Source organism: Bos indicus, chromosome 10 (assembly GCF_029378745.1).
Source record: "Bos indicus isolate NIAB-ARS_2022 breed Sahiwal x Tharparkar chromosome 10, NIAB-ARS_B.indTharparkar_mat_pri_1.0, whole genome shotgun sequence".
Lineage (NCBI taxonomy): Eukaryota > Metazoa > Chordata > Mammalia > Artiodactyla > Bovidae > Bos > Bos indicus.
In genome coordinates this window covers 67,796,494-67,940,672 of record NC_091769.1, presented here as the reverse complement: position 1 = coordinate 67,940,672, position 144,179 = coordinate 67,796,494, and the positions used below count along the sequence as shown (strand labels likewise).

Here is a 144,179-nt window from a genome sequence, read left to right as displayed (position 1 = left end):
CGTGTCCATCGAGTCAGTGATGCCATTCAGCCATCTCATCCTCTGTCGTCCCCTTCTCCTTCTGCCCCCAATCCTTCCCAGCATCAGGGTCTTTTCCAATGAGTCAACTCTTCATATGAGGTGGCCAAAGTGTTGAAGTTTCAGCCCCAGCATCAGTCCTTCCAATAAACACCCAGGATTGATCTCCTTTAGGATGGACTGTTTGGATCTCCTTGCAGTCCAAGGGACTCTCAAGAGTCTTCTCCAATGCCACACACTTCAAAAGTATCAATTCTTTGGCGCTCAGCTTTCTTTACAGTCCAACTCTCACATCCATACATGACTACTGGAAAAACCATAGCCTTGACTAGATGGACCTTTGTTGGCAAAGTAATGTCTCTGCTTTTAAATATGCTATCTAGGTTGGTCATAACTTTCCTTCCAAGGAGTTAGCGTCTTTTGATTTCATGAAGTAATGCTCAAAATTTTCCAAGCCAGGCTTCAGCAATACATGAACTGTGAACTTCCTGATGTTCAAGCTGGTTTTAGAAAAGGCAGAGGAACCAGAGATCAAATTGCCAACATTCACTGGATCATATAAAAGCAAAAGAGTCCCAGAAAAACATCTATTTCTGCTTTATTGACTATGACAAAGCCTTTGACTGTGTGGATCACAATAAACTGTGGAAAATTCTGAAAGAGATGGGAATACCAGACCACCTGACCTGCCTCTTGAGAAGCCTATATGCAGGTCAGGAAGCAACAGTTAGAACTGGACATGGAACAACAGACTGGTTCCAAATAGGAAAAGGAGTACGTCAAGGCTGTATATTGTCAGCCTGCTTATTTAACTTTTATGCAGAGTACATCATGAGAAACAGAGGGTCAAGGCAACCCCAAAGAAACCCTTTGATTTTTCAACTGTCAAGGAGCCTTGGTTCAGAAACGAGTGAGGACTTCTGCTTAAGTTCTGAGCTGACTTGTAAGCTCACAAGATCACCAGTGGTCCTCCTCGTACCTTTGTGTTTTTCTGGGTACTATGAGCCTGTATCTATGTGCCTGTTAAGAGACAGAAGTTTTTATATCCCTCTAGGCAGGAAAGTGAAAGTCACTCCGTCGTGTCCAACTCCTTGCACCCCATAGACTCTACAGTCCATGGAATTCTCCAGGCCAGAATACTGGAGTGGGTAGCCATTCCCTTCTCCAGGGGATCTTCCCAACCAAGGGATCGAAGCCAGGTCTCCCACATTGCAGCAGACTCTTTACCAGCTGAGCCACCAGGAGTATCAAAAATGGCCTTATATAGACACCAGAGCACCTGGATCTTTGATACCCGAAAATGTTTGTTTTATTTTTCTTCAAACTAAGGATGGTGCCGTGGTCTTGCCAATAAGCACCAAAATAGATCAGGTCACGCTTCTTGCTAGCATAGTATTTTCCCACTGTTCCACAGAGTACCAGGGTTTCTCAGAGGGACTCCTCCAAGAGAGGAAAGGGAAAAGAGACGATCAAGAGGGTAGCACATCTCTCCCACCTCCACAGCCAAGGCTTCTGTTTATCTGTTTAATACATCAGGTTTTTCACCTGAGGAGGGGTCTGATTCTTTTCAAAGTTTGAAAACCATTATTTTAGAAGATGCCCAGGTTGTTAGAAATGTCAGTATGTAGTTTGCCTTGCTCATCCAAGAGAAGCAGCTGTGTATATACCACTGTCTTGGGTTTCCAGAGTAAAGTATTTTCCTTTCTCAACAGTGAACATTAGTGACTCCTCAGCACTCCAGGAAGAGCCAGCAGCTCTGAGTGCCACAACAGCCTTATGGAGCCCCAAACAGAACAAAAACAGCAGCGCTATGCCACCATGGAAATGCTATATTATTACTTTGCTTCATGGGAATTTAACCAACCCTCTTCATAGGAATGGTCCAACCCAGCTATTGAAAGGTTCACACAGAGTGAAGGAAGTAAAGGAACAAAAGAAGCTGAGTAGACACTGTATCTGTACTCAGAAGGCCCGTGGTGACCTCACCACAGTCCTGCTGTGTCTAGAAAGAGAGGAGAAATTAGACCCCAGGGTTGAATCATCGGTAGTCAATTCTGGATGCATCCCCAGACACAACAGCAGTCAGACACCCTGGCACCAAAGACACAACCAAGAAAATGCTAGGGAAAGATTTCTGTTTAAAAGTCTGTGATCCCAAAAGAGCCCTATAGCAAAAAGTCTTCAACTCCAAATGCTGTAGATTGTTTTCCTCCTGGTCATGCCTGTAACATACACAGCCTGATATGAAATGAGCCTGTACAGTTCTGATGTTCATCTGTTAAGCAAGAAATGGTGTCCAAGGTAGAAGAGCAGGAGGCTCTTCCAGGAAGCACCCAGACCCCATGAACCCGTCCACGAGACCCTGTAACCTGTCCTGTTCTCTGGGAACCAGACAGGTGTTGTTGTTGTTCTTCAGTTGCTAAGTCATGTCCGATTCTTTGTGACCCCATGGACTGTAGCATACTAGGCTTTCCTGTCCTTCACTATCTCCTGGAGTTTCCTCAAACTCATTTCTATCAAATCAGTGATGCCATCCAACCATCTCATCCTCTGTCACCCCTTTCTCCTCCTGCCCTCAATCTTTCCCAGCATCAGGGTCATTTCCAATGAGACAAGAGTAGGGAGGAGAATGGAACACAGAATGGATGGAGAAAGAGACCCAAGGCTTGGTCAGTGGGGTCTCCGAACACCCAGCCTTCTGGCTCCTGGGCTGTTTCATGGAGACACGCCAGTGCCTCGTCTCTGGACTTTCTGGGACATCTTGCCTTGCCTTTACCCAAATGCCCTGCCTTTCATCAGCCCTAATGCTTTGCACTGATGAGCTCCTTTCAGAGCAGGCCCAGGTGACCACTGCTTCTGAGGCCAAGACAGTGTATGTCCAACCTGAGCTTCTTCAAAGAGCCCTGGGAGGGCCAGTTTAAGTGACTTTTCCTCCAAGCAGTGCCTCAGAAGCTCCACAATGCACCTCTCTGCCTCAGCGTTGTCATCCCTGAAGATTTAGATGTGGAAAAGAACAGAGTTACGTGGACCATGCATGGCTGGGTTGCTTTCCCTGACTCCCAAAGAACTTCCTCCATCTTCTCTCCAATCAGACCCAGCCCAAGGGACTCTGAAGTCATGAACTAATCTTTTCTCTCCCCAGATAAGGCAGCTTCTTTCACAGTGATATTACCAAGGCATCCACTCATCATTAACTTGGAATGGATGTTCAGCAACTTTGCTATGGGGTGGCTTTGATCTGGTATTTTCATTATGGTAGCTACATAATGAAGAATTGGGGGACATTTTATAAGTCCCAAAGACTTAAAATGTATTTTTAGAGAATTGTTGGCTCATGAAATTTTAGGTTATGTCATCATTGTGTGAGCGCCAACAAAGAGGGATCTGAAATATGTGTCTCTGGTGACCACATGGTTTCTCACAGTTTTTCCAGAATTCATCTGCAGAGAGTCCCACAGGAATTTGGCAGTCACATCAGAGCTAGGGAGCTCATTCAGAGTGATCAGAATGGAAAGTCATAGCTGTAACTTTCTAATATCATGAATTTACAACAAAGATGTGCACCCCTTGGAGGCCAAGCCATCATTTAGCTTATTAGTAAGGAATGATATTAGGCTCAGTCAGAGAAGTTTGGATCATCTTAGTTCAATAAGATTTGAAGGCTGAAGCCACAGCCACCAGTGAGAGACAAAAGAGGAAAGATGGGGCCATCAAGACAGGACCTGGTAAGCAGCAAGGAAATGAGAGATCGTGGCAGATATTACAGTCCTCTGGTTACAAATCCCCAGTCCCAATCAAACTTGCCGTGGAGATGCTGGGGATCAGGCTTTCTGAACAGAGCCCACATCTCCCACACCAAAGCCACCAGGTTCTGCTTCTTGGACAGTCTGGTCCATGGACCAGACTATCTTCCTTTAAAACTGAATGGTCCTGGTCCTGAACACCGTCCTCTAGGAGAGTGACCTAGAAGAAAAGTTCAGAAGGAACTTCGCTCTGAACTCCAAAGCCCAGGTAAGATTACTCTTAGCCTAGATTTCATAGGCAAGTGTTAAGGGCTAAAGTTTTATTCAGGCAGTACAATGCCAGGGCAGTGAAAACAAGGGGAAAGAATGGGAAGTAAATGCTTGTTGATGCCTTACTGTGCTGTCCAAATCTTAAAGAGATGCAGCAATTGCACAATGGGTGTACCTGTTCAGCCACACTAGATATCTCTGGTCAAGCTATAAAGAGAAGAAAATGTATCTCAGGACTGTCCATGAAAGGGAAGAATGGAGAGGGAATTTATCTACCTACCTCCAGTCTTGTTGGCCAAAATGTAGCCCATTCAACTTCCCTGCATGTCTGAGTTACATCAAATGGCCCCTCCCCATCACATGGCGTGATGCTCATTCACATCCAGAAGTCCTAGGAGCAGGCAGAGACTCTGGGCATCAGAACTGCACAGAGCCTTTACAGAGCTGACCCATACTGCAACAGCTGAGATGAAGTAACCAGCTGTATCTAGGAGGCAAGTGAGGCTGAGAGAATGAGGGGAACCTGAGATATGTCCATAAAATGACATATTAAAACATAGTTGAAGCAAACTGCTTCCCCTTGCTCCTGATTTTCAGCATAGCTGTCATCCATCAGTTGAAGGCACATCACTGGAACTGGCAGAATCTAGAGTTGAGGAAGCCTAATGGGAAGCCAGGCTCCTTGCCCCTCTGCTCTCCAGGTGGCCTTCTGGAGTGGAAGATGTCCAGTGCCTCACTGCACCTGCTCCCCGAGACAGGCTTTCCACTCTCCATCCACAAACACATTAGTGACCAGGTGAGATCAGGTGTGGCCCATTGGGTGTCTGTGGGACTCCTCTATGGTTCTTGGCTTGATGATACACATCAAAATGCCAGAAAGAACTGCACAACCCCTTTCCCGTATATTGAGGCAGCACAGCATTAGGAGGAAGGTTTTAGGTTGGGCTCTGGAAGGAGACAGCCTAGTGCAACTGGGGCCACCACCTCCCAGTTATGTAACCTCGCTCCCCATTTGCTCATATGTAAAAATGGGCATAAGTTAGGGACCTCCTCATAGGACTATTGAGGGGATGAAATGAGACATTCCTTTGCAAATGCCTAAGCAGTCACTGGTATCCCAGTCTCAGTGTTAGTCACTCAGTCGTGTCTGACTCTTTGTGACCCCATGGATTGTAGCCCTCTAGGCTCCTCTTCCATGGAATTTTCCAGGCAACAATACTGGAGTGGGTAGCCATTTCCTTCTCCAGGGGATCTTCTCCACCCAGAGATTGAACCCTGGTCTCCTGCATTGCAGGCAGATTCTTTACCATCTGAGCCACCAGGAAAACCCAACTGGTACCTAGAAGGCATGAAATATTAACTTTTAATAGTTAGAAATTCTCTTGCCCATTACTATTTTTTTTTGTCCTCATTGCCCCAAAGTTTGATGGTAAATTGTGACTGCATTTGACCTCATCACTTACAAACCCATTTATTCCTCCTGAATAAACTTTTTCCCTCTTCTGTTGTATTTTCAATGTCATGTGAAGCTGCATCTTATTTCTCCTTCCTATCAAGCTTTCCTCCTTTAACCCACCTTATCAGATTCCCATTTTTCCAGATAAAGAAACTGACCTCTGGCTTGGTCCTGCACCCAACACGCTTTCTAGGGTAGGTGCCTGGCTGAGCGCTGACCCTTCAATGATAAGTGTTTGTAGGGGGCTGCCCGCTTCATTAAAGGTGAGTACAGCCCCGCAGGACCCAGCTGTCACCATCTGCTGTGCTGCACCACAGAGCACTGAGGAGGAGTGGGAACAAAGGTTCTAGAATAATCACTCCTCAGACGCTGCAGCCTCCTAAGGCCAGCTGCCCACCCCAGCCCACCAGCAGCCTACACCCTGCTGCGGATGTAGGAGAGAGTCACCTCCAATTCTTGTCCCTAGATGGGGCACTCTGTTTACTAGGACAGCGAGTCCTAGTACTGGACAGTTTATTACTAGACATTTGAAACAGATGCAGTTTCCTCGGGGCTCTTAAAGCTGTAGAGTTCCATGTAACTTCCTTGGGCGCCTGACACTCACACTCACCTGTGTGATTAATAACAAAGACCCTCACAGCCCAGGGTGGTGGCTTTCCAGGGCTGGCAGCTGGCGGCCTCCCAGCCTGGCCCTTCCTACCGCGGACCATGGACTGATACAGGGTGCGGGGAGTGGACGGAGTGGACCAGGTCCTGGCAGCTGCCTCACATCCTTGCGCCTCCAGGGCGTTCAAGGGGAAGTAACCGGAGTGGCTGAAAGACAAACTGCAGCAAGAGCTGCTGCCGCCCAGGGGTGGAAGAAATCCTCCTGTTTCTGAATGACTGCACAGGGGCTTCTCCTTGGGGCGCCTTTGGGTCCCCGTGCCCCGAGACTCCTCTGTCATCTTGGGCCAGCACCAGGTGCAGACTGAGGAATGAGCCCCAGAAAGGTAGAGGAAGATTCACTGCAAACCACCCCCATGGGCTTCTGGATCAGGAATCCTACATGAAGCAGGAAGGAGGAGGAGACTGAAATAAAGGGCCTGGCCTCCCAGTCCTGGGAAAATCTTAATCTAAAATAAAACAAGCAAAAACATAAATAAATGAATGAAAAAAAAGCAAGGGAAGTTCAGATATGATCTGCTCTCAGTAACAGCAGTTTATTCAGGCCCAGATAAACCCAGCGAAGTAGGGATAGCCATTCCAATTTCAGAGCCTGACTCAGACTGTCAGGGTATCATATTAATTATATATAACCAACTTAATTTCTGTATCTGAGCCCCTCTTCTGCTGATGGTAACAAACTCATTCTTGTCAAAATTAAGTAAATGGCTATACTGGTGTCTTCTCCAGCCCCACCCTGGGCCTCTCTCAGCCCCTCATTGTCTTTACAGGGCACAACCCTTGGAGTTCTCTTTGCACTAAGAAGGGGTAGGGGACTGCCTCCTGGATGTCCCCTAATCGCCCGTTCCTTCTCTACCTTTGAGTCCCTGGGCTGTACCACAGGCAGGGAACACACAAGTCACCCGTGCTCTGGGTGAGGTCACCCAGACTTAACTGGGGTTTCCATCAATGAACTTCAAAGCTGGAGCTTGGTTCTGATGGTGTGATCCTCTCTCTGAAATACTTCTTATATCAAATTCAACTAATCTCCTAACTCAAAAATCAAAACCAAAGAAACTTCTCCAAAGCTTCTCCAAATACAAAAAGATTTATATTTGTCAGGAAAGACTGTCCTTACATATTTATTCTTTCTTTCCAGTGCCATTGTTTTTGAAGTCAATCTTATGCTCCTTCAGTTCAGTTTTTTTTTTTTGGGGGGGGGCAGGGTTGTTTTTGTTTTTCCTTTTGGAACTCAAATAAGAGTATAAACGGTGGAAAATTCTTAAAGAGATGGGAATACCGGCACCTGACCTGCCTCTTGAGAAACCTGTATGCAGGTCAGGAAGTAACAGTTAGAACTGGACATGGAACAACAGACTGGTTCCAAATAAGAAAAGTAGTACATCAAGACTGTATATTGTCACCCTGCTTATTTAACTTATATGCAGAGTACATCATGCAAAATGCCGGGCTGGATGAAGCACAAGCTGGAATCAAGATTGCCGGGAGAAACATCAATAAACTCAGATATGCAATGCAGATGATACCACCCTTATGGCAGAAAGTGAAGAAGAACTAAAGAGCCTCTTGATGAAAGTGAAAGAGGAGAGTGAAAAAGTTGGCTAAAATCTCAACATTCAAAAAAATTAGATCATGGCATCTGGTTCCATCACTTCATGGCAAATAGATGGGGAAACAATGGAAACAGTGAGAGACTTTATTTTTGCGGGGCTCCAAAATCGCTGCAGATGGTGACTGCAGCCATGAAATTAAAAGACGCTTTCTCCTTAAAAGTAAAGCTATGATCAACCTAGACAGAATATTAAAAAGCAGAGACATTACTTTGTCAACAAAGGTCCATCTAGTCAAAGCTATGGTTTTTCCAATAGTCACGTATGGATGTGAGAGTTGGACTATAAAGAAAGCTGAGCACCAAAGAATTGATGCTTTTGAACTGTGGTGTTGGAGAAGACTGAGAGTCCCTTGGACTGCAAGATCAAACCGGTCAATCCTAAAGGAAATCAGTCCTGAATATTCATTGTAAGGACTGATGCTGAAGCTGAAATTCCAATACTTTGTTCACCTGATACATAGAACTGACACATTGGAAAAGACCCTGATGCTGGGAAAGATTGAAGGCAGGAGGAGAAGAGGACAACAGAGGATGAGATGGTTGGATGATATCACCGACTTTATGGACATGAATTTCAGCAAGCTCCTGGAGTTGGTAATGGACAGGGAGGCCTGGCATGCTGCAGTCCATGGAGTTGCAAAAAGATAGACACAACTGAGCGACTGAACTGAACTGAACTGAATAGTAGCAAAATAGTACTGATAATTTTCCAGTAGTAACAAGTGTTTCTCCTCTTGGCAAAGAACTGCTGGCTTCACTGCCCCTCGGGCTCCATGTCCAAGTTGCTCCATGATCCAAATGACCTATTTACGGAGCCTCCCTGCTTCCAGGCTTCTGCCCTGGGTGTTGAGCTAGTGTGAGCAAGGAAAGGAAATACTGCATTTTTCAATAAGTAAACTTTTAGAACCTAAACAAAGTCCTTAAGGTCTTACCCCAAACCAAGCCCTTGTCCATTAAAAACAGAAATGGCCTCTTTTGTCAAAAGCTGTGACTCTCCCACAACTGTCCCCAAAGGAAATACCAGCTATAATAATGGTGCCCTTCAAACTGCCATTTCTTGGGCTTCCCTGACAATTCAGTGGTTAGGACTCCATGCTTCCAAGGCAGGAGTGTAGATTCAATCCCTGGTCAGGGAACTAAGATCCCTCATGACAAGCAACCAAAAAAATAAATAAAATTTTTAAAAATAAATATTTAAAATGCCATTTCTTGTTTATTGTCCCTCTTTGTGAGATCTGTCTTACCAAGAAATAACCGAAAGAAAATTGAGAGAGAAGATCAGAAAAGGAGCAAGTAAGAATCACAGAAATAATTACCAGCCCATAAAATCTGTAGACTTTTAGAAAAACAAACTCATGTAAATAATGAATGATATTTTATTTCATTTTATTTCTTCACTTAAAAGTTTTTATACAAGTTAAGATTTCTAACATAGATACAACACTATTACCATCCATATTCAAACTTCCTCAATTGTTCTAAAGCTGTCTTTTAGAGGCTAACTTTTCCCAATGTCAAGGATCGCGCATTGCACTTAGCTGAAATGTCTTGCTGTGCTTTGCTTAGTCACTGCCGTGTCTGATTCTTTGTGGCCCCATGGACTGTAGCCCTTGGGGCTCCTCTGTCCGTGGGGATTCTCCAGCCCAGAAAACTTGAGTGAGTAGCTGTTCCCTTCTCCAGGGGATCTTCCCAACCCAGGGATCGAACACAGGTCTCCCGCATTGCAGGCAGATTCTTTACCATCTGAGACACCAGGGAAGCCCAAGAATGCTGGAGTGGGTAGCCTATCCCTCGTCTGGGGGCTCTTCCCAACCCAGGAATTGAACTGGGGTCTCCTGTATTGCAGGAGGATTCTTTACCAGCTGAGATAGTTCTCATTTTAGTTCTCATGATAATTCTCATATCACCAGGCCTGGGATAGTTCTCATTTCATTTTTTATGACACTGAATTTTTGAAGCATTCAGGCCAGTTGTTTTGTAGAATGTCCTCAAATTTGGCTGTGTTTTATGGTTTCTTCTTGATTAGATTCAGACTAAATATTTTTGGCAAGAATCCCATACAGGTGGTGTTGATCCTCGTGTGTCACACCAGAGGCCATGATGTCAATGTATCCATTATTGTTGATGTTAACGTTGATCACTTAGCTAAGGTGGTGCCTGCCAGATTTCTCCTTCATAAGGGACCTTTTCCCCTTTGTAATTAGAAAGCAATCTAGGAGATTATACTTAGAAACTGTGAATACCCTCTGCCTCATCAACCTTTCACCCAATGGTTTTAGCATCCATTAGAAATTCTTACCTGAATTAATTTTTACTGCAGTGACTGAAAAAGGATGAGTTTTGAAATTCTGTCATTGCTCTGTATTTATTCATTTACATTCTTCTACAAAGAAGGGATTTTTCTTCTCCTTCCCTTTTTTATTCAGTATAAATATGGACTGGTAGATTATTTATTTAATGTAATGTGTTTTTATCCACTACTGTCATTATTACTCTGATTATTAACTTTCATGTCCAAGTTGTCCCAAATCTGGTTAGGAGAGCCTATTCAAGCAAATCTGTGTCTTTCGACATGGCCTGTTCAGTCGTGAACACATTTCAGTGGTATTTAGAAGGAAAGATAGAGATCGAGGGAAACGTGAACGAAGAAAGCCATGAAGACCTGGGCAAGAGGATAGCCCTGGTCTCAGTGGCAGTTCTTTTCAGTCAAAGTAGAGATCTCATCTTTAGCCACAGCCTCCATGTCCACCCCTGGGGGTCAGGAGCCACAGGGACAGGCCTTATAATAGTTGACGTGCATGGTAAGTCTCGTGGGAAGAATTCAGGATATGTCCGTTGATAGCTTCAAAAATATTAGGTTATGCCTGGCAAATATCTTATTTTCAGAAGGATGTAGGGCTTGTGTTAAGGGAGGGGAGCTGAGCACCATTGACTGGCCCTTGGTTGATAAAGGAGAAGAGATGTTCACAAGTCGAGTGGGATGGGGGTTGGGGGAAAGGCTATTCTCCCCACCTCCAGCCAGTCCTGAAGGTGAGAGAGATGGTGGTAAACTGTCACACCTGGAAGTTGGAGCAGCACTGCTCTGGGCTCCTTTTAGCAGGTAGTAAGACAGGTTAAGACAGCCCTTCTTCCTTTTGGCAATAGAGTTCCATATGGCTTTCCCACAAAGGGTCTTCACCTGGCAGAACAGTGCAGACACTGCAGGTAGAGACTTCTTCATAAGTACCTGGAGACTGACTCCCAGAAATATTTGAAGTGGGAGAGATGGTGGACTATTTGAGTAATTCTGCAGAGGCAAGAGCTAGATTAATGTAATGAAGTAAATAATGCTATATCTGAGTGGTAGACTTGGAAGTTACCGTTACTCCTGGTGTTCATTACAGTGGTCTTCTGTGTCTCAAAGCCAACTAGCTCACGAGTGGTATTCATAAGGCTTGAACTACTAGTCCAACATTTTTCCCTTTCCAAAAGTGAAATGAAGAATTCTAGGAGAATGGAAAGAGAAGAGAACAAATCATGATAGAAGAAGCACAAGGATGACAATGAACTAGAAATAGTCATGGAAAGTTCTGCATGCAATAACCAAACAGACTAGCCCAGAAGGGCACATTTAAGTGGATGGGAATAGTCAAGAACATGCCTCACTAGCTCTGCTTCACATGGTCTGCAGAGGAATGAAGAAAGGGGAAACTAAACCTTAAGAAAAACAGAAGTGATTACAGAGGAACAAGGCAAGAAGCCAGAGAACAACGAGAGAGTCAATGCTTAGCCTTTAGCATCTTCCATTCATTTGCTGGGCAACAGCCACTGTTCAAAAGTATTGAGAGAGAATAAGATGCCTTCGCGGAAACTCTTCAGTGGAAGCACAAGATCAAATCTGGATAAGAAAGGCAGTCAGTGCCTAAGACAAGTCTTTGCTTTTCTATTTTAAATCTCTGAGCCTCAATTACAAGAAAAATACACTTCCCTTCCAAGACTAAGTTTGCTTATATGCATTGTCTATTGCCTCCCCCTAGTGATTACATACGAGATGTGCACTAAGGGTCCATCATAGAGCTGAAAAATCAAATGACCCAATGATAATACTGCTTCTCTATACTTGTACAATATCGCAGGTCCTCAGAATGCTTTTCGGTATTCTGACAACAGTCCCATGAAACAGGCAAAGTGTATTCCATCACTAAATCGCCTCATGCTCACATTGCTTTGGAACTTCTTAATCAAAACCTAGGTGTTTGGAGTGAGACCTGCACTTGAAGTTTGGTACTGCCATGCATCCCTTTGTGATGTTCAGCCATGGGTTTAAACTCAGTGCCTCCATTTCCATGTGTGTGAAAGGAGGTTAGACCTCACATATCAGAGAGATGCAATAAGGACTCAGTGAGCCACATTTATGCAGGCTTGAGCATTGTGTCAGGCGCACAGGTAAGGCCTGTAAAAATGCTATGGCTGCTACTACCGCTGCTGTTTAAAGCATCTTTTTTTTCAAACTTTAAACTTTTAATTTTGTGTTGGGGTATAGCCGATTAACAGTGTTGTGATGGTTTCAAGTGAACAGCGAAGGAACTCAGCCATACATATACACGTATCCATTCTCCCCCAAACCTCCCTCCCAGCCTTAAGAGCACCTTTGAGGAGAGGTTTTAACTGCCTTAGAAACCCATTTATGTTTTTTGAACCTACTGGAAGGCATCCTGCTGACAAACACGCCATTATAATTACTTAATTCTATTTTCTTTTGCTCAGTTTTCTGTTATTTCTCTCTTTTTAAGTTCGCTTAAGGCTTGTCATACAGTTCACATCTAAAGGACAAGAGGCTTGGCGTGGCAAGAGTCCTAGCATCTCTCAGCTTAGGCCTCAAGCCCAGAGCCCCATGCAAACCCAGAGGACACCCTTTCCTGAGGCTCCCTGGTTCCTGTGAAGGTGCATCTGCCCAGCTCTGGGCACCCAGCACAGCCAGAAGAGCATGTTCAGACCAGGCTGTGTTCAGCATGGATTCTCTTCCTCAAAGACTTTATCTGCTGCTGGCTAAAGAGGAACCAGTGGTCATGAGAAAGGGCAGAAAAATCCATAGAGAACTCTAAGCCTCTAAATCAGACTTATTATCAGGCACATACACATACAGAGTTTCAGAGCAAGTATAGGCTCATGAGATCCATTCAGGGATGATAGGAAGTAATTCCTGTAGTCAGCTACCCAAAATAGCTCCAGCACCTAGACTGAGCAGATGTCAGGATGAAGAGCAAACAGCTTGTTCCTGAGCAAACACCTTTGACACAACCGGAGTCACGCAGGAAGCCCTTGGAACAAGCATTAGCCTCTGTCTCCACTCCACAGAGGAGTCAAGACTCCACCAGGTCCTTTAGGGTCTTATGAGATAAATGAGGGAGAAAGGGAAATCTGCGACTACACAAACTTCTTTACTCATGTGCCTCCTTCCTGTTGCTGAAGAAAATGCCACCTTTGCCACCTCCAAGATGCAAAGGTTTGGACTTGTTTTTACTGTGCAGTAGGAAGGTGCTCTTCAGAATTCATGTTCCGGGACATGAGCCATTGGGCACACAGCCAAGTCTTTGCTAGCTTCCCTGCACTGAGGCTAGAGAACCTGTACTCCAGTCCCTAAGCGGGAAGCAGGACATGCCATCGTGGTCTCAGTTCTTCAGAGCTTCCAGTAGGTCCTGCAAGGCCATGCCAAGATCTGTAACAAACCAAGGACCTAGTCTGCCAACCCATCTCAGGAGCCAGGGACCCTTGGGAATCAGAGCCCATATTTGTACACAACAAATATGTTAGATTGAACTGAAGGGCTCTATTCATGTGTATTGGAGAAAAAAAAAAAAAAAAAAACCCTAAAGGATGCAGGACCAAAAAGTTATAGCTCTTCCTTTAGGAGACCAACATTCCTTAAGTCCCTTCTGAGTGCCAGGCACTGTATATGCTTGACCCAGGTTTATCCTTTAGTCCTCACAATGATCTTATGAAACAGGTGCTAGACTCCCTCCTTAACAGATACAAGATCTAAAGGTTTAGATCGTTTACCTATTGCCATACAGCTTGAGGGACAAAAGGATTTGGAACCAATTCCTGCTACTGCTGCTAAGTTGCTTCAGTCATGTCCGACTCTGTGCGACCCCAGAGATGGCAGCCCACCAGGCTCCCCTGAACCTGGGATTCTTCAGGCAAGAACACTGGAGTGAGTTGCCATTCCCTTCTCCAATGCATGAAAGTGAAAAGTGAAAGTGAAGTCGCTCAGTTGTGTCTGACTCCTAGCGATCCCATGGACTGCAGCCTACCAGGCTCCTCTGTCCATGGGATATTCCAGGCAAGAGTACTGGAGTGGGTTGCCATTGCCTTCTCCAGGAACCAATTCCTGGGTATTCGGAAATGATCTAACTACAATGCTGACATCCCAAGAAGCAGCAAAAGTCATTGTTGGTGAGAACTGCCACACAAAAAAATGGCACGTCCAGTCCCACACAATTTGACTCAGGCAGCACTGAATAGGCAAGCTGTGCACCTCATCAGCCCAGTCTGGACACCACAATCTTGACTGCAGTTGCCACATAGGGACCACTCCATTCAGGAACTTGGAAGGTATCTTTATGAAGTCAGCCAAAAGAACCAGATGAGAATGGCCACCTTCACTCCAGGGAGTAGAGCTCGGAACACAGGCTGTATGTACATCACACTGCCTGCATGAAACCTTAATCAGGCCACTCAGTAGCTGTGCAATCTTAGCAAGCTGATGAGTCTCTTTGAGTCTCACTTTTCTCATTTATATGATAAGGTAATATGAGAATCTACTTCATTTAGTGTGACAGTTAAAAGAGATGATACCCTTAAGGTACTTAGCACAGCAGCTGGAATACAGTGATCATACAATAAATGTCCACTGTTATTATTACTATCATTACAGTTAATCAGAATTATACACAACAAATGATAGGTAATCTACAGTGGGCTAGACTCTCTACCACCTTCCAGTCTCTCCTTGTGAGGAACTGATGAACAGCTTCAGCCAGATATGGCTAAAGGAAATGTCCTCCTTTTCTTTGGTTTGCATTTTATGCAGATTCTGTTTTGTGTGATGTATGCCCTCCTCCCTTCCCTCTTCACCCATGTGTCTGGGGGAAGACAGAGCCTCCAGACTCCTGAGTGAACCCTGTGATTATTATAGTGTTCACAGAGGCTGTGATGGAAGTCTGGTGGCGAGGCCCCTGGGGTCCAAGTAAGAGAGTTGTCAACTTCCCCATCCAGTGTTCTTCAGTGCTTTGCTACCGTGACTTGTCCTGTCCTGAAATCAGAGTCCTTAATACGAAGTTCAAGGAATAATATTTGCTCCAAGTCCACATATAACTGTAATATAGTTTCTATCTCCTGCATTTTGCAGGGAAATTTACTTTCGTGCTTCACTATCGCTTGTTGGAGTTTATGTGCACAGCACTGCAGTGTCTTCATCAAAGGTCTCCAGAGAAAGTGTGTGTGTGACACACACAGACAGAAAGAGAGACAGAAAGAAATTCATCATAATTAATTGGCTCGTGTGATTATGGAGGCTGTCAGGGGTGAGTCAGCAAGCTGGAGGACCAGGAACGCTGTGGGCCAAGTTTCGGGCTGAAGACAAGCAGTCTCGATATCCAGGGAGAGTTGATGTTTCAGTTCAAGTACGAAGGCGGGAGAAAATGATGTCCTCGCTCAAAGGCAGGCAGGCAGGAGGAATTCTCTCTACTCTGGGAGAGGGTCAGTGTTTTTGTTCTATTCAGGCCTCCAACTGATGGGATGAGGCCCGCCCACACTGAGGTGGGGATCCCACATGCCACAGAGCCACTAAACCGGTGGGCCACACACTGAGCCTGCGCCCTAGAGCCCGGGAGTGGCAACTACTGAAGCCCGTTTACCCTAGATCGGGTGCTCTGCAACAAGAGCAGCCGCCACAGTGAGAAGCCAGCCCACCACAACTAGAGTAGCCCCTGCTCGCCGCAACCAGAGAAAAAAGCCTGTGAGCAACAAACACCCAGGGCAGCCAAAAATAAATAAATAAATAAAATTATTTTAAAAAAAAAAAAAAGAAAAGAAAAGCACCTCCTGTAGAACAGAGGCAAAAACTCCAATAAAATTCCCTGAGCAGCAGTGTCATAAAGTACAACACAGTAAAAAGGGAAACACCCACATCTCGGTGACCAGATTTGGTCTGAATCTTGGTTCTACATCTTTCTGGTTGGCGGATCTTGGAAATGTGACTTAATATCTTCAGTCCTCAGTTTTCTCATCCTTCAGATGGACATAATAACATCCCAGTCTTGCAAGGAATGAAGTAATGTACAAAATACTTGACCCCTGTAGGCACTACATAAGCGGAGCTTTGGTCTCTGTTCCCCTAAAATCTAGAAAGGGTGCCGAATGCAGCGGCTGAGTGTGGTTCCTGCCCGGCCATCTTATCCTGCTCATTGTGCAGGATCTTCCACTGCCTCCGGGCTACCGGCCCTCACGCGGTGCCTCTTGTGTTATCCTTGCTATTGGGCTGCATTAATTGTCTCAGAAATCTGTTAGGCACAACCCTCCCGAGGCTCCTACTGTGTCCTACAATAGCTTACAATTCTTCACATTAAAAATGAGCATCTTCAGCTCTTCATTTCTTACCCTCAGCCCCCTGAGACATGTTTAAAACAATAATCAAAGCAGCACGACCAGTTGACACAAGTCATGAATAAAAGCAGCCTGTACCTAATGCCATTTCTCTTGAGAACATTAGATGCTTTCAGTCCCACTTTAAATAAAGCCTTTCTTTCCAGGTGTTTGGCATCACTCTCCTAGCTATCTGGCCCTTCCTTCTCATTCCTCCTGAACCCCCCTCCTGCTTATTCTCACCTCTCTCAACAGCCTCCTTAGTTTCTTGCTCTCCTGCCCCAATACTGACAATGACAACTGATAACAACTACGGAATATCTGCAATGAGCTAAGCCATTTCCCTCCTACAACAAACAGAAGAGTGTGTTCAGTTCACTTCAGTCACTTAGTCTTGTCCAACTCTTTGCGACCCCATGCACTGCAGCACGCCAGGCCTCCCTGTGTATCACCAACTCCTGGAGTGTGTTACTGTTATCCTATTGCAGATGAGATGACAAAGGTACCAACATGTCTGAGTAACTAACCCAAGATCACAGAACCAGTGGACACTCAAACCCACTCCATATTAAGAGGCTGTCATCCATCCTTGAGCCTTCTTCTCCTTCCCTCTCTTCCCCAAGTTCTTACTAGGTCCTGTCCATCCTGTCTCCTAAATAACCCCTGAATCCATCCTTTCTCTCATCTGCATGGTCCTGCTTTAGCGCGTACTCTCATCACCTCTTGCCCGGTTTCTCCCTGCTACAACCTCTTCCCTGGTCTCACTACCGCTTATGTCTCCTTCCCCACATCACCCTTCACATGACTACATTTTGCACTCAGTTCTTCACTCACTCAACAAAGTGTTATGAGGTGGCTATTATGTGCCAGGCACTATAGTAGTTTTGGAGTCACCAAAATGATAAGATAGTCCCTGACCCAAAGGAGCTCACAGTAATGGGAAAGTCAGACAAGCAAAAAATAAGTCAGTGATAATGGAATGCAAGACTGCAAAACATGCAAACAGAAACTCAGAAGAAGGACTACTAGATTCTGCCCAGCATCATGCAACAGGATTGACTTGGGCTGCAAATCAACTAAAGTGGTTTAAATAGATTGGTTTTTGCTTCTGTTTACATATGCAGAAGTCTGAAAGCGAGATATCACAGGGATAGGTAAGAAATGAAAAGACTTGGGAGCCCTTTGTGCCATTTCTTTGGCTTGTCTTTCATGTCACTAAATGGCTGCTGCATCTCCAGCCATTGTGTCTATATTCAAGGCAGGAGAAAGGGGAAAGGCCAAAGGGTGGGACCAGAGCATGTGCTTTCTTTCTTTCTTTTTTTTTTTTTTTTTAATAAATCAGGAGAGAACTTCTTTTCTTGGAAGCCCCTCTTACAGACTTCTACTTTGGGTTCACATTCACAGCCCAAATTTGGGTTACATGGCCACTCTAAGCTGCAAGGAAAGCTAGCAAAGTATTTGGCTTTTCAGCACCTATAATAGGAGGCAACAAAAGAGGAGGTTGGGTGTGGCTTTTGGGTGGACAGGCCATACATGGTCAGGAACATTTCAGAGCAGATATCATGCTTTCCATGGTCTGAATGTGCCCTCCCCAAATCCATATGTTGAAACCTAAGCCCCAAGGTGATGGCATTAGAAAGTGGGCCTCTGGGAGGTGATTAGGTCATGAGGAGGAGCCCTCATGTAAAAGACCCTCTGCCCCTTCTACCATGTGAAGACACAGCGAGAAGTCCATATGTGGCCGTGGGCCCTCACCCCACCATGCTGGCACCCTGATCTCAGACTTCCACCTCCCAGAACTGGGAGAAATATACTTCTCTTGTTTCTAACCTACCCAGTCTGTGGTATTTTTGTTATAACAGTCTGAATGGACTAAGACATGCTTAAGCCAAGTCTTAATTCCTAACTTGCAATCCATAAATGCAATTTATTTAAAAATGTGATTGCTCTGGTTCTCATTCAGAAATGCTTTAAGAGTGAAATCCTATGTACAGAATTGTCACGTCAACATTACCGCATACCTGCCTGACAATAGGAGGGGAGAGCCATTTAGACGAAGGTAGAAACACGCCTAAATCATCCATCACCCCCTCCTACACCTCCTGCTCCACCCCCTCACCACCCCCCATCCTACTCTGCCACACCCCACCCTAAATTCCCTTCTCTGCCTGTACCCTCCATTGCAGGCCTTAGCCGAGACCTTGTACTCTCCTGGGAGCCGTCCTTGACCTGGCTCAGTGGCCTGTCACTGGACTTTCCATGATCTGGAACCCCCATGGCCCCCTGAGCTCTGTAAAGATACCACCATGTCTCTCATTCTCTGCTCCCTAGACCTTCAGCCTGGTTCTTAGAAGATGTACAATAAAAATTTATTAAATGGATAAAAGTCACGTATCCCCCATAAACATACTGTAACATACCCATATTTTTAGGAAGTACCTCAAAAGCAGGCCCATAAGCAAACAAAAACTATCCCAGAAATGAAGTCAAGAAGGAATGGGCTTAACCGTGATGTGGCCCAGTATAAAGATGTTGCTTCATGTTGAGATCTGTAGATAACTACAACATTGACACCCAAATTAGAAATAATAAGAAAGACACACCAGCAAATGAGGCTGAGACATGTACTCAGGGAACCTAAACAGGCTTTCTGGCAACAAGGACTCAGTTCCTGGCCACAGATGTACTTCAGTGCACATGCTGGTGCCTCCGTGCTGAGGGAGGCTCTGGTTCACTGCGAGGGGCACGCAGGATCTCCATTATCAGGCCAGCACCCCACTCCTCACCACAGCCCTCTGGGGTGAGAGGCTTTGCTGTATGTGGTAACTAATAAGCCCTAGCAGCCACACTCGACAGCAGATCATGCTCCTTGTCCACACCGCATGCTGTGGGCTGGGTGTTCCTCTGCGTGGCTCTCCCCCAAACGCTCCTGGGGATCTGAGCTCCTTGGTGCAACTCTGCCAACCCCAACTCTTCCCTCCCTGCCTTGGAGGTCATACGCCTGCACTTGCCTTTGAGGGCAGGAACGTGCTGGTTGCTTCATCCTCAGTTCATAGGCCTCTGGTGGTATCTACAGCTTGGTCTGGCTGAGTCTTTTCTGGGCAGCATCCAAGGCAATCCCCCTGGATTTCTCCCTCATATGGATCATGTCTGGTCCATGGCACACACACATATCCTGCATTCTGAAAAATGTGGGTAATGCAGACAAAATGAAACGTGAGGTTAAAAACACTTAGCATGTGTTGCAGCGAATGCTGGAAAATAGCATTCAACAAATGTATGTAATTATTACAATGCTATTATTCTTGTATTACTGTTATCATTGATAAAATGCTATGGTTAATTAGTTGCTTTATAGGGGCATCTGTCATAATCTAGTTAAAAGTTTGGTGGTGTGTGCTAAGTGAGCGTATGTTCTAGGGTGCTGGGTGATGTAGTGTAAGGTGGTGAAAGAAGTTCATCCTTCTCTCCTAAGCTACTCTGAGAGTGACTGGAGAGCAGGCCAGTTGTCTCAGTATGGCCAGTTGCTGGTATGGCTTAGAGTATGCAGGCTACTCATAGCATTCAAACCAGGTACTCGACACCTATGAGAAGGTTTTGTACTTTCCATGCAAATGTGGGTAGAAAATGTGGTTAGTTTACTCAATAGGTGTCAGGCTATGGACAGAAAGTTATGAAGATTGATTGTCAGAATAAAAAACCCTGTTCCACCTGACTAGACACGTTCATCTGTTTTAACAGAAGATCCAGTCCATAGAAACTGTCCCTTAAGGGTCCCTTAAGGGACCATCAAGGCAAAGAGTCTGTAAGAATCTTTATACCTGGGTTTCTGTGCTGTACTCACACTGTTGAGGACATAAGTCATCCTATCCTTGGTATCATAAGTGAGAAAAACTTGTTGTCTCATCTAATTTTATTCCAACTATGTCTTCCTTTCAAGGGGCTAAATATCATAACACTGGTCAATGGGAGGATAGCATTCATGTCTATAAAGAAATTCACCAAAGAGGAGACAATATTCCTTGTGTGGCATAACCAGGAAATAACAAGAAACACCAAGAAAACCACCAATTAGCACTTCACCTTTTTTAGGCCTATTTTGGGAGAATTTGGTTTTCAACATGTTAGACTGAGTACAGGCTGCTATCTCTCCCTGCTCAAATTTGTAGAAATTAGAAAAGTAACATAAAAATATATTAGTAAATATTTAGCAATATTTGAAAACAAGAATTCTCATTTGACAGAAAAAAAAAAAAAAAAACGTAAAGAAATTACAAAAAAGGAAAGCAAATTGAAAACCATAATGCATGATTTTCCAAAGTGTGGTCCCCAAACCAGCAACATCAGCATCACTTGGAACTTGTTTGAAATGCATTCCTGAGGCAACCCAGAAATGATAAACTAGAAACACAGCTTGGGAACCATGGGAATTACTAAATTTGAATTTAACAGATAGAAAATACCCATTCTTTTCAATGGCTTAGAATACTTACAGATATTGACCATGAACTTGGCAACAAAGCAATTGCTGAAGAATTAGATTGCATTTAGATTAGAATTTACTAGAGCCACAGTTTTATTTTACTGGCACAGCTAGCAAGAAGGAAAATGAGACACACAGGTTGAAAAGCCTGCACAATTTCGGTGGTGATGAACACACCTTAACACAATTCATAGTGTAAGTGAAGTTGCATTTTCTACAACTATGGTCTATGAATTACAATCAACAATACCATACTTCAGATATTTTGAAAAGAATACTGCATTCAGCAGATAAACGAAAAGGTTGTATTTGGCATTGAATGATATCTCAAGAACTTTGTATTGAATAACTCGGAAAGAATCTGCTCTTTGCTCAAAAACTCATAATTTCTTGATTTTTCATAACAAAAACATCAGATAATGCATAAATATAAATGTAAATAAGACATTTCTCCACCTGTTTGACTCTGTTTCCTGTGTTCCTGAGATTCAACATGCATGGCACTCTCATTTTCTAACCAAAGAGAATAACAACTAGCCTGGTAAAGTCAAGTGAAAATTCAAACTACTCTATAGATAAAAATCATTTCCCACCAAAGCTTAGCAGTCTTTCATATAATCTCTTTTGTTTTAAACCAAAACTAATTTTTTTTGGTTTATATTTTTCTTTCTTCTGAAGTCTCCACACATTCAGGAGGAAAAAAAAAACCAAGTCTATGTGACGTGTCATATAGACCATGTTCACTGACTCAAATGCAGTAACATTCAAAAACTTTAATTTAAAAATCCATGATGTGGAAAATACACAAGCTCAAAAAAAACAAAAAATCTCTTAGCTTAAAGGAAATCAAAACAAAAGTTAACATAAAAATGTCTATTGGCAGAGAAATGTACAAATAAATTGTGGCATAGCCATGCTTAAAAATGAATGAATAAAAGCTATATATATGAATTTTAAAACTAATATTGACCAAATAAAGCAAATGACAGAATGATTTATATAAAAAGTTTGAAAACACTATTATGTGTTTCAGGATACATGCATATGTATTAAGCCTATAGAAACATGAAATTAATTGATACATACACCCCAAAACGATTAGAACTACTAAATGAATTCAACAAGGTTGTAGGATACAAGATTAATATATAGACATCTGTTGCATTTCTATACAATAATAATGAAATATCAGAAAGTAAAAAAAAGAAACCTTTAAAAATTACATTAAAATATTAAAATACTTAGGAATGAACTTAACCAAAGAAGCTAAAGACCTATACTGTGAAAACTATAGAACACTGATGAAGGAAACTGAAGATGATTCAAAGAAATGGAAGGATATCCGGCAATCTTCAAATTTAATGCAATCCCTATCAAAATACCCATGACATTTTTCACAGAACTAGGACAAATAATCCTAAAATTTATATGGAACCACAAAAGACCCAGAATTACCAAAGCAATCTTGAGAAAAAAAGAACAAAGCTGGAGGAATAACCCTCCCAGACTTCAGACTCTATTATAAAGCTAAAGTAATCAAAATATACTCATACTACTATGTAGAGGGCTTCCCTGGTGGCTTAGCTGGTAAAGAATCTGCCTGCAATGTGGGAAACCCAGGTTCAATCCCTGGGTAAGATCCTCTGGAGAAGGGAATGGCTGTCCACTCCAGTATTCTTGCCTAGAGAATTTCATGGACAGAGGAGCCTGGCAGGCTTCAGTGCCTGGGGTCACAAAGAGTCAGATATGCAAAGAGTCTGACTGAGGGACTAACATTTTCACTATGTATAAAATAGATAACCAAAAAGAACTTACTGTATAGCACAAGAAACTTACACTCAATGTTTTGTAAAACCTATAAAGGAAAATAATCTGAAAAAATAGATATATGTGTATGTATAATGAATCACTTTGCTGTACATATGAAACACAAAATCAAGTATATATTTCAATAAAAAAATTTTAATAAAAAAATTTAAGTTGCACAAACTTCTCTGATGCTGCTGCTGCTGCTAAGTCGCTTCAGTCGTGTCCGACTCTCTGCGACCCCAGAGACGGCAGCCCACCAGGCTCTGCCGTCCCTGAGATTCTCCAAGCAAGAACACTGGAGTGGGTTGCCATTTCCTTCTCCAATGCATGAAAGTGAAAAGTGAAAGTGAAGTCGCTCAGTCACGTTTGACTCTTAGCGACCCCATGGACTGCAGCCCACCAGGCTCCTCCGTCCATGGGATTTTCCAGGCAAGAGTACTGGAGTGGGGTGCCATTGACTTCTCTGCTGATACAAAATTTAAAAAAAAAAAAAAAAGCACAGTATTAGCACAAAAATAGACACACAGATCAACAGAACAGAGAGCCCAAAATAAACCCACATACATACAGTCAATTAGTCTACAACAAAGGAGGCAGGAATATACAGTGGAGAAAAGACACTCTCTTCAACAAGTGGTTCTGGGAAAACTGGACAGGTACATATAAGACAATGAGATCAGAGGATTTCCTCACACCATATTTTAAAAAGAAACTCAAAATGCTTCAAAGACCTAAACCTAAGACCTGAAAACATAAAACTCCTAGAAGAGAACATAGGTGGAACACTCTTTGACATAAATTATAGCAATATTTTCTTGGATCACTCCCCTAAGGCAAAAGAAATAAGCAAAAATAAATAGTGCCTAATTAAACTTTTACAAACCTAAAAGTACCTAAAAAAACCTTTAAAGTACATAATTAAAATTTTACAAAATTAATTACAAACATTTGTACAGCAAAGGAAATCATCAACAAAATGAAGACAACCTAGTGAATGGGAGAAAATATTTGCAAATGATGCAACTAACAAGGGGTTAATATCCAAAATACATAAACAGCTAGTACAATTCAACATTTAAAAAAGCAAATAACTCAATCAAAAAATTGGCAGAAGGCCTGAATAGACATTCTCCAAAGAAGACACAGGTGACTAACAGGCATACAGAAAGGTGGTTGGCCTCACTAACCATTAGAGAAACGCAAATCAAAACCACAAGTTACCACCTCACACCTGTCAGAATGGCCATCATCAAAAAAATATGCCAGTAACAAAAGTTGGAGAAGATGTGGAGAAAAAGGAACCCTCTAATACTGTTGGTAGAAACAGAAATTAGTACAGCCACTGTGGAAAACAGTATGGAGGTTCCTTAAAAAACTAAAAACAGAACTATCATATGATTAAACAAGTCCATTCCTGAGTATACATCCAGAAAAAAAGTGAAAACACTTATTCGAAAAAATACATACACACCAATGTTCATAGCATTATTTACAATAGCCAAAACAAGGAAACAACCCAAGTAACCATCAACAGACAACTGGGTTAAGAAGATGTGGGTGTGGGAATATTACTCAGCCATAAAAAGGAATTAAATACTCCCATTTGCTTAATGCTTAATGAAGTAAATCAGACATAGAAAGACAAACACTATACATCATCTATATAAAAAGCAGCTACATTACTTTGCCAACAAAGGTCCATCTAGTCAAAGCTATGGTTTTTCCAGTAGTCATGTATGGATGTGAGAGTTGGACTATAAAGAAAGCTAAGCGCTGAAGAATTGATGCTTTTGAACTGTGGTGTTGGAGAAGACTCTTGAGAGTCCCTTGGACTGCAAGGAGATCCAACCAGTCCATCTTAAAGAAAATCAACCCTGAATATTGATTGGAAAGACTGATGCTGAAGCTGAAACTCCAAAACTTTGGCCACATGATGGGAAGTACTGACTTATTGGAAAGGACCCTGATGCTGGGAAAGATTGAAGGCAGGAGAAGGGGACAACAGAGGACGAGATGGTTGGATGGCATCACTGACTCAACGGACATGAGTTTGAGTAAACTCTGGGAGTTGGTGATAGACAGGGAATCCTGACGTGCTGCAGTCCATGGGGTTACAAAGAGTCAGACATGACTGAGCAACTGCACTGAACTGATATGTAGAATCTAAAAAATAATACAAATGAATGCATACACAAAACAGAATCAGACTTAAAGATATAGAAAACAAACCTGTGGTTACCAAAGGGAGGCAGGAAGAGGGGAGGGTTAAATTAGGGGTATGAGATTAATAGATACAATCTACTATATATAAAATAGATAAGCAGCAAGGATTTACTGTATAGCACCAGGAATGCCCATTATCTTATAGTAACCTATAATGGAATATGATCTGCAAAAATACTCAATCACTATGCTGCACACCTAAAACTAACACATACTGTAAATTAACTATACTTCAAAAAATGTAAATGATAAACATTACCTTGAGTGCAGTGGCTACCTCTGGAGAGGGACAGAAAGGGGATCAGGGAGAGATACAAAATGCCTCAATTGTATCAATTGTTGTGTTCTTTTTATTTTAAAAAATATGATAAAATGTTAATATTTTATATTGAGTGGGGTACACAAGTGTTTTCAATTATTTTCCATGACTCTCTGTATATTTGAAATATTCATGATTGTAAGAACTGAAAGACAACAAAATTCCCACATAGCAAAATCTGTGGGATACAAAGAAATCCAAAGGAAAACTTACAGCCTCTAAAAGGAAATAGAAAATAAGAAAAATTGAAAATAAATGAATTAAAATTTAAAGACAGCAAGTTGATGAAATGCAACAAAATAAATGCAAAGAAAGTAAGAGGACTGAAAAATGATAAAACCAGATGATTTAAATATAAAACAAAATACAAGAAAGTGCTGATAGAACTACCCAGTGTAATTTTAAAACCATTGAAAAAGAATAGTATTCTAGACCAGTAGCCATCAAATTTTTCGTCTCAGTACTCCTTTACACTTTTAAAAACTTTTTTGTTATTTCTATTAATATTCAATGTAATAAAAGTTAAACCAAGTAAATTCAGTTCAGTTCAGTTGCTCAGTTGTGTCCAACTCTTTGTGACCCCATGAACCTTAGCACACCAGGCCCCCCTGTCCATCACCAACTCCCAGAGTTTACTCAAACTCATGTCAATTGAGTGGGTGATGCCATCCAACCATCTCATCCTCTGTCATCCCCTCCTCCTCCTGCCCTCAATCTTTCCCAGCATCAGGGTCTTTTCCAATGAGTCAGTTCTTCACAGGTGACCAAAGTATTAGAGTTTCAGCTTCAACATCAGTCCTTCCAATGAACACCCAGGACTGATCTCCTTTAGGATGGACTGGTTGGATCTCCTTGCAGTCCAAGGGACTCTCAAGAGTCTTCTCCAACACCACAGTTCAAAAGCATCAATTTTCCAGTGCTCAGCTTTCTTTATGGTCCAACTCTCACATCCATACATGACTACTAGAAAAACCATAGCCTTGACTAGACGGACCTTTGTTGGCAAAGTAATATCTCTGCTTTTTAATACGCTGCCTAGGTTGGTCATAACTTTTCCTTCCAAGGAGTAAGAGTCTTTTAATTTCATGGCTGCACACACCATCTGCAGTGATTTTGGAGCCCAAAAAAATAAAGTCAGCCACTGTTTGCACTGTTTCCCCATCTATTTCCCGTGAAGTGATGGGACCGGATGCCATGATTTTAGTTTTCTGAATGTTGTTTTAAATCAGTTTTTCACTCTCCTCTTTCACTTTCATCAAGAGGCTTTTTAGTTCCTCTTCACTTTCTGCCATAACGGTGGTGTCATCTGCATATCTGAGGTTATTGATATTTCTTCCGGTAACCTTGATTCCAGCTTGTGCTTCTTCCAGCCCAGTGTTTCTCATGATGTACTCTGCATGTAAGTTAAATAAGCAGTGTGACAATATACAGCCTTGACGTACTCCTTTTCCTATTTGGAACCAGTCTGTTGTTCCGTGTCCAGTTCTAACTATTGCTTCCTGACCTGCATACAGGTTTCTCAAGAGGCAGGTCCGGTGGTCTGATATTTCCATCTCATTCAGAATTTTTCAGTTTTGCTTCACACAGTCAAAGGCTTTGGCATAGTCAATAAAGCAGAAATAGATGTTTTCTGGAACTCTCCTACTTTTTCCATGGTCCAGAGGATGTTGGCAATTTGATCTCTGATTCCTCTGCTTTTTCTAAAACCAGCTTGAACATCTGGAAGTTCATGGTTCACATACTGCTGAAGCCTGGCTTGGAGAATTTTGAGCATTACTTTGCTAGCGTGTGAGATGAGTGCAATTGTGCAGTAGTTTGAGCATTCTTTGGCATTGCCTTTCTTTGGGATTGGAATGAAAACTGACCTTTTCCAGTCCAGTGGCCACTGCTGAGTTTTCAAGTAAATTACAAACGTTTATTTTAAAATAACAAGGAACATGTTCTCAAGAAATGTAACTTCATTTCCTAAAACAAAATAAATCAAAAAGATGTAGTGAGAAGACCAGCATTGCTTTACATGAAGACAACTGTTTCTATTAATATATTGAATCTGTTGTGACAAGTCATTTTGCTTGAAGTATATGAAGAAAATATGGCCTCACACAGAAATGTCATTGGAAAACTGGAAAGTAGCCATTTCAGATGTGGCAATTTCTTAAAGATTAATTGTAATACAGAGTCTGAAAGTCTATCAATGAACTTTTTGCACTGTTACATTAAAATCCATTCGTTTATCTTGTTTTTTGAATGGATCTTTTACCCAAGCCTGATTTTGTAACATTGTACGTTGGTGATTTGAAAAATTCTGGTTCAGGGAGTTAGGCAGATCTTCCAAATGTTGACACATTTCATTATATATACAAAAAAGCCACATTCATTAATACCACTACTGATCTCATCAGAAAAGACTTTGTCCAGTGAATCCAATATTGTCTTTATGGGAGTGAATAGTGGTGAGAATACAGTACCTACTAACAGTCTGGAGTCACTGTTTTGATCCTTGCTGAAGAACCAGCAGTTTTACCTACTTCTTTTAACACCATCAGCGAAAAAGGCAAATAACATCTTAGTATTATCAAAGTAGTTTTGACCTTTCAGAGTTCTGGAAAGTGCCTCAGGGAAGCCCAGGGCCCTGCAAATCACACGTTTGAGAATCACTGAGGTTGAAAATCCCTTGGAAAGTACAATGAAGAGAAAAATGAGAAGGTATATAATAACATCAGGAAAAAGTAGGGTTAAAAAACTATATTTTTTTCAATTGTAAATTTAAATTATGCACATAATTACACACACATATATATGTGAATATATTTATCAGTGTGCCAATAAGAGATGGAGGCCAGAAAGTTTAAGTTGGAGGATGGAATCCTAGTTCCTCCAGTCAGTGGCTGTGAGGCCTTGTATAATTGTCCAAACCTCCACCCCTACCCTCAGCACCCGTGTCTCAACTTCCTTATTTATAAAATGCGGATGATGATAAAAGCGCCCCTTCAATAAATTCTGGTGAGGATTAAATGAATTAATGCAAGTAAAGTGCTTTAAAAATGTCTGGCATGTGCTAAGTTGTATGAGTGATTACATATCAGCTGTCATAATCAAATGAATATGAAATTTCCCCATTTCCAAGAAAAACATAAATGGCAGAAACTGAGTCAAGAAGAAAGAGAAAAATCTATCAACCAGCTGGTAAAAAGGCTTGGATTTGGCCTCAGCCTCATTTTCCCAAGCAGCATCTTCGAGCAGCACTTCCCTCCTCTCTCAAGCACATCCGGAGCAGATCCCCACAACTCTCTTGTAACTGTAGTTAATTCAAGTACAGGTGATGTCACTGGCCTTAGTGGCAGCAACAAGGAATCTGTTCTTTAACTCCTTCTTTGCTCTCCCTTCTCTGGGGACCCAGATGATGAATGCGGTCAAGGGACAAACATCTCTTTACTCACCTGAGGGTGCAAATGCAGCCCTCCTCTGGGGTCACTGCTCCTCCTGTACCTGCCATCTACAAGATGTGTGAAAAACCTGGTCCTGCCTCAAACCCTCCATGGGCAAATGCCATGGGCAAATACAGCTACTGCCTCCTTGCGGCTGGGGTGAACACAAGCCTGGATGATTTACACAACGTGACTGACCTCCCAGAATTACACTAGCTTTGCTACACCAAACTGAAGGGTATAGCCTGCTTCTCAGGTATCCCGTCACTCCCTTCCGCAACTCTCCATTCTTTTTCAAGGATCAAGATGCCTGCTGTCAACTACACTGGTCATGCTCCCCTCCCAGTAGTCATTGCCATTCTGACAAATTTTCTCAGGGCTCTCTGCCTCAGTTGGCTGCAACAGTGACAAGAGGAGCCACTAGAGTCTGAGGACATGGATGCCCTGTTTTGATGCTCTCGCCCTTCCCCAGCGATTGGCATATAGCACACGGGAAGGAGGAACAGCTGGGAATGGGTAAGACAAGAAGGCTTGTTTAGCCTTCCATCATTCAGGACAACTAAGGAACTGAGGATATTTAACCTAGAGGGAAATGGACTTCAGAGAACATGGAGCTGTCTTGGCATTCTGAAGAACTGAAAGGGAGTGTGATAAGCTTTTCCTATGTGATTCTGGAGTAAGGAAGTAGGACAAACTGGTTAAAGCAACAGCAAACTTTCAATAATTTAATAACCACCATCAATTACAACTGCACCTAACTGCAAGCTTCTTGCCTCCTCAGAGGCAAAAAGATGAATATGTCTTAGGTTGGGATGTTGAGGGAAGGGACAGAAATTAATAAGAGATTACACCAAGTCCTCAATTTTTTTTTTTTCCAAATCAACATCCTTAATACAATTGCACAGTTCTGAGAAAATAAGCTCTGAAAGGACAAAAATAGCAGGAAGAGGTTATAACATGGAATGCTGGATTTGTTTTTTTCAGATGGCAGAGATATGAATACTTTACACCATGCTATGCCAAGCTAAGTCGCTTCCGCCTATAGACTATAGCCCGCCAGGCTTCTCTGTCCACGGGATCTCCCAGGAGATAATACTGGAGTGGGTTGCCACGCCCTCCTCCAGGGGATCTTCCCAACCCAGGGATCGAACCCACATCTCCTGCAGCTCCCGCATTGTGGGCAGATTCTTTACCACTGAGTCACTGGGGAAGTAAAGGCAATGGCAAAAGGAAAAGAGATACTGATTAGACGGTACCTGGCTGGCCTTCAGACCAATTTCCCAGTAGTTTGCTGAAAGCAGCCCAGTAAGGCCTGGGGTAGCCCAAAGGCCATGAGCAGTCTTTTCAGTTTACATCCACATACATTAGAAATATTACCTGGTGCATGTGCTATGTGGTAAAGGCACCACCTTAGATAACCCTCAAGGTATAGAAATGAATTTGGGGAATTCCCTAGTGATCCAGAGGTTAGGACTTGGTGCTTTCACTGCAGTGTTTGATCCCTGATGAGGGAACTAAGATCCCATAAGCTGCGCAGCATGGCCAAATAAACAATAAAAGTTAATTTCACCTATTCACTCACTGAAATATTTGAGCACAGTTGAAACAGGCACTTCCCCAGGGCTTGGGATAAAGCAAAGAACAAGAGAGATTATTCTGGCATTCCTGGAGCTTACTTTTTGATAGAGAGGGGTATAGGGAATGGCCCAGTATATACGGGAAGACTACTAATGTTATAGACCAAAACAGGTAGTGGGATATGGTAGGGGGGCACACTAGATGGTGAAGATCTGATGAAAAATGTGACATTTAAGCAGATTTCATGATGGTGAGGGAACGAGCAAAGACTGATATCCAAGAGAAGAGAGTTTTAGCAGAAAGAAAACGAAATGGAAAGGCTCCATGGTAGAAGCACAGCTGAACCAGCAAGGAGGTCACCGTATGGTCAGCAGCTACTTTAATACTCAATGGCATAAGGCATTTGCCAATGCTTAGTTAGCATCTAAACCTCAGTGTTTTCACCTAATTATTACAAAAGAAAACAAAAGATAAAACATGGTATCAACTAGTCCAAAACAAAGAAGATAACATGTGTAGTCTGCGTAACAGTATCTAATAAGAAGGAAACTAAAAAGTTAATTCTTACTTAAAATAACAATAGAAATAAAAATAAAGTAGAGCTCTTCTACCTAAGTGAGGGTGGTAAGCCTGACAGCTTAAACACTTGCCCCCATCCTTTCTGTAAGCCACAGAACTTCAGGACAGTTTACATGGCACACAACCACAGAGAAGACCCGGAGCTCCAGCTGAGAAGGCAACACGCACCAAACCTACCCTGTCTGGAGTTGCGATTAATGACTGTGCTCTAAATTATGTTGCTCTGAAGTGCTAATGAAACGTGTTAAAGCTCAATGAAAATCAGAACACATTTGAATAATAAGCATCCCTTTATTTGCTGACGCCATTACAAAAACCGATTACATTAGCAACAAAAAGTGTTTTCTTGAGTTGAAGTCAGAGGCAGTTACTCCCCAAAATGTTAAGTAAAACAGTGTACAACATCAGTATTAAAATGTTAAATTTTACATTGTCTTTACCACTTTTGATCTTCTGAACAATTTTATTGAGCAAAATAAGATAAAAGATTACATGTTTATTTTATCTTCAGGAATGTAAAGGTCTAATTATTCAAACAGTTTTTATTATAAAACTAAACTCTGAAGGTGTCTACAGAGTTGGCTTTTTTCTCTCTTTAAATCAGTAGTCTAACAAGGATTAGAAAAGACAAAACTCTGTTCAGTGTTTCTGACAAAGTAGAAAGGGTGAAAACATAAATAAGGCTTTAATTTGGCAAAATATAAATACAATGCCTTCTGTTTTCCTTGAATGAACAGCTTCCCAATTACTTCACTCTGCAAAAGATCAGAAAGAAACAAATTCATTTTAAAACAAAGAAACAAAAGACAGTCAGAAGACGTCTATCAAACACCAAAGGTACATATTCCATTTGATCCAGCACGGCCCTTTCAACTAAAATCAGAACAGTCAATACTAATGGTAATCAGAAATAAGAGAAAAATCTCAGAATTCAGAAGAAGTTTTCAGATGGATTTTAAAATATGTGAGCCAAAACCTCAGACCAAACTGAGAATAATGTAGGGATTTTGAACCCTATTTAGAAAACATTTAAGAAAACAACATTGGGAATCCATTTGTATTACTGCTCCTCTCAAGAGACTATAAAGCTATTAAGATAAATCAACAGCATTGAAAAGAGACTGAAATTTATAACTCTCCACCCACAAATAAATAATTTAAGTTTCAGAAATTTTCTAAGGCCTTTTGAAGCTTTCCAAGTCAGATAAAATGACCAAAGAAATTAAACTTCAAAAGTCATTAAAAAAACTAAAAGAATTTAACCATATGCAACATGTGAAGTTTGACTGGATCCTGGTTTGGAAAAAAGTAACTAAAAAGATATTTCAGGTATAAGCAAAGACATCTTAAAAAAGGGGTGATATTATAGAATCACTGTTTGTGTGATTTTGGATGTGACAGTGATACTACAGATTTATAAGAGAATATCTTTGTTCTTGAGATGCATACTTAAGTGCTTAGGGATAAAAGATCATGTTATCTGAAAGTTACTTTCTAATGGTTTAACAGCAACAAAATATGTATACACAAATAAAAAGATGAAGCAGTTGAAGGGTGACTGAGTGTTATATATTCTTTCAACTTTTCACAATGTGTGAAATTTTTCAAAAAGTTGAGGTGAAAAGAAGCAATCAGAAAGTTAAAAGTAATCACTGGCTATCACATACTACAATTGAAGCAAGATTAACAGCCGATTAGAAAGTCTACATAGGCCACTGTTACATTAAACTGAGAAGTGCTGTGTAAACACGTTACAGAAAATGAAGGTCCATATGACAATCAAGTGTAAAGTATAGAAACAGAAGTTAGTCTTTATCTGAAACATTAACTCTCATACTTCAATACACCAAAAAAGAACTTTTTTCTTTCAGAAACAAAAGACAACTGTATCATGAAAAAATCTATTTGTTAAAGGGAGTAAGGAAGGCACATATATAACAAACACATAAACAAAGTTTCACCTCACTTTTCCTGGATAGCTTAAAAGTCTCTCCAATTCACTATTGACAAACTAAATATCAACTTCAGGAAAAAGCCAGGACTGAAGGAAGAAACTAGAAGAGGCTGGCAAGAGAGGGTTAGATAGAATGAGGAGAAAAGAAAGCAACGACAACACGGATCAGAACACACAGTGCTTGAAGCAGGGCGGAGAAAAGTACAGATTAAGAGCACAGGGCCTGGGCTCAGACCACCTTGATTTAAATCCCAGCTCAACTAGTTCTAGCTATGTGACTTTGGGCAATTTACAGAACCCCTTTGGCTCTCTTGTAAAATGAGAATTAAAACATATTAAGGGATTATTATTAACAATCCCTACCTATCTACTGCATTGGGTTGTTGTGAACATTTAAATGAATGACCACATGCTAGAAGCATGTTCATTCTTAGAGGAACACTTACAAAGTGTTAGCTATTAAAACCATCATCCTTCTTCCACATGATTCCACACACAGGTTCCAGGTAAGGGATCCTGGGTGTTTTGGTCTCAATGTTTGTGTCTCCCTCTTCCTCAAAATTCCTATGTTAAGATTCTAATCCCCATGGTAATGGTATTTGGAAATGGGGCCCTTAGGAGACTCCACTCATGAATGGGATTGATACCCCTATAAAAAGAACCCGAGAGAGCTCCAGTGCCCCTCTTGCCAGCTAAGGACAGAAAAGAAGATGGCCATCTTTAACCAGCAAGTGGGTCTCATCTGACAGAATATACTGGTGCCTTGATCTGAGACTCCCCCAGCCTCCAAAATTGTGAAAAATAAATCTCAGCTGCTTAAGCCAGTATATAAGATTTTTGTTATAGCAGCCAAACAAAGACACTAGGGTAATAAAGTTTTCTGGTATGGTCAGATATACACTTGGAACACTTAGAGACCAGGCAAATATACAACATAAGAAAAAGTAGATATCTAAAAACAAAAAAACTTATACTACAAAATACTAGTGTTACCAGTCCGAAGCTATAAAAAAAATTACTTTAAAAAGCATGGGGGAGAGACATTCCTGGTGGTCCAGTGGTTAAGAATTTGCCTTCTAATTTGCCTTCACAGGTTCAATCCCTGGTCTGGGAACTAAGATCCCAAATGCTGCAGAGCAGCTAAGCCCACATCCGCAACTAGACAGAAGCCAGAGTGCTGCAACTGAGACCCAACACAGCCATTAAATAACTAAATATATATTTTTTAAAAAGCATGGGGGAATGATAGCCTTCTTTTTGGAGAGGTGGTGGGGTGGGAAGAGAAGAATAGGAGATGAGTAGGCAGATCTCCAAGAGGAAAAAAAGGTTAATGTTTTCCAAATTAAGGATACAAGATAAATACACCTACCCCTACAATTCAGAGAAATGCTAAGTTCTGTGTATTAGGATTTAGAAAACTAAATTACTGTATATTATCTCTCTCATTTTTGCCTTTTAAAAATAGCTTTTCCCATACTGAAAATGTACACCATTACCTTAAACAATTCACATGCACTTGAAATACATAATAAGAAGAAGTAAGATTCCTGGTGGGAATGTAAATTGGTTCAGCCAATACGGAAAACAGTATTGAGGTTCTTCAAAAAACTAAAAAGAGTCAATATGTTATTGCTGTTGTTTAGTTGCTGAGTTATGTCCGACTCTGCAACCCAATGGACTAAAACCCACCAGGCTCCTTTTTCCATTTCCCAGGCAAGAACTTTATGGCAAATAGATGGGGAAACAGTGGAAACAGTGGCTGATTTTATTTCTTTGGGCTCAAAAATCACTGCAGACGATGACTGCAGCCATGAAATTAAAAGACGCTTAATCCCTGGAAGGAAAGTTATGACCAACTAGACAGCATATTGAAAAGCAGAGACATTACTTTGCCAACAAAGGTCCGTCTAGTCAAGGCTATGATTTCCAGTAGTTATGTATGGATGTGAGAGCTGGACTGTGAAGAAAGCTGAGCACCAAAAAATTGATGCTTTTGAACTGTGGTGTTGGAGAAGACTCTTGAAAGCCCCTTGAACTCCAAGGAGATCCAACCAGTCCATCCTAAAGGAGATCAGTCCTAGGTGTTCATTGGAAGGACTGATGCTGAAGCTGAAACTCCAATACTTTGGCCATCTCATATGAAGAGTTGACTCATTGGAAAAGACCCTGATGCTGGGAAGGATTGGGGGCAGGAGGAGAAGGGGACGACAGAGGATGAAGATGGCTGGATGGCATCACCAACTCAACGGACATGGGTTTGGGTAGACTCTGGGAGTTGGTGATGGACAGGGAGGCCTGGCATGCTATGGTTCATAGTGTCGCAAAGAGTTGGACATGACTGAGTGACTGAACTGAACTGAATATAATGGAAAAGATACTAAAATATGTGTGTGTGTGTGTGTGCGCTGTATACCATAAACTAAAACAAGATTGTAAATTTACTATACTTCAGTTTTTAAAAAAAAGTAATAAACTATACCTAAATAAAATAGGGGGGAAAAAGAGAAGATTCTTGACATCAGGCATTAACCTATAAATTTTGATGATTAAGAAATTTTTATTTCCAATTTAATCATCTGGTAGTATTGATAGTTTTAAAAGAGTTAACAAGAGGGAGTATACACTGAGGAAAAATGATGGCTGAAGTTAAAAAACCAAGGATAACACAAACATTTAAAAGGCATAAAGAAAAGCTGTGGGAACCAAGGGACCCCTACAGAGGGGTAATCATTGTCAGTGCTGGATAGAACCTATGCAAGGAGAGTTCTCAAGTGCTGGTGGGCCTCTGAATTCATACAATCCATCTAACCCGCATGATACACTACTGATCACTCAACCACCCTTTCACTTGCCAAAAGTGGACTTATGTTCACCAGCTGACAAAAGAATGCTGAGTCATCACTCAGATAAGCTTCCCGCTAAACAACAGTTCAGTTTTAGTTGTGTTGCCAGGGTATATGTATTTCTTTTAACAAATTACACACTGTAATTTTATAAACCAGGAAAAAAAAATCTGAAAAATAAAAGTGTTATTATTGATAATCAGTGTAAGGCTCAAATTTTATATGATTAAGACCAAAGTGGAAACAGGAAAGCCAAAATGGTTCAGACCACACGTCTGAGAAAAAAAAAAGAAAATAACTAGAGAATACTTTTGAGATGCTAGTGAGATATTATTGACAAGGCCTAAGGGAAAAGGGTAACAGGACAGCTTATAATTTTGCAGGTTCTCAGATATGAAACCCTTCTATGGACTGACCTCACCATATTTAGAATTCATAACTATTTGCAGTATCTTGTACGCAAAAGAAGATCGTGTATCAGCTCCAGCAATTAGGCAATCACTAATGAATGACATGGAATGACAGGTCATTTCATCCAGTTCCTGGAACAGCAGAAAAAGAAGCCTTTCTCCAGAGTAGAGACTAGTAAGTAAAGAAGTAGATACTATGAGGATAGTTACTTCTTTTAAAAATTTTTAAGCAGTGAAATAAAAAAAACTAGGATGGTATCCTGAAGCAGAAAGTTAAAATAAGATATTTGAGCATGTTTTCAAGACTAAACAGAAGCAGCATGTGGAGAAGAAAACAGGACTGAAGATGTGGGAAGGAAAGCTGCCCTGGGACACAGGAAGCAAGGTTATTTTCTCAGTTAGGGGAGGCTGGTAAAGTGGCAGAAGTGTAACTCTAGGCAACTGAGAAGCCAGCTTACCAAGGATAAAAGACTGAGATATGATTCTTGTGACAAGTTAGAAGAATGAGTTGAGTGTATGTGCAAAGTCTTCTTAGAGGTAACTGACCTGAAATAGCAGCTTAAAGAAGAGTATGTACTAAAGGCAGGCAAGACAATCTACAAGTGAGATAGAATGCCCCTGGAATCAAGACGGAGGTCCCTCCCAACTTTTTCAGGGCACCCAACCTATCCCAGGGCTTTCCTGGGGGCTCAGTTGGTAAAGAATCCACCTGCAATGCAGAAGACCTGGGTTCGATCCCTGGGTTGGGAAGATTCCCTGGAGAAAGAAACGGCTACAAAATTGTATTCTGGCCTGCAAAATTCCATGGATTGTATAGTCCATGGGATCACAAAGAGTCAGACATGACTTAGCGACTTTCACTAACCTATCCTGAGGCCTCTGCATAAGCTAAGAGTCCCAAGTTTGAGTGCTGAAAGGGAGAATTCAGTGTAAGTTGCCCCGTGGCATTGCACAGGCCACTCCACTGATCTCCAGGACAGCATGCTTATTATAGAACAAACAGCTTCAAAAGAAGAATATCTACAGTATTCAGTGCATACCAGAAGATCTTAATTACCCAAGGCATTGTGACTTAAGTCATTCTTAAAACAGGTAAAACCCAGGGACCAAAAATTAATTCATCAACATGCATTCTCAGGTCATATGGGCAATAAAATTTCAAAACATAGTTTGGCTAATGATGGTTTATTTATCTTCAGCCAAGACTTTCACTTCAAGAATTAAAAAATGTATTTCTTTGATTACCCATAAGCAACTTTAAATAAAACCCAGCTTCCAATGTAAATTGTGATGACAGTTTTTCAGTTCAGCATCTTATGTGAAAGGTCAAAGAAGAAAAGTATCTCTATATGAAAATACTAATTCAAAAGGGTATATACACGGCTCTGTTCATTGCAGCATTATTCACAATAGCCAAGATTTATAGAAACAACCTAAGTGTCCACTAATGAATGAATGGATAGAGAAGGTAAACACACACACGCACACACACAATGAATTACTACTCAGCCATAAAAAAAGAAGAAAATACTGCCATTTGCAACAACATGGTTAGAACTTGGAAGTATTATGCTAAATAAACTAAGTCAGAGAAAGACAAATAACATGATTTCACTAGTATGTGGAATCTAAAGAAAACGAAACAGACAAAATAAGACAAAACAAAAACTCACAAAACAGAACAGCTTAGTGGTTACCAGAGGGGAAGGGAGTTGGAGGGTGGGCAAAAGTGAAAAAGGAGGTCAACTGTACGGTGACAGATGGTAATTAGTCTTGTGGTGGTTATGACCTTGCAATGTACACAAGTATAATGCTATAATCATGAAACTTAGATAAACTTTAAAAAAAAAAAGGTATGTATTTTTTTTAAAAAAGGTATGTATTTTCTTCTCTAAACTACAAGATCAAAGTATATACAAGATGGAAATAAAACTCCAAGAAAGCTAAAGTTGTCAGTTGAAGGTTTTGAGAGAGATACAGAGGGAAAATCTCCACTATGGTAACAAGAGTTTCTGTATTTATGGTAAATACACACTGTATATACATTCACACACACTATGTCAATTATCCACGGACAGACAGCAATTCTTCAGTTATTCTTACCTAATACCTGATAGTGTTCTTTCTCCTTTGTGAGCTGTTGGTTTACTGCCTGAAGCAACTGTTGTAACTGTGTTACAGTCTGATTTAGACTTACAGACATTGTCTCCTTCTCAGAAGACTCCTAAGAAAAAGATTAAAGAGATGAAAAACCCTAAGCATAAGGGAAAGGGATTTGCAACCATAATCAGAAAATATTTTATTGTTGTTTCACACACAGATATAAAAAATCTGAAAGATGACATGAAAATTGACAATAAAACCACATAGAGCATAGTATTTGCTACCTCGCAGTGCAAGGTAGTCTGCACCTAAGCAAGTTTAATGTTATATAAATGCTGTCACTAGGCTACACAGGGAAAAATAAAGAAACTATGAATATCAGACAAAAATATTTTTCTGCTTTCATAAAAAAAGTGTACAAAGAGCCAAAGGAGAATACACTCACAACAACAGAAAAAAAACAAACATATATTGAGCTCTTACAAAAGTTGAGGCATTGTTGAGTTACCCACTATTCTAAGTCTTTTATATAGTAATTCATTTATTCCCTGCAACAATCCTACAAAATATATACTATCATCATCATTACCTTTTATGGAGCAGCTGAAACCCAGAGAGGCTAAAGAGTTTCCCCTAAGTCAGTCACACAGCTACTGAACAACAGAATCAGGATTCAAATGCAAGGAGCAGAGTCTACAGTCATAAGTAGTATACCATAATACCTCCCAACTCAAACCTAAACATTAATGTAATATCTCACCAAGCTAAAGTGAAAACAAACATTAATAAAAACACAGAATTTCAGATAAGATACCTCAAAGAAAAGATGACCTTGAGTTAAGAATGCAACAAAATTGATGGAAGCATATTACAAAGGCATTTTTTCAGAGATGGATCTTGTAGATTTTTCATTCTTCACATAATTTATAAGGTAATTAGCTCAGAGATTTGGACCTAAAGAAAATGCATACCGTTTCTTGGGAAACATCACTATTCTCAATAACAGTAGTGTCTCCAGCAGCTTTTACTATTTTTGACTGGATAAGATCTAGTGACTGTTGAGCCTGTAAGGAAAGAAATATAGAGCCTATCAATACTACAATTGATAGATAACTATATATATATATATGAAAAAATGAGTGATTTCCTTACATATTTTGTGTAAAACTAAAGCTCTTCTCACAATACAACATAAAAGTCAACCTGTTCAAGTTTTTTATCCAAAATCAAATAGCTGTCTCCCCTACCAGATTATAAAAACACATGCTCACAAACAATGAAGGAAATGTATAAAGAAATTAAAAGCAGAAATAACCTCAGTGGTATTTAGGCTAGATCAAGATCACATCAGTGATATTAGTCTAGATCAGAGGCTGGCCAAATCTAGCCACACTCTGTCTTTGTACAGTTTATAAGCTAAGAATGGTTTTTACATTTTTAAACAGTCATATTAGCAAAGAGTATGTGAAAGAAACTATAGGTGGGCAGTAAATCCTAAAACTTTTGAGTTTGTTGATTCCTGGTGTGAATCCCTTGTCAGTGCATATACGTCCTAATGGAAGACTGGTAGAAAATGTTCTGTACGTGGGCTTTTAACATACACATTACTTCATGAAAAATTTTGTTATCTTTTTACATGTCAGTAAATATTTATATGCATTTCCAATCACGAGTTACACAATATTTCTATTATATAGATATGGGGCGGTTCACTACCAACTATTATTGCCATTTTATGCCAAACAACATGGCATATCCATATGTTTGAGCACCTGTTTAATATCTTTAAAGCACCTTCTGAGAAAATAAATTGTTAGGCTAAAGCTGCATGTTTTATTAGTTTGTCCAGTGTCAAACACTAAAATCAAGTATCAAAGTAAATCAGATTGCTCAGTTTTGACAACGTATTATATATATCTAAGTCAGAGCTCCAAAACTTAAGTTCACATTTTCTCTACTGGCCACAACATCAAAGAAATATGAACCAACTCTAGAGTCCTAGACTTTTGCATAATAATTATAAGCTATAATCATATAGAACCAACAGAAATATTTCCTTCAATCTTTCAGAAAGTGACATATTTGTTTTGCTGACTGTATCTCCTATAAACACAATCATAGCTTGAAAGCAGCTCTGATAGAAGCATATACAAATTACACTATTAAAAATCTCAGCAGAATTACAAATAACTTGTCAAACTAACACAAAGAATAAAAAACGTAATCCTAAATATCACCCATCTATGTGAGATTAAGAGAAACATACTTCTACAAAGAAATAAAGGAATAAATTTCTGAAACAGCAGAGATCTACACTTCTTTTAGACACATGAGATGAGGTGAGGTGAAAGTCGCTCAGTCATGTCTGACTCTTTGCGACCCCATGGACTGTGGACTGCTAGGCTCCTCTGCCCATGGAATTCTCCAGGCAAGAATACTGGAGTATGTAGCCATTCCCTTCTCCAGGGGATCTTCCCAACCCAGGATTCAAACACAGGTCTCCTGCATTGCAGGCGGATTCTTTACCGTTTGAACCACCAAGGAAGCAAGAAGATCCAAAGAAATATACTTTGTAAATGACTATATAAGCAAATCCCAATAAAAAATATATGAATGTAACCAAATTTTTTAAGAGTAATATCAATTGAATTCAAAATGTAATCTGTACTTTACAAAGCAATTAATTATATAAATATGATGAAAAGGAGCAAATTATGAAAAATGGAAAAACAAGCCAAAAAGTCTAGTTCCAAATATCTAACTATGTAGCAAACAGCTTAAATTTAAGAACAAATTAATGGGATGATGCAAAAGAATAAATCAGAAGTTAGCAGTATGTCAGCTTAAGACTCAAAGTACAATACATTATAATGATACGGCATCTTCAGGACAAGCAGTGTCTTACCTTATGCAAGTCACCAGCTACTTTCTGTCTTTCACTTTGTTCAGTTCTAAGTTTTGCATGTGTTTCATTTAACTGTTTCTTTAACTGTAAAAATAAAGGAACACCACAATTAATTTAATTCACATCCTTCTTTGATTATGCTGAGATCCCTAGGACTGAAGAATGAATGAGAAAGAATGGGATCGCTAACAGTTATTATGCACAGTGGATTAGCCAATATGCTGCATCAGATGTATAGAAAAGCTGTAAGCAGTGGAGATTCCAATCTGTAAAGCTAAACTTAAGAAAAGCTACAGTAACAAACTAGAGTTTAAAAAACTGCAGATATAAAAACAAAACCATAAAATTACAGTAGAGTGTTACTATTTTAAGTACTGTTGTTGTTCAGTCACTTAAGTCGTGTCCAAGTCTTTGGGACCCCATGGACTGCAGCACACCAGGCTCTCCTGTCCTTCACTATCTCCCAGAGCTTGCTCAAACTCATGAGTGATGCCATCCAACCGTTTCATTCTCTGTCGGCCCTTTATCCTTCTGCCCTCCATCTTTCCCAGCATCAGGGTCTTTTCCAATAAGTCGGCTCTTCACACCAAATGGCCAAAGTACTGGAGCTTCAGCTTCAACATCAGTCTTTCCAATGAATATTCAGGACTGATTTCCTTTAGAATTGACTGGTTTGCTCTCCTTGCAGTCCAAGGGACTCTCAAGAGTCTTCTCCAAAACCACAATTCAAAAGCATCAATTCTTAGCAGCGCTCAGCCTTCTTTATGGTCCAATTCTCACATCCAAATATGACTGCTGGAAAAACCATAGCTTTGACTATCTGGACCTTTGTTGGAAAAGTGATGTCTCTGCTTTGTAATACACTGTCTAGGTTTATGTCACAGCTATTTTAAGTATTATTCACTATTCATAAAGCCTATTTGCTCACATTTATTTCAAATTAAAAGGCAAGTAATAAAGTTTACTAATTGTTTAAAGGTTTTCTTAACCTATATAGTTAAGAATTATGTAATATTTTTAAAAACACTGAACAGAAAATGAAATCTTCAAAAATCCAGTAAAATGAAATCTTCAAAAATTTAAATGTTGTTCATCATTTAAGATGTCACTAGAGAAATGAGTGCAAGACCACAATGACTTAACTATACCAACAAGAAACATCTTAACATATACATCTCAACCAACTTGTTAAAAGTTATAAAGTTGTATTAAACTCCAGTGTCAATACATACTGCCTCTTCTCTCAGTATTCTGAATAATTATGAATGAAGGAAATGGACTGACAAAAATAACTTTTTTAATTAAACTCATCAAATTAATTGACTATGTCTCTTACCCATAAGCAAAGCATTCCAAACAGTTCTGGAAACCCCAAAGGGGAAAATATAAGACACTAGCATTTCAAACATGTAGAAACAATTAGTGCACGCAAGACATGACATTTGCAAATCTGATTTTGCAAACTCTTTCCAAATCCTTCAGTTTTCGCTCCTTTATTTAACTCTGATTTCATACATCAGAGAGGTTATTCCTTTGGCCCAGGAACATATAATGTATAAGCAAAAACAAAATTACTTTAATATATCTTAAAATGTGGAAGTTACCCTGAGCAAAAGACAAACAGAAAGATTAAAATGAAGACTGCAAACTCAAGGCAAAAAAAATTTAATACTGTTCAAAATGACCTTTTGACAGAAGGGTCAAAATATACAAAGAGAGCACCAGGCTAAATGGAGACTCAACATAATCCTTGGGTTTGAAGCTACTATTGGAGTCAGCCATGAAGCACCAAAGTTAAACGTAAAATCTCCAACAACTGTAGTTAGAAATGGATTTTTTAAAACCACATTATAGGATAAGCATATCCCTTAAAGCTGTAGCATACCACAGTACCAATCTGTGCAATATATAGACAGTGTACCTAAAATTAATCCTACATTGCAGTGGGAATGATTCAATTCAGGTAAAATGAAGGTAAATTTTATTTTAAAACTAGAAAGGGGTGTGTGTATGGACAGGGGGTCAGGGTGGGGACTTGATGTGTGCCATTTCAAAGACAGCCCTACTCTGAAAATTGATTCCCATGGATCACTGCTGTAACACTGCTTAACATGAACGAGTTAAGAAATTTTCTTCGGTATACAGCAATACTAAAAAGAAAATTCCAAATTTGGCAGCACCAACTTATAGTAAGGAGACAATCAGCTTACTGCAATTGTACTAGAGTTCATTCAGTACTTTTTAAAAATCTAGTAACATTTTTAATTTTTAAAAGTCACAGACAGACATAATGACTATTGTTTGAAACATACAATAAGATAGTCATGTTTATGTAACAAATAAGCCTGTCAGTGTAAATTTCCAGAAAATTTAAGAATGGGAATACAGTGTACTCTATGTCTTTATACAACATTTAGCTAACTCTGAGACTGTAGTTTTAAAATTATTATGCTCTGAATGATATGATGATGGTAAAGAATTCCATAAGCTTTGCCTTATATATAATGTACAGAAATGCCAGTTAAAATAAGAAGCTAGACTGGATCACTGCCCTTGAAAGAAGAGTATGTATCTTCCACCTTCACTAATCTCCTTCCATGTTAGAATATAAGAGGCCCAGTTAACTATGGTAATTCTGAGAAACTTTACAATGCAGCCAGTGTTTACGTTGCTTGTTTAATGTCTTTATTCACTGAAAATAATGCTGTTGAAGAAATTTGGTTTTATAAAACACAGAAAACTTTTTTGAAAAAGAGTTGCAAGCCACACATGCCATTGTTAGGAGCTAAGAAAAGAAGGATCATCTTAGAAATCAAGAAAAGACAGACCATCTTGAATCATCAGAATATGAAGATTATCTTAAACTTTAAAAATGCCAAGCTAAGGGTGTTAGCAAGGAGAAAGGTTTGGATGGCTTCTCCACATGTCAACACAAGTGTTTTCAGAGCCTACTTGATACACAGTGGAGAACAAGCTTCTTACCAAATTTAGCTCTTCATTCTGTCTTACTGCTTCAGAATATGAATCATCAAGTTTTTTCTGCAATTCAGTCAACAGATCTTTCAGCTGCAATGAAGTTTAGAGTTTAAGATTGATCTCCTTATGATATCCCATGTTTGTATGCTACTTGGAAGCTCTGCCACAAACAACTTACACTGAAATATTTTATCATTCTGTTATAAATTTAACTTCACCTGAGAAGCAAAGTTGAAAAAATTCTATTTTAAGTACCTCTCTGACTTCTGTAACATAGGTAGATCGTTCCATTTCTGCCTTCTCTAGCTCCATTTCCAAATGCTCTCGTTCTCTTCTCAGCTAGCAATGAAACAAAGAAGGAAAAGTTAAGAAACAAATTTAAGATACTTCCCTACAATGAAAAGTTACAAGACTTACTGAATCCAAAACTATACCATCTCAATAAAAGTACAACAACCACATCATTAGATAAAAGAAATCTTAAAACACAGCCTTAATGCTAAAAATGAGGCCATAGGTTACAAATCAAACAATGAGATAACATACATTTTCAATATCTTTATTTTCTCTTCTTAACCGATCTAGCTCTTGCTCCAAAGATGTGAATGACAACTGCATCTGAAATGTGAAATAATTATAAGACTAAGTCAAACCACCAATGATACAAAGGCTTTTCTATCTTGTAGAATTTTAATCAATTAGATACTTCGGAGGTGGTTTTTGTTTTTTGTTTTTTTTTTTTTAAGGAGAAAGAGTGACTTTCTTTGCCAGGCAAAGGGAGAAAACAGTAGGCTACTCCCTCAAAAACTGTGTCCCCAGAGGTGTGTTTTTTTTTTTTTAATGTATCTCATTTAAAGCCATAACTTAATTTTAAAAGCCCTTAAAAATGAGTGTCACATATAAGTTGATTTAAACTGTGATCAAAACTACCTCATTTGCATGACATTATATGAGGTCCAGCTAAAGTGCTTAATTTTTTAACAATTAACTGATAATCAGCTTCATCAATCCCCAAATGTATTATTACAGAATACCATCAACAATTCTAGATTCTGCACAGGTTGGCCCAGGAAAACAAGTGAGCAAGAGACGGCACTCTTTACCACACCCAAGTACTACTATTCATTTTATATGTGCATTCAAGATACCAGATTTGGGCATCTTTGAAGATTCTGAAACCACTTTCCTGATGGATATGGAAGGAAAACTGTAAATAGAAGAAAAACTAAGACTACATTCAGGTCCCATGAACAGAAGGTCTTACTATTTCTTGAATACTATATCATGAGTCACAAATCAGTGTTTGAAAACATTGTGAACACCAAATTATTTGCCTTATGTTATCCCATTGTGGTTCTTCAACACCGCTTTACATTCTGTATCATAGCAGGGCGGGGCGGGGGGGGGGGGGGGGGGGGCAGGGCTCTTTAAAACAGTGTTTTTAAAACTCTTTAAAACACTGTATCATTGCGGGGTGGTGGGGGGGGGGGTGCTCTTTGAAACTCTGTGTTGGCCCCAGAGTTTCGCCCCCAGTAAGCTATGGGTGGGGTCTAAAAGCATGTCTAACAAGTTCCCATGAGATACTGATGCTGCTGATCCAGAACCCCCACGTTGAGAACTGCCAGTTTGTTTGGATTTTGTTTTTTTCTAATAGTTCACACAATTCTTACTTATTTTTTTCACTAAGCTTTCTTTAAATACCTGTTTAATAGTCTTCTGTGATTCATCAACCTTAACTTTCCATTTATTCTCTTCTTGTTCCACACTTCTCTGTAGCTTCTGTAAAATTCCTTCCTATGAACACAGTATAGTTGTTCTGAAAAATTCACGTTCTAATACAAAGATAAACTACTTAAGCCACTAAGTAATAAATTAATAATTATTTTAAAATGTAGATTAAAAATCATTTCCTACTGTTTCTGCAAGGACGGATTTGTATTTTTCACACTCTAGTTGTAACAATGTGTGCATTTCATCAGCTTCTTTCAACTTGTGCTCCAAATCCTGCAAAGAATGATATAAATAAAAATTCTCTAGTTTTACCAAAAAGTTTTGTGCTTCAAATTTGTTTCTGAACTTATTGATATATTAAGATAAATGGCTTCTGTTTTATCATTAATCACTACATTTCAACCTTCTCAAGTGGCAGTGAAATTCAATGACACTGTTAAGTCATTTGATTTTCCTAATAAAACTCCCAGTCTGGGACTTCTCTGGCATTCCAGTGGTTAAGGCTCCATGCTTCCAAGGCAGGGGACACAGGTTCGAACCCTGGTCGGGAAACTAAGATCTCACATGCCAGGAAAGAAAGTTTAGTCACTCAGTTGTGTCCGACTCTTTGTGACACTAAGGACTGCAGCCTGCCAGGCTCCTCTGTCCATGGGATTCTCCAGGCAAGAATACTGGAGAGGGTTCCCATTCCGTTCTCCAGTGGATCTTCCCAACCTAGGAGTTGAACCCAGATCGCCTACACTGCAGGCAGATTCTTCACTTTTTTGAGCCACCAGAGAAGCCAGGAGGAATGGCCAAAAGATAAAACTTCTAGAGTATGTTTAATACAAAATATAATCATATAATTTTATATGAATAGGTTTGTCACTACCTAGTGAGACAGTAAAATCAAAGCAGATCATCATATGAAATAAAGTCACAATGCCACAGGGTTATATTCATGCCACTTGTGATACAAAAAAAAATGAATCTCCCAAATTTTAGCAGTCAAGCATAAAAATGCATCGAGGCTCTGAACACTCCTGAATAGTGTATTATGTTAGTAAACCAGTCAGGTTCTACCTATTAACTGATCTTTACTTCCTGAACCCAAACTAAAAAGAGAATCAGAGATAAATATTCAGTTTTATAAATGATTCTCCAAGCCAGGCTTCAGCAATACATGAACCGTGAACTTCCTGATGTTCAAGCTGGTTTTAGAAAAGGTAGAGGAACCAGAGATCAAACTGCCAACATCCGCTGGATCATGGAAAAAGCAAGAGAGTTCCAGAAAAACATCTATTTCTGCTTTATTGACTATGCCAAAGCCTTTGACTGTGTGGATCACAATAAACTGTGGAAAATTCTGAAAGAGACGGGAATACCAGACCACCTGACCTGCCTCTTGAGAAATCTGTATGCAGGTCAGGAAGCAACAGTTAGAACTGGACAGGGAACAACAGACTGGTTCCAAATAGGAAAAGGAGTACGTCAACTATATTGTCACCCTACTTATTTAACTTATATGCAGAGTACATCATGAGAAACGCTGGGCTGGAAGAAGCACAAGCTGGAATCAAGATTGCCGGGAGAAATATCAATAACCTCAGATATGCCGATGACACCACCCTTATGGCAGAAAGTGAAGAGGAACTCAAAAGCCTCTTGATGAAAGTTAAAGTGGAGAGTAAAAAAGTTGCCTTAAAGCTTAACATTCAGAAAACGAAGATCATGGCATCCGGTCCCATCACTTCATGGGAAATGGATCGGGAAACAATGGAAACAGTGTCAGATTTTTTTTTTTTTTTGGGCTCCAAAATCACTGCAGATGGTGACTGCAGCCATGAAATTAAAAGACACTTACTCCTTGGAAGGCAAGTTATGACCAACCTAGATAGCATATTCAAAAGCAGAGACATTACTTTGCCAATAAAGGTCCGTCTAGTCAAGGCTATGGTTTTTTCAGTGGTCATGTATGGATGTGAGAGTTGGACTGTGAAGAAGGCTGAGAGCCGAAGAATTGATGCCTTTGAACTGTGGTGTTGGAGAAGACTCTTGAGAGTCCCTTGGACTGCAAGGAGATCCAACCAGTCCATTATGATGGAGATCAGCCCTGGGATTTCTTTGGAAGGAATGATGCTAAAGCTGAAACTCCAGTACTTTGGCCACCTCATGTGAAGAGTTGACTCATTGGAAAGGACTCTAATGCTGGGAGGGATTGGGGGCAGGAGGAGAAGGGGATGACAGAGGATGAGATGGCTGGATGGCATCACTGACTCAATGGACGTGAGTCTGAGTGAACTCCGGGAGTTGGTGATGGACAGGGAGGCCTGGCGTGCTGCAATTCATGGGGTCGCAAAGAGTTGGACACGACTGAGTGACTGAACTGAACTGAAGATAACAGAGCTAAAGAAATGACAAATACCAGCTTTGTACACATATCAAATTTGAGGAAGACAATAGCATTTGCACCAAAATGTACACAAAATGAAATCACCTTATACTTTCTGAAAAGATCACTATTCTACTCATAATGTAGTTATTATCTTTCCCAAACTTAAGGACAAATTCTGATTTATTCTTTTTTTCTACATTTGTTTAAAATATACATACTTTACTTCTTGAACTAACCTTAACCTCCTCTGAACCTGAAGCTGCAGCCACACATTCTTTTGCCTTCTTTTCAAATCCATGCAACCATTCACTATAACTCTGTGGAGAAAAAAATCAAATAACTAATTTTTTAAAATACCTAAATGAAATAAGTAAAAAAAAGGTAAATAACCAAATTGGAAGATTATAAAAAGAAACCTATGTAGACAAACACCATCCCTATAGAAATCTCAAAAAAGATTATAGTTGTTAAGTAAGTTGTACATGACCTGGTCTTGAAAATAAACACTAAAAATATGCCTGTGTACTATATTACCATCAAAATCAAATCTACATTTATTTACCCTGTCCAAGGATATTTGCAAATAAATTCAGGCCATACAGGTAAGATTTGGGCTCAAACTACTCTCTATCACAGTGCTGGGACTAATAGATTCAATCTTTAAGACAGAGAAAGCTTAGATTAAGCAATTTTTCAAACTTTTCTTTTTTTAGGAGATAGTTCTACAGAGATACACTGGTCAGAAGATTTTAGATTCTATGAGGGTGTTCCAGGCATTATGAAAATACTTGAAAATAAATATTATGAAACATTTAAAAAATCATAATGAGAAATAAGAATACATGAACATTTATGTGTTTAAAATCAACAAAAATTATATTTGTACTGTAAGGTTAGCTGAGGCAAACACAAGGCATTCTTATAGTTTTAGTCATTAAAATAAATTATTAAATTATTAGTTAAATATTTTAAAATAAATTATTAGTTAAGAATAAATTATTCTAGATTTTTTTATGCTTCTTGTCTAAATTTTAAACTCTGATAAAGAGTGTTTGGTAGATACTTTAAAGCAAATTTCCTCTTAGGTCTTTTAGGTCTTTGAAAGTGAAAGTCGCTCAGTCATGTCTGACTCTTTGCCACCCCATGGGCTATACAGTCCATGGAATTCTCCAGGCCAGAATACTGGAGTGGGTGGCCTTTCCCTTCTCCAGGGGATCTTCCCAACCCAGGGATCGAATACAGGTCTCCCGTACTGAAAGCAGATTCTTTACCAGCTGAGCCACAAGGGAAGCCCTAATAGTGGAGTGGGTAGCCTATCCCTTCTCCAGCAGATCTTCCCCACCCAGGAATCAAACTGGGATCTCCTGCATTACAGGCAGATTCTTTACCAACTGAGCTATCAGGGAAGCCCACTGATAGGTCTTTGGTTTAGTTTAATTCAAGATTTTAAAAAAACACACACATATGAAATTTATATTAATTGCTCTAATTAAAAGCTTTAGTTATGTGGCTGAATCAGGATTCTCTGTATTTCATCAAATAAAAATAAAAAACAAAGAAAATTCGATGCTGAGATCACCCTGTAGTGCAATATCCCATAGTACATATTAGTCATAAAAGCCTCTTCATTTAAAAAAAAATTATATTCCCCTGTGGCTCAGTGGTAAGGAATCCTCCTGTAATGCAAGAGATGCAGGAGACATGGGTTCAAATCCTGGGCTGGAGGAGGAACTGGCAAACCACTCCAGGATTCTTGCCTGAAAAATTACATGAACAGAGGAGACTGATGGGCTATAGTCTATGGGGTCGCAAAGAGTCAGACATGACTGAGCACAATCATAAATTTGATTGATGATGAAAACATACTATTAAAATCCTACTTAGCTTCAAATACTAAGATTCCATATAAATTAAATTCAGTTGAAAAATTGTTTAGACACTTAAAGTATATAAACTTCCCTTCAATCTCGATCATATAGTTTAGACCTCTTCTCTGCAGATTTTCTTAGCAAAAAAGCAATAGAAAACAGTTTACAAAAATTACTTAATGTATAAAAGGCCTTTTATATCTACTGACTATATTAATTTAATATTAAATTTAATTATTATTGCTTTATCTTAAGGTAAATAGTCTATTATCCATCATCTCTCTAAAAACTTATATACTAGACTCTAAGTAGCACACAGAAAACTTAATATATTTCTTAAATATAGACTACATGCAAAAGTATTCAACTTTTAACAAGTGGATGAATAGAAGCCAAATATAATCATCCATGTCTTACAGTGATTCATAAATATTTATAATGTAAAAAAGGTTTGGTGGTTGCAGGTGGGTAATACAGCTGTTAAGAAATAATTTGCTACATTAAAAAGAATTTTTAATTCTGGTGATATTATATAATCTTAGAAGAGAAATACAAAGCATGAACTCTTCTGGCTCATAAAATACTATCAAACAAATCTCCCAATTTCATTATTCCATTAATGAAATATAGAGTAGGAATACAGAAATAAAAATTACTTATGGCTACAAAGTAAAAAAAATATGAAATATAGGAAGAACAACTCCTCCTGTGTTTATTGTAAAAACAGCACTAGAACTGACAATTTATCCATATTACCCAGAACACAGTATTTCATCAATTCAACCAATTATCTATTAAGTCATCAAACCTGAATATGTCCTCAACAGTTACAATGAAAACAGAAGTATTTTTGCTTCTTCTGCAAGTTAGACATAGAATATACATAGATAAAACCTAAGAGAGCAAGCAGCTAAACTCAGACTGCACAGAGAACAGGTCATTAAGTTTACTTACATCACACCTGGCACCCGAAGCCCTCTCCTTAGAGAAATATCCTGATTCAAAATTTGGGGCAGGAAATGCATATGATAAATTCAGGAACATCTTATCACACCACTAAGCAAAGAAGCTACCAAAGATTAGCAGGGCTGTGTCAAAAAGATTAAGCTCCAAAGGGCCAAAGAAGCATAGGCAAACACTCCTGTTGATTAATTGCTAAGTCATGTCTATGTTCAACTTTTTGCGACCCCATGGTCAATAGACTCCTCTGTCAACAGAATTTTCCAGGCAAGAATACTACAGTGGGTTGCCACTTCCTTCTCCAGAGGATCTTCCCAACCCAGGGATTGAATCCACATCTCCTGCACTGGCAGGCAGACACTTTATCACTGAGCCTTATGGCCCTCCTAATGGAAGTGCACAACACTGCTCATGAAATAGTCTTGCCTCCACCCTGTCCTACCCCTGGAGTGCTGAGTCTGAATCTAATCAGGCCTCCACTGATTACCAATTTACGAGATACACAAAGGACAGAGGAACATACTGACATTACAGGGATGCAGTCAGCTAAATCCAGACTGGGAAAATGAACTTGAAACCACTACATTAAAAAAAAAAAAAGTGGGCGAGAAGGTATGCTGACAAAAGGGAACCTGTGGAATAAAAAGAATCTAGAAGACATCTTAAATCAGTCACATGTTGACTTTATTTGAATCCTGACTAAAACAAACTACAATAAGTTGTTATTATTTCATTAAAATAGATTGTATCACAACTGAAGAAATCCAAGTATTGGCTAGATGTAGGATATAAGAAATTTTTAAAAAATATAACAATAGTATTTTTTGAAGGAATTCTTATTATTTAGAAATATTTACTGATGAAATGCTCTGATGTTTGACTTCCTCCAAAATAAAACTGTCAGTATCAATGCATGTCGTATAGGTAACTGTTAAGGTGAGATACAAGGTACATCAGGCTCATTATGCTATTCTCTCTACTTTTGACTGTATATATAATTTTCCATTAAAAGAAAAAAAGGCCTCTATTACCATTTTAGAAAACTACATGCACACTCACTGGCTTTCTTTCTCTGCCCTCAAATATTCATTATATTCTCTGAATCAAGTAAACTTTTCTCTCCCATTTAAAACACATACAATCTCAGATAAAACAAGCTATTCCAAATCATCTTCAAGACTTTTGCTTAAAAAGTTAACGGATAACCAAAATCTTAAGTTTTGAAATAAAAAGAGCCTAGTTCTTAGTATTAAATACTTTTAAAAATAAAGTGTTCTTAAAATTAAGAAGGAATCACCTAAAATTAAGTTCTATTTTTAATAAAGCCATTAAGAATATTACTGATTTATTAACCACTACTGAGTCTTCCCTGGTGGCTAAGACAGTAAAGAATCTGCCTACAATGCAGGAGACCAGGGTTTGACCCGAGTCGGGAAGATCCCCTGGAGACAGAAATGTCTACCCACTCCAATATCCTTGTCTGAAGAATTCCACGGACAGAGGAGCCTGGTGGGCTGCACTCCATAGGGTTGCAAAGAGTAGGATACAACTGAGTGACAACACTTTCACTTTCAACCACTATTGACTTATGAAGAAATATTTCTTTCCCATTTATGATATTTATAACCTAAATAATGTCTTATATATAAATTTTATAGATTATAATAAAGTAGCAATTGAAAAAACACAAATTATTTTGAACCAAGTTAACTGATTTTAACTACTCAAGACACCCTAGGTTAAAAATGAGAAAGACCGATAAGCACACCATTAAAACCAAGTGCAGAGTGCAAATGCTACTTATTCACAACTTCCTTAAATAATGATGAAGATGTCATGTTTTAAAAAATAATTAATTAATCTTACCAAATTAGAAGGGACAGACACCTTTGGAAATAATTTTTTGAGAACTTCTTTAGCTTCTAACTCAACAGCTTCTACGTGTTGTTGTCTTTCCTAAAGCAGAGGAAGCACCAAATCAAACTCAGAAGATTATAGAATTGAAAAATTAAAAAGCTACAGTCTTTTAAGCTTAAAGGAAGAAAAGGCAAGGTATTTTTAAAATTCTTATTACTGACAAATGTTCAAATTTCCCATTCTGAAATATCAAAATGCTTACATAAAAAAAAAATCTGCAAAATCTCAAAAGCATCCTAAGTAACAAATAATGTCTTACATTAATCAAGCTAAGGCAATATCTGACAATATTAACATTTTCCTTGCCATCAAGTGATACCCCTCCAGGAACAATTCAAAAACCAAGCCAAAACAAAAAACATTTCCTACAGCTAAAACAAGCTACATGTAAAAAATATGCATCTGGGTGACATAACTGAGGCTGGCAAGTCTCTTTTCAAAAAATACATCACTGATGGACAACAAATCATGGAATTAAATTTAATAATGGGATTAAAATGGCAACTTTGATACTTCCAGTTTCAAGGTCAAGTGAAGGTATTTATGCTAAACAAAGGGGGAAAAAAGAACCACCAAAATTTGACAAGTGTACATATGAGAAAAAGAGCAAAGAGAAAGAGGAATAATTGATGGTATACTACTTCACCAATGCCATACATCAAGAAAACTAATTCTGACACATATGCATGGACTCTGTCAGCTGTAAATTTAAAGATAAGTATTACAAATGCATGTCTAGATTTGGTGATTTCAAATCCAAGTCTAATGGGTATCAATGGTTAATTCAAAGCCACAGTTTGTCAAAATTAGGATAATGATTTGATCACACAAAAATAAATATCTAATATTCAAATTATCTCTACAAGATTAAAAAAAGACATCTATAAAAATACACATCTAAACAAAGCCAAGAAAATCATCTCAAAACACTGGTGAAGTTCAACAGGTGACAAGAAGGCAAGCAAGCTAGCAAGATCTCAAGCCTATCTTTCCCCCATTATTTAAACTGATCTTTCAAATCTATTACAGATTTAAGATGCACACACTTCAATTTAAGAAAATCTAATAGTATAAAAAATCTAAAGTTATGCAGTAAGAAGCTAGAGATTAATCATATTCTATACATACACAATGCTGTTACTTTACTCAGATTAGTGGCAGGATTTTAAAAATGGAATATTTAATAGAGTATTTTCAATAATTCAATGAGTTTTAGTGGAATATTTTCAATAACTCAATGAAGTCCACTATTTTTCAGAAATATACCCATCTAACTGCATAAAATAAGGTACATTCATTTAAGGAAAATGATTAACAGCTAATTCAGAAACAATCAGGAGCTCATCTTTATCATCTGACCACAGAAGTCGTAGGCTTCCCTGATACCTCAGCAGATAAAGGATCCATCTGTAATGCAAGAAACACAGGAGACAGGGGTTTGATCCCTGGGTCTGGATGATGCTCTGGAGAAGGAAATGGCAACCCACTCCATTATTTTTGCCTGAAAAATCCCATGGACAGAGGAGTGGCGGCCTACAGTCCATGGGGTCCCAAAGAGTTGGACATGACTGAGCAATGAAGCATAGAAGCAGTAGAGCAACCTCTAAAGAAAATCAGTTAAGAAGAGAGACTGTGGGACAGAAAATTTTTTGAAAATTCCCCAAGGGAAAAATAATCTAACTAAAGGAAATAGGTGTCTAATTTGTAACTAACAAGAACAAAGGTGTACTAACAAGTTAGGTAAAAAGTTTTCATTTGACATAGTAGTTTGGTTGTGAATAGCAATTTCCATTCCACCTTAAAATCTGTAAAAGATATAACTGAAAATTGCATCATTGTTTCCTTACTATTACAATTTCCTTACTATTTTTATCTAAGTGTAATAGTATGTGAAATGTCTTTCATGTGAACCTGTCATTTACAGTGGCTCCTCAAGAACATTTACTCCTTATAGTACAACTTGTAGTCTATAGGTTAATCAGTATCACTTTATACCTATGCTATCTCAGGACTGTCTAAATACACACATTAAAACAGAGAAAGAGTATAAAGTCTATGCTCTATAGATCATTAGCCATGCAAGAGGCCATCACGCATTTGGTGATGAGGTTTGAAACATGGATAAATTCTTATATTCATCACCAAACACATAGTAAAATAAATTCTAGTTTTCTTTTGGAATCATAACATGTAAGAATGCCTATGACAAGTGGTATATAACTTCTTGTACGAATAGCATGATATAAAGAGTTTAGCACTTTGTAGATAACCAGCCTCATAACAAAATAAAAGCTAAAAGGGAGCTCTTAACAGTGAAAACCAAAGTTATAGAAACAATCAGAAACTATACAGAGCCCCTACTGCTGACAGAGCTGACCGCAGCCACTGACAATGAAACAATAATGTCCAAGCTGGCCTAGATTTTTCTATTCTCTGGCCTAGATTTCTCTGGTCCCAATATTTGCTAGCTGTCTCAAATCAAGGTTTTAGTGAAAATTAGGGCCTGATGAGTAAGTATATAACTAAACACAAATCCATTACACTAAAGGAAATATAACTACAAACATATATTTGATTAAAATTATTGAAATTCTACTCTGCTTTAAAAAAAACAGTCCTTCAAATGTCATAAAGACCTACATTTAAAATTCAACATACTACCTTAGCACACAAAATATGTGCTAAGATACTTCTAGAATATTTCCAGATACTTCTAGAATGCTGAATTGAATAACATAATGAACTTTAACCCATAACAAAAATTCACCAATTCTGTTCCAAGTTTATTCTTGGTAGGAATTTTCAAAATTCTTGAAACTGCCCCCATTTATTTCTCTCAATCTTTAAATTCAACTTTTCAATTATAATTGATTAGAAATCTTTAAATCCATGAAGAACTTGAACTCAGGGAGAATTCTTAATCATGTGTAAGACAGAGGGGGATGTATGTTTCAGGAGTACTTTATATACCCCAGTTAAGAGAATTATCCCTTATGCTAATACTGTATACTAAACATATATGCATCATTACTGTCCAGCCACTTAAAAACCTAGTTTAATTTCATCTCTTCTAAGGGACCATGCCCAACAACACACCCAAATTGATGCCTTCCCTGTACTTCTGAAGACTTTCATCGTTTTCCACCTTGTTTGAGTCATCTTGGTATGCCTCAGAGAATCTAGGAGAGTCCACTGGGTGTGTGTTTGTTAATTAGATTAGATCTTTTTGGCTCAGAGTTTTCACCAAGTTCTCTTAACCAACCCAAGAGGTACACTCTGTCTGACAAGAGCTTACATGGGTAGCATAGGCCTCCTGAGACTCTTAAGCTTAAAGCAGTAATCACCAAAGCTCAAAAATCAGGCAATCACTACAAAGCAGCATGCCCCAAATTAAAGCTTCAAGGAGTAGGTGAAAAAAGCAGAGATGAGAGAGGTGATAAATATGGATGATAAGGAGATTTTATATTTAAATTGCAGTAAAATTAAATGCTTTAGTCGGATTTTAAGACAAGCTGCAGAATTTCTGTTCAGTGGATTGTTTCTAGGAGTTAGCATTACAACCTTGGAAGTCTTGTTCACTTTGTCCTGCAGCAATTTTTCAGTTGATGCCAATGCTTCCATTGCTTCCCAGTTTTTCTCCCGAAGGTCCTAATCATTTTTAGAAAGAATGATTTCAGTTTATCCATTATTGAAATATTTTTGCTTTTCGCTTCATCAGTATTTTGCACTGCATTTAAATGCTGGTTATTGCAAAATTATTTCAATGGGAAAATATGTATATTAGCAAAAAATAAAAAGCAATGTTTAGAAGTTTGAATGAGAAAATAAAGATGCCCACTTCCCATGTTTTAGTATACACACCAAATATGCCAGCTTTAAAGTAATTACTATGCACACAAGACAAAGAAGAAAGCATTCAAAAGTAAGCACAGAAACCAAGATTACAAATATAATTTCAGGTACATCGAATATCAAAGGATTAAGGACAGAACAAATACACAGTATTACAAAAGGCTTTAAATATGATTTTGAAACAGGACCCAATATCATTCATGGGACTTTCCACTGCAGCATAACAATTTTTCCTCTAAATATGTTTTATTGATTTAACACATTTCAAGTCTACCTAAGAATGACATAGGAATTCATTGTATTTCTCTCTCTTTCTTGGCATGGTCAAATGTGCATACCAAAAAACAACCTGACAGGAATTGCACAAGCTACTTGATCAAGGCAAACAGGAAGGCTAGAAAGCTATAAAACCCATTCTTGTAAGAGAAAGAAGCTGAGCTCTGAAAGATCTATTTTAACAGCATTCCATTAGCAAATATGAATAAGGACAATCTGCTATATTTCCATCTTTCTTCAGATATAGAAATCTAAAAAGACGGAAAACAAAAACCTAAAAAGCCAATAACCACCATGTATTGAATGCTTACTTGTGTGTCCAACACTGTACCTGGCACTTCACATAAATTTTCATTAATCCTCGTAACAACCCGGAGAGGTACGTATTCCCATTTTATAGGCGGCAAAACCACAGCTTAGGTAAGTTAATAAGCATGACCACATGTACAAAGCAAATGAGGAGGCAGAACTAGAATGGACTGACGTCACAATCTGCTGGCCTCCAGTGTCCTGGCTCTTTTCACACACTGCAATGCCTCCAGCACTGCTACTGCTGCTGCATTAAACAGGCATTCCTGTGCCTTCCTTATCTTACAATTCCAATCATAAAACACAGCTAAGATGTCAACAGTAATACTGGCAAATTCATCTCAGGTTTTTTGGCCAAGCAATGCTATTAGTAACGTTATAAACACACAAAGGGCAATTCACGTACCTAATTTTGACAAACTCAGGGGAGCAGAAACATGTCAACTTGTTAAATTAACAAATTAATGCAAACTTTGAAAAATCAAATTTCATTAGAAAATACCGGCTTAGATTTCAATAACATTTCTAACTTTGCTTAAGTCTTAACAATGAAACTTGTGTGTGCAAAAATTCTTCATTTACCAAGAATGCTTGTATTCTACTTAAAGGTGTAGTCTTCTGATCAGAGAGACTTAAAGAAACTTATCTAAATTTACTATTTGTCAATATTTCTCAGGGCACTATCCCATCCATTCTAACCTAAATGCATTCAGGTTGGGAGGCCTCTAACATGCTTAATCACCAAAATTTGAAAACACCTCTCAGTTTAAAAAGGGAAGTGCCAGAGACTTCAAAAGATACATAATTATTGAAAAGACTAAGTTTGAATTCTGGCATTACTTTTATAGTTTACAAAAAGACTAGCCCGGTCAAAAAAAGAAAAGCCTTTAAGATAATGAGCTGAAAGAATAATTTTCCAGTAAAAGTTCAACAGAAAGTAAACTATAGGTTTTTTTTAAACCTGAAGCTATAATAATTCTAACTTGAATATATAAATATTCAGATGTGTACAAAATGGACTTTTCACTTATTCATTTAAAAAAAAAAACCTACTCTCTAATAAAGTGATTTCCCCAATAATGTTCTCAAAAAACCTACACACAAAACAGTACTTTTCTACAAAGATTAAGAAATTTAAAGTAAAAGTAGATTAAAAGAATTCTAATCCATGGATTTCAGTGAAATAATAATAATAAGCTTTATTCTGATAAAGACTTGCTTACATTATTTTTCTTCCTCTGGTGTTCAACAGCATCGTTCAAAGAATCTAACTCATTCTTGAGATCAGTTATTTCCTTCTCTCTTTCTGAAATTCTAAACCAGAAAATGGATTTATATAACAGTATTTTAGGTAAACAGTGAACATAGTATTAGTTACTACAAAATAAAAACAGCAAGTAGGTGATGCTTTGAAAAACGCAGTAACCTAGGCAAACTCTTTAAGCTTAACTACAGTTACCACAGAAAATCTATTTTCAGAATGAATTCTTATTTTCAGAAATAAATAAAACTTCACAGTATGATATGCTGACATTTATGCTAAAAAGAAATCATCCCCTAAGAAACAGTTCATGAATACATGAACTGCTATAGTTGTGGTTACTTCTATTTTTAACTAGGGCAGTGTGAAGTAGCTATTTTCACAAGAGTAAAAAGTGATGTTAGGTGCACTCCCTTAAATTTTTTTTTTCAGAAGGTAATGGAATCAATTATGACTTTCAGTGGCTAACCCACAATAAAAGTATGACATTAACGTAAGGTAGGTGTTCTCTTTTCACTTTCATAATAGTCTTAGGATTCGTGTTATTTTGGTTCTGTCAAATGACTTAGTTACTTCCCAGAAATGCAGAAAGAAATGGCAAAGATTTATACTTTGATTCTGTCATAGCTGAGAAGTAGCTAGGGTAGAAAATTAAAGTACAAATACCTCTTCCCTAAGAATAAGGCTCTATATAAGGGGTTCACAAACTGCAGTTCTGGGCAAGACCCACAGTCTGGTTTTGTATGGACCTCAAGCCAAGACCTGATTTTATGTTTTTAAAGAATTGTGGGGAATAAAGGAAAAAAAGAGTATGAAACTATGTGGCCCACAAAGCCTAAAATATTCACTATCAGGCCATTTATTAAAAAGAAGTTTGCTTGCTGACCCTTGCTCTACATAGACAAACTCAAGACCCAATTTAACAGTAAATAATTCTAAACTGGTAACTTTGTAAACCACCAACTTTGTAAACAAGTCAAGATGGAAGAACATATAGATATATCACTGAATATACTTAATGTGGCTGACATTTAACATGTTGAAGCATACCAACTTATCTGAAATGACCTTAAATATAGCCTTTTAGAGAAAAATACAGACCCACAATAAAAATGTTTCCATTTAAAAAAAAAAAAAAAAAACTCCTTAAAAGAGAGCAACCATAAAGATTACAAGATTTGCTTTTTTAATACAGAAGCTAGCTGGATGGCATCACTGACTCGATGGACGTGAGTCTGAGTGAATTCCGGGAGTTGGTGACGGACAGGGAGGCCTGGCGTGCTGCAGTTCATGGGGTCGCAAAGAGTCGGACACGACTGAGCGACTGAATTGAACTGAAACCAAAATTTGCATGGTTCAATTCCATAATGATATCAGTAGAATAAGTGAGGTAATTTAAGGTAAATTAGTAAAGGCTTCAAAGTATAGCTCTATGTGATTAGATATTTTCTGAATGTCTGAAAAACCAGTATCACGCTCAACAAAATGTTCAAAGAAATTCAAATATTTAATATCATAAAAGGTACATTAGCTCAGCCAAAGGCATAGCTAATAAGGTCTTTGATCTACTATCCAAGAAATCCAAATAGAACTGTAAATAGTAGGGGAGCATTTGCAATTACATTAAATTGCTTATCTGAGAACTATTTAGTAACAAAAATTTACCACTTTTCAAATTGTGAATAAAAATTATTACTTACACTTTTAACAGTTCTTCATGAGGGGGAAAAGAAGATGCCTATTAAAAGAGTTCAATGTTACTTTAAAACAAAGCTTTCCAGAAGACTGCAAATAATTAAAACTCTTCTCAGACATAAATTAAGACAACACCAAAGGGAAAACTATAGCATAATTGATATGCCAACAAAAAGTAATTTTAATAAAAACAGGTACACATTTAGAAAACGTATTGAGTGTTATATCAAATCTTCATTGTCACTATATTCTTAAAACTTTTCACTTAAATATATATCAGTTTCCTATCAGGTGTAAAGCACTAGTTAATACCTTAAATTTTCATAATGCAAAATTCATATTTGACTATGTTAAGTTTCCAAAAGTAAAAAAAATAAAACCATTAATGAAGGAAAGGTTAGGTAATTTGCATGTAAAAATTTTTACATAATATTTACATATTATGTACATAGTCCTTCATATACAGTATTTATTCTTGATGAATACAATCTCCCAAACTAAACTACTATAAACTTCTTGTTGACAAGGACGCTAATTCTTTTGTCCTTCAAAATAGTTTCCAATTTATCCATATACATACATAAGATAAATTAATTTAAAAACTATTTTGGTAACATTAATTAAAAAAAACATACACACATTTTTACCAAGCAGAATTATACTTTGAACAAGTATTTTGAATAGTAAATTATTACTTATAATATTACACATTTCTTAGTTTCTCTCCAATTGTAGATGTTCTGAGAAAAGGGGAAGAAGTAAGGCATACACACAGTTTTAAACTGACCTCTAAAGGATCTTATCTGACTTGCTAAGGAAAGCATTCTAAAGGATCTGAAAACATAGACACACAGATACAAAACAGAGCTGGAATATATATACAGTAATATTGTGGATACTTTATAAACTATAGATTACCATATCTTGGCTATGACATAGCAAACTGCTTTATATTTTAGGAAATTTGATAAACAGTTATAAATAAATAAAACAATGAAAAGGCAAAAGTCTTGAGTCATAAAATTTTTACCACATTAAATAAAGGGAAAGCATCTAACAGAACCTACCTGTTGGTAGTTTTGTTGCTTAAGCTCCTCAATTTGGGACTTAAACAATTTGTTTTCATCTTGTACTTCCTATTTAAACAAAAATTAAACATGAATACAGGAATTTTTATTTTCAATATAAACTAAAACATATCACACAAGCCAGGGAAATTCTAAAATAATAAAGATTTTCTAACGGTATAATAAGCCCTATATTAAAACTTTATAAAATTAGAATAGGGCTTCCCAGGTGGCAAGAGTGGTCAAGAACCTGCTTGCCAATGCAGGAGACATATGAGAAGCGGGTTTGATCCCTGGGTGGGGAAGATCCCTTGGAGGCCCAAGGACATGGCAAGCCACTCCAGAATTCTTGCCTGGAGAATCCCATGGACAGAGGGGCCTGGCAGGCTACAGTCCACAGGGTCACAAAGAGTCAGATGCTACTGAAGCAACTTAGCATACACACATGCATAAAATTGGAATAATGAAATTACTCTATACTATGTCTCAATGGAAGAAATCCAGAAACAAACCCAAACACCTGTAGGAATTTACTACAGGGTGATACCTCAAATCAGTAGGGCAAATTCGACTGCAATTTTGTACTGGACATGTCTGTGTGTGAGGGGCTGTCCTACATACTGTAGGGTGCTTGGCAGTGTCCACAGTCTCCATCCAGTAGATGCAGCAGCACCGCTCTACCAGCTGTGACAACCAAAAATGTCTCCAAATGTTGGGGCGAGGGTGAGGGGGGGAGGGGGAAGAACCAATGCAGCAAAGTAATAACAGATTACTTTAAAATGTAGCTTGTCTTTTATTTTTTAAGGTTGAAATGCTAATCTCATAACTTAAATTACATGTGAATAAAACATCTAAGCAAAAATAAATTATAAACAGTATTAGAAGAAAACATGTGAAAACATTCTTATGATCATAGAAGGAGAGATAAATTTCAAGATTTCAAACTCAAAAAATTACTTACATCTGAGTACATAAAAGTTTTAAACTTCTAAGGTTGGGGGGAGAGGACAAAGGAAGTCAAAAGAAAAACTTAAACTGCCCCACATATGACAGAAGACTAGTTTCTCACTGGTAGCGTCCATGTCCAACTCTTTTGCAACCCTATGGACTGTAGCCTACCAGGCTCCTCTGTCCATGGGATTTCCCAGGCAAGAGTACTTGAGTGGTTAGGCATTTCCTTCTCCAGGGATTGAACCTATGTCTCCTGCACTGGCAGGAGGATTCTTTACCAATAAGCCCACCTGGGGAGCCCTACTTCTCTCACTAGCAAATGTAAATTAAAATAATCTAACCATCTTTCAAGGAGAATATCAAATCTTTCACCTTCATCAGTATTGATGAGGATGAAAAGGAATGGCTCTCTGTTGGAGAATGTAATTTAGTTATTGTAGTTCAGTTGTTTAATTGAGTGTAGTTTAGTTGTTTAGTTGTAATTCAGTCCATCGGAGAGTATAAATTAGTAAAAACACTTGGGAGGGCAATTTAGCATTATCTGACAAAATTCCCAAAATGACTCGGGAACAAAAGGGAATGTGTCAGAACCAACACTTGGAGCAGAAAATGTGAAAACAAGTATGTGAGACAATGTTGTTGCTGTTCAGTCGCTCAGTTGTGTCAGACTCTTTGCGACCCGTGGACTGCAGCACACCAGACTTCCCTGTCCTTCACAATCTCCCAGAGTGTGTTCAAATTCATGTCCATTGAATTAGTGATGCCATTCAACCATCTCATCCTCTGTCATCCCCTTCTCCTGCCTTCAATCTTTCCTAGCATCAGGGTCTTTTCCAATGTGTTGGCTCTTCACATCAGGTGGCCAAAGTATTGAAGCTTCAGCATATTCAGGACTGATTTCCTTTAGGATTAACTGGTTTGAAGGGACTCTCAAGAATCTTCTCCAGCACCACAGTTCGAAAGCATCACTTCTTCAGCACTCAGCCTTCTTTCTGGTCCAACTCTCACATACATGCATGAGACAATGCAGACATCTAAAATCTTCTGTCACTTCAAAACAAAGTTCTACAAGGACTTTCAATACTAACTACATGAAGATGAAGTGATACTATTTTCTATTTTAAATATCACTTTCAAGAAGGGAAAAAACCCTCTGCATAAAACTTTCACCCAAAAGTTCACTTGCAAGAATTTTAAATACAGATACAGTACTGTATAAGAACCAGCCTGCCAATGCAGGAGACATAAGAGATGCGGGTTCAACCCCTGGGTCAGGAAGACCACCTGGAGAAGGGAATGGTAATTCACTCTAGTATTCTTGCCTAGGAAATCCCATGGACACAGGAGCCTGGTGGGCTACAGTCCCTAGGATAGCAAAGAGTCAGACACAACTGAGACAACTTAGCATGGCACTGTAAGTACAGAAGGTGTGTGTGTTAAGGATACTCACCATAGAATTGTTTTAACAGGAAAAAGAACTCTAAATAATCTAGGTATTCATAAGCTAAGACTGGCGGTATAAATAATAATACAATCATATTATTGTATTATTGTATATAAAAAATATTGTATATAAAAAATATAACATCATTAAACATTAAGATAAAAATGTGCTTATGTGGGAATATCTCAGAAAGATTACTAATTGAGCAGAGAAGCAAAATACAAAAGTGTGTATGATTAAAAATACAGTGTATTTAAACACACATACATTTTATGCATGGGCACTTATATATGAACAAGTAACAGTAGTTATCTGAGGAATGAGACGCAGGATCTGGGTGGGAAGGAATGTCATTTTGTATTCTATCTTCTTATTTAGTAGTTAAAATTGTTTTCAAACATGTGAAGACAGTAACTCACATGATAATTTTAAGTAAATACATTTACCTGTAACAGCTTTGTTTTGCTAGAAAGATCACTCTCTCTCTCTTTTAGCATAGTTTCTAATCTCTTCATTTCATTTTCCTTTTCTTTCAACCTAGAATTTTTACAAAGATGTTTTATTTAGTTAGGTGAATTGGAGGAGCATAGAAGAATTTTAGGACAATAAACTTTTCCTTTTATTATTCTATAATGATAGATACATCATACATTAGTCAAAACCTACAGAATGTACAACACAAAGCTGAACCCTAATGGATACTACGGACAGTTAATAACAATATACTGACTTCACTCATGAATTGTAACAAATTACCACACTAATATAAGATGTAAATAAGAAGAGAAATGAGAGGGGAGGGTATACAGAAATTCTCTGTATCGCTCTCTCAATTTTCTCTGTAAATCTAAAAGTGCTCCCTCAAATATTGCATTAATTTTTTGATGTAAGGTAGAAATAAATCTAAAATCATACTTTAATGATCTATATACCACTAAGAGGGCTTTCCCTTGTAGCTCAGTTGGTAAAGAATCTGCCTGTAATGCAGAAGATCTGGGTTCGATTCCTGGGTTGGGAAGATCCCCTGGAGAAGGAAATGGCAACCCACTCCAGTATTCTTGCCTGGAGAATCCCCGTGGACAGAGGAGCCTGGCAGGCTATACAGTCCATGGGGTCTGAAGAGTCGGACACGACTTAGCGACTAAACCACCATCACCACACCACTAACAACAGGCCTCAAACATGTCTCTCAGCTTTCTATTTGCAAATGACACAAAAACACCTTGACAGTTACACAAGCCCAAAAGATAAACAGTTGTACAAATGAGCAATATTAGTGCCATAAACAGGGACATCCCCTTTTCTCCATGAAGATAATGACTTAATAAATATCTTCAATATTTTACTTCTTTAAAGACAACAGCTTCAAAGAGCCACTTCTTAAACAACTGAAAAGATCGTATCTAAGCAAAAATCTCTTAAAAGTAATTAATAGAAGGCCAAAAGGATTAAGTCCAGACATAGTTTTTACCACTTAGACCAATTTAAGAGAACAGACTTCATAGGATAAAAATTTTCTAGGATGAACAGATTAATACTTCCTTTGCTCATTGCATGTACGCTGCTGCTGCTGCTGCTGCTAAGTCACTTCAATCATGTCCAACTCTTTGCAACCCTATGGACTACAGCCTGCCAGGCTCCTCTGTCCATAGGATTCTCCAGGCAAGAATACTGGGGTGGGTTCCTGTTTCCTCCTCTAGGGGATCTCCCTGACCCAGAGATCGAACCCACATCTCTTCTTGTCTCCTGCCTTGGCAGGTGGGTTTCTTTACCACTAGCACCACCTGAGAAGCCCATGCTCATTAGATTGAATATTTTTACTATTCGGCTCATTAGATTGAACATTTTTACTGTTCGGCACAATATGACTGATGTGACAAAAGATACTACTTTCCCCAAAGTGGAAGTTACTTTTATAGCAAGATTCTACATTCACCATCAAGATTATGGCTAAGATTATCTTCTGGTTAATTCAGAGATGTTGATCTTTCAAGTAATAAAAATGATTTTAATTTGAAATAAATTTAACCTCTCTTTACAATAATTACATACTTCATTCAAAAAGAGAGAGAGACAGAGAACTTAAAACCAGTCTATATTAATAGAAAGACTATTTTAGAAAATGCATTTGAAGAGTTTGGAAAGGATAGTCTCCAGGTATCTGAAAGCACTTGAAAGGGCTCTGTTTATTACACCAAATAGAGATTTATTTACCCTTGGATTATAATTCCCACTTAACAAGAAAGTTAAAGACTTAGAAGAAACTCATCATAATATTCAAGGATATTCAAGAAAATATTGAAAATTTCCTCTTTAAAATGCTAGCTAAAAGTATACTTACACAATCTGAAGTTCTTCAAACTGTGATGCAGAACACGCCTAAGAAACAGATTTCACATTTTTAATTCTAACATCAAAAAGATCAGGTTCTACAACATATTATAGAATCAGTCACCAATAAAATAAAAACACAATTATCTGTGGTAGATTTAAGATCGAGCTATTCATAAAACAAAGAATGAATTTTAATTTTTAATATCCATTTGTTAAAGGATTACAGATTAATACACCACTTAAACAACAGACACTTAAAAAGGAGAATGAGAGTCCGTCTGAAAAATTAAGGAGAGGAAATGCTTTCAGACTCAGGTTCACAAATGAGGCAGTCATAGATTTGACAGGAATAAAAGTTAATTTTATTTTATCAACAATAAAACTACGATACCACAGTAATTTTTATGGCAAAAAAAAAAAAAAAAAAAACTCAGGAGAATATATTAACTTCTTTACTTTCTAGTACAGTAAAATAGAGATTACTCGTTTTTTATAAAATATGCTGGCAATCTATTTATACTATACCTCTTGAAACTTATGCTGTGCAAATTCCTGAACATGAGTTTTCAAAGATTCATTTTCTTCTTGAAGATCCTAAAAAAGAATAAGTCTGAATAAAATTGATATTGAAATATAAAAAAGGATGTTACCTTTTCTTTTTAACTTCTCACCTGTAACCGTCTCCCTCTATTGTGTAGGTCTTTCTCCTTCTCTTCTAAAACAGTCTTCATGTTATTCATCTGTTCCTCCTTTCCTTTTAATCTAACAGTAAGTTAATAAGAACTATCAATGAAAATATTACATGACTAAAGACTAAACAAAGTAAAAGTACTGGAGACTGGAAAAGTATATTTCAGATTGTACTCATAACCCAAATCGATTAAATAAACTAAAAAATAAATATTTTATGTATAAAGTCATATAAGATTTTGGAGACATCAAGCTGAGAAGCAGCTCTATTCCCACCCATTAACGTACTGTTTAAGTCAATACCAGCAAATTTAGCTTATTATAACTAGTTTGGGTATGAAATTTATAACCAGTTTCACAGTGGCTATTAAAATGAGCAAAGAGCAACATATCAGTTTAAGGTCGTATTTAGATTATAAACCAGAAAAATAAGACTTCCACTGTATCCCCATTCCCATCAGCAAACCTGTAGGTTAAAGTCTAATGAAAAATTTAAGACCTTGAGGCCTTTAAGATATAATGTGATGTTCTTTAAAATATTACTTGAAATCAAATAAAAAGGAGTTAGGATTTTCATTATAATTTTATATTTAACTTGTGGAAAAGAAATATTAAAGGGAAGTGAGGAAGATGATACTTACAAGTTCTGAAGTTCCTGAACTTGAGAAGTGATAGATAACTGAAATGCAAAGCAGCAGAAAAAAAGTAACTCATTTTCTTTCAGTTTACTTTACTACGCTTATGATAAACCTTAAAATGTATACATTTCAAATCACAAAGATCCTAGTTGAATTATTCACATCAAAATGAGATGACTTGATTTCACCCTCTCCTGACTCCAATGACAGTAAGAGTAAGAAATTTTAAAAAGGGGTGTAGGGGGAGAAGAGACAAGGAATATAGTTACGAATGATAAGTCTACGGCAAGTGACACTTCTAAAACCTAAAATTGTGAAAATTACAATATTAACTGTCCACATACCTCCCTACAATGTCAGAGCACTTTTCCCTCCCAGTCTTCAAGGCCAACTACTCAACAGTACTTTATGTAAGTGTGTGCTTAGTCTCTCAGTCATGTCCAACTCTTTGCGACCCCATGTACTATAGCCCACCAGGCCCCTGTCCATGGGGATTCTCCAGATAATAATACTGGAGTGTTCTTTATACTCTCCTTTAATCTCTTATCATACACAATACAATAGGATCTTTTATTCCCCACTGTCTTCTCACAGTCCCTTCAGATATTGGCTTAGGTATCAGCTCCTCAGGAGGGGACTTTCTGAATTCTCAATCTCTGTTAGGAGTTTAATCATTTCCTCATACCTTATTTCATTCAACACATTATCTCCAACAAATTATACTTTGATAAGTAGGAGGAACTGAATAAACATTTCTAAATTAATCTGTTGGATCAATGTATGAATCATCTCTTCCATGCAATCTCAATATTTCTTTCAATGAAACCTTATCAGATTAAATTCACCAAAACCACACATTTATTTCCAGTAACCACATCTACCTCTGAAATACCTCCATGAAATCTGTACTTTATTCTATAGGCAAAGGTTGAGTAATACATATATTAAAAATATTTTGGAACATGCATTAAAAAAAAAAGTTTACCAAGGTGTTTTGTTAAGTTGGCAAACTAAAATAAACATTACTACAGAAAACTTCCCAGAAAAAGAACTTAAACAATTAAAAGGTATGTTGATTCAAATATTAAGAACATTTTCTTAAATCAGGCAAAAATAATAAGCACAAAACCCAACATACTTACAACACACTACTAAAAAGTTGTTTTCTGAGTAACAAGAAAAAACCAAATAGTTCATAAATACATATACACTAATAAATCTGTCATGCTATGGCTCTGGGATTTTTACCTGTTGAGCCTTTTCAAGCTGGATATTTCCTATTTCTTCTTTTAGAGCCTCTATTTCCTGTTTCAAATCCTTGACAATGACAAAACAGACAAGATTGGACAATGGAAACACAGAAATTGACATAAAATGCAATGTACAGACAAACACATGAAATTAAATGGTATTCACTAAAGTTGATAAACAAAAAAACAAAACATAGGTTTTATCTCTCTCAATACCTGAATAGTTTTCTCCTTATTAGCAACTTTGAGCAGTTCAGCTTCCAAAAGCTCTTCCACAGACTTGATCTTTCCGTCTTTTTCATGGATCCTTAGATAAGGAAATGCAGTGTTAAACGTGGACAGAAATCATCAAAACCCACCACTAACATATAAAAACAGCACCAAATCATGAACAAGTTCACCAAATCAATTCTCCCCCTTTTAAGTAAAAGAACAACTTGCAGCCAGGAAAAAACACTTAAGAGTTCTTCCTAAACAAGAACTAAGCAGTAACTACTAGACGGTTGAAGCCTATACACGCAAGGAGACGCTGGTGACACGCTTCAAAAGAGCACAGGCAATGTAAGATTTGTATTCCAAAGAACACTGGGGAGAACTGAGTTCCTCTCAACAATAAAGGCTTCTAGAGAGCTTTGAAAGCTATAGCAGAACTTATATACAATTATAGCATTAAACCTCACAGACACTTCAAGAAAACAACACACAGAAAGAACTGACCTCTATTCAATATAACCTGTTCATTAATAGTTCTTACTGCATAAACAAAATTAACAATTCGATACTCTAAGTTAATAAATGGGAGTCCACCATGGAAACGGATTTTTAACAATCACAAATTGCACTGGGAAAGCACAGCTAAGTTGCCTTATTCCAACAATGAAAAAATCCTAGCCACCTCAACTGCACAATAAAATAAGACTTATGAGAACGAAGAAAATGGAGCAAAAGAAAAAGACCAGCTTAATAATGTCATTACTTACACTTTCTTAAGTTCTTCAACTAGAGATGCAAAGGAAACCTAGAAATAGGAGGGTATCCTACTTAGTAATATGCTCAAAATATAAATGGGCCATAAATAGAAAAGTATGTTATTTTTTAAATTAAATTTTCTACTATACCAAAATCTGGGAAAAATAAACCTGGAAATTAATTCTTTCCAGATTTTTTTAAATGTCAGAATTATGAAAAGCACTTTGAAAGTAAGGAGCTTTAAAGCTACTTATGGTAAGTGTAGGTCAAAAGAAAAACCAATGTATAAATATTAAAATTATTAACTCAATGATCCTAACCATATAAGGAGAAGATAGGTAACCTCTTTTACTATTATTTAGAATTTTTACTTTACATATGTATATTCAAAACCATCTATCATTACAGTAACGAGCAAGGACATGCTATCTAGAGTACTCTATCCAGTGTTTGCCATAAAGTCAGCGTTTACTACACTGCAGCTCGTATTACTCAAAATCAAGTCACCAATCAATCACAGATTAAAACTACAAATGGCAAATGCCATGTTGGGGAAAGGAGGAACAAACAAGACTTGCTACTGTATTTGGTAACAGGTACGCCCACTGTTTAAAAGAGAACGGTTATAGGGTCTATTTAATATATTACCTGATCATTTTGCTTGGCCTTTAAATCTTGAACTTCTTTTGCCAAAGATGAATTTTCTGTTCTTATTGCCTTTTTCAAAGATACATAAGTACAACATACTTTAATTTTCTGAAAAAACAACTACCTTCAAAATACAGTAGCTTCTCACTTCTCTCTAGCTGCTTCTTTCCCTTTCTGAAGGCCCAGAAATCTCAGTTGCTCTACATATCTACAATTCTGTAACTTCCAGAGCCAGCCAAATAGAGTTTTAATTTGATTATCCTCTCAAGTATTTTTACTTATGTTTCCACAACCTGAAAACCACAAAGTATACCACTTGTCAAGTCACTTCTCGCCTTAAAATCAAATACACTGTTGACCCTATTTCTTCCAGCAATCGTATTCAAATTAAGTTACTTAAGGCTAACGATGGGGCATCCCAAGTGGTGCTAGAGGTAAAGAACCCACCTGCCAATGCAGGAGACATAAGAGATGCGGGTTCGATCCCTGGGTCAGGAAGATCCCCTGGAGGAGGACATGGCAACCCACTCCAGTATTCTTGCCTGGAGAATCCCAAGGACAGAAGAGCCTGGTGGGCTACAGTCCATGGGGTCGCAAAGAGTCGGACACAACTGAAGCAACCTAGCACACACTCAGGCAAGGCTAATGATAACCATAAAATGGAACTTCATTCTCTCATTTCTCTGGTCTCTAACACTATTTCATGAACTTATCAACTCTACTGGTTACTATTATAACTAGTTACTGTTTGGTTATAATTCAGGCATGGGTGGAGGTGGGAAAGCACTAGAAACCATAATAACAGTATCTACTTCATTAAGGCAGTAAATGCTACAGTCAACCACACTTTTTTCTATTTATAATAAAATCTTAAATTTAATGAAAAAAGAACATCATATAAATTCATTAAACGTGGGTAACTAAAAGCTATGGGAAAAATATTACACGTTACAGCAAAAACTCTTGTTACTGAATAATCACAGGTAAAACAAATATACAATATGCTTTACATTCAGCTCTTCCTCTTTTGTGGCCACCTGAATAAGTCCAGTTTCGAGTAATTCTTCTACAGTCTTCAACTTCTCATCTTTCTCTTGAATGCTGAAATAATAAATTTAAAACACATGTATGAACTCTATTTCAAGGAAAATGACATGATTTCTAAATAAATATTTGACATGGATTAACTCTTATGCCCATCGTTCTTTATAAACTTTCAATTCTACAAAGGTTTCTGATGATCTTCAATCCTGGTCCAAGGGTTCTTCCTCTTTACCAATAAGTAAAATGTATTCAAGTAATGCATGCTTACACGCTAGCCTAAACAAGTAAATCATGGTCATACATGACTCTCACAAACCTAATGGAATGCCAAAGCAATCAACAGTACATCACTCTCTTCCCTTTATGAAGTACAAAGAAAATTTTAAGAATTTACAGTAATATAGTTAATCATTCTGTTATCTCAGACTTGGTAGAAATGAGTCATTAAAATATTAAAAATAATTTTAATCTCTTACCATCTTTCCATTTGTTCCAAAACATCTTTATTAGGCTAAAACAAAATCACCAAAAAAAAAAAAAAGATACTTTTACCAAGTTTGCATGAAATAAAACTACTTTATAAATAGAACTCTATGAAAATTGTTTAGTATTAAATAGATCCAAAATTTAGGAAGATGATCCGTAAAGACTGCTAATAGTTAAAGAATTTTTTCATTCAGAAAACACAAGAGACAAGGCTACACAAAAGACAAAGATGAAGTATAAAATGGGCTGGAAATGCCCAAACTTACCCTTGTGAGTAAGTTTTTAATTACCATAAAAGAAAATCTTAAGGGTAAGAAGAGAATTTGCTTCTCCTTTACATTAATTCTTCAAATCTAAAATTCCAAGGCTCTAAGGCCTTGTAGGCCAAGAAAGAGGCTTTGCTCTTTTTCATTTTTGTTTTTCACCTAAGGTATAAGGCAAGTGTACAAAACCTATGTTCAATTCAATGAATTTTTAACATGCAGATTTCACATAACCACCACCTAAGTCAATATACAGAATGTTTTAAAACTATCAAGTGCAGAAGAAACACAAACACATAGTCTCCTTGTTACGTTAAAACATGACATGTGAGCTGGTCCCCATCTTTGACCCATCTTCTAGTATTCCCCCTATACACACAAATTCTTCAATGTTATAATTTACTATGTGTCCAGAAGTGGGGCACCCCCTTCGAAGTCCTAGGCCTTCAGGCAGCTAAGTAACCTGACAAAACAGGTTCAGGGTCTTTTTCCCTTCAACATTCTCTTCTACCCCTTCTGTTCCCTACCTGCTTTCTCCTAATACTACTAGGTTTGTAATTTTTTCCCATTTTACTAAAACCATTATTACAACCATTTTTCACAAATACTATTAATTTTTTCCATTACCAAATCCTAGTCCTAAGATTTCATTTATTAAATATTTCTAAAAATTAACTATGTTTTATTCAATACCTTAGGTTAAGTTTCCAGCTTTACACATCTCAAATATCATAATACCCTGCCTCTAGTTCACAAGGATTATATTGTGAGGGGTACAGGAGAACTTCTCAATGGGAAAAAAAACTTTCCTACCACTAGAAAGGAAAGAGGTGTCAAAAATATATTAAATCATGATTATAAACTGAAAAATAAATCATGCAATAAGTTTATAAACCTTTCATCAAGATGACTTTTGTCCATCTTTATTTTTCATGAATCCCATCTCACATAAAAACAATATAAAATTTGCGACCATGCATGATGGCAGATGTTAACTAGACTTATTGTGATCATTTAACAGTAATACAAATATCAAATTATTATGTTATACACCTGAAATTAATGTCAATTGTAACTCAATTTTAAAAAGATACTATTAAGTCTTAGTTATATGAAGCTTAATCAATTAGTTGTATTACACTTTTAGTACTGCATACTTCACTACCACATAAATTCAAACACCTCATGGATACCATTATGATTCATCTAACATACCAGACAAAATGCTTATTCATTCTTTCAACATCCTTCAGCAGCACAGCCACATAATAGATCAAGCTCATGGTCCTTACACAGCTTTCATGATTAGGCCCTAGCAAGCTTGTCTCTTCTTACACCTCCACAATATGCCCTGAATATGCCAATTTTCCACACACTGCCATGACTTTTAATACTGTACTCCCTTAGCCTGGATTTCCCCTTACTCAGCAAATTCTTGGCTTTTTTCAAAATCAGGTTTAATTGTCCCCTCTCTGTGGTGCCTCTTCATCCTTATTCTCCTTCAGATAGAATTCTCTCTTCATCTAAACCTAGCCACATTTTAAGAATTTTTGGAAAAAAAGAAGAATTTCATTCATCACAATTTTCTATGTATACATCTATCTCCACCCATATTATCAAAGGCAGGAATCAAGCCTTATTCATCTCTATAGCCTTAGCATTGTAGCACAGTACCTAGCATACTCTAGGTAAAAATTTAGTGGACTGGATATCCTTTAACAAGGTTACAGTTTAAGTACTCTTTGTCAATTGCTCAATGAATATTCAATTGTATTAAATTGACCCAATTCAGTATCAATCCAGTATTTTAACTTTATATATTATTAATCTAATCCAACCCAATTTCCTCCTCCCTGGATGATCTTCTAAATTACATCTTATACAGTAATGAAATTTTCTTCAATAAAATACAACAAGGCTGCAGGGCAAAAGAGAAAAAAATATTCTACTTCTACCATCTTTACTTAATAATCTTGTTGTATGTGTGTGTGTGAGTTGCTCACACATGTCTGAGTCTTTGTGACACCATGGACTGTAGCCCACCAAGCTCCACTGAATCTGACAAAAGTATTAGAATAAAAATAAAAAGTCATCCTGTTCCTTTGTTCCAACCATCTCATCCTCTGTAATCCCATTCTCCACCTGCCTTCAATCTTTCCCAGCATCAGGGTCTTTTCCATGATGCTCATGATGCTCAAAAAAAAAAAGACAGCTCAGGATATTCCCCACCCAAAAAAAGTTTTGTTTTATTCTGAATAAATGAGATCTTAGTGACTGATTTATTTGTGTGCTCTATTCACAAGATTGGGGGACTTCCCTGGTGGCTCAGATGGTAAAGCGTCTGTCTACAATGCAGGAAACCTGGGTTCGATCCCTGGGTCAGGAAGATCCCCTGGAGAAGGAAATGGCAATCCACTCCAGTACTATTGCCTCGAAAATCCCATGGACAGAGGAGCCTGGTAGGCTACAGTCCATAAGTCTTTTCTTCTTTAGTTTATATGCAGGTTACCTTACCTGGTATTTGTTATCTTTCTGCTTCCCACACCTAAAGAAACAACAACTTGGTACCATTGTTGGTTTCTGCTTCAATAAGCTCAACCTTTTCCTCCAGGATAAAAATCCATGGGGCAAAGGGACTGAAATTTTTTTATAACTAAACTGCTCATCTCTCAACTGTCACTTGGAATTCTGACTGCTGGGTAGGAAGGGGTTAAAGAAGTGTGGAAATGAAAAAAATTAAATTACGCTAATCTTTTATCTCTTCTTTTACTAGCACTGACAATAAAAATGACCAGAGGGAAAAACCAAACGGCTGGCTCTCTGGTCTGCCAAGATAAGACAGAAGTCATAATAACAACCAAAAATACAACATCACAGTCATATGCTTTTTTATTATTCAGCTGCTCAGTCGTGTCCAACTCTTAGCAACCCCATGGACTGCAGCACACTAAGCTTCCCTGTCCTTCACCATCTCCCAGAGCTTGCTCAAATTCATGTCCATCAAGCGCTGTTGCCATCCAACCATCTCATCCTCTGTCGTCCCACTCTCCTCCTGCCTTCAATCTTTCCCAGCATCAGGGTCTTTTCCAATGAGTCAACCCTTCGCATGAGGTGGCCAAAGTATTGGAGTTTCAGCTTCAGCGTCATTCCCTCCAAAGAACTCTCAGGGCTGATCTTCAGAATAGACTGGTTGGATCTCCTTGCAGTCCAAGGGACTCTCAGGAGTCTTCTCCAAAACTATAGTTCAAAAGCATCAATTCTTCAGTGCTCAGCTTTCTTTATGGTCCAACTCTCACATTCATACATGACTCCTGGAAAAACTGTAGCTTTGACTATACGAACCTTTGTCAGCAAAGTAATGTCTCTGCTTTTTAATACTCTGTGTATGTTTGTCATTGCTTTTCTTCCAAGGAGAAAGCATCTTTTAATTTCATGGCTGCAGTCACCATCTGCAGTGATTTTAGAGCCCAAGAAATCAAATCTCTTACTGTTTCCATTGTTTCCCCATCTATTTGCGATGAAGTGATGGAACCAGATGCCATGATCTTACTTTTTTGAATGCTGAGTTTTAAGCCAGCTTTTTCAATCTTCTCTTTCACCTTCATCAAGAGGGTTTTTAGTTCTTCTTCGCTTTCTGCCATAAGGTGGTATTATCTGCATTATCTGAGGTTATTGATATTTCTCTCAGCAATCTTGATTCCAGCTTGTGCTTCATCCAGCCCGGCATTTCGCATGGTTTACACTCTGCAAATACGTTAAATAAGCAGGGTGACAATATACATCCTTGATGTACTCCTTTCCCAATTTTGAACCAGTCCGTTGTTCCATATCTGGTTCTAACTGTTGCTTCTTGACCTGAATACAGGTTTCACAGGAAGCAGGTAAGGTGGTCTGGTATTCTTATCTCTTGAAGAATTTTCCACAGTTTGTTGTGATCCACACAGTCAAAGGCTTTGGCATAGTCAATGAAGCAAAATGAGATGTTCTTATGGAATTCTCTTGTTTTTTCTATGATCCAACAGATCCCAGCAATTTGATTTCTGGTTCCTCTGCCTTTTCTAAATCCAGCTTAAACATCTGGAAGTTCTTGGTTCATGTACTGTTAAAGCCTAGCTTGGAGGATTTTGAGCATTGCATATGCTTTCTAGACTATTCTTTTTTTTTAATTTAAAGAGTTTTCAGAACAAGAGAAAAAATTCTAAAAATTAGTCAAAGAGCAAATCTTAAAAAATGAGTTTCCCTTGTTATCAAACAGTTCTTTTAGATAAATTTTAAAATGTGGCTATGGAATTCTCTTCTTTGGACTGTTCTTCATAAAACTCATCTTCACTCAAAAAAAAAAAAAAAAAACCCATCTCATGCTCAGTGTTACTTAACAGAATATCTAAAAATACACAGAAGCTTTATAGATGGAAGCCTGACCCAATAAGAAAATTAGATAAACAAGATCCTATTGTATAGCACAGGGAACTATATTCAATACCATGTAATAAACTACAATGAAAAAATGTAAAGAATATATATATGTATAACTGAATCACTTTTATGTACACCAGAAACTTAAACAAGTCTAAATCAGCTATACTTCAATAAAAAGTATTTTAATAAAATACAATTCAAACCCCCCCAAAAAAAAAGAAATTGGGATTTTAAAAAATATTAACTCCACACATATGATAAGGAATTTTATGTAAGATGTTAGAATGGCAGTTCTTAGGGTATCAGGTTATCTTAAGGGAAAAAAAATTAAGGTTAATGGTTTTACTCTTATCTACTGATGAAGAGTATCATTTTAAACACAGAATAAAACTAAAAAGAAAAGATCCAGGTACTCTGTTGAAACCTAAGTAAGAATCACCAGCACCTTTAATACTGGAATTCTAGGGCAGATTGAAGCGGAGAAGGCAATGGCACCCCACTCCAGTACTCTTGCCTGGAAAATCTCATGGTCGGAGGAGCCTGGTAGGCTGCAGTCCATGGGGTCGCTAAGAGTCAGACACGACTGAGCAACTTCACTTTCACTTTTCACTTTCATGCAGTGGAGAAGGAAATGGCAACCCGCACCAGTGTTCTTGCCTGGAGAATCCCAGGGACAGGGGAGCCTGGTGGGCTGCCATCTATGGAGTCGCACAGAGTTGGACATGATTGAAGGAACTTAGCAGCAGCAGGGCAGACTGAAGAGTTTCTAAGTATTTATTTTACCTCCCATAAAATTAATTTTAGAAAGTTTAAAACTTTACATATTAAAATAGATGTTTCAGAATCTCTGACAACCAATTCAAAAAAAGAATTACATTCTGCTTTTCTGAATAAGAATTAAGACAACCAAAAAATATCTATCATATTTTATCTAATCCAAGTCACCAATGCTATATTTCACAACTGGGAGAATAACACTACATAACACTAAAAATCAAAGATGCCTTCAATTAAACTGTAACCAGAGACTAAGATACATCCACTCTTCGGGTGATAAACTGAGAAGGAGGAAAAAATCTTAAACTGATGAAATACTACATTTGTTAAAAGCCATACCACAACAAAAGGAAACAGGAGTAAGATTTAAGAATAAAAATGAAATACCAATTGAGCATTACATTGGCATGAAGTTACATCCCTGCACTAAACATTATTCATTCAACATTTTCTCTTCCATTACCTTTAGTTGGAAAGGATACAGCATAACGTAATAAAGCATATGCAAAGCACTTAACATCATATTTAGTAGGGAAGGAAAATAAGAAATAATGGATTAATTCCCGACAAGCAAGTGGATGTTAACAAAATACTTCTAAGATACTTCCACAGCATTTGGCACAGCCACTTACACCAATTCAACACCTGCATAGATGTGAATTTTTTTTTTTAATTGTTATTATACCAGACTATATTAGGGTGGTAGCATTATGCATAATTTTTGTCTTTTTTACAAACTTTGGTGTTAAAATGTTATACTACTTTTGTACTTATACAAATGTGAATTTTAAAAAGAAAGCAGGCATCTGCTAAAGGAAGTGCTATTATTACATTTCAGCTTCTAATAAAATGTGTCCAAATTTAACAGTAATAGAGAAACATGCAAGGCTTCTATTTTAATGTGTCATATAATATGACGTGTTTCTAGAATACTTTTAAAAACCAGAATTTGAAGAATTATATTTAGAAGAGTATGAATGCAACTCTTAAGAACAGCCATAGAACAGACATCACCTGGGGCGCGAGTTTATGGAGCCATGCTTATTCAGGCTGCTATAGTTTTGATGGCTTGCTATAAATACAAAAAGAAGTATCACGGCAGAAGCAGGTGGAGATGAGATGGGAAAAATAAATATTCTAAAGGAAAGGAATTAAGGCTTAAGATGTCTGCTATACACAAAGCACTAGGCTACTCAACTATATATAAACTCCCCCATTTAATTCTAACAAGCTTAGAATGTAAATAAAATCTCAGTGTAAAAGACTTGGAATGAGAGGCCTTAGAAAAATTAAACAATTTGATCATCACTGCTTTTAAGTGCTGGTACTGGTTTCAAGGTCTTCCCATGTGGCTCAGCAGTCAAGAATCCTCCTGCCAATGCAGGAGACTCGAATTTGATCCTGAGCCAGGAAGATGCCCTGCAGAAGGAAATGGCAGCCCACTCCAGTATTCTTGCCCGGGATACCCATGAACAGAGGAGCCTGACAGGCTACACACAGTCCAGGGGGTCACAAAAAGAATCGGTCTCGACTTTGCAACTGAACAACAACAAAGTAGGTTTCAAACAGTCTCTTTTTAAGAATCCACACTGTTTGAGAGGCAAAAACTGAAGCTCCCAAAGACCAAGGATTATTATCCTGAGAGCTAAATGTATCAAACTGATTTAAGGAAATTATTTTTATGCATCCTATTAAACTTTTTCTTTTAGTGTGGGGGTGGTGTTTATAAACAGGTTCATATTAGCTTCTTCTAAGGAAAAAAATGTTAATTTTCCTCAATTTAGATACTTGACTAGCACAAGATGACTAGAAATGCAATTAAAAGACATATCTACATTTAAACGAAATTCCTAAAAATGAATTAGTTGATTACTATTTAAGAAGAACCGTACCTTGTTATACATTGGATATTTCTAACTTGTAATTCATGAAAAGCCGTACCTGTTCAGAAACAAGAGTCTGTAGCTTCTGAACTTCTAATTGTAATGCTTTGTTTTGGTCACTTAGAATCTAAAAGAAAGAATCTCAATTTACTGCTTTATTAGGAAAAATTAACAAAGCAACCATTTGAGTAAGTTTTTAAAAAATCAAAGCCGTATAATTACTATAAGCACTTATAAAGTGAGAGATGAATTATATACTGACCTAAGAATGCAAATCTCATGGTGGCTTCATTTTTCGGTTTCAATGAATCTATTTCCAGGGTATAGGAATACAGTAATGGTATAAAGTACATGTATGATGATATCTAAAAAGTAGTCTAATTCAGTCATGTGGTTTATCCCAAATGTTTTAACACTGGGCTTAGAACCCTTTCATGTGTATTTCAAAAAGTTTAACAATTTGTCCCAATGAATTCTGGGAAACCCTGCTTTCATAAGAGAGTACTTACAGGATTACTATTAAGCAAAAAAAAAAAAAAAAAAACACAAACTAAAAAAAAAAAAGCAAATCTTACTGCATGCAGAGATGTACCCATGCAATCAGAATACTTTACAATAATACTCAAGATATCTGGCCATGAACAGAAACTAATACTACATCAGCAACAGAGGCAAATAAAAACATGTCAAACTATCAACTAAAAATGTAGAGAAAAGGTTGGGGCAAAACAAATATCAAGTCTATTATAAAAACAAATTAGTCAAAATAATAGATTAAGTCCCCAAGTAAACTATAGAAATACTTTTTCAGAGTGATTATATATAAAAAGTAGTTATTTCTACATTCACTTCAACTAAAAATTATACAAGGTTGTTCAAAGAAAGCTGAGTTGACAAGTTTAATTACACACCTTAAATTCTTCCATTTTGTTTGAAATTTCACACTGTAGCTGCTCTTCAAGCAATCGTATTTTATCATCCTTAACATGAATACTGTAAGAAAAAAAAATACTTCATACATTCAGAAAGCTTATATAAATTATGTACACAACTATTGGTTATTAGCAGTAATATTTTCTTCAATTCCACTTCAACATAAGTGTATGAATGGCCTAAAGTACAGCAATACTTTAATCACCTTTTCTGCATCTTCTCCAGTTCATGTGCAGCAGCAGCCTATATTGGGAATGAGATGAGAATTCTATTATTTCTCAGGAAGCACTCAAACCTATTCTTTTACTTAATTTTACTTATTAAAGTTATATTTTATATACAGTAAATATTAATAGTAAAATGAATAGCATACATTACTGTAATAATTTTTGCTGTCTAGTATTTTTTCTCACTGATCAACTTTTATCCTAGTAAAAGCTACATCCTTTTCTGCTTAAATGGTAGAAGGTGAAAACAAATCAGCACATGAGTGCTATAATCAAGTCCTCCAATAATTCCCTGACAGCTCAGTGGGTAAAGAATATGCCTGCAATGCAGGAGAACCTGGTTCAATTCCTGGGTTGGGAAGATCCACTGGAGAAGGGAAAAGATACCTACTCCAGTATTCCTGGGCTTCCCTTCTGTGGCTTAGCTGGTAAAGAATCCACCTGCAATGCAGGAGACCTGACTTCGATCCCTGGGTTGGGAAAATCCCCTGGAGAAGGGAAAAGATATCCACTCTAGTATTCTGGCCTGGAGAATTCCATGGACTGTATAGGCCATGGGCTCGCAAAGAATTGGACATGACTGAGTGACTTTCACTTCACTCACCAATAACTCAAAAGTGATCAATTTCTTTGGACCAAATATTAATTTCAACATGAATACAGAAACATTCAGGTGAGTTGTGAGGGTCATGGTCAAACAGAAGAGGCTTTTAACAACACATCACGCAGCCAAACACAGGTAACCATTATACTTATTATCTACATGGATAAAACTAGGGCTTGTGATACCAATGAAAATAAGTATAAACAAACTGTAATTCTAAGGTAAATGCTTAAAAGCAATAAAGATATACCTGTTCATTTGCCAGGGCCTGTAATTTTTGCACTTCAGCTTTTAATAAGAAATTCATATTCTGTATGTCCTAGAACAAAAGGAAAAATAATATTAGAATTATTTAATATAAAATTAGATTTGAAGTTGTGTAATGTCTCTTTTCTACCTAAGCAAAGGTCTCAAAGCATAAATCTCAAATTACCACTTCCTATCAGAAAGAAAACTATCAAGTCCTGTTATTTAACATATTTCCCAAATTATCGTGAATAATATCACGTGAGAAAAGGCCTTTGAACTTCTCCTCTTAGAGGGCTAAAGAGGATTTTGTAGTTTCGAAAAGAGACAATTTCCAAATGAATTCTAGAGTATTTTCCAGGCTTCACAGACATTTGTACTGATGACAAGATCAGGATAATTCAATGCCTATGAAGTATTGCAGCCATTTTTAAGAAGTACTGTACCTTAAGTTCCTCCTCTTTACTTGCTAAATGATCATGCTCATTTGCTAAAGAATCTTCAGTCTGTTTTATCTGCTTATCCTTTTCTGCAATCCTTTAAAAGGAAATAGATTTGTACAGTCAATAAACATTTAGAAGTTAAGTCACAAAGGATTAGAAGCCTCAAGTATGATCAACCTTACTTGAGTAAATTTCATATAACTGTATCTTCAATCTCTATAGACCCTTTCAGTTAGTAGTTAACTGTCACATGCATTACTACAACTTCATAAAATACATACCCCTATTTTAAAACTTGAGGTCAAAGAAGTTAATAATTTAACCTCACAAGCCTGGTAATGTCAAAAGCATTTTTCAGGTCTTCTGAACTTACGTGATCCATGTGTATACAAATTATACAATACATAACAAAAAAAGAATTTTATTTTTGGCATATCACCATATAGTTAGATTGTTGTTGTTCAATGGCTCAGTCATGTCCAACTCTTTGCGACCCCGTGGACTGCAGCAGGCCAGGCTTCCCTGTCCTTCACTATCTCTTGGAGTTTGCTCAAACTTAGGTCCACTGAGTCAATGATGCCATCCAACCACTCCATAGTTAGATAGAGAGTAGGTGTAACCACTTATTAGATACAAAAACTAACTTCCACTAATCTCAGATCACAGTGATCTCGTCCACATAACTGCTAATGCCTGCAGGAAAGAGTTCTTCCAACTCTTTTTATGACAAAGACATAAAAACACAGAATACACAATGCATAGGGGTAGAAGAGCTAAAGTTGTTCCAAATCTAGTTGAGAGTAATTTCTGAACAAGTTAGAACATAAAATCAATCATAAGTGTAGAATCTAACAGATATAAGTTAGTGATGACTAAGCAATTTTAAGAGAAATATAGAAGGCAGGCTTACACTTTATGTAATTCCTCTGCTAGAGCTGAAGCGGAGGTCTAAGAAAGAAAAACAGTGTCAACACAAAAGCCTTTAAGAGAAAGTTCAAAAGTTGTACAATAATCATCACAATAGGGCTTTAAAAATTAAAAGAAATAAATGTATATAAAATTAAGGAAGTAGCTGGCTCATGATGAATGTTCACTAAATAACAGCTATTATTCTGAAAGTAAATTTGATCAACAGCTTCCAGTATTAGGGAATTAGCATCATAAGACATTTCTAATGAAGTAAGTTGGCAGGCCTGAAAACTATTTAACTGACAAGCAACACGTACACAGGGAAAAAAAAAAAAAGCAGCAAAGGCTATTTTTCATTTATGAGCTTCTCCTTAATAAAAATTCCTAGTAATGAAATGATATCATTTATGATTAAGTTTAACAAGTCATTTAATAAAGCCCATGTTCATCTCTACTTTTCAAAGGTACTAAGTATTTAATTTCTGATAAATCTTCTAGAACTACCTCTCAGCTATAACTTAAGATCTCAATCCAATTTGAGTTAATAATTTACATACACACAAACATTCATAAACACACAAACACCTATGTAATTCTTTCTCAATTAATTTTACACAATAGTTCTACAAAGAAAACAATTAGGAAAAAAAACCTGTTTACAGTTTTGGGATTTTCAACTTGCCTGAACCTTAAAAATAAGCTTTTGATGTTAGAACTACTTTTCACACAGAAAAGTGACTTCTGTTCTATTATTTTTCCTACAAACAATTTTTAGAATTTTAAGTTGAAATACTGAAATTCACAGTATGTATATTACGGAAACAAGCTAACCAGTTAAGTATTTAAAAGTTTCTTCTCTTCTTAATGTTATACTATTTATATTCTAAAGCCTATGTATCTGTATCTATCTACCTACTTATCACGTTACACAACAATGATGCCAAAGAACAATAGGTTTAGTGAATATTTAATGAATACATTTAATATATAAACGGTTATTCTTGACACCGTTTGGCCAATTCCTCCTTTTTTGTGACAGGATGGTGGACATTTTTTTCTCTCCTACGGTTAAAAACTCTCTAACCCACCTTCCCATTAGTCAGATTTGGATTTCTTTCATACTGTTCTCTCACAGCACTAAACATAATTATCAGAGCACTTACCACTCAGGATCAGCCAGGTGATTCACTGACTAGTCACCCAACTACTAATCCAGTGCATGGCACTGCACAGGCACTCAAATTATTTACACAGCTAGGAAGTTACTAGTAATGACAAGCAATAAGAAAGCACCATTACCTGGGCTGCTATCTGGGAATGGAACTGTTGAATTTGAGCTTTCAACGCCTCATTCTGCTCCAAAATATCCTTTCAAAAACCAAAAAGGAGAGGGAAGAAGTGTGCTATTAAAAATGCCAATGTATATGAACAAAATGAGTTACAGATACATCTGTTTATCTTTTAAAGGTACTCAAGATTCCAAAGGGCTTCCCTGGTGGCTCAGAGGTTAAAGCGTCTGCCTGGAATGTGGTAGACCTGGGTTCGATCTCTGGGTGGGGAAGATCCCCTGGAGAAGGAAATGGCAACCCACTCCAATCCTCTTGCCTGGAGAATCCCATGGAGGGAGGAGCCTGGTAGGCTACAATCCATGGGGTAGCAAAGAGTGGGACAGGACCGAGCGACTTCACTTAAGATTCCAAAGGCACCATTTTAAATAACAATGATGAGGCATTCTATTCTCAGAGCTAATTTATAAAGCAGAAATTAAGAATACATTGTACTGTTCCTAATCTAATACAAAAAGCATTAGACTGTGGGTAAAGGTATCTTTGAGCACATATTCAGACCATATTGTGACAACTGCTCGAAGATTAAATTTAAATTTTTCATCCCCACTCCAAAATTAGGATAAAGAGGCTATCCTCTCTCTCCTACACAAGACACATCCAACCACTGCCCATCTTTATTATTTTTTAAAGAGGGAAAATTAGATACCTGAACTTGCATTTGTAGAGACTCTTCTTTGTTCACCCTTTTTTGCTCTGATTCCATTAACTGCATTAGTCTTTGCTCCAACTGTTGTTTTGATACCAAGGTATCTGTAAGCTTACTATGCAGACTCTGTACTTCATTTTCTTTGGCCACAAATTTACTCTGTAGATCTAACAAAACACTGCATTTTACAAAGGTTTCTTCCTTTGCCTGGTTACTGCTACTCATCTTGAGAGCAGGCTTACCTCCCCTGGAATATTCCCCTTTTGAATCTCTCTTGTGCTTTCCCACCTATATATGGCTCCCCTGAGCAGCCTATGCTTACCTTTTTTCACAGCACCTGCCACACTGTACTAATTCACCTCTTCTCCCAAAGAGTGAGCTTTTTGAGATCAGAGATTGCCTTTTCTCTATATCCAGAGCTGTGCCCAAGGCTTGACACAAAATACATAATTAATAAATGTGTTATCTGAACAGTACATGAATGTTTAAAACTGTATATCATTTCTTGAAAACATTCTTAATTTCCCCAAAGATGTTTTAGTAAGTTATTCAGTGAATTTCTTGTCAATTCCTTGTACTCTCATACCTGGAGAACAGACAAAGATGCTAAAAGCTGACAAATGTCCTGGTGTAAGATGAAATAATTAACACTTTTCTGCCTACTTCTATTCTTAGCAATAATCCCAAAACAAGAAAATGAGAAACAAAAACAGTCTTTGATGCAATTAGAAAATAAATAGAACTCCAAATGACAAGAAACTAAGATAAAACAAATGGAGAGATGATCACTGACTTGGCAAAGATGAGGAAGGGTAAAGTAAAAGCTCAAGAAAACAGAAACTCATGCGAGTTGCCTCCCCTATTCTATAAGACAAATAATTCTAAAACAGGGGAGGAAAAAACAAACAAATAAAAACATACCACACTACCACCAAGGACAGAGAGGCAAACAGAGAGAAAAACAATGTATATATGAGTGTGTTACATGGTTTTAAGAAAAGTTAAGATAATGTCACTTCTTTAACAAGACACTAATAATAGAATGGAACACAACTCAAGAAAAAACTCTTGAAAATTAAACATGTAATGGTAACATCCAGGATTAGAATCAGGAGAGCATATTTTTTACCATATTAGGAGAAGTTAAAACACCAAATTAATACCTTCAAAATTCTCTGGGGAAAACTATTTCCAACCTAGAACTCCACATCCAAACTACCCATTAAGCATTAAAGTAGAAAGACTAAAAACATTTTCAGATACTCAAAGCCTCAAGAAATATACCTTGAGGTATATTCTTATAGAGCAACTAAAAGATATACTATTAAATGAGGGAGGAAAGCTAAAAGATGGCAATGACATAGGATCCAGAAAACAGAGTAAACAGACTAAAGGAAGTCTCAGAAGACAGCTCAGCGTCAACCTAGAAAGCAACAAGTACTGGAGCAGAAAGAATGAGGACTCCAAAGGCATAGCCTCAGGAAAAACTGAGAGCTTCACCAGTATCTAACATGCTGAGAGGCTGGGGGAAGCAGAGAGGTTAAGGAGTTTAACCTTAGGTAAAATTTGAAACAATAAAACAAAGATCAAGCAAATTAAAAATATAAAGCAAGTTAAAAATATAAAGAAGGAACTTCCCTAGTGGTCCAGGGGTTAAGAATCCACCTTGCAATGCAGGGGATGCAAGGTCAATCCCTGGTGGGGAACTAAGATCCCACACAGCATACCACAGAGCAGCACAACTACCGAAGCCTGCACACCACAACTAGCGTGTGTATCGCAACAGAAAGAGCCCACATGATGCAAGGAAGGTCCCGCTGCACAACCAAGGCCCCAGGCAGCAAAATAAACAAATCATCATATATATATATATATATATATATAGCAATAATTAACTTCAGGAAATTAAAAACGTTGCTCAAGAACTGTACTTTTATTTATCTTGACTCAACATTGAGTTACACAGTCATACTACTGTTAAAATCTAATGCTTTGTTGATGAAATATAACATACTAATTTAAAATAAGCTAATATAGCTTAACATAACAACAAACTTCATATATATTTTTTAAAAGCCTTCAAATATCTTAGACATATCTAAATACTGAACCAAAGGGAAATGCCTAGGGGTAAAAAATATCAGAGGAAACCAAAGGTCTAACACAGGGCCAAAACTGTATGATCTACTCTTGTGTTTGGAACTGTACTTTACTATAGGCTCACCACCACTTTCATGGGAAGAAGGGGGACACAGATAAAACACACTATTACAAGCTCCATTATCTCCTAAATGAATTCATCAAATTAAGAATAGTGAAAGCCAGCATTACGTAGATAGTTTTCAGTCAGCTACTTGGAATGGTAATGCTCTCACCATTTTTCTCTTCACAATACAGGAATGAGTCCTTCTTAGAAAAAAAAAATTAAATAAAGAACTGATCATGGAATGAGAGAGAATAACCACAGAAATGGAACACACATAGATTCCTACTACCCTGTTTATGGACTATAATTTTATCTGCAACTTAATACCTCAGACAAAACCAGTAGAGACTTATTTTTAAAACCCTAAGAAATGTTAAAGAAATAAAAGTATTCAAAGTGTAAAAGCTATTTTTATTGAGCTATAACCAAAATGCCAATTTATACTTTCTTCACATATGGAGAAGGGCAGAAATTTTACCCAGAATTACATAGTAACTTTATATGAATATTTCTTCCCCTTACCTTGCTGAGCTGCTTCATGCTCTGCTGTCCTCTTCCTGATATAGCTCTGGACTTCTTCCCACCTCCTCTCAGCTTCTTGAAGTTGAACCTGGGGAAAGGATAAGTCAGCACAAACACAGGATTTCAATTTACAGAAAAAAAGCATCTTCTATCTTTACTGTTGTGCCATAAAACTGCTTCTTCCAACAACTAGTCACTAGTCTCCCACATTTTAATAACATAGGCAGATGTGCTCAGCCTGATAATATGCACAGATACTATCAGTCACAGCCATTCTACCTGCCAATATACAGGATTTACAGATTAGAGATTTCAGAAACTCCTTATTTGTGCTGGTGGATCAATATAGCTGCTGCTATGTATATATCTGACCCACTTAGCTATGATGAGCTTTCCAATAATCTTCCTTCAGGTGACAGGCTTTTCAAAAGACAGGATGATATCTTTATTGCTAAATTTTAGTAGGTTCCTAAAATTCTTATTTTGAGGTATAGCACAACACTTCAATTATGACTACAATATTTAATGTCATTAATCTACTTATCCATATCCATAGAGCACAAACATCATATTTAAGAATGTCATCAGCAAATATATTAGCAAGACAAATATTTAATAAAAGTTAGGACAACAATATCACTCTCCCACAGGGACCCATGAAAACTTCAAGAAAACAAAAAGTACGCTACTTTCTACATTCAATTATCCTCAGAGCCCTTTTAACCTCTACTGCCCTGGAGAAGACTCCTGAGAGTCCATTGGACTGCAAGGAGATCCAACCAGTCCATTCTAAAGGAGATCAGTCGTGGGTGTTCTTTGGAAGGAATGATGCTAAAGCCGAAACTCCAATACTTTGGCCACCTCATGCAAAGACTTGCTGCTGCTGCTGCTGCTGCTAAGTCGCTTCAGTCGTGTCCGACTGTGTGTGACCCCGTAGATGGCAGCCTACCAGGCTCCTCCATCCTTGGGATGTGAAGAGTTGACTCACTGGAAAAGACTATGATGCTGGGAGGGATTGGGGGCAGGAGGAGAAGGGGACGACAGAGGATGAGATGGCTGGAAGGCATCACCGACTCGATGGACGTGAGTTTGAGTGAACTCCAGGAGTTGGTGATGGACAGGGAGGCCTGGCATGCTGCGATTCATGGGGTCGCAAAGAGTCGGACACGACTGAGCGACTGAACTGAACTGAACTCTGGAATTGGTATTAAAGTATACCATCTATATTGATGACTTATGTAGGAATCTATCCAATACATTTAACTTACAGAAACTGAACTGTTCAACAAATCCTCTCCTCTGTACAAGGAGGAACAGACAATTCTACTCATCACTCTACTCAATATGCACAGGCTAAAATGTGCAAGAAAAATAAGTCCACTCCTCTCTCTCAGTCAGCCTAAGCAACCCCATGCATGTCTTCTCAGTATAAGCATCTAATGGCACCAAGTGCCACTCTGGTGTCTAAAGAAACTGTGTGATTTTTTTTTCTACTGTGGCTCAAGTGAAAGCAACTGGAGTATTACTTGGCCTCATGCTCACACAACAGAAAATCATCTATTCCAATGCTGAAATAAAAATAGGCTCTACTAACCTTACTTAGAGATCCAAGTTATTGATAAGTGATGCTGAAGGTGATTTTAACTACCTATCAAAAATTTGATTTTTGTCTTATACATGCAGACCCTCACCTCCACACATAAGGTAAAATTCTGTTTATGCCTGTCACTCAGCTAATATCAATTTTCATATCTTCAAATAGTCTTTAACTTCAAACTCAAGCCTGTATTCAATTCTTTCATTAGTGTAAATGTTTCTATACAGGCCCATTAAGCCTCAAACTACATTTCTCAAAAGCTATATACACTTTCAGGTCATTGGATTGAAAAGCCACATTATTTATGAAATGATAAATAAAGGTAATGTTTCACCTTCAACTGAGTAACTGCTTGCTCAGCATTCTTCTTTTGGACTTCCTCTTGCTGTAGCTTTCCTGTTTTCTCAGTCAGCTCACTTACCAACCTAGCATAATCCTGGCGCAGTTTGTTTAGTTCAGCAGACTGCCTGAAAACAGTTAACTGGATTAGGAACCTTCCATTATTACAAACACATGTAAATTACTAAAGAAAACATATGAGTTTTGCTGAGTTAGTGATTCCACTTACAGGTAAATGACAACAAATGCTCCAAGTGTATACTAATAAAGAATTTGGTTGAATATAATCTCTGAATCATTCTGATGACAATAATATAAACATTTAAGTTACCATAAAATAATCAAGAAAAATGGGTAACCACACACCATGAGCATGAATCACTCTCAAATCAGTGCTCTGAATCAACCAATCAGAATAGTTATTCTATGTAAGCATGCTGCTAGTCTTCTCTAGGACTGTTTCTCAAAGTATGGCACTGTGCATGCTTGCATGCTCAAGTATGGCTCAGACCAACTAAATCACTATCACAAGGAATGTGTCTTAACATGCAGATTCCAGGACTCTACCTCAGAGCCACTAAATCATACACTTACAAGGATAAGACTCAAGAATATGATTTGTAGCTAACATGCCAGATACTCTTCAGAATAATGAAGGTTGAGAACTGCTGTTACAGGAAATAGGTCTAAAACTTGCTAATTCAGCCTCTTAAATTTGTAAGTTATGGCACTGGTGGCACTAGTATTTACCATGCAGTTTACCTGAAGAGCTTCTTCAAAAGCAGGAGGATAGGTTTTGAAAATTTATTCATTTTAAAAACACGTGTAAAAAGCAAAAGTCTAACCAATTACTATCAAACACATTTTGGTGACTGAAGAAAACACTCTACCATTCAATGAAAATACTGTCATTTTATTAAAAGTAAAGCATTTGGGAACATACTTGCTTTCTAGTTGGTTTGTAGTGTTGCTGACAGCATCTCTCAGTATGCCATTTTCCTGCTTCAAGTGAGCTATCTCTGCCTCCATCTGCTCACGAACTTGTTGGAACTAAAATTATTTTACACACGTAAGATTTAGAAAACAATAACTGCCAGAGCTAACCTCAAAGAAAATTTATCATGATGAAAAGTAAAAAAGCATCAATAGCATAAAGTCTAGATATTCTTCTCAAATAAATATAAGCAAATTTAAAGGATACATTTTGATAGTGTCAAATACAAAGTAAATATAAGTTATCACAGCATTCAAGAAAGCAAGTAGAGGCTGGCTGCTATCATATGCAAAATAAATACCTAAGATGCTGTTTTAGAACTGAAAGATATTTTTAAAAATCTTTTCTACACAAGACTCATATAGAACTGAAACTGTACTGATCTAGAATATGTCAATTAAGTTAGCAATATTTTAATAAAAGGTTTTAGTAATCAAAAGTTTAAAGACTGAACATATGTTTGAAACATTTACATTAAGTTACAAATTGAGCCATATCCAAATAGATGGCAAATTCACTATATAAAAGTCTACCTGCTAAAATATCTGGCTTCTAGTTTTTTATTTCAGAATTATAGAATCAAAAGACAAAAAACACTGAAACTTATATTCTCACATCCTCACTTTAGTATGTGAAAAACTCTTAATAATTTTTAGTAAACCTATTCAATTAAGAGGAAAAAAAAGTATATGTTGCTAATTCTCAGAAAACTTATCATATATAAACCATATCTTGACCTCTGTAAGCAATCAAGTTCAAAAAAAGAAATAATCAATTCAAAACCCTTAACCTTCAATAAAAGATATTGCCACAACTATCCAACTACTTTTCAAATGAATGTAAGTCACAATTAAGAGGGGGAAAGATTACATGAGGTCAGGAAAAATCAGTTCTTTAATAATCTGGTTAATGGAAAAGAATATTTCAAAAGGCTGGGGGCTGGGAAGATGGAGGATTGAGCCAAATTAGAGCATCAAAGTAGTGGATGGGTTAAGAACCTGAAAAGAGATTCATTCACTTTTCATTATTAGTAGCATTTCCACAGAAAATACTACTGGAATTCTGATAACAGTAAAGAACTGTTCATTTTTCAGCAAACTACTAACGTGACCAAAGCAGTATTTTACAAATAAAAATCTTGTGCTAATTATATATTAGACTGGAAAAGAGACCTCTTAAGAATGCTATAACTGGGGCTCTGTAACAGCCTAGAGGGGAGGGAATGGATGGGAGGTGGGAGGAAGACTCAAGAGGGAGGGGACATATGTACATCTATGGTCAATTCATGTTGATGTATGACAGAAATCAAACCAATACTGTAAAGTAATCAATCAACTTAAAAAGTAAAAAATAAATTACCTTCTCTAAAAATAAAAGAGAATGTTGTAATAATGCTAGTAAGAAATAATAAACTAAGGTCGTATCTAAAAACTGAATGCAAGAAAAACTAGAAATAAAGCGATCAATGCAAAGAAATAGAGAAAAACAACAGAACAGGAAAGACTAGAGATCTCTTCAAGAAAATTAGAGATACCAAGGAAACATTTCATGCAAAGATGGGCTTGATAAAGGATAGAAATGGTATGGACCTAACAGAAGCAGAAGATACTAAGAAGAGGTGGCAAGAATACACAGAAGAACTATACAAAAAAGATCTTCACGACCCAGATAATCACGATGGTGTGATCACACACCTAGAGCCAGACATCCTGGAATGTGAAGTCAAGTGGGCCTTAGAAAGCATCACTACGAACAAAGCTAGTGGAGGTGATGGAATTCAAGTTGAGCTACTTCAAATCCTGAAAGATGATGCTGTGAAAGTGCTGCACTCACTATGCCAGCAAATTTGAAAAACTCAGCAGTGGCCACAGGACTGGAAAAGGACAGTTTTTATTCCAATCCCAAAGAAAGGCATTGCCAAAGAATGCTCAAACTACCGCACAATCGCACTCATCTCACACGCTAGTAAAGGAATGCTCAAAATTCTCCAAGCCAGGCTTTAGCAATACGTGAACCGTGAACTTCCAGATGTTCGAGCTGTTTTTGAAAAGGCAGAGGAAACAGAGATCAAATTGCCAACATCTGCTGGATCATGGAAAAAGCAAGAGAGTTCCAGAAAAACATCTATTTCTGCTTTATTGACTATGCCAAAGCCTTTGACTATGAGGATCACAATAAACTGTGGAAAATTCTGAAAGAGATGGGAATACCAGACCACCTGACCTGCCTCTAGAGAAACCTATATGGAGGTCAGGAAGCAACAGCTAGAACTGGACATGGAACAACAGACTGGTTCCAAATAGGAAAAAGAGTACGTCAAGGCTGTATATTGTCACCCTGCTTATTCAACTTATATGCAGAGTACATCATGAGAAATGCTGGGCTGGAAGAAGCACAAACTGGAATCAAGATTGCCGGGAGAAATATCAATAAGCTCAGATATGCAGATGACACCACCCTTATGGCAGAAAGTGAAGAGGAACTCAAAAGCCTCTTGATGAAAGTGAAAGAGGAGAGTGAAAAGGTTGGCTTAAAGCTCAACATTCAGAAACCGAAAATCATGGCATCTGGTCCCATCACTTCATGGGAAACAGATGGGGAAACAGTGGAAACAGTGTCAGACTTTATTTTTTTGGGCTCCAAAATCACTGCACATGGTGACTGCAGCCATGAAATTAAAAGACACTTACTCCTTGGAAGGAAAGTTATGACCAATATAGATAGCATATCCAAAAGCAGAGACATTACTTCGCCAACAAAGGTCTGTCTAGTCAAGGCTATGGTTTTTCCAGTGGTCATGTATGGATGTGAGAGTTGGACTGTGAAGAAAGCTGAGCGCCAAATAATTGATGCTTTTGAACTGTGGTGTTGGAGAAGACTCTTGAGAGTCCTTGGACTGCGAAGAGATCCAACCAGTCTATTCTGAAGGAGATCAGCCCTGGGATTTCTTTGGAGGGAATGATGCTAAAGCTGAAGCTCCAGTACTCTGGCCACCTCATGCGAAGGGTTGACTCATTGGAAAAGACTCTGATGCTGGGAGGGATTGGGGGCAGGAGGAGAAGGGGACGACAGAGGATGAGATGGCTGGACGGCATCACTGACTCGATGGACGTTGAGTCTGAGTGAACTCTGGGAGTTGGTGATAGACAGGGAGGCCTGGCGTGCTGCGATTCGTGGGGTTGTAAAGATTCAGACACGACTGAGAGACTGAACTGAACTGAACTGAAGATTTTAAAACAAACTGTAGATTGGGCAAAGGAGAGAGAATTCAAAGGATTCAAGCAGAATAATAATAATGCTTCACAACATTAGAAAATAAAAACAACTTGACCAAAATCAACAGTTAAATTTTACACACATGTTAATTTTGAGGTGACAAGCACTTTCAAACTGAAGCATCATCTGGCAATAGAAACAATTTCAAAAGAAATCATTGATCCACAAGGTTCACTTAAGTGGAGTATTTTAAGCCCACTTGACAAGCAAGCCAAACCATATTCTTCAATAGTCTTTTTATCAATAATAAAAATGATATTTCAATGGAAGGGGGGGTGAGGAAACAAAAAGAAAGAAAACAATGAAAAATCACTGGTCCAGACCTAAAGGAAATCATGAAAATGGATTAACACTGTAAAAATAGACAGTAAGCACTGAACCCTTTAAAATGTTGAAAGAAAACAGGCAAAAATAAGAACACAAAACTGAAGGTCACTTAAGCTAAAACCATTATCATTTTCCCTCTCTTCTCCACTGCATCACCAAGCCCTATCTACTACCTTTTTTTTTTTTATCAAATAAATGGCCTCATTATCAATGTCTTGACTTAAGGTTTTTGTTCTCTTACTTGGATTCTGGCAAAAGTCCTCCCACTATCCCTTGTTCCACTCTTCACATTGCTATCACTCTCATACTGTGTCTGAGTAATAATTTAAAATACTATAAACACATTGCTGGGTTGCTTAAACTCCTTCACTGGCCCACCAGTCTTCAGGTATGTTGTTCAGTTGCTAAGTCCTGTCCAGCTCTTAGCGAACCTGTGGACTGCAGCACACCAGGCTCCCCTGTCCTTCACTATGTCCTGGAGTTTGCTCAAATTCATGTCTGTTGACATGTCTTCAGGTATACAAGACCTTTATTTATTTCTCTAGATCTCTTCATTCCAGCCCTGAATGCCAAATACCACAACCATCACCATATTTCTCATAAGCTGTTATCTCTAGACAACCTATATCAAAAATACCTGGAGTGCACTCATTAAAAAGCTCAGTCCTGGGCCCCAAAAGAGACCTACTGAACCACCAATCTCTCGGGATGGGAAGGAATTTCACTGGGTAATAAGCCTTATACCCAGTGCCCATTCCTTCACTCTTTCCTAACAATGCCTAATTGTTTCCAAAGAATCAACAAAGTCTGTTTATCACTGCTAACAAGTCTTCCCTAACACTCCTTCTGTTCCCCACCTCTCATCTCCATTGTTCCAAAGCACCAGATGCTTACTTACCTCTATTGTAACAGAGTATTTACTTGTCAGCTTCCAGCCTACCCACCTAAAAAAGTTGCTTACTTAAGGAGAGGGAGCCAGTTTAATTAAACATTTATATCAAAGCCAGCACAGGGCACTTAAGTTTGCTAATAAAATGAATACAACTATTTAATTTTGTATTCAAAGAAATGTGGAATAAAATATTACATTCTAACTTTACTGTCACTTAACTTTTCAAAGAACAAAAATATACCTTCATCTGCATCTGTTGAGTCTCTTGATAACTGACATGCATTTTGTTTTGAAACACATTATGTTCCTTTTCTAACGTTCCAATCCGATCTTTCATCCTTGCTATAACCACACTGCTTCTTTCTTTTTCTGCCATCATTTCCTAGAAGAGTAAATCAGGAAAAAAAAATTACTTAAAAAAATAAGAACAAGATTTTACTAAGAAAACATATTTAACATCAGTAAAAAAAAAGATGTCAGCAAAACAATCATGAATTCTGAAATAAGTACTTGCTTAAAAACCAAGGTCAAAGGTTTAAAAAAAAATTGTCTTCTACATCTTACCTGCTCTTTATACCAGTTCCCTTCATAAAACACTTAGCTGCTCTGTTTACTCATATTTCAAATGTACTTTTGGTCTAACAGTTAATGAGCTGAATGTGGGATTAAATCCTACATGTAACTTGATTATAAAAAAGAACATTTTTAAAGCAAACCAGTTAATTCTTCATTATTTCCAGGTACCAGCTCTTTTCTGGAGTACAGAAAAGGCCCCCAGGAAAAAAAAAATCGTCAAGAAAAGTCTCTTTCCTATAGGAAGAGATAAGGATATGTTTATAGCAGAATAGGGAAAGTAAAACTCAGAAAGTTTTATTATCTTCCCAAGTCAAACATTAAAAGAGTGATTTTGTTTTGTGTTGCAAGTATTATGAACCCCTAGAAGAAATATTAATTACTAAAATGCAAGAAAGCCAAGCAACTTTAAAGTTACCTGCAGGTATGATCAGTCCATTTCCTCTGTTCTAAGAAACGGCTTGATAAACTTTAAGATATTCACTTAACTAAGAGCTGCCCATTAGCACGAGTTTATTTACATGTGCAAATTGTTTTATTGATGTACATAATACATTTAGGAAAAGCATACACAACACATCTTAAGTATATAACTCAATGAGTTACACAAAAGTAAACAGATTCTTTTTCTAATTTTAAAAATAATCAGAAAATTATAGTCTCTAACCTTATAGAAATACTTATTTTAGCAGTCATAATTGATTAATCTTAATCTGTTTTCCATTGACTTTTATTCACCTTAAATTCACAGAAAAGATTCTATATTCAAATGAGGCCATTCTCATAATGTAATCAAGTAGCTACATAAATGACAGTGAAATAAACTTCATTTACTCTACTGTATTTAACACCTAAAAGGAGAAAAAGCACTTCAGGAAAAATGAGACTACATTTACTATAGAATTTCAATTACGTTCTCAGTCTACATGATCTTTTAAAATGTAACTGACACAGAATATCATTAGTTTCGAGTATATAATGATTCAGTACTTGTATGTATTGCTAAATCATCACCACAATAAGTCTAGTTAACATTATCACCACACGTAGTTACAAATTTTTTCTTGTGATAACTCTTCTAGCGACTTTCAAATATACAATTCAGTATTAATAACTATAGTCACCATCCTGTATATTACCTCCCCTGGACTTACATATTTTATAACTGGAAGTCTGTACTTTTATATTTTTTTAAAAGATTTTTTTTAAAAACTTCTCAGAGTAAAAAGGGTTTAAAGAACTTCACTGATTAAAAACTACCTATGTAAGAGTTTCACATTTATCCAATAAATTGGATTTAAACAAGATCACACTGAGTTTTGTGCTTCTATAGAATAATTCTAGGTCAAAACCAATTGAAACATGCTCCCAGTGTCCAAATAGTTCCATTATTCTGAAATTAGTATACCTAAAAGTACTGTTATTTTAAATTCACAATTTGACTATAGGATATAATACCATGAAATAGTGGTATTTCCACCACTTAAATTCTAAAAGAAAATTACTTTCACTGGGTGTAAATTTATTACACAGATAAATGAGGAATTATAAACAATTTCTAAAATCCTTCACTGCCTCTGATTCAGAAAGTATAACCCTTAAATACAAGCATGTCTTCACCTGGGTTAACTGCTTACACCGATCCTTCATAGAGGCAGCATCTTCCTTCAGAGCAGTCACTAACTTGTCTTTTTCTTGAAGCTGATGAACAAGTGCAGTCAACTCTCCTTTATTGTACTACAATTGAGAAATCAATACAGAATTGTTAATAATTAACAATGGCTAATGAATTTTATGAAAATGAACTATCTGATATGAAGTGTTCTTAGGCCAAGGCAGAGTTCGCTATATAAAATAGAATGACTGACAAACACTGTCAGTGAAATATCATTCGGAAAAATCGCTATATCATTACATGTTCTGATGTATACAATAGGACACATATCAATCAAGAAACAGATTTTTACATAGAATGATAGACTTCCATTTTTAAACACAAAGTCAAGACAGTACTCTCTCCCTCCTAAAAGATCAAAAAAAGGAACATGAAACCTATGCAAACTGAACTACAATAAAACAATCAACTGTAATGTCAAAGCATAATATCAGAAAGACTGCCAAAAGTAGTGGAGATCAAAGCAGATGCTCAGCAACCCAGCCGGAATATACCCAAGACTACAGAGGTGCCATGGGTTACATAGATCTCTGAAGTTAACAAGCTTACACTGAAAGGTAAAACCAGCAATCCCCAATTTGGTATTAGGCACAAGAACAAAGATAGAAGGTAGGAATTTTCTTGCTAGGAGGTCTCAAGAAGCAGAAGTAGAAATATAGAAGATATTAGACAGATAAACCTAATTCAAAGAGGGCAGCTAAACAGTGAGGCAGTTACGAGAGATTCTCTACAGTGAGATACGCTGTAGTGAATCAAGTTTTTTATCTGAGAAGGAAAGACTCATAGCCCAAGGAGAACTGTGGGCCTTGGCCCTTCATTATCAACCTCTAGCCACAGAGATGATGCAAGAGAAACACTTCTCATTGGAAAAGGAGTATCAATGAAAAAGAAATAAAACAGGGTCTATGTAAGATATGAGAAAACAGCAAGAAAAGCAATAAGAAAAACCAAATCCCAAGTGCAGAAAAATAACTCTAAAAATATGGTCAAGAACAGACAAAAACTGTGATTAAAAAAGATCACCATGACTTTTTAAAGTCTAACATACCAACAATTTTTGAAAACAAGAGGAAGGAACAGACCTCACAAGAAATAATTCAGAAGAAAATAAGACCACAGAATGAGATGAAATATGAGTTGGCAAAACCCAAAGTAGAAATAAAAAACCATAAGAGATATATAATCCAATTAGAAGCAGCAAACAGAAAAAGATGTGTTGCTGAAAACATAGTAGAAGACAGAGTTCACCGTGTAGAGAAGTAAACAAAAATAAGAAATAAACCAAAAGCTTTATCTTTTTTTATGACCAAAATATGAAAAATAAAGACAACAGGTAAAGAAGATCCAGTTCAGTCCCTCAGTCGTGTCCAATTCTTTGCGACCCCATGGACTGCAGCATGCCAGGCTTCCCTGTCCATCACCAGCTCCTGAAGGTAGCTCAAATTCAGGTCCATGGAGTCGGTGATGCCATCCAACCATCTCATCCTTGGTTGCCCCCTTCTCCTCCTGCCCTCAATCTTTCCCAGAATCAGGGTCTTTTCCAGTGAGTCAGTTCTTCCCAACAGGTGGCCAAAGTATCGGAGCTTCCGCTTCAGCATCAGTCCTTCCAATGAATATTCAGGACTGATTTCATTTACGATTGACTGGTTTGATCTCCAGGCAGTCCAAGGGACTCTCAAGAGTCTTCTCCAACACCACCGTTCAAAAGCATCAATTCTTTGGTGCTCAGCTTTCTTTATGGTCCAACTCTCACATCCATACATGACTACCGAAAAAACCATAGCTTTGACTAGACAGACCCTTGTTGGCAAAGTAACGTCTCTGCTTTTTAATATGCTGTCTAGATTCGTCATAGTTTTTCTTCCAAGGAGCAAGCGTTTTTTAATTTCATGACTGCAGTCATCATCTCAGCAATTTTGGAGCCCAAGAAAATCAAGTCTGTCACTATTTCCATTGTTTCCCATCTATTTGCCATGAAGTGATGTGACTGGATGCCATGATCGTCTTTTGAATGTTGGATTTTAAGTCAGCTTTTTCATTCTCCTCTTTTGCCTTCATCAAGAGGCTCTTCAGTTCTTCTTTGCTTTCTGCCATAAGGGTGGTGTCATCTGCATACCTGAGTATATTGGTATTTCCCCCAGCAATCTTGATTCCAGCTTATGCTTCATCCAGCCCAGCATTTCGCGTGATGTACTCTGCATAGAAGTTAAATAAGCAGGGGTACAATATACAGCCTTGATGTAATCCTTTCCCAATTTGGAACCAGTCCACTGTTCCATTTCCACTTCTAACTGTTGCTTCTTGACGTGCATACAGATTTCTCAAGAGGCAGGTCAGGTGGTCTGGGATTCCCATCTCTTGAAGAATTTTCTACAGTTTGTTGTGTCCACACAGTCAAAGGCTTCAGTGTAGCCAAAAAAGCAGATGTTTTTTTGGAACTCTCTTGTTTTTTCTATGATCCAATGGATGTTGGCAATTTGATCTCTGGTTCCTTTGCCTTTTCTATATCCAGCTTAAACATCTGGAAGTTCTTAGTTCACGTATTGTTGAAGCCTTGCTTGGAGAATTTTGAGAATTATTTTGCTAGCGTGTGAGGTGAGTGCAATTGTGCAGCAGTTTGAACATTCTTTGGCATTGCCTTTTTTTGGGATTGGAATGAAAATTGACCTTTTCCAGTCCTGTGGCCACTGCTGAGTTTTCCAAATTTGCTGGCATGTTGACTGCAGAATTTTCACAGCATCATCTTTTAGGATTTGAAATAGCTCAGCTGGAATTCCATCACCTCCACTAAGGTCCATCTGACTTCAGACTCCAGGATGTCTGGCTATAGGTGAGTGATCACACCATCGTGATTATCTGGGTCATGAAGATCTTTTTTGTATAGTTCTTCTATGTATTCCTGCCACCCTTTCTTAATATCTTCACTTCTCTTAGGTCCATACCATTTCTGTCCTTTATTGTGCTCATCTTTGCATGAAATGTTCCCTTGGTATCTCTAATTTTCTTGAAAAGATCTCTAGTTGTTCCCATTCTATTGTTTTCCTCTATTTCTTTGCACTGATCACTGAGGAAGGCTTTCTAATCTCTCCTTGCTATTCTTTGGAACTCTGCATTCAAATGGGTATATCTTTCCTTTTCTCTTTTGCCTTTAGCTTCTCTTCTTTTCTCAGCTATTTGTAAGGCCTCCTTAGACAACCATTTAAAAATAAAGACAACAGGCAAAAAAGATCCAGTTCAGTTCAGTGGCTCAGTCGTGTCTGACTCTTTGCAACCCCATGAATCGCAGCATACCAGGCCTCCCTGTCCATCACCAACTCCCGGAGTTCACTCAGACTCACGTCCATCGAGTCAGTGATGCCATCCAGCCATCTCATCCTCTGTCGTCCCCTTCTCCTCCTGCCCCCAATCCCTCCCAGCATCAGAGTCTTTTCCAATGAGTCAACTCTTCGCATGAGGTGGCCAAAGTACTGGAGTTTCAGCTTTAGCATCATTCCCTCCAAAGAAATCCCAGGGCTGATCTCCTTCAGAATGGACTGGTTGGATCTCCTTGCAGTCCAAGGGACTCTCAAGAGTCTTCTCCAACACCACAGTTCAAAAGCATCAATTATTTGGCGCTCAGCTTTCTTCACAGTCCAACTCTCACATCCATACATGACCACTGGAAAAACCATAGCCTTGACTAGACGGACCTTTGTTGGCAAAGTAATATCTCTGCTTTTGAATATGCTATCTAGATTGGTCATAACTTTCTTTTTTTTTTAATTTTATTTTATTTTTAAACTTTACGTAATTGTATTAGTTTTGCCAAACATCAAAATGAATCCATCACAGGTATACATGTGCTCCCCCTCCTGAACCCTCCTCCCTCCTCCCTCCCCATACCATCCCTCCAGGTCGTCCCAGTGCACCAGCCCCAAGCATCCAGTATCATGCATTGAACCTGGACTGGCATCTCGTTTCATACATGATATTTTACATGTTTTAATGCCATTCTCCCAAATCTTCCCACCCTCTCCCTCTCCCACAGAGTCCATAAGACTGTTCCATACATCAGCGTCACTTTTGCTGTCTCATACACAGGGTTATTGTTATCATCTTTCTAAATTCCATATATATGTGTTAGTATACTGTATTGGTGTTTTTCCTTTTGGCTTACTTCACTCTGTATAATAGGCTCCAGTTTCATCCACCTCATTAGAACTGATTCAAATGCATTCTTTTTAATGGCTGAGTAATACTCCATTGTGTATATGTACCACAGCTTTCTTATCCATTCATCTGCTGATGGACATCTAGGTTGCTTCCATGTCCTGGCTATTATAAACAGTGCTGCGATGAACATTGGGGTACACGTGTCTCTTTCCCTTCTGGTTTCTTCAGTGTGTATGCCCAGCAGTGGGATTGCTGGATCATAAGGAGTTCTATTTCCAGTTTTTTAAGGAATCTCCACACTGTTCTCCATAGTGGCTGTACTAGTTTGCATTCCCACCAACAGTGTAAGAGGGTTCCCTTTCCTCCACACCCTCTCCAACATTTTTTATTTGTAGACTTTTGGATCGCAGCCATTCTGACTGGTGTGAAATGGTGGTCATAACTTTCTTTCCAAGGAGTAAGCGTCTTTTAATTTCATGGCTGCAGTTACCATCTGCCGTGATTTTGGAGCCCAAAAAAATAAAGTCTGACACTGTTTCCACTGTTTGCCCAACTATTTCCCAAAAGTGATGGGACCAGATGCCATGATCTTAGATTTCTGAATGTTGAGTTTTAAGCCAACTTTTTCACTTTCCTCTTTCACTTTCATCAAGAGGCTTTTTAGTTCCTCTTCACTTTCTGCCTTAAGGGTGGTGTCATCTGCATATCTGAGGTTATTGATATTTCTCCCGGCAGTCTTGATGCCAGCTTGTGCTTCATCCAGCCCAGCATTTCTCATGATGTACTCTGCATATAAGTTAAATAAGCAGGGTGACAATATACAGCCTTGACGTACTCCTTTTCCTATTTGGAACCAGTCTGTTGTTCCATGTTCAGTTCTAACTGTTGCTTCCTGACCTGCATATAAATTTCCCAAGAGGCAGGTCAGGTGGTCTGCTATTCCCATCTCTTTCAGAATTTTCCACAATTTATTGTGATCCTCACAGTCAAAGGCTTTGTCATAGTCAATAAAGCAGAAATAGATGTTTTTCTGGAACTCTCCTACTTTTTCCATGATCCAGTGGATGTTGGCAATTTGGTCTCTGGTTCCTCTGCCTTTTCTAAAACCAGCTTGGACATCAGGAAGTTCACGGTTCACGTATTACTGAAGCCTGGCTTGGAGAATTTTGAGCATTACTTTACTAGTGTGTGAGATGAGTGCAATTGTGCGGTAGTTTGAGCATTCTTTGGCATTGCCTTTCTTTGGGATTGGAATAAAAACTGACCTTTTCCAGTCCTGTGGCCACTGCTAAGTTTTCCAAATTTGCTGGCATAGTGAGTGCAGCAGTTTCACAGCATCATCTTTCAGGATTTGAAATAGCTCGACTGGAATTCCATCACCTCCACTATTTCAATTCTTTTAAGGGACACTGAATCTCCGGATTGAAAAGACATGCTTTGTCCAAGGGAATATTTATACAAGAGTCAATGCAAAGCCACATTAAATAAATAAGTTTATGACAAAAGAACTGATATCAAGCTTTGAACCCACCATTAAGCTGTAGAATTAAGACTGAAACAATCATAAAAGGTATAGTCACAAAACAAACATTAAATATATAAGTATCTTATAAACAAATGCTATAATTTTAAAAAGTGGATAGGAAATGAAAAGAGAAAGTAGGAAAAATTTTAAATAGACTTCCTCTTATTGTACAACATGCGGCCAAATAGTTAATAAGTTTGCATTGGAAGAAATCACATAATGAAGGCAAATATATTTAAAGGCCAAATGAGGAAATTAATAATCAACTAAAACTTAAATACATTTTACTTATTTTCTTACTATTTATCACATGCAATTAACATTTTTGAGCAATTACTTTATGCTAGAACTTTAAGCATCTATTGTGAATATCTCATTTAATTCTCAAAACCTTATTATCATTCCCATTTTAAAAACAAGGAAAGTGAGGCACTGAGGTTAAGTAACTTATCTAAAGCCACAAAGCTCAAAGTAGTAACATATAGATGTGAATCTTAAGAAATGTGGCCCTATAGCCCAGGATCTTAACCTATACTCTAAACATAAAGCAGAAGTGTCTTATAACTTAAACACAAAGTTTTTAAACACAAAACACCTTTGTGTTTAAGTTATAAGACACTTCTGCTTTATGTTTAGAGTATAGGTATGTATGTGTACATACATACATAGAACATCTCCTCTACAACTCTGTAAAACCCCTCTAGCTTCTACTCTGTTTTCCTCTTCCCATCTATGCTTATTCAAAGGGGATACTGTCACCGTCCTTAGTCATCCACCACTTATTTACAGTCTAGTAGTACAATGGAAGTGCTTTTACTAAGGATATCAAATCCATTTTTTCAATCCTTATTCTCCCTGATCGCTCTAAAGCATGTCACTGGTGATTTTTACCACCACTGCTGAACTCTCTACCCTTCCTAAGCATCTGTGATTCCACTGTTCCCTGGTGTTTTCTCTCTCAGTATCCTCTGTGGTGGCTTTCCTTGACCTTTAAATATTGATGCTTCTCAAGGTTCATTCCTGAGCTTTCTTACCTCTCCACACATCCTCTCTGGGCTAACACACATCCCCTGTATGTACTGATGACAGTTGATTACTTTTCGAAACTACTCCCAATGCAAGCTATTTTCAACTCCATAGAAATATATATTCAACTGTGAAATGATTATAACCACTTAAAAGTTCCAAAGTATGCCTAAAACAACTCCCTAAAAATTTTCAAAACCCTCTGCTCTCTCTTCTTCTGCAATGTATTCATGAATAACCATTTTCACCATAATTTACCCAGTTACTCCAGAACAAAAACAAACATTCATTCTAGACTCTTCTTTAGCACCATATCTAATCAGTCAGCAAGTCCTCTAACTCCTCTATCTCTATCCCACACCTATGCTTGTATTCCTGCATTTATCTTCTCCCTTTCTCTGAGGTGGTCTTTATTAGATGTGAATATTCACCTATATCCAGGATCTGGAAATCTACTAAAAGGTCTGACCAAGACTCAATTTTTATGACATGAAAAGAGAGTAATTAAACTCACCTAGTCTTTTCCTGATACAGGGGATCTACAAGGGCACTGAGTCCCTGAAGATAAGAATAGAACCACTCCCTGAGAAAGCCAGAACAAGATTTAATTGAAAGCCAAAGGTTCCAAGAAAAAGGAAAAAAATGTAAAGTTTCAAAATGTTCATTCTATTTCAAAACATTATCTTTAACAATTCCCGACTTCCTTCTCAGCCTGCCTTCTCAGCTATCAAGGGGAGTCTGACTAATCTCTAGAGTTCAAAGCTGTCCCAAGCAATAAAATGACTATTCTTGCACCCATAAACCACCAACCACAGCCTTAGCCAAAAGAGAAAAACCTGAACCAATTAATTTTAAAAAGGAGTAATTTCAAACAGTTAGTAACTAACTTCAGCTGGAGGTTCTTCCCTGCTAGGAGATTTTCTTAAACCTCTAAGAACTCTTTAAAGATATATTAAGATATACACTTGCAAGAAAGTTCCTTGCAAGAGAATTATCTGACTTTGGATACAAAGTCAAACAGTTATCACACTTATTCTGAGGAGCCCTGAACACATCCTTTACTCTGAACCAGTGCTGGCACCACATGGAGACTAATAAGCATACTACATTGTAAAATGCCACAGATTTGTAAAACATTATCAACAGATACTTGGAAATATGGACAGACATAATGTCATCACAAATGCTATGACAAAAAAATTTAGATGTTAGGAGAAAGTCTATGAGGGAGAATAATTTAGACTAGGAATTCAAATTAGCCTTAAATGAGGAAATGATATTTAAATGGAAAACTGAAGGAGGAATTAAACAAAGGAAGAAGTTTGAGGGTAAGGGCTTAGGGGTTTTATGACAACCCAGACGGAAGAGAACATTTGGTATGCTTTAATGAGAGGATGAGGAAAATATCATGAGATAAGGCTACAGAGATAGACAGACATAGGCCTTTGAAGGAATCTAGATTATGTTTTAAGTGCAAAGAGAAAGATATCCAAAATGTTTTTAAAGCAGTGAACAATATAACCTGATTTACCCTTAGAGGTTACCTTGGAACTGTGTAGAAAAAATAGATTAGAAGGCTACAAGGGAATAGAGAAACATCAATTAGGAGAATACTGACAGTAATCAAAAGACAAGTCATGGTTTCAACCAGGGTGGTCTTTAAGAAAAAATGGAAGCCATTAAAGGTTTTAAAGCAGAAACATGTTAGGAGTATGTGTGCTTAAAAAAAAAAAGTTCTAGTTGCTCAGTTGACTCTTTCCAATCCCATGGACTGTAGCCCACCAAGTTTTTCATTCATGGGATTTTTCAGGCAAGAATACTGGAGTGGGTTGCCATTTCCTTCTCCAACCTGGGGATCAAACCCTGGTCTCTCACGCTGCAGGCACTTCACCGTCTGGCCCACCAAGGAAGCCCTAAGAATGGTTAAGTCCACTATCTAATATTGAACACCAGATACCATGTCATCTTATCTCACACAAGTAACACTTAAAAACTTGTCACCTTCTGCAATATGCCATAGTACACATGATATAATATTGAATATAATAAAATGAGAAATAGCAGCTTCATGGATTTTTTCAAGTTTTAGTCAGTCATAGCAATGATTTTATCATTCAAAGCATTTACTTTAAAAAAGTAATATCTCATACACACACAAAAAGATTCCCAGATGCTTTGAATGGTGCTACCTTCAATCATAAAAACATTCCATGTTATCCAGAAATCACCTGACCTTGCTTTCAGTATTTACATTCACAACAAAGCAAGGTACAACTTAGCCATGTGCCAAATGACTTTAAAGTTATATAAATCATCTTATTTATTATAAGCAATTCATTTTTGTCAAACCTCAGATGACTCGGATACCTGTTTGAACTAAATAGGTAATTTGATTAGTATGGATACATGAAATAACTTCTGAAGGCATTCCAGAACTTTTAAATGTGACTAAGTGTTACTGGGGTATAAGATTGGAATAGATTATAATTTATTGCTCTAGCAGAAGTCTTGCTTGGTGAACTTCTAATCACTGCTCTCAAATAGGCTCATAAGCAAAACTACGCTTACCTTCTTTAAAGCATCCTGTATCACACCAGACTTTTCCTTTAGCAAGTCTACAACACAAAGGGCCTCTTCTTCAGAAAACATCATAGTCTTCAAGGACAGAAGAAAATCTTTAAATTTTACTTCAGCATTTTCTTAAAAGAGGGAAAAAAAGAAATTAACATTTAGAAGATACATGATAAGACAGCAAAGGTAAAGCACCAAGAATTCTTGACCCAGAAAGTCAATAACCAAGAGAAAATAGACTTATATTTCAGGTCAAACAACAATAAATGCTCTAGTTAAGAGAGGGGGAAAAAGTGCTTATCATCTTTAATATTGAATAATTAACTAAAAATTTGCTCAAACTGCAGAATATGTTTTTTAATTGAAGTATATAGTTAATTTACAACGTTATGCTAATTTCTGCCATACAGCAAAGTGATTCAGTTATACATACAGATTCTTTTCTAGATTCTCTTCCATTATGGTTTATCATGGGACACTGAACATAGTTTCCTGAACAGTAGGACCTTGTTGTTTGCCACATATGTATACGAGCTCCCCAAGTGCAGTGGTAAAGAATCCACCTGCCAATGCAGGAGACAAAAGGGACTCAGGTTTGATCCCTGAGTCAAGAAGATCCCCTGGAGGAGGAAATGGCAACCTGTTCCAGTATTCTTGCCTGGAAAATTCCACAGAGGAGCCTGGCAGGCTATGGGCTTGCAAAGAGTCAGATGTGACTGAGAGCACACGCACACACAGAGACATATATAATACATAGGGGTTTACATCCAAACTGCAGAGTATTAAAGTGCCAAGGGAAAAAAAAGTATTCAAATGTCTAGTATGCTAGTATCTATACTAAATATGTTCACAAATATTCTTATTTAACTGTAATACTCACAACATATGAGCCAAATTTTACAGACAAAAAAATGAGACAATTAACAAAAAGTCTTATTTTACAAAAATCAACTATATAAAAGCAATCCTGACATTTTAAAAATCCATGCACCAAATACCTCACTTCAGTTCCCCCAGAGCTCTTATATTAGACAACACCTGTGTTTCCATAAAAGCAACAGCCACCTGTTAGACCCAAAGGAGCCCAGAGCTTCTAATATTTCAGCTATATCATAAGTTTAAAAGGGCAGTTGTGGGCACATATGGGAACAAGGGGTATATGGGAACTCTGTACTTTCCACTCAATTTTGCTATTGCCGGGGTCCAGCCCTGGTGGATCCAGGGAATTCGAAGCGGGGACGGCGTCGGAGAGGATCAGGAAACAACTGCTTAATCATACTTTAATTAAGGATATAAAGACGAATAGAATAAGGATAGCTCAGTGAGGAAATTCAGTGGAGAAAAGAGGCTGAATAATTCAGCCAGAAGGTAAGAGAAAGAACGACATGGTGAGACCAAGTTTCGGTGAACAAGGCCCGCACTTTATTTTCCAAAGTAGTTTTTATACCTTAAGTTATCCATAGAGGATAATGGGGGAAGGGGTAGAGTCATGTAGCAAGCTAGGCTTTCTTCCTGCAGACTTATCATATGCAAAAGCTTAGGTGATTTGCATCATCTTCTGGCCCGGAGGCCTGTTAACATTCTAAGACCCTTTCTTCAGAAAACTTATTTTTCTCTAAAGGTGGTAAGTCGAGCGCCACCCTCCAAAAGCATTAGATAAAGTTGCATTCCTACAGAGCAAAGGTGTGGTGGGCTATAACAAGAAAAAGAATTAACTCAAGGGTCCCAGGTTACAAACATTAAAGCTACTACTTACACCAATTATATTAATCAATACACTGCCAGGGACACAGCAGGTAAGAGATATGGAAATTTAGCAGCAAACATTGGCCGACAAGTGAAAATCCCTTCACCAATACAATTTCTAATCAATCTTTTAACTGCTCAAAGGAATCTGTATTTAGACAGTTTAGAACATTTCATGCCTCTCACAGTTGGGAGGCTCTGAGCAATCACATGTGGCCAGAAAAACCTATTCAGGCAGGCTAGAGGATTTCCAAAGGAGTTTGTAGGTTAAACACTGTCACACCCAGGAATTATTAACTGGAGCTGTAAGCTAACTCTTTTTTTCAGAGAGAGGTAGTGGGGTACAGCCCCCCGTAAAGTCAGAGGTGTAGGTGAAAGCACAAAGCAGAAAGTAGGCAGACTCTGGTTTTGGGGGTAGATGGGGGACTCCTGAGGCTCGATCCCGCCTTTGCGTATGCCGAGCCTCCTTCCTCATGACCTTTGTCATGGGCGGACGGAGTTCCTCACGCTGGCTACCGGCAGTGATAGAATTCCAGTTGAGCTATTCCAGATCCTGAAAAGTGCTGCACTCAATATGCAATATGCACTCAATATGTAATATACCGGCTCCTGGCATGCTATGAACTTAAACTGCTCTTAAAAAAAAGAAAACCCTATTAAAAAAATAATAATAGGGAGTTCCCTGGCTGTCCAGCTGTTAAGACTCAGCACTTTCTCTGCCATGGTTCTAGGTTCAGTCTCTGGTCAGGAAACTAAGATCCCACAAGCCACATGGGCCAAAATAATAGTTTTCTGTGAATTAACACAGAAAACTCTGAGACAATAAAAGAAGGGAAGAGATTATCAGACAGCAAAACAGCTACGAGACTTCAGAAAAGTCAAAGTCCAATGTTCAGCTCTATAAAACTGAGAGGACTGGATAAGAAAACTACCAATAAATCCTTTACCACAAAGACTCTATTAGCCTTCTGGAATTCATTGATTCTATGAGAAAATGCACTCATTCCGTAAGAACTCAAAAATATGTTTTTTCAATACAACAGGTTGTTGCACTCTGTATACATTACCTTTGTCAGTTTCAATCTTCAGTTTTTTAGCCCCTGTTTTCTGGATTACTTCTACTTGGTCAGGTTTAATCAGATCAATAACCTCTCTCTTATCCACCACAGGATTTGAATCAGCATTATCCATCAGAGGAATATAAGTTGTTGCATGAATAAGGGGTTCATCTACCAAAACTGCAAGTTAAATTACAAATCATAATTACACAAGGCTTTTTATAATGGAGTAATAAAATAACATGTAAGCACAACTAAGTTTCATGATAAATGCAGTTATTACCAGCTCAATTTGGCTTCAAATTCCTATATATCCTTTTTAACAAGTCAAAACACTCTTCAAATTAAGAAATAGCCATTCAATATTATTTTACAACATATCACTTAGGTTATCTAAAGTGTATCACACATCTCTTCTAACAATATCTGAAAATTTCTTCTTATACATTCTTATATGTTTTGGTTCGATCTCATGTTTCTTCTGATTTAACTAAGAATCCATTCACATTTAACTAGTGCTCAAGGAAAATTATTAATTTCTATGTATGTTGGTACTTTACTGACCTCTTATTCCAACTGATAATTCTTAACTGATTTTTTTACTTGCTAGATACAAAAATAGCCATTGTTCCTTGTAGATATCTTCTAATAGTTATACCTCTAACTTACATGGCACATCTTACTACACTAGTTAAAACTTCCAAAACAACATTAAAAGTGAAGGTAGGACGCTTTCTTAGTTTCTAGCTTTAATGTGAAGAACTGTAAGAGTTTAAGTAGCGTTCTGATATTTGTTGGTTAGAGACACAAAATTCCACACCCATATGGAAATCTCTCTATAGCCCTACTTTAAAAAAAAAACAAAAAAAAAACTTGGAGGCACATACAGTTCTTTTATTTAAAATCTGTAATAAATACTTGATACTATCAAATACTGGGGTGATTTTTTCTATACCTGATTGCTTGATATACCATAATTTTAATGCAAATAACAGAATTTCACCTTTTCCCTTTCCAATTTTCTAGCACAGGTTGCTATCACAGCCCAATATTATAAAAATTACTATTTAATCTACATAAATTTCATAGCTAAGACATCTCGTGGACAACTGAGAATAAAAATTGCTCCATCACTTTTAACTGGATGCTTCTCATATAGACATGCACATTACATTTAATGATTAGGAATGCAGGGTAATGATAAATCTAGGTAGTGTTCTCAAGTATGATCTTTACATGATATTAAAAGTACATATATTTCAGGAAAACTTTTCTTCTATAGAGCTTTTATGCTATTTACATTATTTTCAAAACTCACTTAAGAATGAGAATATTTATAAATGCTTTGTCTTTTTTAAATTTCAGATTAAGGTTTTCACCACAAACTTATACCCTGCCCATCTGTCAAAGCACCCTAGACTTGTATTAGTACTAAAGTTGTTAATATACACATTAAGCTGAGAATTAAGGAGCATGTGAGGTCTCTAGGGTCCTTGTCCTAGTAGACTTCTCTAGAATTAGTAGCTATAAAATACGTATCTACATGTTTCACCATTTTCAGTCTTTTGCTTCTTTGATGAAACTTTCTTCTTTCCTGATCCACTTTCTTGTTTAGTCTCTTGATGCAGAGGTAATGATTCTTGCTTTTTTGAAGGTGCCGTAAGAGATTCCACCTTTTTATCCTGATCATCTTTATTAAAAATAAATGAAAAATCATAGTAGCAAAAAATGAACACATCAGAAAAAAATTTATTAATGAATACTTCCCAGAATGCTTTACCACCAAAATTTTAAACTCTGATATACAATTCCCTCACTTATCATTCTAGCTTTCTTGCTCTGCTACAACTGCTCTTTAACTTCATCAGGATTTCTAGTACTTGCTCCTTTTATATCCCATTTCTCAGCCACTCCTAACCCTACTCAGCTTATAGGCATTGTCAAATCTCTTATCTTAAAAAATAAAACCCTTCCCACCACTGTAATCCCTAGCCTCCCACACCCATTTCCTTCTTATATTGACAAAAGAACAGTCTGTACTTTCTTTTCTACCAATCATTTCTCAACTAATTGCAACCTGATTTTTATCTCTTCCATTATATTCACAAAAAAGTTTACTCAGGTCCCTAATGTCCCAAATGCCTGATTCTATCAATAATATCCCTTAATCCTTATTTAACTTCTATTCAGCATTTCAAACTATTGGTCTCTACCTCCTTAAATTTCTCTCCTCTCCATTAGGCTAAGTGAAATAAGCCAGTCACAAAAGGACAATCATTGTATGATTTCCCTTACAATGTAGTACCTAGAGCAGTCAAATTCATAGACACAGAATGTAGAATGTTGCTTGCCAAGAACTAGGGGGAGGAAAGAGTGGGAAATTAGTGCTTAAAGGGTACAGAATTTTAGTTGGGAAAGATGAAAAGTTCTTGAGATGGCTGGTGGTGATGACTGTTCAAGAATGTGAGTGTACTTAATGCCATAGACTATACACTTAAAAATGGTTAAAATGGTAAAATTTTTATATACTTATTTTACCACAATAAAATAAATAAAATTTAAAATTCAGCTTTCATGAGAATTCTTTTCTTACACTTGGAATATTCCTTTGCAGTCTTCTTTGTAAGCTGTTCCTACTGAATACCTTATATCTAGTATTTTTCAGGGCTGTGTTCTCATTTTAAATACCTCCCTTGAATAATCTTCTCTACAACCATGACATCAACTACTACCTGCATGCTAGTAGTTGAATCTTCTGAATCTGTATTCTAGCCTTACGCCTCTGTACCTAACTTTCCTACTGCATCCTGAATTGCTCCCTATGTGAACAGCCACCACAGGCACCAGAAACACAAACTGAGAGCATTCTCCTCTCCATGCACATCCACTCTCTCCCCAGTATTGCCTCTTAGTGCTATCCACATCTACCAATAAAAGGTTGGTTAACCTTTCCTATAAAGGTCTGAACAGACAGTAAAGGTTTTGTGGCCATTTAGACTTTATCATAACTATTCACCTGCTGTTGCCTTGTGAGAGCCAGCCACAAACAGATGTTAACAAGAGTGTTGTTGCATTTAAAAAAACTTGATTTACAACACAGAGGTTTCAATTTCATATCATTTCCACATTTAACACAATATTACTCTTCTTTTATTTGAAATATAAAAACCATTCTTGGCTCATGAGCTATAAAAAACCAGAAACAGGCCAGATCTGGCTCACAGGTTGCAGTTTGCCAACCCTGACCTAACTTAGAACTTGGAAATCATCTTTAATCCTGCTTTCTCCTTTTTATCTGCCATATCCTATCCAATAAGGTTACCCATGTCATTTTTGCTTTGCAGATCCCTCTAATCTCCTTTCTACTTTTTCTGTCACTACCACAGTTCAGTCCTTCAGCTTAACTTTGGAAAACAATACTCTCTTAACAAGTCTGCCTACATCAAACACTGCCCTATGAAACTTCTTTTCCCAAGTTCTGCCAAAAATACCTTTCTAAAATGTAGATCTGTCAATGGAAACTAACCTGTTTGAAAGTCCTCAACAATGGCCAAATTATACATCCCACCTATTTAGCTCTGTACACAAAAACCATCCTCATCTACCCACTCCATTACCTTTTCAATTTTGTTTCCTACCATTCCCTACCTCCCACTTCAGGGTTCAACAACACACTGCATTCTTGCACCTTTATTCCTTTATGCATGATCTTCTGCCAATGAGGAATAAAATCCCACTATCTCCTTAATGAACTGAGTCATTCTGCAAACCCAGTTCAGGCACTGCCTCCTCTGCAAAGCCTTTGGCCCACGGGTCCCGTATGTACCAGTTGTTTTGGCTTCTGTACTACCTCTATACTTCGTACTTTTCTTATGTAAGTCATATTTCATTATTGGCTCACATGTCCTCCTCTCCCCTTTACTCTTATTTCTCTAGTACCATGCTTGACATAGCTGGCAAGTAAATATTTAAAATCCAATATAACGATAACTTAATATTCCACAAGTTAAGATACGAAAACAACTTAATGGTAAACACAAATCCTTTCACACAGAGCAAACAATTCACAGTTTCACCTATCAGCACACCATTTCTCATGTCCTTTCCTTTGCATCTGTTAACCCTTCTCCTTAGAGCACCCTATTCACCAAGAAAAACTAGCTAATATTTATTCAACACTTCAGATTAATTTTAGGTATTTACATGCTCTAAGTGACCCACTTTAGTACACCGATACTGACTGAGACATATCTAGCCCATTATACTAAACTTTTTATATTATAATAATGAATTTCGGCTTGTATATACAGTTTGCATGTGACTACCTGGAAAATGCACTCTTTACCTCTGTAGTCTTAGCACCTATATAGTGACTAACACAAAACAGACGTATGATAAATGTTTGCAAAGTAAATCAATCAAGGATAAAAATGATAACTGATTTCTCTTTTCATCTTTAATTCTTATCACTTTGATTAGAAAGTATTGGTTGAAATAAATGTAAAAGCTTCTAACTACTGATATTTATAGGTCTTTAGTGGTTTTAGTAAAACACATTTTATATATTTCCACTTAAGGCCTTTTCCATATGTGTAATGTGAAATTTAGCTTTAAATGCTGTTTTATGATCAATACTAACTCTTTCTAGCAGCATTTAACGAAAACAAATAGTGAAAAGGATAATGATCTCGATTTCAAACTCAATATTTAGCATGTGTGCACACTTAAAGTATCTGAACTTCCAACTCTATTAAAGTTATTAAAACAAATAAAACCATGCAATAAAGTTTAATAGATTACAATACCGCTTCCATTTTTAGACTTCTTTTGCCCTGGTTTCTTCTTTGAAGCAGGTGCTTCCGAGGGGGGAGTCGGCTGTTTAGTAACTGGGACAGGTTCTACTTTTTTGCATGGAATCTTTGATACATCACTTTCTTTGGTGACCTGCTCTTCTAGTACAGGCTTGTGTTTCTTTTCCTTCTTCTTTCTTTCTCTAACACTAGTTGGACTTTCAACCACATTCAATGGAACAGGTACAACTTGCTCATCTTCTACAGCCAAGGCATCAGATAATTTAAAGTCCCGGGGTACACTCTCAGAATCGGATTCATGGAGGTTTCCATTTTGGATTTCTTTCTTTTTATTCTTTTTCTTTTCCGCCTTCTTTTTATCGGTTTTGGTAGGAATAAGCTTTTGTTCTCTTTTCTGTTTTGCAAGAACTTCATCATATAATGTTTCTTTCATGAAAAGCCAGAAGAAGAGGAAAATTACTGTAATAACCACTGAAGGAATAAGAACAATAAAATATGTTGACTCATAAAACTCCATGGTGCCTTTGTTAATGTGATCCTATAAAACCTAAATGTGGGGGAAAAAAGAAAAAACAAAAACCTGGGTCAGTCTTATAAAAATTAAACACACAAAACCTCTGTTTTTTCAAGAGGTCTTCAGATTTAACCTGATCTACAAATCTAAACAGGTTAGTTTTTTAAATCATATACTTGATTACTTTACAGTTCAAATATACTATATACTGTAAAAAAATTTTTTTGGTAACTAGGAATGTAAGATATCCTTCTATTTTTCAAGCATGTGAAAAGATTCTGACAGAAAAAAAGTTCATTTTTCCCAAAATATCTACTTTGATACTATCAGTATTTAGTTTTTCTCTTATTGTACGATGTTTATGAATATACTATATATGGAAATAAAGAGGCATTAACTACTAACACTCTAGATAGTCATTGAAAGTACACACTCTTAACAGCAAAGAAAATAAAGGGAGTTCATTCAGCTGTGAGCACCTTTATTCCAGCTAACCATTGCCTCATGATATGGTGGGATCCATCAAGAATATGGAAATAAAATAAAAATAAAAATGTTAGTCATTTGGCACTAAAATAAATTACAAATAAGCTGCTTCTCTTGATTTTTTTCCAAGGTAATGCTGTTGCTAAGTCACTTCAGTCATGTCTGACTCTGTGCGACCCCACAGACGGCAGCGCACCAGGCTCCCCCGTCTCTGGGATTCTCCAGGCAAGAACACTGGAGCAGGTTGCCCTTTCCTTCTCCAATGCATGAAAGTAAAAAGTGAAAGTGAAGTCGCTCAGTCGTGTCCGACCCTCAGCGACCCCATGGACTGCAGCCCTCCAGGCTCCTCCATCCATGGGATTTTCCAGGCAAGAGTACTGGAGTGGGGTGCCATTGCCTTCTCCTCTTACTGCAAAAAAGTTATACTTCAAAAACAAAATTGGTAATCCCATCCTATTACAACAATTTAAGCAAAATTTAAAGGATATTAATGTAACCCTGGACTACTAAGAGAAAGATTTAACAAGATGAAGGGGAGAGTGAATCACAGGCTAACAAAATACTAAAAAGAAACATAGAATTGTTCTTCTCTAATAATTAATGAACTATCCAAAAATTTTTATTAGACAGATTTTATTATGCCTGTCACTGGTCAACCAAAAATTATTTTTAAAAGATGTTTTACGTTTGGATTTTGTTTAATATTACCATCCACAGGCTACAAAGCCTGTTCAATTTGGCTGAGGATTAGGTTAGGGGAGAAAAAGGACAAAACAATGAGTTAGAACTCTATGGATTTTTGCTCTGAGGAAAGAAAAGAGGCTAAGACACTGAGCAGTAGCCAAAATGCTGGGAAAATGTCAAATCAAAGTCAGAAGGTCTTTGATGAATAGTAAGCTCCAGTCCATGCAGCATAAGTCTTTCTTAGGAGACAAAATCTATGACGAAGCAGATAAAGAAGCAAACCTTCAGAGAAACTCTGAAACACAGAACTCTGAAACCTTCAGAGAAACTCTGAAACCACAGAAACTCTGAAACACAGATTCCTGATGATTTTTCTACTTCCCTTTTCTAGGTCTCATATAAGGCTGGAAGAATCATGATTTCAGTCTTTAGATTTTCAGGAGATTCCCTTCATACAATTCAATGCCCCTTCATTTGAGCTCTCTTTCTGCATCTAGGAGGAGTCCAACCAAAACACCAAGGCAAATTTAAAGTCAAGAAAATGTTTGCATTGCTTTAATCCAATATTCCTGATGCTTTATCCCAAGACATGTACAAAGAAAAGCATATGTAAAGATGTTCAGGGCAATATTACATATAATAAGAAAAGCTGAGACTAAATACATAACATCAGAATGGGTTGAATTAACAAGTATCAACTCAATAAAATATTGCTGTTAAAACTGTAAATACTGAGACTACTAAATTCAATTAAATGCTGAATAATCAAAACCATAATTTTACTTGCAGGATCAAAATATCTCATGTATAATAAATAGGTCATTAAGATTAATATGTAAATTAAAGAACTGTGCAATAATCATGGGTGCAGTCTCACTTGTCTTAATACTTTAAAATTTGTTAGTTTAAGAAGAACTCACAAAGTTTTCAACTCTTTGTTTAAAAATGGCAAAATGAATAAGAACTACAGTAGTGATTAATATACCACAGTTCAGTTCAGTACAGTCGCCCGGTTGTGTCTGACTCTTTGCTACCCCATGGACTGCAGCATGCCAGGCCTCCCTGTCCATCACCAACTCCCAGAGTTTACTCAAACTCATGTTCATTGAGTCAGTGATGCCATCCAACCATCTCATCCTCTGTTGTCCCCTTCTCCTCGCACCTTCAATCTTTCCCAACATCAGGGATTTTTCAAATTAGTCAATTCTTCGCATCAGGTGGCCAAATATTGCAGTTTCAGCTTCAACATCAGTCCTTCCAATGAACACTCAGGACTGATCTCCTTTAGGATGGACTGGTTGGATCTCCTTACAGTCCAAAGGACTCTTAAGAGCCTTCTCCAACACCACAGCTCAAAACCATCAAGTCTTTGGTGCTCAGCTTTCTTTACGGTCCAACTCTGACATCCCTATATGAGCACTGGAAAAACCATAGCCTTGACTAGACAGACCTTTGTTGGCAAAGTAATGTCTCTGATTTTTAATACGCTTTCTAGGTTGGTCATAACTTTCCTTCCAAGGAGTAAGCATCTTTTAATTTCATGGTGACTGCAATCACCATCTGCAGAAATTCTGGAGCCCAAAAAAACAAAGTCACTGACTGTTTCCACTGTTTCCCCATCTATTTGCCATGAAGTGATGGGACCGGATGCCATGACCTTAGATTTCTAAATGTTGAGCTTTAAGCCAACTTTTTCACTCTCCTCTTTCACTTTCATCAAGAGGCTCTTTAGTTCTTCTTAACTTTCTGCCATAATGGTGGTGTCATCTGCATATCTGAGGTTATTGATATTTCTCCTGGCAATCTTGATTCCAGCTTGTGCTTCATCCAGTCCGGCATTTTGCATGATGTACTATGCATATAAGTTAAATAAGCAGGGTGACAATATACAGGCTTGATGTACTCCTTTTCCTATTTGGAACCAGTCTGTGGTTCCATGTCCAGTTCCAACTGTTGCTTCCTGACCTGCATAGAGATTTCTCAAGAGGCAGGTCAGGTGATCTGGTATTCCCATCTCTTTCAGAATTTTCCACAGTTTATTGTGATCCACACAGTCAAAGGCTTTGACATAGTCAATAAAGCAGAAATAGATGTTTATCTGGAACTCTCTTCCTTTTCCCATGATCCGACGGATGTTGGCAATTTGGTCTCTGGTTCCTCTGCCTTTTCTAAAACCAGCTTGGACATCTGAAAGTTCACATATTGCTGAAGCCTGGCTTGGAGAATTTTGAGCATTACTTTACTAGCGTGTGAGATGAGTGCAATTGTGCGGTAGTTTGAGCATTCTTTGGCATTGCCTTTCTTTGGGATTGGAATAAAAACTGACCTTTTCCAGTCCTGTGGCCACTGCTGAGTTTTCCAAATTGGCTGGCATATTGCATGCAGCACTTTCACAGCATCATCTTTTAGGATTTGAAAGAGCTCAACTGGAATTCTATCACCTCCACTAGCTTTGTTTATAGTGATGCTTCCTAAGGCCCACTTGACTTCACATTCCAGGATGTCTGGCTCTAGGTGAGTGATCACACCATCGTGATTATCTGGGTCGTGAAGATCTTTTTTGTACAGTTCTTCTGCGTATTCTTGCCACCTCTTCTTAATATCTTCTGCTTCTGTTAGGTCCATACCATTTCTGTCCTTTATTGTGCCCATCTTTGCATGAAATGCTCCCTTGGTATCTCTGATTTTGTTGAAGAGATCTCTAGTAGTTCCCATTCTATTGTCTTCCTCTATTTCTCTGTTCTGATCACTGAGGAAGGCTTTCTCATCTCTCCTTGCTATTCTTTGGAACTCTGCATTCAAATGGGTGTATCTTTCCTTTTCTCCTTTGCTTTTAGCTTCTTTTCCTTTCACAGCTATTTGTAAGGCCTCCTCAGACAGCCATTTTGCTTTTTGGCATTTCTTTTTCTTGGGGATGGTCTTGATCCCTGTCTCCTGTACAATGTCATGAACCTTAGTCCATAGTTCTTCAGAAACTCTTATCAGATCTAGTCTCTTAAATCTATTTCTCATTTCCACTGTATAATCGTAAGGGATTTGATTTAGGTCATACCTGAATGGTCTACTGGTTTTCCCTACTTTTTTTCAATTTCAGTCTGAATTTGGCAATAAGGAGTTCAGGATCTGAGTTACAGTCAGCTCCCATTCTTGTTTTTGCTGACTGTATAGAGCTTCTCCATCTTGGGCTGCAAAGAATATAATCAATCTGATTTTGGTATTGACCATCTGGTGATGTCCATGTGTAGAATCCTCTCTTGTGTTGTTAGAAGAGGGTGTTTACTATGACCAGTGCATTCTCTTGGCAAAACTCTAGTAGTCTTTTCCCTGCTTCATTCTGTATTCCAGTTTTACATTATACCCATAGGTAGAAGCGTAATACAAAGCAGGGGGAAAGGTGCCAAGAAGGAACTGGGAATGAAATTCAGAGAAATACACGGAAAAGATGAAAGACAGAAAGATTTTTAAAGGAAGTAGTGGGGCGGGGGTGGCCAACTTAAAAGTGAAAGAAATGGGAAGGAGAAGTTGAGACAGAATTAATTTAACTCAAGATGATAGGAGGGGCTTCCCTGGTGGCTCAGAGTTTAAAGTGTCTGCCTGGAATGCAGGAGACCGGGATTTGATCCCTGGGTCGGGAAGATCCCCTGGAGAAGGAAATGGAAACCCACTCCAGTACTCTTGCCTGGAGAATCCCAGGGAGGGAGGAGCCATGGAGGGAGGAGCCTGGTAGGCTACAGTCCATGAGGTGGCAAAGAGTCGGACAGGACTGAGCGACTTCACTTTCATTTTTCAAGATGACAGGAATCAGGTACCAACTCCATACTATCTAAGTCCATAGTAGCAATTCAACATACATTTGTTGAGTTATTAATAGAAAAACATGGAGACAAGCAGAGTCTCAGATTATGAGATGACAGCAAAAGTCACCAATGCTAATTTCTTCCATATTATCACATTCCCTTTGTAATATTAAGGACCTTTTAACTTAATCACACCTTAAACTTTAAAAGAACACAATTTTAATGTAATTAACAGCTAACGGCAGTAGAGATGCCTCTGTCAAGTGAACCAAATTTTAAATAGACTTCCTCTAATTATACAACACGGGGCCAAATAGTTAATAAGTTTGCATTGGAAGAAATCACATAATGAAGGCAAATATATTTAAAGGCCAACATGAGGAAATTAATAATCAACTAAAACTTAAATACATTTTACTTATTTTCTTACTACTTATCACATGCAATTAACATTTTTGAGCAATTACTTTATGCTAGAACTTTAAGCATCTATTGTGAATATCTCATTTAATTCTCAAAACCTTATTATCATTCCCATTTTAAAAACAAGGAAAGTGAGGCACTGAGGTTAAGTAACTTATCTAAAGCCACAAAGCTCAAAGTAGTAACATATAGATGTGAATCTTAAGAAATGTGGCCCTATAGCCCAGGATCTTAACCTATACTCTAAACATAAAGCAGAAGTGTCTTATAACTTAAACACAAAGTTTTTAAACACAAAACGCCTTTGTGTTTAAGTTATAAGACACTTCTGCTTTATGTTTAGAGTATAGGTATGTATGTGTACATACATACATAGAACATCTCCTCTACAACTCTGTAAAACCCCTCTAGCTTCTTCTCTGTTTTCCTCTTCCCATCTATGCTTATTCAAAGGGGATACTGTCACCATCCTTAGTCATCCACCACTTATTTACAGTCTAGTAGTACAATGAAGCACTAAAATGAAGTCAAGAGTCCTGACTTTTGGTCCCAATTCTGACTTGGTTTTAGGGGTCTCTTCTTACACAGAGCTAAAGTCCAAACTACTTACATGATCTTGGAAATGCCAAGACAAAATATTTAAGCGGTCCCAAGTTGGTGGTACCCATAGTGCATGTGACAAAAATGAATGCACATCTTCTTTGCTGGGTTGCTCCCTCAAGCCAGGAAGCTCAAGATTCCCAAATACTGTCATTCAGATAAGAGCCCATAACACAAAATGACAGAACACGAGATAAGCCACCATGAGCAAGAGGCAACAGAAATAAACTAAGGAATCACATCCCTAAAGATTTAAGATACCTGAATTAGTAGATATAGATTATAACCTACACACATAAAGTAACTAAGAGGAAACTGGGGAATGAGTAAAAAATAGAAACTATCAAAAGTAATTAGGTAGATATGAATCAATTAGGACTTCTACAAATAAGTTACAATCAAAATTTAAAATCCAATGGATAGGTTAACACAGGTGCAAGGAAACCAATTAAAATGACTATTTCAATAGGCTAAATAGATCTGATAGGGTGAATTAAGTCAATGGAGATTAGGGGATGGTGAAAGTTCGGAAGGAATCTAAGACAACACCAATGCTTCCAGCTTGGAAGAAATCTGTAAACTATGAAATCACATGTCAAGTTCAAGAATACAGGAGTAAGTTTTTGTCTGGGAGTTCTAGATATGATTTTGAGAAATATAAACTATAACCAGATACGGAAGGTTAGCAGTCAACTAAGTAGACAAAACTAGCAGTAAAAAGCCACAGCAGACTCTAAATCGGGAAACCAAAAGGAATGACTTTCTACAAAGTCCAATTGCCCCTCCTTTCTAGTATCAAACCCACAAAGTTTTGCCTTGTTCCTTTTATCAAATCTTCGCTTATCCCTCAAAACACAGCTCAAATCATTACAATGAAAGTATCTTTTCAACTACCATCTTCCACAACAGTCTATTAATTCACTTTGTATAGTTATTTTATCATCCATTAAGTGTAACACTGTTACACAATTCACATACAACTTATATACAGTACATGAGACAGGAACACACCTGACACATTTGAGCAAGAACAATAAAGACAAGTACAATGTACAAGAGGAAATGTAGTAAAAGATGAGGTTGAAGAGATCATTTGAAAGGGGCAGAGGACAAAGAATTGGAAGGACCATGGCTTAGAGAAAAAAATCACCAAGGGAATGAGGATAAACAGAGCCCAGGTATCAAGACAGAGCCCCTGAACAATTGAGAATAAAATAAAAAGAAAATTAGGAGAATGTCACTCTGGTTGCTAAATGAATAAAATATATCAAGAAGGAGAGATGAATCAACTTTGTTAAATGGTGTTAGTAAATAAAGTACAATGAAAACTAGAAACTGACTACTGGATTTTAGCAACAGAGACATTAGTGGTAACTTGGACCAAAACAATAGAGTGGTGATCATCAAAACCTGACTGAAAAGAAGTGAAAAGTGAGAACTCCAGCAGATGAGACGACTCTGGAGATTTCCTATGAAGTAATAAAGAAAAGTGCAATGGAAGCTGGAGGGGAATATGAGGTTGGGAATTTGGTTTGTATAGGCAGAAGAAATTACAGCATGTTAATACACTGATAAAGATGATCCAGTAGAAGGGGAAAGTCTGATGAGGCAGGAGAGAGAGGGGTGAGGGACAACGTTTTCAAATGGCAAGAGGGAAAGAATTTGGTGTGCAACTAAAGAGACTGGCCTTAGACGGAAGCACAGACATCTAGGGAATATATAGGCACAGGCAAGGAGGTAGATCCAGTGTATAAGTTTGTGTAAATTATCCTCCTGATGCTACTATTTTCTTAATGAAATGGGAAAGTTATTAGTTCAGAGTAAGGGTAAAAAAGGGGGCACTGTCGGTCCTATAAAATACATTTTAATTATTATATGGCTAATATTTTATTTATAAATTTTGCTCACTTTATTCTCCACTTAAATTTAAAACCTGGAATGGAGAACACAAGATGTTTATCGGTACTGGACAAATAGATACACTGACTTTAAATGAATCTATGATCTAGCTGATTAAGTACCTCAGATCAGATCAGTCACTCAGTCGTGTCTGACTCTTTGCGACCCCATGAATCGCAGCACACCAGGCCTCCCTGTCTATCACCAACTCCCCGAGTTCACTCAGACTCACGTCCAACGAGTCAGTGATGCCATCCAGCCATCTCATCCTCTGTCGTCCCCTTCTCCTCTTGCCCCCAACCCCTCCCAGCATCAGAGTCTTTTCCAATGAGTCAACTCTTCGCATGAGGTTAAGTACCTATAGAGCATCCAAAACAGAGCATAGGACTTGCCCGGTGGTCCAGCGGTTAAGAATCCGCCTGCTAATGCAGGGAACGAACACAAGTTCAATCCCTGGCCCAGGAAGATTCCACATGCTATGGGGAAACTGAGGCTGGCACCACAACTACTGAAACCCACACGCCCTGGAACCCATGCTCCACAACAAGAGAGCGGCCAGAGAGGAGTCCAGCCCTGCGCAGCTAGAGCGAGCCAATGCGCAGCAACAGAGACCCAACAGAACCAAACAAAAGAGACACCACAACTTTAAAAACTAAAACAGGGTATAAAAACCGAACCTGAGTGTCAATGAGATCTACTCTTCCAGCTCAAGCACCATGCCTACAGATAGTTCTCCTCTTCCTAAAATCCTAGAGCATTTATTTTTATGTACATGTTCACAGAATTCTATGGGACAGGGCATAATAGTCTAGCAATTATAGAAACATAATATATTGCAGTGCAACGAAGATAAATGAAGGGAGAATAATAGAACTCAAAATCTAAAATAGATCCAAACTGATTTTTTTAATTTAGTTTATTGTAAATTATTTCAAATCAGTAGAGGAAAGGCTTGATCATTCAGATCAAATAAAGACATCCAGACAACTTAAAAAAATGTATAAAGTACTTCAAGAAAACACAAGAAAATAAGTGAATTCATCTTATATATTGCATAGCTGAAAAAGTTTAAAAGTTTACAAGTGTATTAAATCTACAATAAAATTTTTTTAAAACTTGATTCTACAAACCAATAAAAAAAAACAAATTAATCAATTCCTGAAAAGGCCATCAAAATACAAAAACTTATCTAAATTTCTATTCTCTAGTTTGTCACTACAACAAAATTATAACCGCCCCAGGGTCCATAATACAAGTATACAATTATCTTTTACAACAAGAGGAAAAGATTCAAACCAATCAAAAGATAAAATACTTTAACAAAGCAAACACTGAGTTGCCTAACATGGGAACTTCATTTACAACTTCCTAAAATTAACCTAACAGACTACACTGGAATCTTAAAGCTGAGGTGCAATTCCTCCTTGTATACTGCAACACATACTTATTTCTATGACTCACACCTTATTAACACATCCCTTAAATTATTTCAGCAATACCCAATCTAGAGTACTGCTACCCCAATCTGAAACAAATCCAACTAAAGCCAGAGATGAGTGATGAAATTCAATTTCTCCATTAGGTATCATGTCACAACACATGAAACTTCTATTGGTTCTCTTTTAACCATTCATTGTTTTCCCTTTAATACAAGACTAGATAAATCAGTTTGAACAGCTTCTCCAAAAAACTGAAATGGATCTGCATAGCTGGTAGCTTCTGAGAGTTATGCCAGTCCTTCAGATTTTTGCTTATCCATCAAGCCCCAACTAGTCCATTTTCTCAGGAAAAGACACTGTTCATTTTAAAACATATCCACAGGAAATAACCTGGTTAAGTTTATTCTGTAAAGAAAGCTAACTTAAGTTATACAAATTAAAAGCTTTACTACCAGAAACTTAATAATACATTTAAATAATTAGTATTTCAAATCAATACATAAAATCAGTTTCTAAAGATGATTATAAATCATCAAAATTGTTCAAAAAATTAACATTAGAACATGAAATTCATACCACTGATGTATCTGTAACACAGTTACACCATATACAGAAGACTTCCTTCCCCTAAAATCTACAGTCTTAACATCTACTTCACAAGATCTCTAGGTTGGAAGAGGCCATCTAAGTCAACTACATCCAGCTGAATGGTCAGTGATTTTATGCTTATTAGGAATAAACACCTCCCATAAGTTCCTTCTATAAAGACATTAGAATATTCTTCCTAGTTTTGATCCACAATCTTCCTCCCGTAACTTCTCCTTGTGGCCCTCTAACTGCCCTAAACCTCATCAACTGTGTCCAATTCCACTACCACAAGGCATTCCTAATAACTGATGCATGGTATTGATGAAATTTATCAACAAACAGAAAACATACTTCAAACCCTATCATCCTTTAGGAAAGTTTTGCCAGGGTGTTAAAGTGACAGCGTTTGTCACTCACTCACGTCTGACTCTGTGATGCCATGGACTATAACATGCCAGGCTCCTCTGTCCTGGAATTCTCCAGGCAAAAATCCTGGAGTGGGTAGCCATTCCCTTTTCCAGGGGATCTTACCAACCTAGGGATTGAAACCAGGTCTTCTGCACTGCAGACAGATTCTTTACCGTCTGAGCACCAGGGAAGTTAAAAAGTGTTAAGCTAAAGTTCATCGCCTTCGGTCACTCATCAATGAGGGTACTAAAATGATAAAATAATATATTTATTCTTGCCTATTTCCCAAAAAGACATAATACTTAATATCATTTCACAAACTAAACATGAAATGTAAATGACAAGATAAGAATGTCAAATACTATTCAAAAAACTCCAAGGGAACTATTGGAAAACTTCACTAGGAAACAAGAATGTTTACCTCTTGCCCAAAAACTGCCAAATAAATGTAATATAAAAAGCCCCAAATACGTGAGAAAATTTTACTATAATATCAGAGAGCCATTTCCAATCATTAAGTAAATCTATGATTTAATAAATAGCATCAGCATAAATGGTAGCCAATTTGGGGAAAAATTAAAGCCCCTAACTAAATTATTTATGGACCAAACTTTTAAAGGTTAAAAAATTAAACCATGAAAAATCAGAAGACAAATGTATTTCTTTTCATGTAAAATAATTTTGTTTGTAAAAGGTTTTTTCCCCCTATGTCTCATGTAATACTCAGAGCCATCAAGGAAAAAACGGAAAAAACTGACCCAGAAAACACTGTAAAGATTTTACAGAAAAAATAAGGGACTAAACTCAAAAAAGACAAAGGTCTGGTAGCCTTAACTTACAAACATCAGCAAAAATGTGAGAAAAAGATGAACACAAGACAGAAAGGTTAAAGGACACCTTTACAAGATTCCTAGAGGGGAAAAAGATATCCAACAAATATATATATATTTTATTGCAACCTCACTCATATTAAAGAAATGCAAATTAAAACAATGTTACCTTTTCCACCTTAAATTGGCAGGGAAGGAACATGTGGGAATGAGGGATTACCAAACAGGAATGAGGAAATTTTGGAGATGATGCATATGTACACCATCCTGATTGTGGTGATGGTTTCATCAGTGTACACATGTCAAAATTTATCATATTGTACACTTAAATACATGCAGTTCATTGTGTGTCAATTATACCTCTTATACCTCAATAAAACTGTATTTACAAAATTTGACATGAACTAGGAAGTATGAAAACCAGTATTCTCAGGTAGTGCTAACTTGGTTATAACTAATGCAATCTCCTAGACAGATATAAGAATAATGCATACTCTTCAATAGAGAAAACTCCTTCTCTGGTAGTTTATTGTAATCACACAAATACAAAGACACACTAAAAAGAGTGTTCACTGTTAGTAAAGCAACTTTAAAATTAGAAAGAACCATATGTCCAACATTAGGGAAATGATTAAATAACCTTACAGTAGAGCTTCACATGTAAAGTGGCAAGACATTCAAAAATATCGTAAATAAACCAAGTATACATAAAAAGCAAGTTGCACAAGGCTCAGATGGTAAAGAATCTGCCTGAAATGCAGGAGACCCAGGTTTTGATCCCTGGGTGGGGAAGATCCCCTGGAGAAGGAAATGGCAACCCACTCCAGTATTCTTGCCTGGAGAATTCCACAGACGGAGGAGTCTGGTAGGCACAGTCCATAGGACACAACTGAGCGACTATCACTACTACATACAGAGAAAATTCCCTTTTAAGTAACACAGTCATGCCCATACATGCTTAGAGAGCTCCTGAAAGGACACAACAGAAGCCATTAACTCTATGGTGACTTCTGGGTACGTGTCTGGTAACTTTTCATCTTAAATCTTTCAGAATGTTTACATTGTTTCCGCTGTGCGTATATTATTTTCATAATATAATTTAAGCTTAAACTGAATTCACTGTATTTTTAAATTATAAATTAAACCATGATTTTAAAGCTAATTTAAGGACTCTATTTCTTAAATTGGAAGTGAAAACTCTTTCAATTAAACGTTACAGAAGTTGCTTGGAAATAGACATGTTTTCTGGAAATTAAGGGAAATCCTGGGAGAGAGGAAATATGATATAGGAACTGAAAGTATTAATGGCCACTCAAGATTATCACAGGAAACACAAGGCTATAAGTTGGGGAAGTAGAAATGAGACAGGTACATAAAACTGGGACTTTTTAAGGGGTCCAAGTCAGCAAATGGCAACCCTCTCCAGTATTTTTGCCTGGAAAATCCCATGGAGAGAGGAGCCTGGTGGGCTCCCAATAGTCCACAGAGTCCCAAAGAGTCAGACACAACTGAGTGACTATATACATTATACACTCCAAGTCAGCAAAGGGTAAACTAAAGGAAAAGAAATGTCCATACTTCACACAAGGAAAAGAGAGAGCTTGCCTCCTTCGCCTACCACCCAACGGTTACACAAAAAGCTTTCATTAAGACTTTATAAGAGATGGGGCTTCCCTGGTGGTTCAGTGGTCAGGAAGCCACCTTCTAAGGCAGGGAACACAGGTTCAATCTCTGATGGGGAACTAAGGCCCTACACGTCACGGGGCAACTAAACCCTCACATCACCACTAGTGAGCCCTCAGGCCACAGCCGGAGAGCCCACACGCCACAACTACAGAGCCCACGAACTCTGGAACCCTCATGCCACAACTAGACCGCTGCACTCTACAGCCCATGTGCCACAACTAGAGAGAAGCCCAAAAGCTGCAATAAAGAGCCCACATAAGGAAAAAAAGACCCACGTGTCACAAGAAGGACTCAACACAGACAAAAACAAACATGTTTTTTTTTTAATCAAATTAAAAAAAAAAAAGATTTTATAGAACAGCCAAAATGGTGGAGTAGAAAGACCCTAAATTCACCTACCCTCATGAGCACACCAAATTCACAACTACTTGTAGAACAACCATCAATGAAAAAAACTGGAAACTACCCACAAAGATTTTCTATAACTAAAGACGTAAGGGCTTCTTCCCTGGTGGCTCAGACTGTAAAGAATCTGCTGCCAATACAGGAGACCCGGGTTTGATCCCTGGGTCAGGAAGATCCCCTGTAAAAAGGAATGGCTACCCACTCCAGTATTCTTTTCTGGAAAATTCCATGGACAGAGGAGCCTGGTGGGCTCCAGTCCAAAGGCACAGAGAAGGAACTACAGCGAGATCGGTAGGAGGAGCGGAGTTATGATACAATCAAATCCCATAATGTTCTGGGTGGGCAACCCACAAACTGGAAAATAACTGTATTGCAAAGGTTCTCCCAGAGGAGTTAAGAGTTCTTAGCCCCATGTCAAGGTTCTGGCAGTAGGTAGATGAGCCATCCAGAGGCCTTGGCTTTGAAGACCAATAGAGCTTAACTGCAGGAGCCCCCTGGGACTGGAGGAAACTAAAAACTTCATTCTTAAAGGCTGCACACAAAATCTCATGTGCACCAGGATCCAGGGCAAAAGCAGAGTTGATGGGAGCTAGGCTCAGACCCACCTGTCAGTCTTAGAGAGTCTATGAGAGAGGCAGGGGGCAGCTTCAGGGGGAGGTGAGGGGAGCGTATCTAAGAAAAAGAATCAGACTTAAAACCTATGGTAACAGTGCTATAGCTTTATAGAAGCCCTAAGCCTGGAGAGGAAAAAGGGCAAAAATCCAGCCTCACAGCAAATTTGAAATTAAAAATAATCCCTTAATATCAAATATCAAGCCAGTATTCACATCTCCCCAACTGCTGTGTAAATATTTTTTCAGTTATTCTGTATTGAATGATGTTTATTTCTTGTCTCCTTTCATTTGTCATCCCTTTATCTATTATTCAGTTTCTTGTAATCCGAGAATTTGGGGTTGGAAAAACCAGGTAGTTTTCTTGTAGAGATTCTCAGTATGAATTTTGTCGATGGAATCCCCACAGTGCTAACAAGTTTTTGTTTTTGTCTTTTCTATTTCCTATAAATTGGTAGTTAAATTTAAAGGCTAGATCAGATTTAGGAGTATGACCTCAGTGCAAGACTAAGGCACAGACAGCGTGGCACATTTCCAAAAGTTTATTTATTTGGCTGCACCAGGTCTTAGTTGTGGCATCCGGGAACTTCATTCTTTTTGTTAAGCATGTGGGGTCTTTAGTTACAGCAAGAGAACTCTTAGTTGTGGCACATGGGATCTAGCTCCCTGACCAGGGATAGAACCTGGGTCCCTTGCGTTGGGAGCTCAGAATCTCAGCCACTGGAACACCAGGGAAGTCCCTCAATGTCTCCATGATGTTACCAACTACTGGAGATCTTTGCCTAGACATTATTCATTAGGAGATGCAAAATGGTGATATTCTAAGTCTATCCCCTCTTTCTTTCTTACCTAGAATACATCTACAGAAAAAAACTTCTCTTATGACCTATTTGGCTACCCTGAGATACAATTCATATAAGAAAAGTAGGATAAATGCTTATTTTTCTTTACTTACCAAAATTGTTAAAATAATGTTAGCCCAACAGCAACTTTTTTTAAATTTTTAGCATTACGAACTTGAAGATTAAACATACAATTGACTAGCTTCAATTCATTAGTTATTGTCTTTACTGATGTTCAAATTGTCCCTTTTTAATTTTAGTTTTTACATTGAAGTATAACTGAATTACAATGTTGTGTTAATTACTGCTGTACAGCAAAGTGACTCAATATATATACACATTCTCTTTCATATTCTTAGATTCCATATGGGCTATCAGAAGATACTGAACATAGCTTCCTGCACTATGCAGTAGGACCTTGTTGTTTATCCGTTCCATACACATCAGTCCATAGCTTCTAATCCCAAACTCCCAATATGATGGCTTAATGCCATCAAACCCTCTCCCAGCCCTCCCGCGTGTGTGTGTGTGTGTGTGTGTGTTAGCTGTGTCCGACTCTTTGTGACCCCATGGACTATAGCCCTCCAGGCTCCTCTGTCCATGGGATTCTCCAGGCAAGAATACTGGACTGGGTTGCCATTCCCTTCTCCAGGGGATCTTTCCAATCCAGGGATTAAACTTGGGTCTCCCACACTGCAGGCAGATTCTTTACCCTCTGAGCCACCAGGGAAGTCCCTCCCCCTTGGAAACCACCAATCTACTCTCTGCGTCCCTGATTCTGTTTCTATTTCATAGATAGGTTCATTTGTGTCATATTTCAGATTCCACATGTAAGCTACTTCACTTAGTATTAACACAGTCTCTCGTTGCATCCATGTTGCTGCAAATGGCATTAGTGCATTCTGTTTTATGGCTGAGTAGTACTCTACTATATATATGTACCACATCTTCTTTATCCATTCTTCTGTTGGTGGACATTTAGATTGTTTCCATGCCTTAGCTGTTGTGAATACTGCTGCTATGAGCATACAGGTACATGTATCTTCTTGAATTATAAGTTTGCCTGGATAGGCCCAGAAGGGGGACTGCTGGGTCACACGGTAATCCTATTTTCAGTTTTCTGAGGAACCTCCATATTCTTTTCCACAGTGCCTGCAGTAACTTACATTCCCACCAACAGTGTAAGAGGATTTTCTTTCCTCTAGAAATTTTTTAATAATTATATAAAATATATACATGGTTCCAGAATCAAGTATGAAGCAAAAGGGAAATTCAGAGCATAAACTGTACCCCTGTGCTCTTCTTAGGCTTCCCTCGTGGCTCAGATGGTAAAGAATTTGCCTGCAATGCAGGAGACTCAGGTTTGATCCCTGGCTTGGGAAGATTCCCTGGAGAAGGAAATGGCAACCCACTCTAGTATTCTTGCCTGGAGAATCCCACAGACAGAGGAGCCTACCAGCCTACAGTCCATGGGGTCACAAAGAGTTGGACACAACTGAGCTGCTTGCTTTGACCCATAGATTTTTCTGTGCTCTTCTACTCTATATTCCTCTCCATTATAGGAAACTGTTGTTTTAGATTTCATTCAATACTCCCCTAAACATGAGATCTCTCTACACATACACACACACCCTTACCTCCCTCTTTCTCAGTATATGATTTCATCTTAGAAACACTTCTATCCACCTTGCTTTCTCTTTTTAACTGTTTCAGAACAAACCTAGCTTGCAACTAGATGAAGAGTAAGCCAGGTAGAAACAGTTAAAAAAATAATAATTTTGAGGTGGGGGATGGAAAAAAGGTTTAAAAAAAAAAAAAAAAAACTCCACTCAAAATGTACTCAATAAATAAATAAACCAAAACACAGGAAGAAATTTAATAATGTGGGGAGGAAAAAAAAATCAATAAAAACATGAATTCACACCAGATGGTATTAGTTTATGTAACAGTCTGACAAAGATTTTTAAATTTGAGCATGTTGAAGCTGTCAGAGTGATAAAGGAATCTTTTTACAAAATAGCAAAAAGATTATAAAACAAAAACTGAGACAAATGAAACAGGCAGGTGTATATGAAAAAGCAACTCCAAATCTAAGAAATGAAAATTGTAAATACTGCCATGTAGGCTCAACAGACAGAATAAACTCTAAACGGACAGAAGCAGAAGAAAAACATAAATTGCTACCCTAGTACAAGGCATAGAAAAATAAACAGAAAAAAAACTGAAAGAACAATTAAAATACACAGAAGATAAACTAACAGACTCTAACATAGGTCAACCAAAAGAGAAGAAACTTGAGAAGTAACTGAAGTAAGTAAGAAGTAAGAGAAGTAAGAAGTAAGAGAAGTAATGGGAGTTATTAACATATTTAAAGAGCCGAGAATGTTCCAAAACTGAGAAAGATATGAATCCTCAGATTGTATGTATACTCCGAGCTGGATACAGAGAAATAGGTCTACATTCACAGTGCATTACAATATAACCATAAAATATCAAGCACAAACAGTTGCAACTTTAAGAAAATAACTAACCAGACTACTTCACAACAAATGTCCTTAATAACTTCAGAAAACCACATGCAAACAATGGTATCACTGAAATGTTTACAAATTTTTAACTTCATATGGGGGTTGGGGGAGAGTGAAGACTTCAAAGTTTACTAGACAACCATTCATACCTTAATGCTCTTACATAATATTCACCTATGACTCTAAAAGCAAGGTGTGGACAGCACATAATACTAATAACTCAAAGATTTATTTCAAAAGTATCTACTAAATTCACATATTTTACTACTTAAAAAAACAAACTGAAATGCAAAGCAGTGGAATTTTGGAGAAAATACACCAGCAGCACAAAAGGGAAAAAACAAGAATCAACTCCTGAGAAAGAATTATGAAATGTAACATTAAACTTCCTAGGACAACATGCAAGAATATCTTTACAACCTTGAGGTAGAAAAGGATTTCTTAAACAAGACACAAAGTATAAAACACAAATCCTGAGAAATTCTACTAAATTAAAAGGTTTAACATTTATTAACAAAGAAACCATAAGAGAATGAAAAATACAAACCACAAAGTGGGAAAAGACATTTGCGATGTGTGATAAGCAAAAAATTAGTATTCTGAACATAAAAGAACTCCTATCAAAGAGAAAAACAAGGACTTTCCCTAAGTTCAGTTCAGTTCAGTCATGTCCGACTCCTTGCGACCCCATGGACCGCAGCACACCAGGCCTCCCTGTCCATCACCAACTCCCGGAGTTTACTCAAACTCATGTCCATGGAGCCGGTGATGCCATCCAACCATCTGATCCTCTGTCATCCCCTTCTCATGCCTTCAATCTTTCCCAGCATCAGGGTCTTTTCAAATAAGCCAGCTCTTCACATCAGGTGGCCAAAGTACTGGAGTTTCAGCTTCAACACCAGTCCTTTCAATGAACACCCAGGACTGATCTCATTTAGGATGGACTGGTTGGATCTCCTTGCAGTCCAAGGGACTCTCAAGAGTCTTCTCCAATACCACAGTTCAAAATAATCAATTCTTTGGTGTTCACCTTTCTTTATAGTCCAACTCTCACATCCATACATGACCACAGGAAAAACCATAGCCTTGACTAGACGGACCTTTGTTGGCAAAATAATGTCTCTGCTTTTCAATATGCTGTCTAGGTCAGTCATAACTTTCTTCCAAGGAGTAAGCGTCTTTTAATTTCATGGCTGCAGTCACCATCTGCAGTGATTTTGGAGCACAGAATAATAAAGCCAGCCACTGTTTCCACTGTTTCCCCATCTATTTGCCATCAAGTGATGGGACTGGATGCCATGATCTTAGATTTCTGAATGTTGAGCTTTAAGCCAACTTTTTCACTCTCCACTTTCAATTTCATCAAGAGGCTCTTTAATATCTTCATTTCCTGCCATATGGGTGGTGTCATCTACATATCTGAGGTTATTGATATTTCTCCTGGCAATCTTTATTTCCAGATTGTGCTTCATCCAGCCCAGGGTTTCTCATGATGTACTCTGCACGGAAGTTAAATAAGCAGGGTGACAATATACAGCCTTGACGAACTCCTTTCCAGATTTGGAACCAGTCTGTTGTTCCATGTCCAGTTCTAACTGTTGCTTCCTGACCTGCATACAGGTTTCTCAAGAGGCAGGTCCGGTGGTCTGGTATTCCCATCTCTTTCAGAATTTTCCACAGTTTATTGTGATCCACACAGTCAAAGGCTTTGGCATAGTCAATACAGCAGAAATAGATGTTTTTCTGGAACTCTCTTGCTTTTTCCATGATCCAGCAGATGTTGGCAATTTGATCTCTGGTTGCTCTGCCTTTTCTAAAACCAGCTTGAACATCTGGACATTTACGGTTCACGTATTGCTGAAGCCTGGCTTGGAGAATTTTGAGCATTACTTTACTAGCATGTGAGATGAGTGCAATTGTGTGGTAGTTTGAGCATTCTTTGGCATTGCCTTTCTTTGGGATTGGAATGAAAACTGACCTTTTCCAGTCCTGTGGCCACTGCTGAGTTTTCCAAATTGGCTGGCATATTGCATGCAGCACTTTCACAGCATCATCTTTTAGGATTTAAAAGAGCTCAACTGGAATTCCATCACCTCTACTAGCTTTGTTCATAGTGATGCTTCCTAAGGCCCACTTGACTTTGCAGGATGTCTGGCTCTAGGTGAGTGATCACACCATCGTGATTATCTGGGTCGTGAAGATCTTTTTTGTACAGTTCTTCTGCGTATTCTTGTCACCTCTTCTTAATATCTTCTGCTTCTGTTAGGTCCATACCATTTCTGTCCTTTATTGTGCTCATCTTTGCATGAAATGTTCCCTTGGTACCTGGGATTTTCTTGAAGAGATCTCTAGTCATTCCCATTCTATTGTTTTCCTCTATTTCTCTGCACTGATCACTGAGGAAGGCTTTCTTACCTCTCCTTGCTATTCTTTGAAACTCTGCATTCAAATGGGTATATCTTTCCTTTTCTCCTTTGCTTTTCACTTCTCTTCTTTCCACAGCTATTTGTAAGGCCTCCTCAGATAGCCATTTTGCTTTTTGGCATTTCTTTTTCTTGGGGATGGTCTTGATCCCTGTCTCCTGTCCAATGTCACAAACCTCCGTCCACAGTTCATCAGGCACTCTATCAGATCTAGTCCCTTAAATCTATTTCTCACTTCCACTGTATAATCGTAACGGATTTGATTTAGGTCATATGTGAATGGTCTAGTGGTTTTCCCTACTTTCTTCAATTTCAGTCTGAATTTGGCAATAAGGATTTCATGATCTGAGCCACAGTCAGCTCCCGGTCTTGTTTTTGATGACTGTATAGACCTAGTAGGCAGGAATCTGCCAGCCAACGCAGGGGACAAAGGTTCAATCCCTGGACCGAGGAGATCCACATGTCACAGAGCAGCTAAGCCTGTGCACCTCAACTCCTGAGCCCTTGCTCTAGAGCATGCGACCCACAACTACTCGAGCCCGTGCGCCTGTGCACTGCAACAAGAGAAACCAGCACAAGGAGGAGCCAACGCACCTCAACCAAGAGTAGGCCCTGCTCCCCACAACTAGAGAAAGCCCATGCACAGCAACGAAGACCCAGCACAACCAAAAATTATTTTTAAAAAATAAAGAAAAAAAACCCAACAGTCATTTCTGAGAAAAGGAAACAAAAATGGCCAGCAAATTTTGGAAAATACATCTCCACTCATAAGCAAAAATGCAAAACCCACAAGATATCAATTCACGCCCAACCGGCTGTCTAACTTTATTATTTACCATTATTATGTAAGGTAGACCCTTAAACAACACCGGAGTGCAATGTAAGGGTCTGATTCACAGATTTTCTTCAATAGTAACTACCTCAGTACAACACAACAGATGCCCAACCACGGTTTGAGAGAAACAAGGGATATGGAGGGCCAATTATAAATTATAGGATGAATTTTGACTGCACAGAGGGTCAACGTCCCTAACCCCCCAAGATGGTCAAGGGTCAACTATATAGGCAAGAATGTGGAGAATAAACTGGTACTACAATTATACCTAAAAACAACTCAGCACTACCTAAAGCTGAAAATGAACCTCTCCTACAATTCAGCAGTTCCACTCCAAGCGCGATATAAGGTCCAAAACAATTCATTCAAACTGCTAATCTCAACACATTAGTAGGTAACAAAAATCAACTTAGTAGGTCTTGATTAGCAATTGTACTTTTAATGAAACAAATTAGCAACACATGGCGGAGAAGGCGACGGCGCCCCACTCCAGTACTCTTGCCTGGAGAATCCCATGGACAGAGGAACCTGGTGGGCTGCATTCCATGGGGTCGCGAAGAGTCAGACACGACTTCACTTTCACTTTTCCCTTTCACGCATTGGAGAAGGAAATGGCAGCCCACTCCAGTGTTCTTGCCTGGAGAATCCCAGGGATGGGGGAGCCTGGTGGGCTGCCGTCTATGGGGTCGCACAGAGTCGGACATGACTGAAACGACTTAGCAGCAGCAGCAGCAACACATAGGGTTTTCCCCCCAAGAAATTTAGTTATATATGTTTATATCTGATAATGTATTGAGTCTCATAATGTGAAAGTTATTTCTTATTTTAAGTAAGAACAAAAAAATTTTTTAAAACACCACCTAGAGACAGTATAGATGCAAGTGCACCAACAGAGCCATACAAGGTATTCATAACAGCATTGTTTATAATAGTAAAAGAAGACTGGAAACTACCCAAATGTCCATCAACAGATAATAAATTAGAAAATATACATACAATGAAATTCCATGTAGAAGTGAAAGTGAATGAATCAAAGTTATATATAACATGGAAGAAAAATATTAGGACAATAAAGTTGAGGGGAAAAAGGAAGTTGCAAATAAACTCATACAGAAGGATCCCACTTATAGTGTTTAGGAAAAAAAAAATACAAAAAAGGATTATACACCACAGTAACTGAAACTATACCCAGAAATGAAAATACCAAATTATACGAGAAGCTTGAGAAATTCACTTCACAGAAATCACGTTCAGCCACCTGAGACATCCAGGTTATGAAAACTATGTAAAATAATTATAGAACACATTTCAAATAAGCATGATTTCCCAATAAAGTAAACAAGTACAGTCCAGAAGCACATAAATTCAACCGGTGTGTGGACTTTTAAAATTTAAGGAAACAAGTGTTCAACAACACAGCATTCAGAACATTGAGGAGCTTTCAATGTAGCTTGTTCAAATTTATTTCAAAGATAAATAGATCTAGACATATGCAATCACTAAATAATTTATGTACATATTTCACTTAGAAAACTTACATTACTGATCAATTAAGATTAACTGCTACTAAGCAGAGAAGTATTTTTGCTGAAATTCGCATATTAAATTTTATTTTCCATCCCCCTCCCAAGAGTCAACTTGAAACCCTTATTCTTGAAGTCTCACTTTACATGGCATTCCATGTAAATCAACTAGTCATGCTAATGGAGGAGGAGGATGGCACAAATGACAAGGAAAGCAGAAGGCTCAATGAGTCCCAATCGTTTGCAAACACCAGACAACTGATTCACTCATTTTCAATGCATGAAGCAGGCCACCAAGAGCAGGTGCTCTGGGACAACCCAGAGGGTTAAGGTGGGGAGGGAGGTTGAACAGGGAGTTCAGGATGGGGGGAACACATGTTTACCTATGGCTGATTCACGTTGATGTATGGCAAAAAACCATCACAGTATTGAAAAGTATTTAACCTCCAATTAAAATAAGTTAATTTTAAAAAAAATTAAATCTGGCGAGCAGTACCTAAGTACCAAAAACACAGTTCGCAGTGGTGAACAAGACAAAGTTTCTGCCACATAATGCTTATATTCTTACAGGTGAAACAGATATCAAACAAATAAATAAATAAGCATAAATTATCAGTTCAGTTCAGTTGCTCAGTCGTGTCCAACTCTTTGCGACCCCATGCACCGCAGCACGCCAGGCCTCCCTGACCATCACCAACTCCCAGAGCTTACTCAAACTCATGTCCGTCAAGTTGGTGATGCCATCCAACCATCTCATCCTCTATCGTCCCCTTCTCCTCCTGTCTTCAATCTTTCCCAGCCATCAGGGTCTTTTCAAATGAGTCAGTTTTTCGCATCAGGTGGACAAAGTATTGGAGTTTCAGCTTTAGCATCAGTCCTTCCAATGAATATTCAGGAATGATTTCCTTTAGGGTTGATTGGTTGGATGTCCTTGCAGTCCAAGGGACTCTCAAGAGTCTTCTCCGACACCACAGTTCAAAAGCGTCAACTCTTGGGCACTCAGCTTTCATTATAGTCCAACTCTCACATCCATACATGACTACTAGAAAAACCATAGCTTTGACTAGATGGACTTTCGTTGGCAAAGTAATGTCTCTGCTTTTTAATATGCTGTCTAGGTTGGTCACAGCTTTATGATGTTAGGTAATAACTGATAATGCAATGAAGAAAAATGTAAAGCTCAGACAAAGAGGACATGTATTTTGATGATCAGGGTTGGCCTTTCCGAAATAACCACTGAGCAATGCCTACAAGATCACATGGCAGTAACTTATAATGCACATACATACGAATTAAGACTGAAAAAATTTCTTATAAATTAAAAAGATAATAGTCTACCTACTGCTTTCTATATAAAATATTTTATAGCATTTGGTTTTAAGTAGCTTTTACTATTTTCTCTCCTTGGAAAACTTGAGGTCCTCAAATTTAAGTCACTAGCTTTCAGAGTTAATCCTCTAGCTCCATGGGAAAGAAATCTTTATAACCTTAATGAAATTTTATAATACCTAACAAAAGACAACTGCACATGAACAGTGCTTCTTTTTTTTCCAGAAAACATTCTTATAAAACAGCTCAATGGATGAGAATGGGCTCTAGAGTCAGAATATCTAGTTCAAATTCCAGTTCCTCCTTTTCTTTGCTTTATGTCTTTGGACAATTACTTAACCTGCCTCCACTGTTTCCATCAAATACCATCTCTCTCATAAGGCTGTGGAGAGGAGTCAATATGATACTATACATAAAGTATTTACAAAGTCTTAAACAGCAAATAAGCACTCTAATGTTAGCTATCACTTATGTAGCAACTACTAAGATAAAATAAGCAAGGCAAATGAGTCTTGGGCAGGTAAATCTACACATACAGTAAGTGGTTTTAAGAAGCAAAGCCAAGTTCTTCGGACTCCCTAGCACCCACACTTTATCCACTTACACCACACGCTACACAATTAAAGAACTGAACAGTAAGAAACTTGCATGCTGCTGCTGCTGCTACTAAGTCGCTTCAGTCGTGTCCAACTCTGTGTGACACCATAGACGGCAGCTCACCAGGCTCCGCCGTCCCTGGGATACTCCAGGCAAGAACACTGGAGTGGGCTGTCATTCCCTTTTCCAAAGCATGAAAGTGAAAAGTGAAAGTGAAGTCGCTCAGTCGTGTCCGACCCTCAGCGACCCCATGGACTGCAGCCTACCAGGCTCCTCCGTCCATGGGATTCTCCAGACAAGAAACTTGCACAGAAGTTTAGTTAATAAGGTCTAAGACCTACAGGTCTCCTAGTTACTACTGACTTTCAGACCAGACTGTTTCCTTGGCAACTTAAGTGACTCATGTATAAGAATAAATAATAATCATCACACATTTTCCAGTGAGAATGTAGCACATCATCAAGGCTCTTGATATACAATGTAATTACTAAAAATCATATAAGTTCTGATAAGTAATTGCAGATGTCACTGAGAATCAAAATAAAGAAATGTGGATAAATGACATTCTCCACTAGTAATGGTAGACAGCTAGGATCCTGTGAGAACTATTCAATATAGAAGCTATCTTAAAGAACCTCTCACTGAATTAAACGACATTTGTCCCCTTGGTTAAAAATACAGGGGCTGGTGTCTACAGAAAGCTAAATGTTCTGGCTAACACCTACTCACTTATATATTTTATTTCTATAAATCAATTAAATGACAGAATAAAGATCAAGCTTTCATTTCTACAAAACTAAGTTAAATCCTTTGGAAGGTCTTAATAAGGATTGGAAAAACCCAGAATGATTTTGAAGTTTGAAAGTTTCATTTTACTTTTTAAAGAAAGAATACTAGAAATCATAGATAATGCTCTTAGGGTATGAGGCATAGCAAAAAGATCAGGAGACCTCTACTCAAAGACAAGAGATTGATCCAAATAAAATGAGAGGCAAATAAAAGTACCTGCTTAAAGTTAAAACCAAGTGCACAGATACCTTGAGTTCTCGCTTTAAGCAACTTTTTAAAAGACCTAACCAATGATCCTAATCACATGGGACAGGTAAGGTCTCCACCACAACTCCAACATCCCTTCCTCCATCAAGGTGTTCCCAAAGGTTCCCAGCCATTTTTCTTGTGCTCTCTGTCTGCTCATAGGAAAGGAGCAAACTGAAAACCACATGTGTCCAAAACTGAGATATGCATCACAGTAAAAAAAAAAAAGAAAAACCCTGCAGGAGATAAAGATTTTAATTCACTTGTAATAAACAAAATTTTAAAAAATCTTTATTGAGATTATGTTATGTGCCAAGCACTGCCCTAAACCACTGGTGTTGTTCATTGCTAAGTTGTGTCTGACTCTTTTGCAACCCCATAGACTGTAGCTTGCCAGGCTCCTCTGTCCATGGGATTTCCCAGGCAAGAACAGGAAAGTGGGTTGCGATTTCCTTCTCCAGGGGATCTTCACGAACCAGGGATTGAACCCATTTCTCCTTCATTGGCAGGCGGATTCTTTACCACTGAGCAATTCTTGGGATCCATCAATAAACAAAACAGACAAAAAGCCCTGTCATAGAGATTACAGTATAGTATGTCTGGGAGCAGAGAAAAGAGACAATAAGCAAAATCAACAAGCAAATTTTAGAGCTTGTTGGAAGGTAACAATCGCTATGGAAAACAGAACAGGGATCACAAGCAGGGAAGTGCAGCTTTAAGCAGGAAAGCAGACTTCTGAAAAACAATTAAAGAGCAGGTATGAAGGAGACAAGTGAATGGCTCATAGAGATACCTCACAGAAAAAGTGATTCAAGGAGGGGAAACAACCAGCATAAAGTCCCTAAGACAGTGGGACTGGAGCCAAATAAGCAGGAGGCAGAGCAGTCGCTATCCTGGGAGAGGCAAGGGGAGATGCGGAGAGTAGGATGATTCTGTAAGACCTTGTAGGTCATAAGGACTTCAGATTTTACGATGCATATGGGAAGTCACTGCAGGATTTTTGAAGAGAGAGTTATGATCTTGTTGCTCTGCTGAAAAAGACTGCAGAGAGCCAGGACAGAAGCAGAGAAACCCATCAGGAACTTAACTGCAGAAATCTAGACAAGAGAGAAGACTGGTTTAGACTAGCCTAGTGAGCAATGGAGGTGGTAAGAAGTGACTTGATTCTGGATATATTTTCAAAATAAGACTGAGCCAAGAATACCAAGTATGAATAAGTCAGGGATGATTCCATTTTCTTTTCACTTGAATGTTGGACAGAGCTGTCATCTAGTACGACAGATTACACTGCACCTTAGGCAGGTTTAAAGAGGAACATGGAATTTTAGTTTGAGTTTACTACTTCACATCCAAAAGGAAATTCAGAACAGGTTTTACAGAACACAGGAGGTAAGTCTGGGCTGGAGATAGAAAAATGGAAGCCATCAGCATATAGGTATTTAAAGCCATGACGTTGGATGAGATCATCAGAGGAATATAGAAAGTAAAGTGAACCAAGAGCACTTCAAGAGGAGGACGAATCATAAAGACTAAAGAAGGAGAGTAATTAGTAAGAAGAGAAACCCTAAAGGCAATACCCTGGAAGAAGGGGAGTATGAACAATTCATTTTGTGTAAGTCCCATGTAGTATGCAAATCACTTTGCTGAAACTTGACGTGAGGTTAAAGTTCTTAACTGTAGTAAAGTGATAGGTAAAATACTAAAATCATAACTTTTTTAAAAAGAAGTGAACTCATCTTACACATTTCCTAGAAATAATAGATTTCCTAATAGAGTCATTACTGAAATTATTCTTAGTACTAAAAGTATGGGCTTTCCAGGTGGCTCAGTGGTAAAGAATCTGCCTGCCAGGCAGGAGACGCGGGTTCGATCTCTGGGTCAGGAAGATCCCCTGGAGAAGGAAAAGGCAACCCACTCCACTATTCTTGCCTGGAGAATCCCATGGACAGAGGAACCTGGCAGGCTACAGTCCATGAGGTTGCAAAAGAGTCAGACAAGATTTGATACAACTTATTGACTAAATAACAAAAACTAAAAGTATACTATTTTACCTATTTCATCTTTTTAAGATAAAACCAATTAAAACCCTATATCACTTTAAAAATTAATTTTAAGAGCCTAAACGGCTTATGCTACAATGTATCTCAAAGACTGAGGGTAGGGGAGTGGACTTTAAAACACCAATTCAATAGCCTGGCATGCAAACGGTTATAAACTGCCATTACTTTTCTCTTTCAAGAGCTCAGATACAGAAGGTTAAGTTAAATCAAACTCCTTAGTCATGATACTAATAATTTTCCCCCTTTCTGCTTAATTTTGTTTATAGGGGGAAAAAGCTTCTATTCTTATCTAAACCAATGTTTTACCTGTGCTTTGTACATAAACTACATTTCTAAGATCAGAACACACAAAGTCATGTTCACAAATACTGAAAGAGGAAACAATGAAACTCAACTTTATTTATTCATGTTGTTCAGTCGCTAAGTCGCCTCCCACTCTTTGCAACCACATGGACTGCAGCACACCAGGCTTCCCTGTCCTTCACTAACCTCAGGTCCTTCATAAATGTCATATTGACTGTCATTTAATATCTAATTATTAGAATGTTCTCCCTACTAAAAGCAGATTAACGTCTATAAACTCTAAGAAGGCTTGGAGTGAGACAATCAAGAAAACATCTGCATCAAGCAGAAGAGACTATGATATTAAAGGATCCGGAAAAACTAAAGTGGAAACAAAATGGTAAATTAATGGCTCTTCATAATGTTGACCCTGATCCCATAAGAGTTATACAATACTCAGTATTCTTTATAATTTTAAAGAGCTTAATATTTTTAAGAAAAAATTTCATCAGGCTTTGTTATAAGTTTCAGTATGAATCTCAGAAAGGTAAACAGAATGCCTCACTCTTTAAGTGCATCTGATAGACAGTTACACTGCTAAAGGCTGCAAAATTAAAAGAGACATTTCTAATTCAATGTTGGAGGCAGGGGGAAAGGATGAATTAATGAATTTTCCTTAGAATCTACAAACAATAAACCCAGTTATTTCTTGTTATATCCTTAAAGAAGAGCAGGTGGGGGGTCGGAGACGGGGGTGGGGGGGGGCCACTTCTCAGATAACACATTAAATATGAAAGTATTTATAGCAAGGCATGTCTACTCAAAACAGATCAACTCAAGAGTACTCTGGTGTTATTCTTGGGACAATCATACCAGTCTCAGCAGCAACTAGTTCAGCCAAGCTGGAAACAGTGATACCATTCGCCTGCTAGGTGAAGTAGTGAAAAGAACAACCTAATTAACCAAGAATTCAAACTTTAAGAGAAGTCCTACACAATTTAGGGTGTTTAGTTCATTCACCTCAAGATGTTTATCTTTAGCAGAAAACGGTTGTCTAAATTTCTCAAGGGTTCCCACAAAGCATCTCAAAAAACCCCATAACTCTGAACAGTTAACTTCCAACTGCAGCTTTTTAAGCAGTGCTTATTAAGATACCTGCTAAGGAATCCTCTCCTGGAATAGGCCCAACCATGAACTTAAGATTCGTCCTTCCTCCCAAAAAGAACAGCTAGTATTAAACAACCCGTTCCTGAATTTAATCAGGGTGCAGCTTAGCTGAGGTTAGGATGCGGCTCCCCGCGCCTGGGGCTGTCGGTCTCCGGTACACACATGCTCCTTCACCACCGACGCGCGGGGCAGCACTGCCCACGTCTGATTACCGTACGACTTCTCTAGACTGCAGGTTAGGTTTTCTGTCGAAGTCCCCAAAGCCAAAAATCTCCTTGTTGGATAACCGAAGAGAGGAGGGAGAATCCGTAAGGAAGACACACCCCTCAGGGAGAGGAAGAATAACTTCCCCCTTCTCCCGGGCGGTCCCCAGATTTTTCCAAACTCTCCCCTCACGCTGCTTTCCCATCCTCAACCGCCCCACTCCGGGGCCCGGGGACAAGCACTGGTCGGCGGGAGGGGGCCTGAGCACGGACGAGCGCTGCTTCCCCAAGCACCCCGAGAGCGGCGAGGGCTGAAATTCCAGCATGGCGTAAGCGTGGCCCAGGGCCGCCGCCGGGGACACGCTCCCTCCGTCCACCGGCCGAGGAGGCGGTAATCCGCCTTCCCTCCCGGGGGCCCTCACGCCTGGCTAAAAATAGGCTCCTCGGTCACCCCAGGGCCCTCTCCCGCCGACCTCGCCCTCGGGAGACGTCCTCCGAGGAGGCGCCGCGGCGGAACCGAGGTCGGGCCGGGGCGGCCCGGTGAGGCCGAGAGGCCCCTCGGAGCCCGCCCGCCCCGGCAGCCGGGCCCAAGCTGGAGCCCGGCGGCGGAGACGACCCGGCGCCCGAGGCCTACGGCGGGGCGGCGGCGGGTGGTGTCGGGACCCCGCGGCCGCGCCCCCCGCCCGGCGCGGCCCTCCCGTCGGCCCGGCACTCCGCGGCCGGCGCAGCCCTCCCCCCTCCGCGGTCCCCGCGGTCGGAGCCCGGGCCCGGCGCGGCCTGCTCTCCCTTACCCTGTGCGGCCGGGAAAGGAGACCGGGAACACGCGGCGGCGCCGGCTCTACAGCCCCGGCCGCCCGCTCCGAATCGCCGCCGCCGCAGTTGCTCAGGTGCCGTCGCGCCGCCCGGCAGGAAACGGGCGGCTTCGGGGCGGGGCGGCCCCGGCACGTCCCGGCGTCTGGGCCCCGGCGGTGCCCGGAGACCGGCCCCTTAAAGGGACAGGCGTCGCCGCCTCGGCCCCCGCGCGCTCTCCCGCGCACTCGGTAAGTCCCAGCGTCCGGCGGGCTCGGGATTCCAGGGCTTTTCTCCAGAGATAACGTCCCGCAGCCAGGTGGAGGGTGGGCGCTCGAGGCACAGCGGAATTCTCTTCTTGCAGGAACCCCCACCCCCCGCGTCCTTCCTCCAAAGCTGGTTTCGTCTTGCATGGCCCTCCTACCGAAGCACCACCTGGCCCCCCA

The 144,179-nt window shown here is 38.1% G+C and overlaps 1 protein-coding gene across 11 annotated transcripts; it reads right to left on the bottom strand.

Annotated features, from left to right (window-relative positions):
* Nucleotides 1–31,077: 31,077 nt before the first annotated feature.
* On the bottom strand, nt 31,078–143,873 carry KTN1 (kinectin 1). 11 transcript variants are annotated; one of them, XM_070797636.1, is made up of 44 exons: nt 143,736–143,873; nt 113,745–114,297; nt 110,492–110,629; nt 108,949–109,119; nt 106,133–106,263; nt 96,807–96,923; nt 94,855–94,995; nt 90,068–90,174; nt 89,120–89,252; nt 87,189–87,276; nt 84,461–84,627; nt 83,765–83,833; nt 82,467–82,504; nt 81,560–81,650; nt 81,118–81,186; nt 80,242–80,279; nt 80,015–80,096; nt 79,162–79,230; nt 71,752–71,786; nt 71,242–71,332; nt 70,232–70,300; nt 69,595–69,632; nt 68,831–68,921; nt 68,613–68,681; nt 67,368–67,405; nt 66,708–66,798; nt 66,562–66,630; nt 66,044–66,081; nt 64,149–64,239; nt 61,308–61,376; nt 60,246–60,283; nt 58,508–58,598; nt 56,409–56,495; nt 52,797–52,886; nt 48,339–48,419; nt 45,912–46,001; nt 45,699–45,791; nt 44,544–44,615; nt 44,253–44,336; nt 44,004–44,087; nt 41,022–41,105; nt 39,088–39,180; nt 38,117–38,237; nt 31,078–31,561 (listed from the first exon to the last, which is right to left on the bottom strand). In XM_070797636.1, the coding sequence occupies exons 2-44, from the start codon at nt 114,265–114,267 to the stop codon at nt 31,557–31,559; spliced, it is 4,074 nt and encodes a 1,357-aa protein (XP_070653737.1). In that variant the 5' UTR covers nt 114,268–114,297; nt 143,736–143,873; the 3' UTR covers nt 31,078–31,556. The 11 variants fall into 11 exon arrangements, with proteins under 11 accessions (XP_070653737.1, XP_070653738.1, XP_070653740.1 ...); XM_070797637.1 differs by lacking the exon at nt 143,736–143,873 and adding an exon at nt 142,730–142,882; XM_070797639.1 differs by lacking the exon at nt 44,004–44,087.
* Nucleotides 143,874–144,179: the final 306 nt, after the last annotated feature.

Coding starts and splice junctions, on each gene's coding strand:
- KTN1 (XM_070797636.1), bottom strand. CDS start 114,267: ATGGAGTTTTATGAGTCAACATATTTTATTGTTCTTATTCCTTCAGTG. Junction 61,377..64,148: donor GCAAAACAAAGCTGTTACAG/GTAAATGTATTT, acceptor TTGTTTAAATAG/GAAGTACAAGATGAAAACAA. Junction 44,616..45,698: donor CACAGAAGACTATTAAACAG/GTATTTAAAGAA, acceptor TTCACATTTCAG/ATGCAGTTGTCATTCACATC.